The sequence below is a fragment of the Scyliorhinus canicula genome, chromosome 15 (assembly GCF_902713615.1).
Source record: "Scyliorhinus canicula chromosome 15, sScyCan1.1, whole genome shotgun sequence".
Classification (NCBI taxonomy): Eukaryota; Metazoa; Chordata; class Chondrichthyes; order Carcharhiniformes; family Scyliorhinidae; genus Scyliorhinus; species Scyliorhinus canicula.
Window position 1 is genome coordinate 31,949,873 of NC_052160.1, and position 144,179 is coordinate 32,094,051.

At 47.3% G+C, this 144,179-nt stretch overlaps 1 protein-coding gene across 1 annotated transcript; it reads right to left on the reverse strand.

Moving 5' to 3' along the window:
* Positions 1-1,138: 1,138 nt before the first annotated feature.
* Positions 1,139-93,361, reverse strand: arhgdig (Rho GDP dissociation inhibitor (GDI) gamma). Its single transcript, XM_038820559.1, has 6 exons — positions 92,891-93,361; positions 64,686-64,862; positions 41,358-41,441; positions 6,246-6,319; positions 4,689-4,752; positions 1,139-2,854 (listed from the first exon to the last, which is right to left on the reverse strand). Exons 1-6 carry the CDS (start codon positions 92,961-92,963, stop codon positions 2,655-2,657), a joined length of 672 nt encoding a protein of 223 aa, XP_038676487.1. The 5' UTR covers positions 92,964-93,361; the 3' UTR covers positions 1,139-2,654.
* Between the last annotated feature and the right edge of the window lie 50,818 nt (positions 93,362-144,179).

The window sequence follows — 144,179 nt, forward strand, 5'->3', positions numbered from 1 at the left end:
GGGCCTACAATTGTTCACAATTTACATAGATGATTTGGAGTTGGGGACCAAGTGCAATGTGTCCAAGTTTGCAGACGACACTAAGATGAGTGGTAAAGCAAAAAGTGCAGAGGATACCGGAAGTCTGCAGAGGGAATTGGATGGGCTAAGTGAATGGGCTAACGTCTGGCAGATGGAATACAATGTTGACAAATGTGAGGTTATCCATTTTGGTAGGAATAACAGCAAAAGGGATTATTATTTAAATGATAAAATATTGAAACATGCTGCTGTGCAGAGAGACCTTGGTGTGCTAGTGCATGAGTCACAAAAAGTTGGTTTGCAGATGCAACAGGTGATTGAGAAGGCAAATAGAATTTTGTCCTTCATTGCTAGAGGGATGGAGTTTAAGACTAGGGAGGTTATGCTGCAATTGTATAAGGTGTTAGTGAAGCCACACCTGGAGTATTGTGTTCAGTTTTGGTCTCCTTACCTGAGAAAGGACGTACAGGCACTGGAGGGTGTGCAGAGAAGATTCAATAGGTTAATCCCAGAGTTGAAGGGGTTGGATTACGAGGAGAGGTTGAGTAGACTGAGACTGTACTCATTGGAATTTAGAAGGATGAGGGGGGATCTTATAGAAACATATAAAATTATGAAGGGAATAGATAGGATAGATGCGGGCAGGTTGTTTCTACTGGCGGGTGAAAGCAGAACTAGGGGTCATAGCCTCAAAATAAGGGGAAGTAGATTTAGGACTGAGTTTAGGAGGAACGTCTTCACCCAAAGGGTTGTGAATCTATGGAATTCCTTGCCCAGTGAAGCAGTTGAGGCTCCTTCATTAAATGTTTTTATGATAGAGATAGATAGTATTTTGAAGAATAAAGGGATTAAGGATTATGGTGTTCGGGCCTGAAAGTGGAGCTGAGTCCACAAAAGATCAGCCATGATCTAGTTGAATGGGAGAGCAGGCTCGAGGGGCCAGATGGCCTACTCCTGCTCCTAGTTCTTATGTTATGTTCTTATGAGACAGGAACACCCTTTGCCAAGCTGGAACCTCATGAGGATTTCTTAAAAACGAGCTTTGGCCAGAGATTGTTTTTTTTTAAAACAGATGGCTTTTCATAGTTATCAAACAAAAAAAAGATCAGCTTTGGAGTTCTGTTCATGCCCAACCTTTATTTGAAGCATCATCCCGCTAGATACAGGTCACAGAAAAATAATAACCTCACAAGAAGACAGCATGTATGTAACTGAGTGAAACAGGTTTTGATAACACAATGAAACCTTGAACTGCAATTAGCAAGGGGCCTATACTTTTCAGGCCTGGACCTTATTACATTTTCAGATTCCTGCTAAAATGCCACAAACAGCTCTGAACTCAAAGAGGTCGACAGGAATGTGCATTTGTAAGAAACATACTTGATTCTCAGAGAGAGGGACACAATAGCGAAAGCTAGAAAGTGAATTGTATTCACTCCATCATGATTCACTCCTGTGCACTTTAACATACATTTTCATTTACTATTGAACATGCTGCCTTCACCACAATAATCACAAAAGAGCTATCTGAATGAATTAGGCTTTGTGGAAGGCAAAATGAAAGATAAAAAAAATCACAACAGTGCAATAACATTTCAGCTTGTATCTTAAGCAAAAATCATCGGAGTGAAACAGAGAAAAGTAAAGCATGTTTTGGTCATACAAATCACTAAAATTTCTAGATGCAAACAATGTCTGTCATTAGCAAATATTTCTGCATTCAGATCTACTGTTATTATGTGATAAAGTACAGTTTTAATATGAATACCTCAAAGAAAGAAAAGACAGAAAGAAGCATTTATATAGTGTCTTTCACAACCTCAGTGTGTCCCAAAGTGTTTACAGCCAATAAGTACTTTGGAAGTGTAACCACTGCAGTTAATGGTAAAAGTGTTAATTGTACACTTTCAAAGTGACTATTCATATTGATTATTTAACTTGTTCATGTTGCAAACTGTCCAGAAATTTGTTTCCGTCAGTTAATCTTTAAAATATTACTGACCTTTTATTTTTGGAACTACATTTCAGATGGCTTTTCACATGGAAGTAAGAATCGACCCATGGTAGCCAAAATAAGAGAATTCAGGGCAGTATGTACCTGCAGCTCTGATGAAGTATCACTTCTGATATGTTATGATGTCTTCCCTATTTTAGGTGCCAGTGAACTTGCTGCACACGTCCAGCTTGTCTTTTTTTATTTCTGGTTTACATCGGTTAACATTTTGTGAAGAAGCAGAATATATGATAGAACGTGTGACTGAATGCAAAGTATAGCAGCTTATCCAGTGTTCTAATTCACTTGTTTCCTATTCACATTTTGAATGCTATTACACAGTATATTTTTAACCGTTCAGAGAAATTTAATCTTTCAAAATATCCATGTTTACATGTAGCCATTTTTGAATAGTCAGTATTTTGATATAGATCTTCATATCACCCATAAATACATCAGAACACACCTAAAGCACTTGTACTAAAAACAACAGGCTTTGCAGACAAATAGTTACTTTTGCACAATTAATGATGTACACAATTAGGAACAGTAATTAAAAAGCCTTAAAGTAACTTTGGTACCAAAGGACAGTAATCCTTCTGACTAATGGTTTCTATCTTATTTTAAAGTGAGCCAGGTCCTAGTCCGTCCAATCTTTCTTTATATTGAGCTTCCACTCCCAGTGCAGGTGGTCACTCTTGTCGTCATCTGTGATATGGGACTTCATGGTGTACATGCCCCTCACCATCATTCCTTTGGGTGCTTCTTCAATTGGGCTTATAAACTCGTACTCATCTGCTCTAGGTCCATAGCTGCCAACCATATAGGTATCCTTACTCGCTGTTCAAAATAATGGAGAATATAATTAAGATTTAGAAAGAAGAATTTGCAATATTTCCAACCAATTTAAGTAACTCCTCAAGGCATCCACCATCAGAACATGCAACTTTTACTCTATGAACAAAAGCATTTCTGACAACGATAGTACAGGATAGGCATAACACGTTATCTGGCTGCCTTCAGGGATTCATTATGTTCAGTGAACATAATTTTCAGGTAACTTGATGTGAAATCATGCTTTCACTTCCCTTGTAAAAGCTAGATTTTAATATATGCAAATAAAATCACTGTACAGAAAAATTAGATTTATTTAACTCCAGTAGGGTTATTACCCGTGAAAAATAGCATCAGTAGTGCCAAGCAAAGCACTTGCCTTAGCATTAATCATTATTAGTAAAATAAGAGAATTACCCATTAGATATGGGAAATATCTATCCAGAGATCTTTCATGAAGGGACTTAAGTTTGTTAGGGGAGTATGTTGTGCTCACATCAATCCTTTTAAAGATGTGTTATTTGCTTCACGTAAGACAAAAATCAGGCAGCACTGTGCAATTACCCCCATCAAAAAATGTGATAAGACCAGCTCTTTAGCATTTCTGCTACTCGGGAAGAAATAAAGTACCACTGAACCAGCAGTGGCACAAACTATTATAGCTAGGGCACAAAGATAGGTCGGAAAGTGAGTTATCAAGAGGACATAATCGGCGGCACGGTGGCGCAGTGCTTAGCACTGCTGCCTATAGGGCTAAGGACCTGGGTTTGATCCCAGCCCCGGGTCACTGTCTGCGTGGAGTTTGCACATTCTCCCCATGACTACATGAGTTTGACGCCCACATCCCAAAGATCTGCAGGTTAGATGGATTGGCCACACTAAATTGCCCCTCAATTGGAAAAAGATAATTGGGTACTCTACAAAAAAAGTGAAGAGGACATAAGGAGGCTCCAAAAGATTATAGATAGGTTAACTGAGGGGGAAAAGATTTGGGCAATGGAGTATATGGGCATATGGGCAGAATTCTCCCCTCATGGGACAAAGTCCCCTGGAATGTGGGAAATTATGAAGCTGTCCACTTTGGCAGGACAAATAAAAATGGGCCGAATGGCCTCCTTCTGCACTGCAGGGGATCTATGGAAAAATGAAGCATATTATTTAAATGGTGAGAGTTTGCAGTGCTCTGGGATGCAGAGGGATCCAGATGTCCTAATGCATGAATTTCAAAATGTAGCTAATAAAATATTATTGTTTATTGCAAGGGGAACTGAATACAAGAGTAGGGAGGTTATGCTTCAGTTTTACAGAGCATTGGTGAGACCATATCTGGAGCACTTCTTACAGTACCCTGGTCTCCTTACCTAAGGAAAGATGTAAATGCATCAGAAGCAGTTCGGAGAAAGTCTACTGGTTTAATACCTAGAATGGGCAGGTTGTTTTTTGAGGAAAGGCAGAAGAGGCTAGGCTTGTATCCGCTGGAGTTTAGAAGCGTAAGAGGCAACGTGATTGAAACATATCAGATCCTGAAGGAATTTGACAGGGTGGACCCCATCTATCCTTTAGGGAAAGAAATCTGCTGTCTTTACACGGTCTGGCCTGCATGTGACCCCACAGCAATGTTGTTGACTCTTAAATGCCCTTTGAAATGCTAATTTGTAGCAAGCCACTGGGTTCAGGGGCAATTAGGGATAATTAGGCAAAAAATGTTGGGCCAGCCAGCATCCCTTGAATTAATTTTTAAAAACTGTCTCCTTACTTTAGAACAAAGATGAGTATGACTTTATGGGTTTTAGATGAACAATTTAGGATATTAAAATGCATACCATATCATGCAACTCACCCTGCAAACGGCCCTTGCATGTATAATGGACATACTTTAAGCCTGAAACAATTTCCCTGTTAACCTAAAAGAGAAATCAATAAGCTATTTGAATCTTAAGTTTCAGCATTATCAATGCATTAAAATGGATTACATTTTACTGCCATATCTTAACCTCATTAAACATATACAGTTACATTCATAATATGGCAGTGGCTCAATGCCAGCCCATCTCCCTTTCGGTTCTGAATAGATATGCAGCTCAGTGTACCTCTCGGACGCCATTCACATCCTATCTGGCTATCCTTATTCTCCAGCAAAAGATGGCAAGGCAATTATATTAGTAGACCAGGTTAGCCCAGCTTCTATCAAAAAAAGTTTACCATTAAAATGACATTTTGTTTGTTCTTTATATTTCTCACTAAACCGGTGGTAAACCATTTGACTCCCAGTTTGTCCAGGGTGATCTGACCGAAATCAGGAATGCACAGGATGACCGTAAGTTGGACACAAGTCTGTGCCACCCTCTCGGGTTGCTGCGAGCACGTAAATGTACACACAGAAGTGTTTGAAAAACTTTGTTATAAAATGTTTCAGTGTGCCAGAGTATGACCTCAAGCAAGGCATATGTGGGATTGTGGCCCAGGTCAAAGAGTGACTATCATAGCTCTAATGCAACTGAGCAAAATTTTTAAAATAAAAACACAACTTCTCAAAAAGAATCTAACAGTTTGTAATATAAATTATATGGACAAATTTGCATTAAAACAGCAAAGTGAAGTAGTGAAGGGAGAAAGGAGTGACTTCCAGGCATATGAGTTTGTTCAAATCAACAAATGCAAAAGTTAACTTCAATAGAGAGGTGATCCAACATTTTGCAGAATACTTGTAATGTCAAAAGAATGTTCTGATACAAAATATTACGGCTCCGAAGTAATGTCAAAATCATTTGTGTGAAATTAGTCTTTATAAACAGCACAAAAGAGGCCACAGTGAACCAGTTAAATGCTGTTGCCAAAAGCCATTCCCATTCATTTCGGTGGAATGATCAGAATGATCAGTAAACACCAAGCACAGGCAGCAGACAAATAGTTCAGCAGCAAGGGCAGCACGGTGGCGCAGTGGTTAGCATTGCTACCTCACAGCACCGAGGTCCCAGGTTCAATCCCGGCTCTGGGTCACTGTCCGTGTGGAGTTTGCACATTCTCCCCGTGTCTGCGAGGGTTTCACCCCCACAACCCAAAGATGTGCAGTGTAGGTGGATTGGGCACACTAAATTGCCCCCTAATTGGAAATAAATGAATTGGGTACTCTAAATTAAATATATATTTCAGCAGCAGATAACACAACTGAACGGGACAATAAAGTTCACACATAAAATAATGATTAAATACAGCAAGTATTAAAATGCTAGGAAGCAATGTCAAAACAGTAAAGAAACCAAGGTTCAAATGACCATTAGTCCTTTTAATCGTTATTCTATATGCAGATTAAGCCTAGCCATGAGAGCAAAGCATTGGATTCCTGTGAAACAGTTCAATCTAACAATGCACAGCATGGCAATAAAACATTTCTTACTTTAAAGTTAATTTTCAATCTGTATTCTACGCCTTCCTTCAGCACAAAGGTCTTCTTTAGAGCTACCAGATCACCTGGAAAACAAATAGTATTGCAGACCAATTTATACCTTATTGCTTATATTGGGAGATGAGAGTCACTATTAAACAAGACCACAACAAGTTACAAGAAGACTTTAATAAATATGCAAAATGGCAAATGAATTTCAGCACAAATAAGTGTGGGATATTGTATTTTGTTAAGAAAAGTAAGAAAGACTCTGACGAAGGGTCATCCAGACTTGAAACATTAGCTCTGTTCTCTCTCCACAGAAGCTGTCAGACCTGCTGAGATTTTCCAGCATTTTCTGCTTTTGTTTCAGATTCCAGCATCCGCAGTAATTTGCTTTTATGTTAAGGAAGTCTCTTATTAATTGCACAATACGAATCTAAAAGAGGTAAAGGTGCAAAGGAGAGTAAAAATGCACAAATTACTAAAAATAGTGACCCAGGTTAATAAAGCTGTGTGATGAGCCATCAATTGCACAAGAGACGAGTTGCTATACAAAAGTTAGGCTTTAATAAGCTAGAACTTAGCCCTGCGGTTGACTACAATAAAATGGACGACCGCCGGGTGTTCCGACTATTTATACCTCGGTATGGAGGCGTGGTTAACTCAGCCTCTCGACCAATCGGAGAGCCGTCACATGACTGGTCTCAACCAATCGGTCGAGAGACACATGACCGACCTGGGCCAATGGTAAGCCGGTGTTCTGCACCAGCGCAGGCGAGGGTGTTTCGCGAACCCGCAAAAGTAGCAGCGGGGCCCCGTGGACTTGTCGGGGCGTCCCGCGGCGCAGGCCTGAGGGAGGTCGGGAGCGGCGGATGGCGGTGGGGAAGCGTGCCAGGAGGCCCAGGATGGTGCCGCGCGGCTGGGGACATAGGCGCGAGCGTTTAGATCGACGACCTCCAGGGAGGTGGAGAGAGTCTGTGCCTCAGTTAAGCTGAGGTCGTCTTACTCCAGCATCCGCTGGTGGATAGCGGGGGACTGCATCCCAGCCACATAAGCATCTCTGATCAGCAGTTCCATGTGCTCCGTAGCTGAAACTGTGAGGCAGAAGCAGTTCCTCCACAGGATGGCGAGGATCTGGTAAAATTGGTCTAATAACTCACCGGGGAGCTGTTGTCTGGTGGCCAGCAGATGTCGGGCGAATACTCTGTTGACTGGTTTGAGGAATTGTCCATTCAGCTTTAGCATGGCGGCATCGTAATCTTCCTCTTCCTTGATTATCGCGTAGGCTGCTATACCCACGCTGGAGTGGAGGATGTGAAGCTTCTGTGCCATGGTAGAGGGACTGGTTGCAGACTCCAGGTATCCTTCGGGACATGCCAGTCAATGTTGAAAGAGTTCTGCAAAGTTCGGAGTTTGCGGGCTGATGCGGAGGCATTCGGGCTTGATCCAGAACTCCATCTTCAAAAATCTAGCTTATTAAATTGATGAGCCATCAATTGCACGAGAGATGAGTTGCTATACAAAAGTTAGGCTTTAATAAGCTAGAACTTAGCCCTGCGGTTGACTACAATAAAATGGACGACCGCCGGGCGTTCCGACTATTTATACCTCGGTATGGAGGCATGGTTAACTCAGCCTCTCGACCAATTGGAGAGCCGTCACATGACTGGTCTCAACCAATCGGTCGAGAGGCACATGACCGACCAGGGCCAATGGTAAGCCGGTGTTCTGCACCAATGGCAGACAGCTATGCAAATCATACCACCACACTGTGGAAAAAAAACAAATAACTGAGGGGCGGAATTCTCCGCAATGGCCAACACCGTCGTGAAACCCGGAGTGTTTCATGACGGCTTCTGAGGCCACTCCTCGCCCTCTATTCTCCCCCCCCCCCCCCCCGGGGGTAGGAGCGGCGTTTCGTGAAACTTGGCCGCCGCGCCAAGAATGACACGGCGGCAGCGCCAAAGTGACGTCAGCCGCGCATGCGCAGGTTGGCCGGTGCCAACCCACGCATGCGCAGTTGCCGTCTTCCCTTCCGCTGCCCCGCAAGACGTGGTGGCTTGATCTTGAGGGCGGCGGAGGGGAAAGAGTGCGTCTCTTGGAGACGCCGGCCCGACGATCGGTGGGCACCGATCGCGGGCCAGTCCCCTCCCGAGCACAGCCGTGGTGCTCGATCTCCTCTCCGCCCCCCACAGGCCCCAAACTCACCTTTTGCGCGATGTTCACGACGGCGGCGACCAGGTGTGGTTGCCGCCGGCGTGAACAGGTCGGGAACGGCAGGCTGCTCGGCGCCGGGAAAAACAGCGAGCATCGATTCTCCGAACGGGAGTGGGAGAATCGCGGGGGGTGCCAGAGCGGCCCTCCCACGATTCTCCCACCCGGCGTGGGGAACGGAGAATCGCACCCAAGATTTCTATCCAATGGGCTGGAAGAGAAAAATTATGCTAAATACCTCAGTTAGGCCACAGTTAGAGTACTGTGGGCAATACTTGCCACCATATTATAGAAAGGATAGAGAAGCACAGGAAAGGGGACAAGAAAGATTTACAAGAATGCTACCAGAAATGCAAAGTTAAACCTGTCAGGAAAGGATGAACAGGCCAAGTCTCTTCCCTCTTAAAAAGCCAAGTCTACCAGGTGACCTCATCGAGGTCTTTAAAATGATAAAAGATTTTGATCAAGTACCCTAAGAGAGCAGAATTTGGGTGGGTTGGGGGTGAGGGTCATGGGAAAAATGCAAGAAACTTGTAAAAGGAACTCAGCACACCTCAAACTCGAACTTTTGGTTTTAACGTTGGCGAGATGTGGAGTGGCCATCCAAACTGTTTGCTGGCAATGTGTCGGACATGTAAATATTATAATGAGGCTGCCTTAACAGTGATGCAACTTTCAATTACATGTAGTTGGGTTTCCTAAACCTCACAAAATTTAGCAGCGTAAACAAAGTGAGAAGGGCTGAATTCATGGCCTTCGTAGCATCCATTTTCCAAGAAATTATTTGCCACTGCATTTAAAAATGCAACGAATATTTCGTGCTTGCATCATTTTCACAATAGTACCAGAATAAAGATTTATTTGTGCTGTTTGAATATCCAAACAGATGAGCACTTAATTTCATCAACGCTGCCACACTGAAAAGCATACAGTAATCAAATGGAATTTGTCATTTGCAGAAAAGACCTACGTCGGCAGGAATATCATAGAACATAGAACATAGAACATAGAACGATACAGTGCAGTCCAGGCCCTTCGGCCCTCGATGTTGCACTGACATGGGAAGTCAAAAACTAAAGGCCATCTAACCTACACTATGCCATTATCATCCATATGCTTATCCACTAGACTTTTAGATGCCCTTAATGTTGGCGAGTTCACTACTGTTGCAGGTAGGGCATTCCACGGCCTCACCACTCTTTGCGTAAAAAACCTACCTCTGACCTCTGTCCTATATCTATTACCCCTCAATTTATGGCAATGTGCCCTCGTGCTAGCCACCTCCATCCGCGGGAGAAGGCTCTCACTGTCCACCCTATCTAACCCTCTGATCATTTTGTATGCCTCTATTAAGTCACCTCTTAACCTTCTTCTCTCTAACGAAAACAACCTCAAGTCCATCAGCCTCTCCTCATAAGATTTTCCCTCCATACCAGGCAACATCCTGGTAAATCTCCTCTGCACCCGTTCCAAAGCTTCCACGTCCTTCCTATAATGAGGCGACCAGAACTGTACGCAATACTCCAAATGCGGCCGTACCAGAGTTTTGTACAGCTGCAACATGACCTCATAGCTCCGGAACTCAATCCCTCTACCAATAAAGGCCAACACACCATAGGCCTTCTTCACAACCCTATCAACCTGGGTGGCAACTTTCAGGGATCTATGTACATGGACAACGAGATCCCTCTGCCCATCCACACTGCCAAGAATTTTACCATTAGCCAAATATTCCACATTCCTGTTATTCTTTCCAAAGTGAATCACCTCACACTTCTCAACATTAAACTCCATTTGCCACCTCTCAGCCCAGCTCTGCAGCTTATCTATGTCCCTCTGTAACCTGCAACATCCTTCCACACTGTCTACAACTCCACCAACTTTAGTGTCGTCTGCAAATTTACTCACCCAACCTTCTGTGCCCTCCTCCAGGTCATTTATAAAAATGACAAACAGCAACGGCCCCAGAACAGATCCTTGTGGTACGCCACTCGTAACTGAACTCCATTCTGAACATTTCCCATCAACCACCACCCTCTGTCTTCTTTCAACTAGCCAATTTCTGATCCACATCTCTAAATCACCCTCAATCCCCAGCCTCCGTATTTTCTGCAATAGCCGACCGTGGGGAACCTTATCAAACGCTTTACTGAAATCCATATACACCACATCAACTGCTCTACCCTCGTCTACCTGTTCAGTCACCTTCTCAAAGAACTCAATAAGGTTTGTGAGGCATGACCTACCCTTCACAAAACCATGCTGACTATCCCTAATCATATTATTCCTATCTAGATGATTATAAATCGTATCTCTTAGAATCCTCTCCAAGACTTTACCCACAACAGACGTGAGGCTCACCGGCCTATAGTTACCGGGGTTATCTCTACCCCCCTTCTTGAACAAAGGGACAACATTTGCTACTCTCCAGTCCTCTGGCACTATTCCTGTAGCCAATGATGACATAAAAATCAAAGCCAAAGGCTCAGCAATCTCTTCCCTGGCTTCCCAGAGAATCCTAGGATAAATCCCATCAGGCCCCGGGGACTTATCTATTTTCACCTTGTCCAGAATTGCCAACACTTCTTCCCTACGCACCTCAATGCCATCTATTCTAATAGCCTGGGTCTCAGCATTCTCCTCCACAACATTATCTTTTTCCTGAGTGAATACTGACGAAAAGTATTCATTTAGTATCTCGCTTATAAGACCATAAGACCATAAGACATAGGAGTGGAAGTAAGGCCATTCGGCCCATCGAGTCCACTCCGCCATTCAATCATGGCTGATGGGCATTTCAACTCCACCTCCCAGCATTCTCCCCATAGCCCTTAATTCCTCGCGACATCAAGAATTTATCTATCTCTGCCTTGAAGCCATTTAGCGTCCCGGCCTCCACTGCACTCTGCGGCAATGAATTCCACAGGCCCACCACTCTCTGGCTGAAGAAATGTCTCCGCATTTCTGTTTTGAATTTACCCCCTCTAATTCTAAGGCTGTGCCCACGGGTCCTCGACTCCTCGCCTAACGGAAACAGTTTCTTTGCGTCCATCCTTTCTAAGCCATGTATTATCTTGTAAGTTTCTATTAGATCTCCCCTTAACCTTCTGAACTCCAATGAATACAATCCCAGGAACGCCAGCCGTTCCTCATATGCTAGACCCGCCATTCCAGGGATCATCCGTGTGAATCTCCGCTGGACACGCTCCAGTGCCAGTATGTCCTTCCTGAGATGTGGGGCCCAAAACTGGACACAGTACTCCAAATGGGGCCTAACCAGAGCCTTATAAAGGCTCAGTAGCACATCGCTGCTTTTATATTCCAACCCTCTTGAGATAAATGACAACATAGCATTCGCTTTCTTAATCACGGATTCAACCTGCATGTTTACCTTTAGGGAATCCTCGACTAGCACTCCCAGATCCCTTTGTACTTTGGCATTATGAATTTTCTCACCGTTTAGAAAGTAGTCTATGCTTGGATTCTTTTTTCCAAAGTGCAAGACCTCACATTTTCTCACGTTGAAATGCATCAGCCATTTCCTGCACCACTCTCCCAAACTGTCTAGATCCTTCTGCAGCCTCCCCACTTCCTCAGCACTACCTGCCTGACCACCTAACTTCGTATCATCAGCAAACTTCGCTAGAATGCCCCCAGTCCCTTCATCCAGATCATTAATATATATGGTGAACAGCTGCGGCCCCAACACTGAACCCTGTGGGACACCGCTGGTCACCGGCTGCCATTCCGAAAAAGAACCTTTTATCCCAACTCTCTGCCTTCTGTCAGACAGCCAATCCTCAACCCATGCCAGTAGCTCACCTCGAACACCATGGGCCCTCACCTTACTCAGCAGCCTCCTGTGTGGCACCTTATCAAAGGCCTTTTGGAAATCCAGATAGACCACATCCACTGGGTTTCCCTGGTCTAACCTACTTGTCACCTCCTCAAAGAATTCTAACAGGTTCGTCAGGCACGACCTCCCCTTACTAAATCCATGTTGACTTGTTCTAATCCGACCCTGCTCTTCCAAGAAATTAGAAATCTCATCCTTAACGATCGATTCTAGAATTTTACCAACAACCGAGGTTAGGCTAATTGGCCTATAATTTTCCATCTTTTGTCTTGATCCTTTCTTGAACAAGGGGGTTACAACAGCGATCTTCCAATCGTCCGGGACTTTCCCTGACTCCAGTGATTTTTGAAAGATCTCAACCAACGCTTCCGCTATTTCTTCAGCCACCTCCCTCAGAACTCTAGGATGTAGCCCATCGGGGCCAGGAGATTTGTCAATTTTAAGACCTTTTAGCTTTTTTAGCACCATCTCTTTTGTAATGGCAACCATACTCAACTCAGCCCCCTGACCCTTTATAATTTTTGGGATATTACTAACGTCTTCCACTGTGAAGACAGACGCAAAGTACTTATTAAGTTCTCCAGCCATTTCCTCATCTCCCATCACTAGCCTTCCAGAATCAGTTTGAATTGGCCCAATGTCTACTTTGGCCTGACGTTTGTTTCTTATGTATTGAAAGAAACTTTTACTATCATTTCTTATATTACTGGCTAGCCTGCCTTCATATTTGATCCTCTCCTTCCTTATTTGTCTCTTTGTTAACCTCTGTTTGTTTTTGTAGCCTTCCCAATCTTCTGATTTCCCGGTGCTTTTGGCCACTTTATAGGATCTCTCTTTTTCTTTGATACATTTCCTGACCTCCTTTGTCAGCCATGGCTGTCTAATCCCTCCCTGGATAATCTTTCTTTTCTTGGGGATGAACCTCTGTACAGTGTCCTCAATTATGCATACAAACTCCTGCCATTTTTGCTCTACTGTCTTCCCTGCTAGGGTCTGCTTCCAGTTGATTTTCACCAGTTCCTCTCTCATGCCCTCGTAATTACCTTTATTTAACTGTAACACCATTACATCCGATTTTGCCTTCTCTCTTTCAAACTGCAGACTGAACTCAACCATATTATGATCGCTGCTTCCTAAGTGTTCCCTTACTTTAAGATCTTTAATAAAGTCTGGTTCATTACATAGCACTAGGTCCAGAATAGCCTGCTCCCTTGTGGGCTCCATGACAAGCTGTTCCAAAAAGCCATCTTGTAAGCATTCCATGAATTCCTTTTCTTTGGATCCACTGGCTACATTATTTACCCAATCCACCTGCATATTGAAGTCCCCCATGATCACTGTGACCTTGCCTTTCTGACATGCCTTTTCTATTTCCCGGTACATGTTGCGCCCCTGGTCCTGACCACTGTTAGGCGGTCTGTACATAACTCCCATTATGGTTTTTTTGCCTTTGTGGTTCCTCAATTCTACCCACACAGACTCCACATCATCCGACCCTATGTCGTTTAGTGCCATAGATTTAATTTTGTTCTTAACTAACAAGGCAACCCCACCCCCTCGGCCCACCTCCCTGTCTTTTCGATAGGTTGTATATCCTTGGATGTTTAACTGCCAGTCCTGAACCCCCTGCAGCCATGTCTCTGTGATGCCTACCACATCATAATCATTCACGATGATCTGTGCCATTAGTTCATCTACTTTGTTACAAATGCTACGAGCATTCAGGTAAAGTGCCTTAATGTTAACTTTCTTATCAGTACAGATATTGGAAGTCCTAAGATGTCCAAAGTTATCCTTCCTTTTTGTTGCATTCCTAGTCTGCCTCAAGCTTAAATCCACCTGCCTACATGTTATCCTCCTGCGTATCTTGCCATTTAACTCCCTGCTCCCTGTCGCTTTCACTTTCCCTTCCCCCCAACTCAGAAGTTTAAAGTCCTACTGACCACCCTATTTATCCTCTTCGCTAGAACACTGGTTCCAGATCGGTTCAGGTGGAGACCGTCCCAACGGTACAGATCCCCCCGGTTCCAAAACTGATGCCAATGTCCCATGAAGTGGAATCCCTCTTTCCCACACCAATCCCTTAGCCACGTGTTTACTTCCCTAATTTTCCTATCCCTATGCCATTATCTCCTCAGCCTCCACACACAACTTCCCACCACTGTCCTTGACTGGCCCTACTCTTACCCTAGTCATTCTTTTATTCCTGACATACCTATAGAAAGCTTTTCGGTTTTCCTTGATCCTACCTGCCAAAGACTTCTCATGTCCCCTCCTTGCTCGTCTTAGCTCTCTCTTTAGATCCTTCCTCGCTTCCCTGTAACTATCAAGCGCCCCAACTGAAACTTCACACCTCATCTTCACATAGGCCTCCTTTTTCCTCTTAACAAGAGATTCCACTTCTTTGGTAAACCACGGTTCCCTCGCTCTACCCTTTCCTCCCTGTCTGACTGGTACGTACTGATCAAGAACACGCAATAGCTGTTCCTTGAACAAGCTCCACATATCCAGTGTGCCCAACCCTTGCAGCCTACTTCTCCAACCTACACATCCTAAGTCATGTCTAATGGCATTATAATTGCCCTTCCCCCAGCTATAACTCTTGCCCTGCGGGGTATACTTATCCCTTTCCATCGCTAACGTAAAGGTCACCGAATTGTGGTCACTGTTTCCAAAGTGCTCACCTACCACCAGATCTAACAGCTGGCCTGGTTCATTACCCAAAACCAAATCCAATGTGGCCTCGCCTCTTGTTGGCCTGTCAACATATTGTGTCAGGAAACCCTCCTTCACACATTGTACAAAGAACGACCCATCTAATGTACTCGAACTATATCTTTTCCAGTCAATATTTGGAAAGTTAAAGTCTCCCATAACAACTACCCTGTTACTTTCGCTCTTTTCCAGAATCATCTTCGCCATCCTTTCCTCTACATCCCTAGAACTATTAGGTGGGCTATAGAAAACTCCCAACAGGGTGACCTCTCCTTTCCTGTTTCTAACCTCAGCCCATACTACCTCGGAAGAAGAGTCCCCATCTAGCATCCTTTCCGTCACCGTAATACTGTCCTTGACTAGCAGCGCCACACCTCCCCCTCTTTTGCCCCCTTCTCTGAGCTTACTAAAACACCTAAACCCCGGAACCTGCAACAACCATTCCTGTCCCTGCTCTATCCATGTCTCTGAAATGGCCACAACATCGAAGTCCCAGGTACCAACCCATGCTGCCAGTTCCCCTACCTTATTTCGTATACACTTGGCATTGAAGTAGACACACTTCAAACCACCTACCTGAACACTGGCACCCTCCTGCGAAGTCAAATCTGTGCTCCTGACCTCTATACCCCAAAACTACAATCCAGGTTCCCATGCCCCTGCTGAATTTGTTTAAACCCCCCCAAAGAGCACTAACAAATCTCCCCCCCAGGATATTGGTGCCCCTCAGGTTCAGATGTAGACCATCCTGTCTATAGAGGGAGCAGGACAGGGATGGAAGTTGAGCTCAGGGCTGCAAGTGTGGTCAGGCCTAGTTGCAGAGCATAGAAAAGCAGTATCTTTACAAGTGCCATTCTGTAAGTAAAAGCTAACAAAGTCATTTATTGTGGAGCACAATAAACCATCCTTCAACTGCTGAACGACTTCTAGCATTCATTTAAGAAACATAACATGGTACAGGAGTGGCTTCTTTGAACAGAAAGAACCAACGCAACCAGCAAAAGCAACAGGCCGGCCGCCCGACTGTGGAAGACTTGGCAGCCTCTCGACTCCAGACGACCTTCTGAAGCAATGGATCACATGCTACGTCCAGGGATGACTACAGGTAATTTAAATAGCAACTGGAAAATGTTTAAACAGCAGTTTCAGCTATACATGTCAGCTCTGGACTTAAATGCAGCCACCGATGACAGAAAAATTGGACTTTTACTCTCAATGGCAGGCCAGCAGGCGGTAGACATTTATAACTCTTTTACGTCTGCTGATACTGAAGAGAAAACTAAGTATCAAGTGATAGTAGCAAAATCTGATGACCACTGTAAATCACAATCCAATGAAATCATTGAAAGATTCAACCTGCGTAACAGATTCCAAAAAAACGGGGAGACTATCTCCCACTTTATAACAGATCTGCGCTTGCTAGCACAAGTTTGCAATTAAGTTGATTTAACAGACTCAATCATCAGAGATCAATTAATCTATGGTCTTGCCGACGGAAATCTAAAAGAATCACTAATGCTGCAAAATGACTCAACACTGAAAACCACCATAGATAATTGCTTACTACAGGAGCAGAAGAAGCAGCAGTTACTGGAGCTGTTTGACAAACAAAACTTGGAAAAAACTCATCACGAGGCAGATGTGAAAATGGTGACCTCTCCTCACAGGACCTCTCTTCTGGTCGCCGGCCCGTCTGCGCATGCGCGCCATCCCGAAAGACGCGGCCCCGGAAGTACACGGTACGCGCAAGCGCACTTCTCGCAATACCAGCCCCAGACTGAAAGTCACGCTGCGCATGCGCGAACGCAACATACGCATGATGTCATGACGTGTCATCACTGTGGCTCCGCCCATTTAAAAGGGCAAGTCCTGCACAAGGAAAAAGGTGCAGAAAATGCTCCAAAATGAACCATTTTGCCTCCCAATGTCAGTCCACAGCCAAATATTACTCCCCAATGCAAAGGCATGGAGACTTCAAAGTACGCACAGTTGATGTAATGGACACTCCGGCATCCGAAGAAAATTTCTCCGACCACGAAGAATTCCACTCCTGGGAGAACGCGTACGGCATTGGAATCATAAACGCCACAGCGGAACCACAGGAGCTGACAACAAAGCCTTGACACGTGCATGCCATTGACTCCACAAGCGAATGGAGTGCTACGGTGCAAGTCAATGACTTCCCCATCACGTTCAAGCTGGACACGGGAGCCTCCGCAAACTTGATGACGAGCAAAGATCTTGCATCCGTCCCAGGGACACACGAGATGTTACCTGCCGCATGCAAGTTAACTGATTACAACGGAAACCAGATCACCTCAAAGGGATCCTGCCACCTACAAGTTGCCAACAAGACAGTCACAACAGGACTACGATTTGAAATTGTAGATGACAAAAGATCCTCACTGCTAGGTGCTCAAGCCTGCAAGGATTTGCGGCTAATTCAAAGGATCTTCATGCACGCAGCTGACTCATCACGCATTGCCGATGACATAAAGCTGCTACTCAGCGAGTATCCCGACGTCTTCTCTGGCATGGGTACGCTACCCTACAAATACAAAATCCTGCTCAAAAAGGATGCCATACCGGTCGTTCATGCCCCACGGAGGGTGCCGGCTCCATTGCGGGACAGGCTAAAAGCTGAACTTCAACGTCTCCAATCTCAAGGCATTATCTCACGATTCACACAGCTAACTGACTGGGTCAGCTCGCTGGTGTGTGTTAAGAAGCCATCTGGTGAGCTCAGGATCTGTTTAGATCCCGAGGACTTGAACAAGAACATTTGCAGGGAACACTACCCTATCCCCAAGCGAGAGGAGATAACGAGCGAAATGGCACAAGCTCGCATATTTACCAAGCTTGATGCCTCACAGGGCTTCTGGCAAATGCAGCTCGATGAGTCCAGCCGCCTGCTGTGCACCTTTAACACGCCGTTTGGAAGGTACTGTTATAATCGGATGCCCTTCGGCATTATATCTGCATCCGAAATATTTCACAGAATAATGGAGCAGATGATAGAAGGCATTGAAGGCGTCCGTGTCTATGTGGATGACATCATAAATGGTCAACGACAGAGTAAGACCACATCGCGAGGGTGAAGCAAGTCTTCCAAAGGATCCACCACTTTGGACTGAAGCTCAACCGGGCCAAGTGCACCTTTATACGGTCCTCTCTGACCTTCCTGGGCGACACAATATCAGAGCACGGGGTGAAGCCGGATGCTGAGAAGATCGCCGCAATTCAGAGCATGCAGAGACCACAGGACAAGAAGGCGGTGCTAAGATTCCTGGGATTCATCAACTTCCTCGGCAAATTCATACCGAACCTAGCAGCACGGACGACGGCGTTGAGGAACGTGATAAGGAAGGACACGGAATTTGCCTGGACCCAACATCACCAAGATGAATGGGATGATCTGAGACACCAATTGATGGCAGCTCCAACACTCACATTTTTTGACCCGGCAAAACCTACAAAGATCTCCACCGACGCCAGTCATCATGGAATTGGTGCGGTGCTACTGCAACAGAATGACCAGTCGGACTGGGTCCCAGTGGCTTACACTTCACGAGCGATGACCGCCACAGAGTGCAGGTATGCACAGATAGAGAAGGAGTGCCTAGGGCTAATCACAGGCGTGACCAAATTCCACCACTATGTGTACGGTCTCCCCACGTTTCTCGTGGAAACTGATCATAGGCCGCTGGTAAACATCATCGACAAAGATCTAAATGATATGACACCGCGCCTACAACGCATGATGATGAAGTTGCGGAGGTGCGACTTCACGCTGGTCTACACCCCTGGCAAGGACCTTGTGATAGCTGACACATTATCACGAGCCATGGACGCTGACAACCCGACACTGGCTTCCATCAATATGTGGAAGCTCATGCACAGTGGTGCAAGGAGACACTCCCAGCAATGGACGAGAGGCTACAGCAAATTCGTCAGGCGACACAAGAGGACGCCACCCTCCTTCAAGTCATACACAACCTTCAGTATGGCTGGCCAAATGGGCGGTGCCCACAGTTGCAAAACGTCCAAACTGAACTGTCCATGGTGGATGGCATCAAACTGCGGAATGACAGAATCGTCATCCCACTGGCGCTCCGGGCGGACATGCTCCGCAGGATTCACGAGGGGAACCTTGGTGCCGAAAAGTGCAAAAGGAGAGCACGACAATCCGTTTACTGGCCAGGGATAAACGAGGACATAACGAACATGGTGCTCACCTGTGACACGTGTCAAAGACATCGACCGGCACAATACAAGGAGCCACTGCAGCAGCATGAGATGGCCACTTCACCGTGGGACAAAGTTGGCATTGACTTGTTCCACGTCATAGAACATAGAACATAGAACAGTACAGCACAGAACAGGCCCTTCGGCCCTCGATGTTGTGCCGAGCAATGATCACCCTACCAGGGTAGGGGCAGCAGGGTAGCATGGTGGTTAGCATAAATGCTTCACAGCTCCAGGGTCCCAGGTTCGCTTCCCGGCTGGGTCACTGTCTGTGTGGAGTCTGCACGTCCTCCCCCTGTGTGCGTGGGTTTCCTCCGGGTGCTCCGGTTTCCTCCCACAGTCCAAAGATGTGCGGGTTAGGTGGATTGGCCATGCTAAATTGCCCGTAGTGTCCTAATAAAAGTAAGGTTAAGGGGGAGGTTGTTGGGTTACGGGTATAGGGTGGATACGTGGGTTTGAGTAGGGTGATCATGGCTTGGCACAACATTGAGGGCCGAAGGGCCTGTTCTGTGCTGTACTGTTCTATGTTCTATGTACCCAAACCCACGTATCCACCCTATACCCGTAACCCAACCCCCCCCCCCTTAACCTTACTTTTAAGGACACTACGGGCAATTTAGCATGGCCAATCCACCTAACCCGCACATCTTTGGACTGTGGGAGGAAACCGGAGCACCCGGAGGAAACCCACGCACACACGGGGAGGACGTGCAGACTCCGCACAGACAGTGACCCAGCCGGGAACCGAACCTGGGACCCTGGAGCTGTGAAGCATTTATGCTAACCACCATGCTACCGTGCTGCCATGGGCTGCAACTATGTTCTGCTCATCGACTACTACTCCAACTGTCCGGAAGTACTGAAACTCCCGGCTCTCACAGCGGCATCAGTCATCAAGGCCTGCAAAGAAACCTTCTCCAGGCATGGCATCCCACGGACGGTCATGTCCGACAATGGTCCTTGCTTTGCCAGCTGGGAATGGATGGACTTCGCCAAGCACTACAACTTCAAGCATGTGACGTCGAGTCCACACTTTCCGCAATCAAATGGCAGGGTGGAGAAAGGTGTCCACATTATCAAACAACTGATCAGCAAGGCTGCGGACTCAAAATCCGACATACACTTGGCCATCTTGTCATACCGTTCGTCACCTTTGAGCTCTGGACTATCACCGGCTCAAATGCTCTTCAACAGAGATGTGCGGACAACATTACCGGCACTACAATTCACCAATCCCGATCACTCGCCTGTCCTGGATAAGATGCGTCACCAACGTCAGGTGCAAAAGCAGCACTATGACCAGCAGGTAAAAGTACTGCATCCGTTGGCAATCAACAATACGGTGAGGTTGCAACACCCAGCTGGGGGCTGGTCTAAAATGGCGACGGTTCTCCGCCAAATATCACCACGATCCTACGTTGTGCAGTCTGACGATGGAACACTGTTTCGATGAAATCGCCGAGACCTTCTAAAAGTTACACCTCATCGAGAGGTATTTCCAACACTAGATCTGCGGGACTGTGTCATGCAACATCCTGGAACTCCAGCAGCAGGTGTCCAAATGGATGCAAAAGACTCTGGATCTCCATGCCCACTCAGGAGGTCTACCCAGATCAGATGTGCACCAAACCGTCTGAACTTATGAACATGGACTGACAATATCATTGCTCTACCTTGTCTTTGTATATAAACCTAACTGTGTTTGAATTTGTGTTTAGTTACAGCTCTGCAACTAAAAAAAAGTGAAAAAGGGGGATATAGTGATCCTCGCCTGAGTGTGTACAGAAGGGGCTGATGGGAAATGGAAGTACCACCAGGGGGCAGCACAGGGACATATAAGAGTGACGCCGAAGGCCCGCCCTCACTCACTTTGGCTGGAGAGACAGGGGAGCAGGACAGGGACGGAAGTTGAGCTCAGGGCTGCAAGTGTGGTCAGGCCTAGTTGCAGAGCATAGAAAAGCAGTATCTTTACAAGTGCCATTCTGTACGTAAAAGCTAACAAAGTCATTTATTGTGGAGCACAATAAACCATCCTTCAACTGCTGAACGACTTCTAACATTCATTTAAGAAACATAACAAAAGCAATGTCCTATTTAAGAGGCAGTTCAAAGTTTAATCCATATTAGTGCAGAACATTTACCAATACTGACATAATATTCAATTACATTTTGACAAAAGCCCAAATAAAATCTGACAGCTTGATTTAGCTGAGCTCAATGGTTGAACGGGATAAATTTTGAAGCAGTTACATATTCAGTTAGTATAACAATAATAATTATATTGAATTGGTTAGGTTTGGGTGCAGGAAAACATGTTTTTTTTATTACTGACAATTGATTCTCTGAACTGCACAGTGGAAGCTTTTCATTTGCGCTGAGAGATTGAGTGCAGGTTTCTCCTTCGATAGCACCAACCTCATTTCAGATGATGACATACTTCCTAAAGTGATCACTAAAATGACAAAGTATGTACCAGGTCTGCTAAATGTTTAAATGGGAGGCACTGGGTGACCACAATGGATCACAGGTTCACTATTCCACCTCAGGGATCTGGATCTGAATGTATCTCAGTTAGCTGGTCCAGTGTGAGTAATCTTGCCCATTCATAATGCAATTTCATAATAAAGACAAACATCAGAAAAATGGACTGTGAAACTTTGTGCTGACTGGATAATCGTGACAGCTATTTCGCAATTCCTTAAACATGACAAATTGGAGTGTTTTGCTGGTATACCTTTTAAGAATAGAGATTTAGAGAGAACCAGCAGGACTCTATCCCGTGGGGAATTCACCCAATAATCGTTGGGAAGTGCTCAATCTGGAACCTGGAATACCCACTTGCCATAACTACACCTTTCAACGACAAAAGAACAAGCGCGCAATCCAGGAAATGCAACAGAAATGTCTTGTGTGTAAAGATAGACCTTGAGATGCAATTTCCCTTAGATTTTTAGAGTCTATTATTTGAGCCCCCTCCTGGGTCTCCAATCTGTTACAATCCATGTTTCTGGCTGGCTGTATGGAAAATAGGGGGCCTAGCAGCGTGCACATGTCGCAGCTATGAAGCTTCAGTTGTCCCTGACGGCCACGTGTGCACAAAGTGTGTCCAACTGCAGTTACTGGCTCACCGCATTTCGGAACTGAGGGTGGGTTCACTCTGAAGCATCCACGGTGCTGATCAAGCCGTAGACAGTACGTCCAGTGAAGTGGTCGTACTGCAGGTGAGGATTGAACAGACAGAAAGGGTATAGGTGACCACCAGGCAGAGTAGAGGAAGGGATGGGTAACCAGTGGCCATCCCCCTTTCTAACATATATACCTTTTTGGATACTGTTAAGACAGATGACTGCGTACAGGAAAGCAGCGGCAGCCAACTTCATGGCACCATGGGTGGGTCTGCTGCACAAGAGGGGAGGAGGAAAAACATCAGGGCTATCGTGGCAGGGGATTCAATTGTAAGGGGAATAGACAAGTGTTTCTGTTGCAACAAAAAAGACTCTCCAGGAGGGCATGTTACCTCGCTAGTGTCAGGGTCAGGTATGTCACTGAATGGCCGAAGGGAATTCTGAAGGGGAGGCAAACAGACAGATATCCTGGTACATATTGGCACCAATGATATAGGTAGAAAAAGGAATGAGGTCCTGCAAGCAGAATTTAGGGAGCGATTAAGCAGATTAAAAAACAGGACCTAGAAAGTAGTAATCTCTGCATTACATCCGGTGCCACTCGTCACTTTAGAAATAGGAAGTTAGTCCTGATTAATGTGTGGCCACAGAAATGTAACAGGAGGGGTAGCTTTATATTTCTGGGACATTGGGACTGTCTTTGGGGACGCTGGGACCTGTACACAGCGTTCGATTTGCACCTGAACCGAAATAGAACATAGAACAGTACAGCACAGAACAGGCCCTTCGGCCCTCGATGTTGTGCCGAGCAATGATCACCCTACTCAAACCCATGCATCCACCCTATACCCGTAACCCAACAACCCCCCCCTAACCTTACTTTTTATGACTCTACGGGCAAATTAGAATGGTCAATCCACCTAACCCACACATCTTTGGACTGTGGGAGGAAACCGGAGCACCCGGAGGAAACCCAGGCACACACGGGGAGGACGTGCAGACTCCGCACAGACAGTGACCCAGCCGGGAATCGAACCTGGGACCCTGGAGCTGTGAAGCATTTATGCTAACCACAATGCTACCGTGCTGCCACGGGACCAGTGTCCTTGCAGGGAGGTTTGCTAGTGCTGTTGGGGAGGGTTTAAACTAATTTAGCAGGGGGCCGGGATCCTGAGAGAAGGTTCAACAGGAATAGATACACATCCAAAATTAGAAGAGACATTAAGTGAGTCAGGAAGGCATATTATTTCTAGACCAGGGCTGGGATTCTTCCCTACCCGGCAGGGAGGGGGGTCCTGGTGTGATGGAGTGGCGTGAACCACTCCACGTCGAGCCGCCCCAAAGGTGCGGATGTCTCCGCACCTTTAGGGGCCAAGCCCTAACATTGAGGGGCTAGGCCCTCGCCGGAATGGTTGGCGCTCCGCCGGCTGGCGTGGAAGGCCTTTAGCGCCACGCCAGCCGGGGCCGAAGGGACTTCGCCGGCCGGCGGAAGTCCGTGCATGCGCCGGAGCATCAGCGGCTGCTGACGTCATCCCCGTGCATGTGCAAGGGAGTGGGTCACTTCCACCTCCGCCATGGTGAAGACTATGGCGAAGGTGGAAGGAAAAGAGTGCCCCCACGGCACAGGCCGGCCCGCCAGGCCACCGTGAGGGCATCCCCCGGGGCCAGATCTCCCCGTGGCCCCCCCCCCCCCCCCAGGACCCCGGAGCCCGCCCGCGCTGCCTGTTCCCGCCAGTAAGGTAGGTGGTTTGATCCACGCCAGCGGGAGAGGCATGACAGCGGCGGGACTTCGGCCCATCGCGAGCCGGAGAATCTCCGGGGGGGCACACCGACCGGTGCACAGTGATTCCTGCCCCCGCCGAATCTCCGGTGCCGGAGAATTCGGGACACGGCAGGGGTGGGATTGACGCTGGCCCCCGTCGATTCCCGGACCCGGTGGGGGGTCGGAGAATCCCGCCCCAGTTAAGTCACAAGGGAGTTTAGCAAGATTGGATGGTATTTATTTTAATTCAAGGAATCTGATGAACAAGGCAGATGAGTTGCGGGCACAAATTAAAATACAGGGGAATGATGCCATTGCTGTCACTTAGGCATGGTTGAGAGAGGGCAGGATTGGCAGCTCATACTTGCTGCGCCGTATGGGAGAATCATCGTTAGCGCCATTTCTTCCCGCGGCGCCGGTCCCACGCTGGCAGGTGATTCTCTGAGGAGCGGAGAATCGGCGCTACTTGCGCCGGCACGTTTGACGCGGTGCCAGTCGCGGGCTGCTGTCTGCGGCCAGGCCGCCATTTCTCCGGCCTTGATGGGCCAAGTGGCCGCGCGGAAACGGCAGAGCCCCACAGGATCCGTTCCCACCTGCTCGCAGCCGACGGGTCTCTGCACGTAGGGTCGGGGTGCGGCAGGGAAAACGCTCCTTCACCGGGGGGGGGGGGGGGGGGGGGGGGGGGGGCCTCCGATGGCATCCGGCCCGCGATCGGGGCCCACCGATCGGCAGGCCGGCCTCTCCAGCCCCGGCCCTATTTATTATGCGGCCGGCCCCTGAACCCCCACACCATGTTGCGTCAGTGCCGGCGCACTGAGGAAGTCCCCCGCGCATGCGCGGGTTGGCGTGGCGCCCATTTAGCACCGGGAAGGGAGGCTGGAGTGGCGTGGTCCCTGTGGGGGCCAGAATCGGTAGTGCCCGTGCCTGTTTCGCGTCGAGGATCTTCATACAAGATAGGAAACGAGGTAAAAGAGGAGAGGGTGTCGCAATTTTGCAGTAAGGAGGCATGACTTTTCAGAAGGCTTTTCAACTGAAGCCATACGGGGAAACGTAGAAAGAAAAAAGGAGCAATCACATTGCTGGGAATGTTCTACAGGCCCCCGAACAGTCCGAGAAGAGCAGATATGTCGGCAAATTTCAGAGCAGGGTACAGGTAATAGGATAGTGATAGTGGGGGATTTCAACTTCCCCAACATTAACTTGGGTAGCCACAGTGTAAAAGTTTAGAGGGAGACGAATTCTTAAAATGCATCCAGGAGAACATGTTAAGCCAGTACGTAAAAGGTCCTACAAGAGAGGAGGCAGTCCTGAACTTAATTTTAGGTAGCAAAGCCGAGCAAGTGGTTGAAGTATCAGGGGGTGAGGACTTTACAGACATTGTTCATCCTTAGATTCAAGATTGTTATGGAAAAGGACAAAAGTAGACCTGAGGTCAAAGCTCCAAAGGCTGACTTCAATTAGATCAGATATGATTTGGTCAGAGTGGGCTGGAAGCAGACATTTTTGGGTAAATCTGTGACAGAGCAGTGGGATGCAATCAAGGAGGAAATAGGGAGAGTACAGAGCCAACATGTTACAATCAAAAAAAAAAGGTGGGACAAACAAATCCAGTGAACCCTTGATATCGAGGGATACAGCAATGGATTAGGATTATAGCAGATATCGAGGGTTCAAAGCAACAGGAGCCCTAGAGGCGTATAGAATGTGTAAGTGGGAATTTAAAAAGGAAATTAGGAGAGCAAAAGTTGACATGAAAGGATACTGGCAGGTAAAATAAAGGAAAATCCTAAATTGTTTTACAAGTACATTAAGGGTAAAAGGATAACTAGGTAAAGAGTAGGGCCCATTAAGGACCACAATGGTAATTTGTGTGTGGAGCTAGAGATCATAGGTAGGGTTCTAAATAAATACTTTGTGTCGATGCTCATTCATGAGTGACTGTAGGTTGACGAACCATCAATTGAACGCGAGACGAGTTGCTGTACAAAAGTTAGGCTTTAATAAGCTAGATGTTAGCCCTGCAGTTGACTACAGTAAATGGACGACCGCCGGGCGTACTGGGTATTTATACCTCGCCCTGGAGGCGGGGTTAACTCAGCCTCTCAACCAATCGGGGAGCCGTCACATGACTGGTCTCAACCAATCGGTCGAGAGGCACATGACCGACCAGGGCCAATGTTAAGCCGGTGTTCTGCACCAATGGCAGGCAGCTATGTTAATCATACCACCACATTCACCCCTTGCGGAGAAAGAAGCCGGGGGGGGTATCAACGAGAGATGGGGGGGGAGGAGAACTGGTGGTATGAGTAGTAGCCAGAGAAGGGGAAAAAAAACCACTGGCCCAGACATTTAACAATAGTACATATTGTCCATACAATGTCCATGGTGTTGTTGAAAATTAAATAGACTCGATCAGCCTTTTCGTTGCCCATGACGTCCTGGCAGACCGCCGCAGTGGAGTTGGTGACGTTGGTTCAGCCGATGGTGGTGGTTCCGCTGATGTCCTGGAGTCCGGGAGCGATGGTCCTTGAACTGTCTCTGTCACCCGGGCTGGTGGTGGAGACGCCATGGATGGGGAAGGGGTTGCCTGGGTGGGGCGCTGGGGGAAAAAAAACATGGGGTGGGGTCTGTGGTGAAGGGGGGGAAGGCCGCACGCCGGCGGGTGCCAGGTCCCGGAGGGAGACCGTGTCCTGCCGACATTGACCTCCAAGTCACAGGGCATCGGCCCACTTAAGCACTCACTTCCACCCTATCCCCGTAACCCAATAACCCCTCCTAACCTTTTTTTTGGACACTAAGGGTAATTGAGCATGGACAATCCACCTAACCTGCACGTCTTTGGACTGTGGGAGGAAACCGGAGCACCCGGAGGAAACCCACGCAGACACGGGGAGAACGTGTAAACTCCGCACAGATAGTGACCCAGCGGGGAATCAAACGTGGGACTCTGGCGCTGTGACGCCACAGTGCTAACCACTGTGCTATCGTGCTGCCCAATGTAGTCGCACCCATGGTCGGACTGGCCACTCCCAATGGTGCATTAGGGCCACAGATGGCAAGTTTTGCTGTCTTTGGTACTGGTCACATTGTTTGACCAGATTATGTCAATATCTATCCCGGGCCACCACACAACTGCATGCATGCATTTTCACCTTTGTCTCTTGCAATAATAGCTGTCGAGTGGAAGTAGGAATGACCACCCTTGCTCTCATAATAATATGCCGTCTTCAAAACTTAACTTGGCTCATCTTACCTGAAAGGGTCTTAATTGCTCAGACCTATCATCATATGCCGGCCATCGAAGGCCATGTGTTTGACTCGAGATAATATAGGGCCTTTCGGGTCAAATCCTGACCTGTCACGCTGACACTGGTAAAGTATTGAGAATGTTAAAAGCAAGAACGATTTCCTGTTGTACTGGCGAGATGGTATTCTTTCGGGTAGGGGATGGTGGCTCAAATGTTTGATATGTATGTGCCTGGCCTATGTTGAGATGAATACTCATGAACTTCCAGCAATAGAGCCCAGAGTTGGACCCCAGCTGAAGCTGTAGGGAGAATAGCCTTATCCTCCCTTAATAAGCCCAACTGTGTTTGTAATTGGAATGCCTCCATAGACTCCAATCCCTCTTTTTTGATCTGCAAGTAAGCTTGTTCAGCATTGATCTGAGTCCTCAAGGCATAGGTGATAGGCCTTCCTGCACCATCTTCCATCTTGTGCACTAAAACTGCTCCGATTCCATAAGGAGGCATGCCACAGGTAAGAATTCTCTCTTTTGAAGAGATTGGATGACTACAAAGCTAGTTCAGCCTGTTCAAAGGCTTCTTTCTGATGCTCTCTCCAATACCACCACTGGTGCTTCTTGAACAGAAAGATTAGGAATAAATCTTCCATATTAATTCACCATTCTTAATAAGGATTTCAATTTGGATGTATTTTTGGGGCCGGAGCTTTCTTAATTGCTTTTTATCTTTTCCTTCCAAATGTGTAGTCCTTTGGTATCTACCTTTAATCACTTCATGAGCTTGGAACGTTCATTTTTCTCTTTTCAGCCTTCCTCTGGCCATCTTAAATCTTTCAAAAAATTCTTCGAGATTTGCCAGCCGTTCTTCTTCAGATGCCCTTGTTATCATCATAGAATTTACAGTGCAGAGACATCGTTGAGATAGACAGCCACCTTGGATAGGTCCTATTCTAAGCTTTCCATCGCATGCTGGACAATTGCACGTGCCGATGAGATTCTGAAGGGTAACCATATATCCTGGTCTCAGCCTTTGGTGGTATTTATAGTCACAAATTCTCTTGCCTTCTAATTGCTGGTGCCCATGGCTCATATCAAGTTTCGTGTAAATTAAACCTCCTGCTAATTTAGCGTACAAATCTTCAACTCTTGGTATTGGGCGTCAGTCCAATTTTGCCACCTGATTCACAGTTAGTTTGTAGTCACCGTATATTCTAATGGTTCCATCTGACTTAACCACTGGCACGATGGGAGCCGCCCACTCTGAAAATTGTACAGGCTTGATTATACCTAATATGTGTGGCCACTTGAGTTCAGACTTAACCTTCTCACGTAAGGCATAGGAAACAGGTCGAGTTCTGTAAAACTCGGGACATGGCCTCAGGATCCACATAAATATTTGCTTTCAGGCCCTGTAACTTGCCGAACCCGTCTTGGAAAACCTCCTGGTATTTTTTTTTAAGACATTGTGAAATCTCTTTTGTTAATTTTGAGGATTTCTAGCCAATTTCATCTAATTTCATGAAGCCAATATTGGTCAATCAGAAGAGGCCCTTGTCATCCCCCCACCCCACCCCTCCCCCCACCCCACTACTATTAGAGGCAGTTGAACTGACTGGTTCCAGTAGCCCTCGGGCATTGTGGTTATTCCCAAGTTCCTTAAAGCTTCCCCAGTATACATGGCTAGCCTGGCCGTCATGGTTCTTAATAATTAATATTAATAAATCCCTATTAAAGTGATCAATAAAGATTTATTACCTATGGAAAGTAACCAGTTTTTTGAAATCCTCATTGCTAGAAGTCATTGTGTCGATAAAGTTAAATTCCTCGCAACCAGATGACCTTTATATAATGATCTGTTTCAGCATTGCACTTGTTCTTGTCAGATACCAAACAAAAAAATAAGCAATTACTGGAAACCATCATTCACAGCAACATTGACTACCACCTCTCTTGACACAGAAATTCATTGTGCCTCTAAATTAATTTCATTGCCATTTAATCTGACATTTCTAGTTTCATGCACAGATGACATCACCTTTCCATCAATCTGTGGGTCCTAATTAATTATTCTGAAGTTCCAAGTTAGAGGTCGGGAAAAAGGACTTGTATTTATATGGAATCAAAAGAGAAAATGCTGGAAAATCTCAGCAGGTCTGACAGCATCTGTAAGGAGAGAAAAGAGCCAACGTTTCGCGTCCAGATGACCCTTGATCAAAGCTAAAAGGCAGAGAAAGTGGGAGATACTTACACTGTAGGGTAAGGGAGTGAAAGATGAGTCATAGCCACAGAAAGCAAGGGAAAAGAGTGCTGATGGCAGTTCCCAGAGAGAATAAAAGGTGTGAAAGGCCAAACAGCAGAGAATCTAAAATCAGATGGTAAGGTGTGTCAGATGTAGATTGGATTGGGGGGAGGAGGGGGGGTTGGTGGAAAAAAGGGGGAAGCAAAGGGGAGATAAGGTATGGTGTAGCCATGCAAAATGGCCACCTGCAAAGGACCATGGGAGTTGTGGTCAATTTGGGACACAGACAGGTACACAGCCTCTGTGTATTGTGCAAAGAAACCAGACTTGGCTGAAACTTGTATCTATTAAGAGTCGATCACCATTTCCCCCAGGACAATGGAGTTTGAATAAAGGAGTTACAACAGTAGCAAACGTGCCTACGTGCCTGGGACAATTATAGCTAGGACCTGCCCAGCTATCGAGGTATCCGCCCCCTAATTGGCTGACATCGATGAGGGTGATTGAAAAGCCCTATCGATCCATTGGACCCGGAGTAAGGACCACCCAAAAGGACACAAAAGAGACGAAGGACAAAAAGCCCTGCGCACTAGAGATCGATCTCTTTTGGGACCAGCCTGTGCGCGACCAACTGCAGCAGAACAACCAAGTTCAAGGACCTGCGACCATTCCTGAAGGACGAGCCTAGTTGAGATTAACCCAACAACTTCCAAACCGACCACGTGGACCCGGATAAAGGCCTTATCTCACACTGTGCCGGTCACTCGAAGTTAAATGAAGGTCATCTTAGTCGTTAGGTGTAGTTTCGTATGGAGCCACGTGTGTTATTGCATAGAGATACAAGTCTTGTGTTATTAATAAACTGTGTTTTTGAATAACATATTGGTTGTGTGGTCATTTGGTCAATATAAGAAACAGCTTGTGGTTCACCCCAAAGTAAAGTAGGCAACATTTATTGGCGACTCTGACGGGACCTCAATTACAAGTGACTTTGTTACTCCGAGGGATCCCACAACTTTGAATTAAATTGTGGAAAGAGAACGAACCACAAGAGTAAGTTTATATCGTCCAAATAACCGATTTTTGGAAGTGTGCACTAACCGCAGGATAGGGAAGGGTAGGATAGGGTAGGGTAAGGGTAGGGTAGGGTAAACCCATCAGACTTGCATGCAGATCTAGAGGGATCGTGAACCGGAATATAGCCGTAAGCTGTACCCGTTGTTCAATCGACTCCTTATTCCGCCCATTCCAAATTTTAAGTAGAGAAGAGATAGCAGCGCAGATGATAGAGAAGTTGATGAACCTAGCAATCCAAGGTTACAGTAGTTGATAAATCAGAGCAGTGCCCCATATGGGAGGATGCGTCGAGAAAGTATTGTGCAAACACCGAGACAGGTCCAGGAAAAATAGGACAGACTTGGTGGGACACTCTTTGTGAGATATATAAGAAAAACGCAGCAAAGCTTAGAAAGCCAATGGCAATGGTGTGCTGCTTGGCACAGTTGCGAGGTGCCGAGGAGGGAGTCGAGACGCTCTGCAGACAGTTAGCGGAGAAGGAAGAAGAGAATGAAGGAAACAGTAAAGAAAGTGAGGACATTATTAAGGAACTCTGGGAGAAGTTAGCCGCTAAAGACAGGGAAATCGCCGATGTTAAACGCGCCCACCAGTCTTGCATAGTACACCTTAGCAGCTTTCAGACCCAGTACGACAGGCCTATCAAGATACACAGCGCGCAGTCTTAATAAGAGAGGAGACTGAACACCAGGTCACCCAAATAATAAAGAAATGCACCGATTTACAGGCAGCTTTAAGAGCGCTCCACCAGTCTACTAAAGAACAAAGGCAGAGCACCGTTGACCACGTTAAATGCCAGAGGAAGATAGATAAGCTCCAGTCATTACTTTCAGTTCAGAATGGTTTTATGTCTGCCTTCGGGACAGACGAGACAGAAAAGGAAGAGATGGCAAACTGGGAAGAGTTAACGGAAAGCGCGCAAATGTACGTTAAAGGAATGGAAAGTCAAAAGCAGCCGCCACGCATCCCAAAGAGAAAGGCACCGGCTGCACAGGTCACATCAACCCCCACAGCTGCCCCGACACCCATGAATCCGGTCACCACGGAAAGAAGGATAAGGGATCAGGCAGGCGCAGATATCACCTACACCACCACACTTTCGGTAACTCAGTTGAGGGGTGCTTGCAGTAAAATTGTTCCGTTCCAGTCCACCCCAGACCGGTATAGCTTCTTTGAGGAGGTGCACCAACAAAAGGGCATGTACAGATTAGATGGGAGGGAAGAAGTTACATTGATAGTAATGGGCCTCAGCCAGTCGGTAAGGTCAGCTTTGCCAGACGCCCAAAACGTAGGAGGAGGAACCCTAGAGGAAATGAAGGCCGCAATATTTGATGCTATTGGATTCAACAAAGGGGATCCGGTAGAGGGTCTGAACAAATGTAGGCAAAAGAGAGGGGAACATCCTACCACCTTTGCCAGTTGCCTCTGGATGCATTTCAAGGCAGTATATGGAAACTTACACTGCGCTCACCTTGATGAGGAAGATACCACTAAATGGTCCCATACATTAGTTTCACATGCCACTGAAGCAGATAAAAGGGCTTTTGCGAATTATGACCCGGCAGATACCACACATAATGATACTTGGGTACTTAGATGCCTGTCCAGGGCATGGGAACAGTCACTTCAGGATCAGATAGACCAGAGCGCAGTAGAAGCCACAATGTACCCAGTCAGAACTAGCCAGGAACCCGCATGGATAAATGAGGGCAGAAAAGAAGAACATTTCCCCCGAGAACAGTACCCCAGAGCACAAGCCCCCGCCCACACACCACGAGGTCCATGTTGCACTTGTGGACAAGTAGTACATTTTGCCCGCAATTGCAGACAAAACCCCCCACACCACCAACAACTCCAACAGCCCAACCCCTCACCCAGAAAAAATAGGCCAGACCACGATCACAGCCGTGACAGCTAGAAGGCAATGCTCGCCCCATGCATAATGTAAATGCCCATTCAGACAACCTTGCTTATAACTCTTCAGATTGACGGTGTCCAGAGTCTCCAACAGGGATCTGTGACACGTGCTGGGACAACGTCGGAAGACTGGTAGTCACAGGCACAGTCCGGGGACAAGCAGTTGATTTTCTTTGGGACACAGGAGGATCCCGAACCACACTAAACTCCGCAAACCTATTCCAAAACACAGCCTGGCCCACCATAGATACCATCACACTCAGTGGATTCACAGGCCACAAGCAAGAGGAATACATCACAGCCCCTATATCTGTCCAAATAGGAAACATAACCACTACCCACCCCATTGTTCTAGTCGACCTACCACCGACTGCGGAACACATCCTAGGCATAGACATTATGAACTCACATAACCTCTCCTTCAACACCATAAACAAGTGTGTCTGGCAAATGTCCAAGACAGCTAGAGCCCCCACCATAATCTCAGTAGGAGATTACGAAAACAGGATTTGCTCAGTAGGGGACTATTGGTTTAACCCTTTGGCAATTAGCACAGACGACACCATTAGGCGGGTATTGGCCACACACAAAGGTGCATTTGCCCAACAGAAGCACGACTGTGGGCACATTCAAGGTATGATTATGATCTCAGGTCCCAACCCCAAACCACAGAAACAGTATGGATTTCCGCAGCAGGCTGGGGGAGAAATCTTAAAGGTAACTAACAGTCTGTTAAAACAAGGAGTGATTTGACCCGTAGCTTCCACTAATTATATCCCGATTTGGCCCTTAAATAAACCAGATGGTTCATGGCGACTCACCATTGACTACCGCAAACTAAACAAAGTTACCCCTTTAACAACACCCACCGTTGCCACGGGTCCTGTGACCATGCTTAAGCAGGGAGTGCAAGCAAAGTATTTCACCGTGCTGGATATCAGCAATGGTTTTTGGTCCATTCCCTTAGGTCGGGCGTGCTAGTATAAATTCGCATTCACTTTTCAAGGACAACAGTACATGTGGACGTGTCTCCCCCAAGGCTTCCACAATTCCCCCTCCATTTTCCACAGACAACTAGCTGCTGGTCTTTCCAAATTCTCCCGCCCCGAATGCCTAATTCAGTATGTAGATGACCTGCTCCTGCAAACCGACACCAGGGAAGAGCACGTTGCTCTATTGGCCGAATGTTGAACCCTGCTCCAGTCCATCGGATGTAAGGTAAACCCCAAAAAGACACAGATATTGAGGGAAAATGTACTTTATTTAGACACCACTATTACACACGGCAAACGTGAAATTGAACAAAAACAAATTGACTCCATTGTGAACTTGTCCCTGCCCCGTAATGTATGTGCACTCCGCTCATGTTTAGGTTTAGTGGGATACTGCAGAAATTATACAGACGGTTTTGCCAAAAGGCCGCCCCGCTCTCAGAGCTTCTGAAAAAGAACACCCATGGAATTGGCTTCCCCAGCGCACAGATGCCATAGACAATTTAAAACTCGCCCTCGGTACAGCTCCCACTTTACAAGCTCCCGGCCCCGCCTTGCCCTATGCCATAGAAGTAGCAACCACCGACCGAACCCTCTCAGCAGTGCTCCTACAGGAACACCACGACTGATTAGGCCCGGTAGCCTATACCTCTAGAGTTTTAGACCCCATAGAACAAGGATTTTCTGCCAGTGAACAACACTTGTTTGCAGTCTTCTGGGCAGTTCAATACTTTGCCTACATTATAGGCCTCAACCCAGTCACGATATTAACCGAGCACAACCCTAACTGTTGTTAGACGGCAAACTGAAGGATGGTTCAGTTAGCCAGATCAGAGCAGCTCGCTGGACACTCTTATTACAAGGCAGGGATATTTCTGTGAAACGCACCAAGACCCCACGTTCTTAGCAGACAATTTGCAGGGTCCCCACACGAATGCCAGATAATTGCAGCGACACACCCCACAGGACCCTTTGTTCCTAAATCGTTACAACCACGTGTAAACGGTGAGACACAAAGTTCCCAAGACACAGGGGACACAGTAAAGATCTATGTAGATGGCTCCTCCACTGTTGAGGATGGAGTAAGAATCACAGAAAGCCTCAACCTCCTTGGTTGCTAGTAAAGATGGAGAATGGGTGAAGAAAACATCCGCCCACTCCTCGCATCGACCACACAAGCTGTGAGGCATTTGAATACTTGAATTGAGACCTTGATTATTGATTATTGAGAATTGATTAGTACCTCTCCAACATTTATTTTTAAAACAAAATTGGGGAGTCACACAATCATAAAAGGAAATTGGAACTAAGAGAGAGAGACACAGATATTAACCAACGATACTGACATGATACTGTGCTTGATTCCGTAGGATTGCAAGGAACCCAGACACCGCAGGGTGAACCCAGCCCCCATGATCGCCGTCTGGATAGTTGCCGCACTTACCGGACTCCGAGCACAAGATACCCAAGACTTTCCACAGCCCGGCAGTCTGTGGTACCATCCCCCAGATGCAGGGGAATGTGAGATTGGCACCCTATGGGTGCGTAAGAACAGAAGCATCATATTTGGGTGCAATGACAAATGGACAATTTACAGAAAGCCCAATGGGTCCACATCAGAATGTTACATTAGCATAACCGGAACAGAAGATTGGTGGAAACTTACTAATGAAGGGTGCCCCGAAATTGGATGTTTAAATAAAATTGCAGGGAACACAATAAGGATCGGACAAAATTGCCCCGGGACACCCACTAAAGGTAATTTGGCAATACACATAATTAGAGTAGGACCTAAGCCAGCCTCGAGCGGCACCATCCCACAGACCACCTCCAGTCAGGATACCACACAACAACTGTTAGAGATAGAGACTGAAACCCCCACCTGGTGGGAAGGCATTGCAATACGGAACCCACTCTCAGACATAACAGAGACCCTCCTCCTGATTACAGTAATCTATAGTGTAGTCCTCACATTCAAACTCTGTAAATGGAAGGAAAAAGCCTCCCGGCCTCCTATATACACAGTTTGAGCCCCCCTCTTTGGAATCCAATAGAACTCTATTAAGAATGTACAACTTACAAATCTGTGATAACAGCTGCTAAATAGACCCTTTATACCTCTGTACCGATGAAATGTGAGAAGCCGCAGCAAGGGCAGCACGGTAGCATGGTGGTTAGCATAAATGCTTCACAGCTCCAGGGTCCCAGGTTCAGTTCCCGGCTGGGTCACTGTCTGTGCGGAGTCTGCATGTCCTCCCCGTGTGTGCGTGGGTTTCCTCCGGGTGCTCCGGTTTCCTCCCACAGTCCAAAGATGTGCAGGGTAGGTGGATTGGCCATGCTAAACTGCCCTTAGTGTCCTAAAAAATAAGGTTAATGGGGTGGGGCTACTGGTATAGGGTGGATACGTTGGTTTGAGTAGGGTGATCATTGCTCGGCACAACACCGAGGGCCGAAGGGCCTGTTCTGTGCTGTACTGTTCTATGTTCTATGTTCTAATGTGGTGCTGCTGTTTACGTTTTGTAGATTTTGTGTTATAGATAAGTTCTTTAGATAAAACCAGCAGCATGAGTACAGTTAAGAAAGTTTAGTTAGAAACCAACTGTTTTATATGTTAATTTAAGTTAAAATATTTTATATGGATCCAATTTTAGGAATGAAATAGCTATTAGTAGTGAATTGTTTTAATGAAATTATGTAATATTAATGAAAATTAGGTAAAATTGTACAATACATTTAGGACAGAGTAGAGTAGGACCTGAACTGACTGACCCGTGCTGGCTTGATAAGGTAGACTACGGGATCAAGACTGTGATCCACCATGCTTCGCGTTCAGGATCAAGAGGAAGGAATGTAGCCATGTAAAATGGCCACCTACAAAGGACCATAGGAATTGTGGTCAATTTGGGACACAGACAGGTACACAGTCTCTGTGTGTTGTGCAAAGAAAACAGACTTGGTTGAAACTTGTATCCATTAAAAGTCGATCACCATTTCCCCCAGGACAATAGAGTTTGAATCAAGGAGTTACAACAGTAGCAGACTAACCAGCGCCACCCCACATTATTTAGAAAGGCCTACGTGCCTGGGACAACGATAGCCAGGACCTGCCCAGCTATCGAGGTATCCGCCCCCTAATTGGCTGTGATCGATGAGGGTGATCGAAAAGCTCTATCAATCCATTGGACCCGGAGTAAGGACCACCCAAAAGGGCACAAAAGAGACGAAGGATAAAAAGCCCTGCGCACTAGAGATCGATCTCTTTTGGGACCGGCGCGACCAACTGCAGCAGAACAACCAAGTTCAAGGACCTGCGACCATTCCTGAAGGACGAGCCCAGCTGAGACGAACCCAACAACTTCCAACCGACCATGTGGACCCGAATAAGGGCCTTATCTCGCACTGTGCCGGTCACTCGAAGTTAAGTAAAGGTCACCTTAGTCGTTAAGTGTAGTTTAGTACGGAACCGCTTGTATTATTGCATAGAGATACAAGTCTTGTGTTATTAATAAACTGTGTTTTTGAATAAAATATTGGTTGTGTGGTCATTTGGTCGATATAAGAAACAGCTTGTGGTTCACCTCAAAGTAAAGAAGGCAACAAAGGTAAGGGGGTATAAGATAAGGGGAAAGAGTGGGGGTAAAATATATAAAGAAAGACAAGAAAGAAATAAAAGATAAAAGACAGTTAAAATGAAATGGAATGAAAACAAAGGGCTGGAGTGGGGTAGAGCTAATTATATTTATAAGGCATCATTCACAGCCCTCAGGATAATCCAAAGTGTATCAAAGTCAGTCCATTACTTTTGAATGAATTGAACAATCTCTGCATTGTTACCTGAGCCTTGCTCCACCTGGCATATGGTCAAGCAGATTAGGGGCGGGCTTTTCTGGCCTCTTGCGGTGTGTTTCTCGGCAGCAGGGGGCAACCCATCTTTGGCTGGAGGCGGGATCTTTTAGTCCCACCGCTGTCAATGGGATTTCCCATTGAATCCTCCCCGTGCCGCCAGGAAACCTGGGGCAGGGGTCTGCGGGCCGGCAGATCCCGCCGACATGAACAGCGGGAAGATCTTGCCCATGGTTCAAAGAGTGGTGTAGGAGGGAGGAGGTTTAGATGTATGGTGATCTCGTTAAGACAAGCATGATTCTCAAGGAGCTTGACAGGGTAGACACTGAGAAGCTGTTGTCCCTGGAAGGGGAATCTACAACGCAGGGGGAGTGGGTGGGGGTGGTCAGAATGCTATCCTATTCTGGATAAGGATCAAGAGCCAATCATTTAAAACTGAGTGAAGAGAAATTTCGTCACTTCAATATTGCGATCATGGCTGATACCCACCCCTACTTTTCCACCTATTCCCCATATACCTCGATTACCTAAATGAAAAAATATCTGTCTACCTCAGCCTTAAATGCATTCAAAACTGGAGCAACCGCATTCTCCTTGAGTAAATAATTCCAAAGATTTACAACCCTTTGAGTGAAATTTCAATTCTGTAGGCAAACATATTCATCTGTCGACATAAACTTTCTGCTGATCATCCAACCAGGTCATCCAGAGTTGAAATTGGGGCTTTCCTAAGCTACAAATCTCAAAAGTGTATTACCCAATGCATTTGTTCATTGGGGAACTCAAGAGTGTCATTTTTAATATGCAATAAATAATCATAATTTCAATGGCTCATAAGTGTGAACATCAGGGTCTGAATAGGGAGGACAGCTCGCCCCCCCCCCCCCTCAACCCGGGACTCACCCCCTCCTAAGCACTGCTCTCCTCTTCGCTCCCCCGCCCTTGACCCTTGTCCCCCTCCACTGGAGCAAAGTCAGAGTGGAGCCGACGCACTCCCTCTGGGGAAGAGGACCTACCAATGTGAGCTTTCAGACAACCCAATTGGCCAGCAGCTCTCTCAGCCCTGGCTGGGCCAAGAGTGCATTAGTGGGCACTGTCGGGACTGTAATGAGGAAGCAGAAGAAGATCCAATCGATCCCTCGCTTCAGTTAAGTCCATTGACTTGAGCAAGGTGGGTTTGGCCAGGTTAGAGAGTGGTTAGTTTAAGCCACCAGGTGGGTAGGAAGAAAGTGGGAGGTTCTATCTTAGGGGGCCTGCCCCCTGATCTACAAAGGACAGCCGCCGAAGATTGTATCCCTTTCCTTCCCACCCTCTGAAATAAAAAAAGATCAGGCTACTCACTTCCACCAGACTGCCAACGTCAGCCATTTTATGGTGTGCCCAGCATTTTGTTGGGGTTAATTAGCCTAGTAATAAGTCTAATTAACCCTTGATTATCTATTTAATTATGGTGAATTCAGCAGCCCATCCAACCTGCATATTTTGGGGGTGAGTGGGAACATGGTGGGGGTCACACACCCTATTTTATTGTGCCTTTCCCCTCCCATGTCGAAAACACACCAGGCGGGAACAAGTAAAATTCAGCTCCTGGATAAATCTTCAATTATAGCTATGTCTCACATTCAGACTATACAATGGCTAATGGAAATTGTTACAATGGTGCATTCCAGCCCCATATTGATCTTTTTAAAGGAGACATTTGTTTATAAAAGAAATACAAGCAAAGACACTGAGCAAAAGATATCTGATGCCCCTCCCCACTAGAGTGATGGTGAAATGTTAATGTAAAGTGACCACTTTCTGGGAAATTGCTGACTTGTCCTGAGAGAATATGGAATGCTGCTCCTGAAAGCTGTCAGAGCCTTCTGAAAAAGGAGGGGTTTGAAAGCGAGATAGGAAAGGTTCAAAAGACTGAACTTTAATCTCCTGTAGTTGTGGTGCCAAAAGGCTGATTGCACGTCGCAGGAGACAACCAAGGCCATCTCCTGTCAATTCCCATACCGGCCTCCCCGAACAGGCGCCAGAATGTGGCGACTAGGGGCTTTTCACAGTAACTTCATTGAAGCCTACTTGTGACAATAAGCGATTACAATTACTTATCTCTCAGAATGTGGAAGTGATCGGTGAAAGAAAGGACCTAGACTTTATGCGGAAGACTTCCCTTTCAGGAATAGAGAGGGAAATGGGTTAAAAAGTGAGTTGCAGACTGATCTGAGGGTATTCATGTGCTGGTGTATCAGCGTGTGAGTGTGTGACACAGAAACAAGAAGACAGAGGAGTCAGTCACCCTTGCGGGTGACAGACAAGAATCTCTCCCACTCTCGCTGGAGGAAAGCTCAGCAGAAGCCACCCTGCAGAACACAATGTCTCCAAACTATCTGCTAAACTTCCAAAGTCAACTCTACCGGTGGCTGAAACATACCACCATCTACGCTCACAGGTAAGCCAAAGACTGATTTGTATATTTGTATATTTTTTATTGACTCAAGGAAGCCTAGTTAAATTGGCTCCTTCCAAAAATCAAATACATTTGGACTGGGAAAAGGTATCCATGGGGTGTGGAGATCCCTTTTAAATTAACCTTGTTGTGATCAGCCAAGGTGGGGTGAATAAAGAAGGGGAGTCAGCCCATTCCTCCTCATCTGGGATCATAACCAAATTCAGGTCCCGTTCAGGAGTTCAACAAATTAGGGAACCTCATCTAGGGACTGGTTATAACAAAATACAGCAAAGGGACATGCGTAACATGTTGCTTCCTTATGGATTTATGGGCTGTTCCACACCAGAATTTGGTAAAGTGTCAGGCTCAGACAGAAAACTGGTGTGAAACTCTCCATTTGACAGACCTGTTTTCTCGTTAAATCTTGAGCCTCTTAGACAAAAAAAAAGAGTGGCTGTGGTTTTCACCATCACTCTAGTGGGGCGAGGCATCAGAGGGCCAGCAATCGGCTCCAAAGTGATCAGAGCGTCATCTTTAAAGGGCCTTCAATAAGCAATGCTGCTGAACAGCTCCCACCCCTCCTCCCCCACCCCCGGCAATCCTCTCTGGCAATTGGTCCCCCCCCCCACATTCACGAGCAGCATTGTACCACCCTCCCCCCCCCCAGCATTGTAACATCCAACCCCCTGCGCCACCACCACCACGAACACCAGGAAGGACAGCTGGTACTACCAGCATTCCCCACCAGAGCCTGCCCTTCGCACAGGTTAGCACTGTGCCAAGCTGGAAATGCCAACCTGGCAGTGCCAACCTATGCCAGGGCACTGCCCGGGAATGTCCCTCTACTTCCTGGGGGCTATAATTACCTCTGTGCCACCGGAAGGATCCCCTCGATGACCTCACTTCTGGCCACACCTGCTGTAAACGTCGCCGACATGACGTCATGGCAGCGACATATGAATATTTAGTCAGAGGGGTTGAAATAGCAGGAGGCCGCTAACAATATTTAATTTGATGCACAACTATCAAAATGAGGTTCACGCCCTTTGTGGGTTTGAGTCCCGTGACAATGCTGGCGAGGCGGGGGTGGCACAAAATCGAGAAGTGTGATCACACCGACGAGAAGCATGGGGTGCAATTCTCCCCTACCCGGCGGGGCGGGGGGTCCTGGCGTAGAGTAGTGGCGCCAACCGCTCCGGCATCGGGCCTCCCCAAAGCCGCACCTTTAGGAGCTAGGCCTGCGCCGGAGTGGCTCCCGCTCCGCCGCGGCCTTTGGCACTACGCCGCCCGGTGTCGGGGCTGGCCGAAAGGTCTTTGCCGGTCCGCGCATGCACCAGTGCGTCAGCGGCCGCTGACGTCACCACCGGCGCATGCATGGTGGAGGGGGTCTCTCCATCATGTCACATATCACACTTCATGGATTACAAAGACCATTGTTCAAGTAAAAATTCTTACCTATCAGATCCATGGAAATGGGCTCAGGTGCAGCAGCACAGACCAAGGTCAATCTTGTTACTTGAACGTTAGGTATACTGGAATCTGCAAAAGATAAAATATTCACCAGAAAACTTTAAGTCAGTGGCCTTTATGTACAACAGAAAAGGCATTGTGCAATATTTTCAGTTTGTTGCATTTTTCAGTGTGTAACAGTTTGGCAACAGCATCGTAACATCAACATATTTATTGCACTTTTGACTAAGCAGTTTGTATGGACATAAAATTATGGGGGAACTTGTTTTCGATAAAAGTGCAAAACGGGCAAGAGCAAATCAGCAGCCCATCTTAAAGTGTGTTTGGAGAAAAAAATTGGCTGTAGTGGAATTCAATCTTCCATTCCACTGCAATGTTTCACATTTTCACCTGTCCAATTACTCCCCAGATATAACTACAGCTCAGATGAAACATCTTTACTCATACTGTTTTAGTTTTCATCCTAAAGGTAATATCGAGAGTTCATTCTATTTTCCCACGTTTCTCCTACTTTCCCAACTATTAGCCTTAGAGGTACAAACATGCATTATTGTGCATTCTCCCCAATCAGCAAGAACTGAAGTTGTAAAGCTTAAGAATGGTCTGTGCCATGATTTCTTCATGGGTTTTCGTAAAACTGCAGGAAATTGATTTATACACCTATCCTGATTTTCTGCGGACTGTCCGGCAAAGAACAGGCGGTTAATTGGAAGATTCCACAAGGAAATTCCCAACCCATCCAAGTAAATCATCTATAACTATAGGAGTTAGAGTGTGTAATATCCCAACGGGACCTATGGGGTGGGAATGATTATCTTTCCCGTGGTCCTCGCACAGTTGTAAATAAATCTATTTATTTACTTTACTGATGTGGACTTCCTGTGTCCTTATTAAACTGGCGACGAGGAGTAAACTGCTGTCGATGTTGCAACATCGGCTGAGCCACCTCACCAATTTTCCAGACCCAGGTTGGAACAAATTATCATGCCTCTCTTTGGGCTGTTAAGATGCATCTGACGCCAGTGTTGGAGCCTGGAACTAATACACAGAAAGAATGCATCACTTCATCTGGACCAACAGCATCACGGAGAACAAGCGCCAGACGTTCATACGGTTGATGGCCTGCGGAGTGCACACATTTGGCGTGATCCAGAGTCTCACATACCCGGCAGCACTGAATACGCATTCATTCGACCAACTCATGGCACTTGTGGTGCAACACTTTAACCCGACCCCATCAGTGATCATTCAAAGGTATCATTGTAATACAGTAGAGATGTCCCTTGATGAGTCTGTCATCGAGTTCATATCACTGGCTATGGAGAATAGTCAGGTTTTGTGAATATGTCACTGCTTTATCGGATATGCTCCCGTACCAGCCTCCCCGAACAGGCGCCGGAATGTGGCGACTAGGGGATTTTCACAGTAACTTCATTGAAGCCTACTCGTGACAATAAGCGATTTTCATTTTTCATTTTCATATGCTCCATGGAAGCATAAAAAACACTTTTCGGTGAAACCTACCTGACTTTTCAACAGGCGCTACAGATCTCTTTGTCCAGAGAAAGCCTTGAACGTGACGTCCAAGAGACACCAGGAATGGAGGTAAACATTTTGGGGCGTTGCCCCTCATGTGGTATCGCCACAGCCTGGACATTGTGTCGTGAAGACTCTGGCCTCTGGGTGAAGATCTGGCCGTTGAGGCATCTAATGTCCTCGGACTCAGCTGAAGGCAATTCTGGCCCATGTGCCTCGTGCGGACACCAGTCTAGGTGTAACTGCAGGCAACAGGATGACTAGGGCTCCAGCCGCTCCGGTTGAGGTAGCTGTCAACTCCAGGGCCAGGCCTTGCATCTGGATGACCCAGAAGAGGCTGAGGATGAGGCAAAGATACAGCTGAACTGTTTGGCAGCGCCCTGTGTGGCCCCTTTTCATGTACCAATACAGATAAATGGCCATCTGCTTCAAATGGAGTTGGATAAGGGACCTGCTGATTTTGTGGTGGTGCAGAACACCTGTGAACTTATTAAATGGGGTGTTCATAATTTGACTTTGGCTGACACAGCGGCTCATTTGGCCACTTATACAAGGGAACAACTGTATATTGTGCGGTCCACCCTTACTCCAGTAGTTTATAAGGGTCAATCTGTTCGCCTTTCCCTCATTGTCATGCAAGGAAGCAGCCTTAACCTGATCGTGATTGGCTGCACCCACTACAGTTGGATTGGCAGCATATCTTCCAAGTGGGATCTAACTGTCTGTGAGCGGTACTGAGCAAGTTCCCCGATGTTTTCCAGACTGGCTTGGGTACTATCAAAGGGGCCGTGGCCAAGATCCAGTTGGAGCCAGAGGCCTAGCCTGCTGTTTTCATGCTAAGGGGTGGGAATGCTTATTGTGGTCCTCGCAGAGCACTTGCTACCCCACTAGGGGGCGGGAGAACCCTAATTAACCAGCATATTAAAGGTCGGCCAGCTCGGTGGAACTGTATATACTACATTGTAAATAAATCTAGTGTTTTACTTCACACGGTGTGGACTCCCCATTTCCTTATTAAAGAGTGGAAAAGAGCGGCTTATAAACCAGACAGCCTGCTCCAGCCATTTTGATGTGAGTGTTCAAGACAGGATTCATTCCCAGTATGTCCGCATCAAATTCGAAAGCTACCTCTAATGAGGCCCCTCTTTATTCTATTCAAGAACACGACAAGCATGACTTCAGGTACGGTAAGCAAGTTGATACTGCTGAAATGTTTAGACTTATTCTCGTCTTCCATTGTGTAAAAGGAAATTATTATTATTTAGATGTAATGACGATTAATGAACCCAAATTAGTCAACAATCCGACAGTAAAGGAGCATTCTGCAAATAACGAGCACACCATGACTGAACTGCTTTTGGATTTGGTGGGGAGAAGGAATAGTCACCTGGCAATATCTGAAGTATAGGCAAAGCAAACCACAAAGTGATGAGAAATAAATGGACCACAGTAAACTGGGCTGAATTGTTAATGAGTAAACCTGAAGAGAAACAATGCAAAGTACTCAATTAGGTGTTTGAATGTGATACAAAACTGTACAACTAAAACACTAAAGCTCCACCTGTGTAGGTAAATCAATAAAGGAGGCAGCAGATAACTTCATGGGGAAAGAACTGGGTTATTTTGAGGAAAGGATGAAAACAGAGCTAAGTGGGTGACATGCAAATGAGACCTGCATGCTTGAAAGCATGTCTCTTTCCCGCAATTCTGGGGCTAATTAATGATTGCCGTGCCTGGATGCACTAAACCAGGCACCTGCAGCTTTAGCACTGATTAGAAGCAATTTTATAGAATCATAGAATTCCTACAGTGCAGAAGGAGGCCATTCAGCCCATTGAGTCTGCACTGACCCTCTGAAAGTTATCCTATCTAGGCCAACTCCACTGCTCTATCCCCGTAACCCCACCTAACTTATAACTTTTTGGATACGAAGGGAAAATTTAGCATGGCCAATCCACTTAACCTGCACATCTTTGGACTGTGGGAGAAAACCGGAGCACCCAGAGGTAATGCACGTAGACACGAGGAGAACAGACACACTCCATTCAGGCAGTCACCCAAGGCTAGAATTGAACCCGGGTCCCTGGCGCTATGAGGCAGCAGTGCTACCCACTGTGTCACTATGCTGCCAAGTAAACAGTGAAAGCTGAGAATGGCTTTAAGTAACACAAGGACTCCTCAGAAAGCCTATTTACTACCATTCAGCTAGTCGGTGTTAGGAAAGGTCATTAATTGAAGCTCTTGCTCACATAACAGTGCACGGCATTTTTAATGAATGCTAAACAGGTAATTTAATTGTCAATCGAAGCTTTGACCCTTAGGACAGCCATTTTTAGAACACACTTTACCAAAGAGACATCTTGTGCTAAAGGCAGGCTAAACCTGAATTACAGCTCGGAACCCCATCTGGGGCAGCTTGGAGGCTCTTTAGGGTTAAGAGTATCCAGGTAAATTGTCCCCAAGGTTTGCACAAAGCTAGGGAAAGTACAAATTCAGGAGATTGGTACAGCTATGTGAAAAAAAAGATACAACGACAATAATGGGAGGTGCACGAAGAAATACAAAAAAAATAAAAATACTATCAAATAGTGCAAGTATATTGAGAGGGAAGGAATAGTTAAGCAGAATGTCGGCCTCTTTCAAAGATGGATGTAGGTGAGACTATAATATGGAAGATTTGTTACAAATGTACTTTGTGTCAGTTTTCACAGTGGAGAAAGTGGACAAAATAATAGGCAGGTATGGAACTTAAAATAAGTCAAGGGGAAGAAGCTAGTGGAATTAAAAAAGGTAAATAATGCTAATGGGGAAAATAATGGAACTTAAGACAGATAAACCTCCAGCACTTAATCCAGATGTCACTTTAGATATACTCTCCACCTCTGCGTCTAGTCATAGGGAGTAAAGAATGTGTGGTGCAAAATTGTTTATAACCATCAATGACCAGATCTAGTTCAAACACAACAATCATTACCGTGCTTTGCTTTTCTGTGTCAAAAACACCATTATTGTAGAATCATCATGTGGGGCAAAAGCATCTCAATGCTCTTTGATCGATTCCCAACGGCACCCAAAAACCACATCCTTTGCCTCCACTGCTTTCACCTTTATGCAGCCCTTGCCACTGCTTCCTCACCAGCAACAAGCCACCCTCCCCAGCCATCATCCTGCCCTCTACCTGCTTTAACCTGGCACCTGTAGTCTCCCCTACTCCCCAGCTCCAACCTCACTAGGGTACCAGTAACATTTGGATTTTGGTGATTGACTTCCCTCTTAACAAGTGTAGCCTTTCCCGGCATTGAATACGTTCCAACAATAAACTAAAACACCAAACTTCCCATTGGCTCCAAGATGGCATTTCAAACAGAATCCAGCAAGACAATTTCAGCAGGTTCTTAGTGTTATTAAATACCAAATATTATATTATGCTGATTGCTATGTTTGCTAAAACAATGAACCCTGCAGCAATTCAGCCACCGCAATCTCTCAGGAAGCAAATATTCTCAAAGTAGAAATGCTGGTGAGTTTTACCATTCAGATTACTATCAGCAGTCCACTTCAAACATAAAGTCGGTCTACTTTCCCCTTTAAAATATCTTTAACAAAAATGTTCAATACATTGGACAGGATTCAAGTATAAACTGAAACAAGGAATAAATAACAGGGTTGAAAGCGTTACAAGTGCTATTATGTTTTGTACCAATTTATTTTGAAAAAGGACCAGGGCGAAAACCCGTCATTTGATGCCTTCCCTAAGTTGTCACAGAAAAGTGCAGGAGATTGACAATTTGACTCAGTTCCAATTCAAGTGTCCAAAATTTGCATCCTTGAGCTGGAATTTTAAACCCTTATAGAACATTACTGCTCTTACACATGTTGCATAGCATATGGAGGTTGCCAGCGTCATTTTCCAGATGCTTTTACTGGTGTTATGAAGCAGGCATGAACACTGCTACATTTTGATTCTGTGATTCCTTTCAATCCATGTGCAATCAATTCTCAGTTCCCAATTGGGCAATCTGGAGTAGACATGTAGAACATTTCATTAGAAGTTGTAACCACTGTGTTCACTCTCCTCCATGCATCCTCCATCCTCCACCCGCATGCAAATTAGAGAACCAGCAGCTATGGAACAGATTTATTATCACCACTTTCCTCTGGGGCCATCCTGACTCTCTGCCATAATCTCAGCAGAAGAATAGTGGAGATCCCATTTGTGTGTCTGTCCAGTTTCTACCAATCTTCTGTTGAAGCTACAGCTGCTGTTTAGAAGATGCAAGAGTATTCACCAGACTGTCAAAGGCATCTTCCTCTTCATACTATCCCTCCAAACGGCTAGATACACAGAGGCAGCAGGCATGAGTGAAATCGCACTTTGCGTCTGATAAAGTAGGAGAAACCCTTAACTCTTATTTAAAGCATTGATGTTTGTAATTGTGCGATCGTTTAATTTGAATTTTAATGACTTGACACTCCCAGCAAGAGGCACTGAAAACAGGAGGGAAAAGGCTGAGGAGAGGAAAATTATAGGGAAAATATCAACATAGCTGTGCATAAATTGGCTGCCATGTTCCCTGGATGATGACAGTGACTACACTTTAAAAGCACTTCATTGGAGTGATCGTGATAAGCAAATATTTCCTCTGCAGAAAACTGGATGGGAAAGAGGGGATCCATTTCCTGGGACACTGACACCAGGTCTGCAAAATAAATTATCTGTGTCGCTAACGACAGGCTCCATCTGAAGTGAAATGGGATAAGGTCCAAGTGGAATAAATAAACAGGGCTGTTGGTCAGACTTTAACCTTACAATACTAGGTGAAGGTACTTGGAGAAACAACAATAGCCTAAAAATAAAAGATATGAGATGAGAAGGAGTAGGGGTAAAATAAGTGACCATATAAAGTTATAGAACATAATTATAAAACAAATGATAAAAATGACATGAGAGGAATGATTCATAAAAACAAATTAAATTCATCTGTATAGCATCCAAAACAAAATGGGAAAGCTGGAAGCAATAATTCCAAGCGAGGCCAAGGATCGTAACAAGTGGCAGCTATTGTTTCTTCATTAGTTGCTTTGAGAGTCAACCTGAACAAAGACTGTCACAGGGCTTCCAAGATTTAACTGGATCGAATTGGGACATAACACACTCTAGTGGCACATTCTGCTGCCTGACTTTAATGTGACAAGGTTACCCAGGGCTGTCTGCACGTGGCCTAAAAATCTCAAGGCAGAGGTTTCTTTCATTGTTGCAGATTGTATTCTTAATTAAAGTGGGCTGTAAATGATTGGCCAGCACTTGTCAGAGCCACACAATAACCTTTGGGAGAAGTACGGCCCTCTGAGGCACTGACAGGCGTAGTGTTATGACCAGAACCAGGTGAGGTACCCCAAAAGTTGTTGATCTGAGTGAGACCCCTCAATTGGTCACCGTCCGGCTGGGACGGTCACCCCACACACCCGGGTGAGGAGGGGTGACTGGCTCCGTGTCTTTATTCAACCCATCCACCCGTCTGCTGGTTGCAGCAAAGGGTTATTCCAAAAAAGGTTCCCTTTCCCTTGGATGACTTTTCCAGACCCAATAGTTATGTTTAAAAAAAGGAGCCAATTTAACCAGGCTTTCTTGGGTTAAGTCAGAGTAAGTTTATTAACCACGAAAAAGGTATGGTAAAACACATGCATCTACATTAATATAGATTAGAAATAATAATGGAGTCCAATAGTAAGTAAATATAAAGGAAAAGTTATCGGGAACAGTCCCTGAATGGAGCATTGTGACCGTTATGGAATGATTCCAGTATAGCTGACTGCTGCAAGCAAGTAGCTGATTTCTTGTGTCAGGTTTTCTGTGGTTTGGTGGAGATATTCCAGTTATTTTCTTCAGCTGTGATCCTTTATTGCTGGCTGGTTGACTTCCACAGTCAGAGAAAGAGTGTTTTTAAATAAAGGTGGCTATTTCCTTTTCATAGGGCACTGCTTTTGCTAATGTGTCATACACCTTAAGTGTGGAAAACCTCCAGCCGTTTTTACTCACAGCACACACACACATACACTCAAGAGATTGGCAGGGAAGACACAGGCAGGCAGCAGGCAGCAGGAAAGTCTTTTAACCCCCCCCTTTGCAATTTCCAATAGGACATTGGAATACACTAGTCAGTTGAGGGCAATTACACCCAGGATCTTTTAGATGGGATGATAATCAGGCTTTAGATTCTTTTCGAAGTACTTTGGGCGGGATTGTCCGACCCTCCTGCCGGGTCGACGGGTCCCCCCACACCGGTCGGCGGGCCCCCCGCGGCAATTCTCCGCCCCGCGATGGGCCGAAGTCCCGCCACTGACACGGTGAGTGGCCTGGCCCACGATCGCGGCCCACCGATTGGTGGGCGGGCCTGTGCCGTGGGGCACTCTTTTTATTCCGCCTTCACCATGGTCTTCACCATGGCGGAGGCGGAAGAGACCCCCTCCCCTGCGCATGCGCTGGTATGACGTCAGCAGCCGCTGACGCTCCAGCGCATGCGCGGACTTACGCCGGCCTGCGAAGTCCCTCCGGCCCCGGCTGGCGTGGCGCCAAAGGCCATTCACGCCAGCCGGCGGAGTGGGAACCGCACCGGCGGGGGCCTAGCCCCTCAATGTGAGGGCTTGGCCCCTAAAGGTGCTGAGACTTACGCACCTTTGGGGCGGCCCGACGCCGGAGTAGGTCACGCCACTGCAACACGCCGGGACCCCCCGCCCCGCCGGGTAGGGGAGAATCTCGGCCTTTGTCTAGAAACACAGAAAGAGTTGCCTTAGAGAAACACCCTACAGCTATTCCTGTCAGTGGGTAACTGTACATTCTCAACCATCTTTGAGGATTGTCTCTATTGTAAATTATACAGCTCAGACCTTTTTAAAGTCCCTTGTTTCTGTGTATAATTCCATGTTTTTGTTCCTCCATCATCATGACAATAGAAATGCTCATAATATCTCTCAACCTGTAAATCCTGTGTTTGACATGTTGTGAAGGTATTCAAATAGTTCTGCTCTTTTTGACACCTTATCCCATGCCTCCAAGTTACACTCTTCCAAATGCTCTTCAGAGCACAGGAATAGAAAGGATTCTCATTGGAAATTCGATTTCTTCAATCCAGAAATATATTCTGCAAGTCACAAAACCTGTTCGGAGAAGTCTGCAGGAACTGAACAAATGGAAGAACCAGCCAGCCAGCTAAGATCGACATGAATGCAAAGGTTTTGGGTGCTTAAGTCAGGAAACATAAATGGTCTCCACTATTGCTGTCTCCATTGCAGTAATACTACTGTGGTGAATGTAACATGGTAATTCACACTGTATCTTTGTAAGCGCAGTAGCGTTACCCGGACACTAGGGGGAGTAGCTCTGGGAATGCTCAGGAGCTTGTACAGGGCTCCACCCTTGGCTCCGCCCATGACTCCTCCCCCTTGTGCTGCTGTATAAATACCCTTGTCCAGAGTCAGCCTGCAGTTCACTGAGAGTTCATCAACGGGTAACAGGCTGGCTCTGTAGTAAGTAGATTAAAGCCTATATTCATATCGGAAACATGTGTCTGGTGAATTGATGGCTCCATCAACTACTGTAAACCTTATCTTAAGAACATAAGAACATAAGAACATAAGAACTAGGAGCAGGAGTAGGCCATCTGGCCCCTCGAGCCTGCTCCGCCATTCAATTAGATCATGGCTGATCTTTTGTGGACTCAGCTCCACTTTCCGGCCCGAACACCATAACCCTTAATCCCTTTATTCTTCAAAAAACTATCTATCTTTACCTTAAAAACATGTAATGAAGGAGCCTCAACTGCTTCACTGGGCAAGGAATTCCATAGATTCACAACCCTTTGGGTGAAGAAGTTCCTCCTAAACTCAGTTCTAAATCTACTTCCCCTTATTTTGAGGCTATGCCCCCTAGTTCTGCTGTCACCCGCCAGTGGAAACAACCTGCCCGCATCTATCCTATCTATTCCCTTCATAATTTTAAATGTTTCTATAAGATCCCCCCTCATCCTTCTAAATTCCAACGAGTACAGTCCCAGTCTACTCAACCTCTCCTCATAATCCAACCCCTTCAGATCTGGGATTAACCTAGTGAATCTCCTCTGCACACCCTCCAGTGCCAGTACGTCCTTTCTCAAGTAAGGAGACCAAAACTGAACACAATACTCCAGGTGTGGCCGCACTAACACCTTATACAATTGCAACATAACCTCCCTAGTCTTAAACTCCATCCCTCTAGCAATGAAGGACAAAATTCCATTTGCCTTCTTAATCACCTGTTGCACTTGTAAACCAACCTTCTGTGACTCATGCACTAGCACACCCAAGTCTCTCTGAACAGCGGCATGCTTTAATATTTTATCGTTTAAATAATAATCCCGTTTGCTGTTATTCCTACCAAAATGGATAACCTCACATTTGTCAACATTGTATTCCATCTGCCAGACCTGAGCCCATTCACTTAACCTATCCAAATCCCTCTGCAGAATTCCAGTATCCTCTGCACTTTTCGCTTTACCACTCATCTTAGTGTCATCTGCAAACTTGGACACATTGCCCTTGGTCCCCAACTCCAAATCATCAATGTAAATTGTGAACAATTGTGGGCCCAACACGGATCCCTGAGGGACACCACTAGCTACTGAGTAGTTACTTAAGTAGTAATGGTTGTCTGGGAGGTTGGGCTGGGTAAGTAACAGAGGAATATTTGGCATATCCACATTTCCACGTAGTGTGACAGACAGCACTGGTGATCTTACTGAGAAGTTACACACACATTCTCGGGCAGACTTCCAAAACATCAAAAGAAACAACAATAAATTGCATGATAATTGGACAATGGAACTTAACTTATGAGTTAATTTTAACAAACTCTGTTTGTTAAAAGAGCCAAAAAGACAATATATGTAACATTCAACCGTGTTGACAATGGGTCTAATTAAATCTTAACATCGATGTTTTCAAAGGATCCTTAAAGGAGAAATCAGTGTCAGATCATTTAATCTCAAATTACATTTTCATATCCTGACACTCTATAGCACTAATGTTCTAAATAGGAATGAATGAGTCACTAAATTCGGCACAGTGACTGGGGATTCCACAACGTTCACAGCAAGTTTACAAAATTATTTTTCAAGATCCATGTGCCCCCAGCAAACTGCATAGTCATTCTTTCATTCTTCATAAGAGATGTCAGAATAACCTTCTTTAATTATTATTAGATATTTCTCAATGGCGTCCCTCGTATACAGGCCCCCAAACAGTTAAAGAATCAGACTTCAGCTTCCGTCACTGGGAACTGTTCTATCTGGAATGTTTTTGACAAACAACCATGACAAATATCATGGAGGCCTCAAATTACTGCACTAGTGACAAGCGACACTTGATCATTGGGTAGAATTTAACTGCCCTCTGGATGTGATTTTGGAGAATGGGGGGGTGGTGGGTGATGAGACCATCAATTCACGCGACACGTGGTTAAAAGCGAACAGTGGTTTTAATCGTCTTACAACAGAGCCTGCCTGTGACAAGATGAACTCTTGATGAACTGGCAGGCAGGCTCACAACAGCAACCTTTATACTTCTGGTTGGGGGAGGTGCCATGGGCGGAGCCATGGGCGGAGCCAAGGGTGGAGCCCAGTACGAGTTCCTCATCTCCCCCTATGGGTAGAGCCGCGCAACTACACATGATCTGATACAAGGTACAGGCTCAGCACATGTTGTACAATACAGTGTGGATTATTTGTGTTTATAATTCACCACATTCACCCCCTGTGAAAAAATCAAGTCTGGCGGGGGTGATGGCTTACAAATTGAGTCTGTCTCCGTACCCGTCTGGTTCGACTGGGGGCCCTGGAAGCTTGTGGGCACTGGTGCGCGGACCATGTGTAGCGACCCGGTAGGTGCGGGGGCGTGGGGCGCGGCGAGTTGTGTGGGGTGTAGTGTGAGGGGTACCTCGGCGGTGGTAGTGGTGGGGTGTGATCCTGCCGGGGCTAGGTCCCGGAGCGATACAGTGTCCTGACGGCCGTCAGGGTACTCTATGAAGGCGTATTGGGGGTTTGAGTGGAGTAGGAGCACTCTTTCTATGAGTGGGTCAGTTTTGTGTGCCCTGATGTGCTTCCGGAGGAGTACCGGGCCCGGTGTCTTCAACCATACTGGGAGCGAGGCCCCCGTGGTAGTGCCCCTGGAAAAGCAAAGATCTGCTCGTGAGGGGTCTGGTTGGTGGCGATACATAAGAGGGACCTAATAGCGTGGAGCGAGTCAGAGAGGACTTCCTGCCAATGGGAAACCGGGAGATTCCTGGACCGGAGGGTCAGTAGGACGGTCTTCCAGACCGTCGCATTCTCCCTCTCCACCTGCCCGTTCCCCCTTGGATTATAGCTGGCAGTCCCGCTCGAGGCGATGCCCTTGTCGAGCAGGTACTGACGCAGCTCATCGCTCATGAAGGACGAACCCCGGTCGCTGTGTACGTAGCTGGGGAAGCCGAACAAGGTGAAGATACTATGCAGGGCCCTAATGACTGCGTGGGAGGTCATATCGGGGTACGGAATAGCAAAAGGGAAGCGGGAGAATTCGTCGATGACATTCAGGAAGTACACATTCCGATTAGTCGATTACCGATTAATTGATAGCGAGGCGCTCAAAGGGCCGAGAAGTCTTAACCAGGTGGGCCCTGTCTGGTCTATAGAAGTGCGGTTTGCACTCCGCACAGATCAGGCAATCCCTGGTGATGGCTTTTACCTCCACAGTGGAGAAAGGTAGATTTCGGGCTTTGATGTAGTGGGCGAGCCGGGTGACCCCCGGGTGGCAGAGGTCATTGTGGATGGCTTTCAAGCGGTCGCTCTGCGTGCTGCCAGACAGGGCATCTGGTGGCTCGTTGAGCTTCCCCGGTCAATACATAGAACATAGAACATAGAACATAGAACAGTACAGCACAGAACAGGCCCTTCGGCCCTCGATGGTGTGCCGAGCAATGATCACCCTACTCAAACCCACGTATCCACCCTATACCCGTAACCCAACAAACCCCCCCCCGCCCCTTAACCTTACCTTTTAGGACACTACGGGCAATTTAGCATGGCCAATCCACCTAACCCGCACATCTTTGGACTGTGGGAGGAAACCGGAGCACCCGGAGGAAACCCACGCACACACGGGGAGGACGTGCAGACTCCGCACAGACAGTGACCCAGCCGGGAACCGAACCTGGGACCCTGGAGCTGTGAAGCATTTATGCTAACCACCATGCTACCGTGCTGCCCATGGTGATGATATCGTATTTGTAGGTAGAGAGTTCGATCCTCCACCTCAGGATTTTATCATTGTTAATTTTGCCCCTTTGCGAGTTGTCAAACATGAAGGCAACCGATCTTTGGTTGGTGATGAAGGTGAATCTTCTACCTGCGAGGTAGTGCCTCCAGTGACGTACAGCCTCCACAATGGCTTGTGCTTCCTTTTCGACTGAGGAGTGTCGAAGTTCCGAAACGGAGAGGGTTTGTGAGAAAAATGCGACTGGTCTCCCTGCCTGATTCAATGTGGCTGCAAGAGCGACCTCTGAGGCGTCGCTCTCAACCTGAAAAGGGACGGATTCATCCACCGCCCGCATGGCCACCTTGGCAATGTCCTCCTTGATGCAGTTGAAGGCCTGGCAAGCCTCAGCCGACAGGGGGAAAATTGTGGCCTTAAATAGTGGGCGGGCTTTGTCTGCATATTGAGGGACCCACTGGGCATAGTATAAAAAGAATCCCAGGCACCGTTTGAGGGCCCTGGGACAATGAGGGAGAGGGAGTTGTAAGAGGGGGCGCATACGGTCCGGGTCGGGGTCCAGGACTCCGTTTTCCACGACATGGCCGAGGATGGCTAGCCTGATCGTGCGGAAAACGCATTTCTCCATGTTGTAAGGGAGGTTGAGATTCTGGGCCGTCTGGAGAAATCGATGGAGGTTGGCATCGTGGTCCTGCTGGTCATAGCCGCAGATGGTGACGTTATCCAAGTACGGAAATGAGGCCCGCAGCCCGTACTTGTCCACCATTCGGTCCATTGCTCGTTGGAACACCGAGACCCCGTTCGTGACGCCAAAGGGAACCCGGAGGAAATGGAAGATGCGGCCATCGGCCTCGAACGCCGTGTAGTGGCGGTCCTCCGGGCGGATCGGGAGCTGGTGGTATGCAGACTTCAGATCCACTGTGGAGAAAATACGATACTGGGCGATCTGATTCACCATGTCTGCAATCCTGGGGAGGGGGTACGCATTGAGGAACGTAAACCGATTAATGGACTGACTATAGTCCACGACCATGCAGAATTTTTCCCCGGTCTTGACGACCCCCATCTGAGCTCTCCAGGGGCTGTTACTGGCCTCTATGATCCTCTCACTAGGAGCCTCCGGACCTCGGTTCGGATAAACACCCTGTCCTGTAGGCTGTACCGCCTGCTGCGAGTGGCTACGGGTTTACAGTCCAAAGTGAGATTGGCAAAGAGAGGAGGGGGGGAGATTCGCAGCGTGGCTAGGCTGCAGATGGTGAGTGGGGGTAGGGGTCCGCCGAAGCTGAGGGTGAGACTTTTGAGGTTACACTGGAAGTCGAGTCCCAGTAAGAGTGGGGCGCAGAGTTTGGGCAGGACGTAGAGTTGAAAATTAGAGTAGCTAGTGCCTTGGATCGTTAGGGTCGCGTCGGTGCGCCCTTGGAGGTGAACAGAGTGGGAGCCCGAAGTGAGGGAGATAGTTTGCCGTGCAGGAAAAACAGGGAGCGAACAGCGTCTGACCAGATCTGGGTGTACGAAGCTCTCGGTGCTCCCGGAGTCAAAGAGGCACGGTGTCCTGTACCCGTTGATTTCCAACGGTCATCATGGAGTTGCGGAGGTGCTTCAGACGCGACTGGTCCAACATGACCGCGCTGAGTTGTGGGTAGACGGTGGCTCGATCAGCTGTGCTGGAGTGGCCCCGTGATGATTGCCCACTGAGGTCGCAGTCTCCGATCTGAGTTGCAGAGTTTGGAGAGGATGGAGCCCAAGATGGCCGCCCCCATGAGTCGCACGTGGCCGGCTGCGTGGTGGGGGTTTGCCAAGATGGCGGCCCCCATGAGTCGCACGTGGCCGGCTGCGTGGTGGGGGTTTGCCAAGATGGCGGTCCCCATGAGTCGCACGTGGCCGGCTGCGTGGTGGGGGTTTGCCAAGATGGCGGCCCCCATGGATCGCACGTGGTGGGTGGGGGCGGAGTCGGAGTACAGGCCGCGGCGTTACGGGGCCTGCGGTCCTGCGAATTCAGGGAGTGAGTACTCTGGGCTGCAGCTGCTGTAGGTCATGTTGTGGGCCGAGCAGTGCTGCCGCGGGTGCTGGGGCTGGCCACAAAAGTGGCAGGCTGGAGTAGCATAGTGATTGGGTGGCCGCGCAGCACAGGCCTGGGTAGTCGCTGGTCGGGGGCCCATGACAGGGTCACGGAGTCTGCGGGGAACGAGGTGAGGCTGCGGAACGAGACCTCCATAGTAGTGGCGAGTCTACAGTGCTTCTAAGTTTTGGGCCCCCTTCTCAAGCAACTGCTGGCGCATGTAATTGGATCTGAGGCCTGCAACAAAAACATCGCGGACAACGAGTTCCCTATGTTCTGCAGCATTTACTGCCTGGTAATTATAGTCCCGGGATAAGGCTTTTAAGTCTCTTAGGAATTCTTCTAGCAATTCCGTGGGCGCTGGCGGCGAGTAGTAAAAACGTGGCGCGCGTAGACCTCATTGACGTGCCTCACGTACATTCTGTCGAGCAGGGCCAGGGCCTCTGTATATGAGCCGGTACAATTAAGCTGAGTAGATATACGATGGCTCACCGTTGCGTGCAGTAGACTGAGTTTCTGCTCCTCCGTAGTTTCTGTAGTGCTTGCTTCAGCCAGGTAGGCCTTAAAACATCGGAGCCAGTGTGAAAAGATTTCTTCTGCCTCTGCATCCTGTGGGTCGAGTTCCAGTCAATTAGGTTTGAGGGCTGATTCCATGGTCATTCCTTACTGTTTCTTAAAACGATTAAATTGATGAGACCATCAATTCACCCGACACGTGGTTAAAAGCGAACAGTGGTTTTAATCGTCTTACAACAGAGCCTGCCTGTGACAAGATGAACTCTTGATGAACTGGCAGGCAGGCTCACAACAGCAACCTTTATACTTCTGGTTAGGGGGAGGAGCCATGGGCGGAGCCATGGGCAGAGCCAAGGGTGGAGCCCAGTACAAGCTCCTCATCCCCCCCTATGGGTAGAGCCGTGCAACTACACATGACCTGATACAAGGTACAGGCTCAACACATGTTGTACAACACAGTGTGGATTATTAGTGTTGATAATTCACCACAGTGGGTATATTTGATTGCATGGGGCCAGGACCCCACCACCTTCCTGACACTCTCTGCCTTCCACCCCCCCCCCCCCCCCCCCCCCCCCCCCCCCCCAACCCCACCCGCCATTGGAAAGCTGCCTTCCAATCCAGGAACCAACTCAAGCCCTCAAGTAACCATAAGGGCCTCATCACGCTGCCACTGGTATCCATCCAAGGAGGTCACCCAGCAAGCCCTATTGGGTTTGCCAGCAGCCTACCTGGGCGGAGGGGGGGGCTCTCATTCAGAGGTACTCTGTACCTGATAGAGCAACGCTGGGATTGGGGTGAAGGAAGGTACCCTCCTGCCTTTGCTTTTGATCTTGTTCCCTGGCCCATCACCAACAACCCCCTCCCTGCAACCCACATCCCCGCCTCCCCTCCCTCAATCTAGGATCCATGGCTAATCCCCCCCTCCTTGTTTGAATGTAATACAGGACACTGCTCTCAGTGGAGGCAGTACAGGAGAGCTGCCATTCTCTGATTGCCTCGCAGTTCAGGAGGGGCAGGATATCCATCTGCTCAGGGTTTAATTAAGTGGGTGGCCCAACACTATCCAGGTAAGTGGTAACTGGCTGATTCCGTGTTTGCGAGAGTTTCGCCTCCACTACCCAAAGATGTGCATGATAGGTGGATTGGCCACACTAAATTGCCCCTTAATTGGAAACAAAATAGTTGGGTACTCTAAATTTTTAGGAAAAAAAAGATAAGTGGCTGATTAACTGGTATTTGTATTGGGTCTCCCTGAGAGAAATTACTCCAGCCTCTTGTTCTAAACTCCCGTCACCCACATTAAATTTGATCCATTAAAACTAATAGTCGCCACACATATCCAGGTGGTGAGTGGGATTAATATTATGACTGGTATTGTTGGACTCCACTCCTAATTGCATGGAATCACTGATCCAATTCTCCCAACCCTTTATCCTTGGGTTTGCATGAACTACTTATCAATAACTTGCAAATAGACATGCAAAGGAAAACCACAGTTTTCAATTTGATATTGATTCACACCGTAAATAGCTCAGTCTAAATAAGCAGAAAACAAACGAGTCAGAGCAAGGTATCAGGACAAGCAGACAGTCACAATTGTGCTTGGTTTTATACATCATGTCACTTGCAGTGAGATTCAATCAGACATTGCAGAATAATTTAACATACCATGCAAAGGCTGTGTTCACATTGTTTGGGGCTACCTTTCTCTGCTGACGATTAATTTACCGCAAAGAAGTCGACGAACAGTTGCCACCTCCGGGTGAACCCTAACAGTGACTCTCTCAAGGCGAACTTGATTTTCTCCAAACTGAGAAAGCTAGCCATGTCCGATAGCCATGTCTCCAACTTTGGGGGCTTTGAGTCCCTCCATGCTAATAGTATCTGTCTCCGGGCTACCAAGGCTACCAGGAACTCAAAGGCCAGAACGTCTGCCTCTTTCTCCTCCTGGATTCCCGGGTCTTCTGACACCCCAAAAATCGCAACCTCTGGACTCAGCACCACCCTTGTTTTTAACACCGTGGACATGACGTCCGCAAACCCCTACCAAAATCCCCTAAGCTTCGGACATGTCCAGAACATGTGGACATGGTTCGCTGGTCCTCCCGCACACTTTGCACACCTGTCTTCCACCCCAAAGAACTTGCTCATCTGGGCCACTGTCATGTGAGCCCGGTGAACAACCTTGAATTGTATCAGGCTGAGCCTGGCACATGTTGCGGACGTGGTGACTCTACTCAATGCGTCTGCCCATAGACCATCCTGTATCTCACCTCCCAGCTCCTCCTCCCACTTGCACTTCAGCTCCTCTGTCTGCATCTCCTCTGACCCCATAAGCTCCTTACAAATGTCCGAGACTCTCCCTTTGGCTACCCACCCTCTGGAAACTACCCTGTCTTGAATTCCCCTTAGCATTAGGAGCGGGAAGGTTGACACCTGTTTACGAAGGAAGTCCCGCACCTGCAGATACCTGAATTTGTTTCCCCTCGCCAACCCAAACATTTCCTCCAACGCCCTCATACTCGGAAAGCTCCCCTCTATGAACATATCCCCCATCCTCTCAATCCCAGCTCTCCGCCATAACCGGAACCCCCCATCCATACTCCCCGGGGCAAACCGGTGATTATCACAGATTGGCGCCCAGACCGATGCTCCTACTGCTCCCACATGCCGTCTCCACTGACCCCAAACTCTCAGGGCCGTTACCACCACTGGACTGGTGGACTACCATGCTGGCGGGAACAGCAGAGGCCCAGTTACCAACTATCTTTCCTTAGATAATGGGACCAAAACTGTTCACTTTATTCCTGGGATGGTCTAACTAATGCCTTGTATGGTTTTAGCAAGACTTCCCTATTTTCATATTCCATTCCCTTTGAAATAACGGCCAACATTCCATTTGCCATCCCAATTACCTGCTGAACTTGCATGCTAGCTTTATGTGATTTATGCACGAGAACCCCCAAATCCCTCTGTGCTGTGATTCTCTGCAGTCTTTCACCAATTAAATAATATTCAGTGCCTTTATTCTTCCTCCCAAAGTGCATGGCCGGAATTCTCCGACACCCCGCCGGGTCGGAGAATCCCCGAGGGGGAGGCATGAATCAAGCCCCGCCACCCCGATGCCGGCTGCCCTATACTCCAGCACCGTTTTTTGGAGGCTGGCAGGATTCCCGCCACACCGGTCAGGTGCCGTTGACAGCGTCCCCTCCAGCGATTCTCCGGGCCCCAATGGCCCGAGTGGCCGTCCAGTTTTGGCCTGTCCCACTGGCGTGAATTACTCACCTCCCGTTCCTGGGAGGGGGGGGGTGGGGGGGCTGGAGCAGCAGCAATCACTTTGGCATCAAACTAGCCCCCCGAAAAATTGGAGAATTCCTCGCTTTCGGGGGCTGTTGACACCGGAGTGGTTGGCGCTGGTTTTCCCGCCGGTGTGGGGACATAGCCCCATTTGTGCAGAATCCTGCCCATCATATCTTCACATTTTCCATCTGCCACATTTTGCCCACTCAAGCAGGTCTTATTAACACAGCACCCATTTAGTGCCTATTAGTGCATTTTATGGTTCCCAAAATATAAATTGCCGAAATTCTTTGACAATAATTTATAATTCTATTGGTATGTCACATTTTGGGTACAACTTTGTTGGAGACGCACTCACTCTCTGAAGAAATTAGATCTATTACATGCTGGCCTTTAAATGTATAGTCTCTTCAAAGAATCCAGAAAGCCATAAAATTCATGAAATAGAAATTTCAAATGTATTTTATAATAAAACTGTGCCATAATTTCTGAGAAGTAAATAGATACATGGAGATTTGACAGGACTGCTACAATTTACGCTGGAGATCCAGTCCCAGGTGTTTATGAACATCGTCAGTCTCACTCTAAGCAGCTGAAACTTTGGTTAACTTGTTCACAAACTCGCCATTTCCACAGAAAAAAGGAAAGTGAAGCTAGAGTGTTTTTAGATTGGTTGCTATTAGAGAATTTGAAATATGAGTTAGTTCCCTTTATTTTCTGTGCTTATGGGCCATTCCAGACCCTACAGGCTGAATTATTTGGCATATGAAACACATGCCTTCATATCAAATATCCACTATAATTTCACGTTTCAACCTAAAAGCTCTGGAGGAGCTCGACGGTACTGTGAAAGAAATTAGCAACAACAACTTGTATTTATATAGCGCCTTGAATGTAGTTAAACACAGCCCAGTCCATCACACGAACCTGCCTCCCATCCATTGACTCCATCTACACCTCCCGCTGCCTGGAGAAAGCGGGCAGTATAATCAAAGACCCTTCCCACCCGGCTTACTCACTCTTCCAACTTCTTCCATCGGGCAGGAGATACAAAAGTCTGAGAATACACACGAACAGACTCAAGAACAGCTTCTTCCCCGCTGTTATCAGACTCCTAAATGGCCCTCTTATGGATTTACCTCATTAACACTACACCCCTGTAGGCTTCACCCAATGCCGGTGCTTATGTAGTTACATTGTATACCTTGTGTTGTCCTATTATGCATTTTCTTTTATTTCCTTTTCTTTTCATGTACTTAATGATCTGCTGAGCTGCTCACAGAAAAGTACTTTTCACTGTACCTCGGTACACATGACAATAAACAAAATCCAAATCCAAACCATCACTATGCACTGCACAGGAGCATTATCAAACACAATTTCAACACTGAGTCAGAAAAGAAGATTTTGGACAGGTGACCAGAAAATTGGTAAAGGAAATTGATTTTATGGAGCATTTTAAAGACCGAGGGATGTAGAGAGGTAAAGGGTGGGATTCTACTGAATGCCGTGGAGGAGAGGTGGGTCACCCTGTCTCCACGGTGGGAAGGAGGCTGCCACTCATCACTGTACACCAGGCCTGGGCGCAGGTGGTAGAGGCCATGAGTGCCATGGGCCCACCACCAGGACCGGCCAGCAGTGCAGGAAGAAGCTGCACAACTTCCTCGGGGCGGCCAGGGAGATTAGGCAGCACTGTACCCTGGCACCAACCTCTGTCCCACACACCCGTAACCCACCCCAACCCGGAGGGAGACTGAACTGCACCCAATGACGCACTCCGCACCCTGCATCATATGCCAGCACCCATACCTCCCCGCCATGGCTGAGCGCCCTGTTCACAAAGGCCATCAGCTGCCTACCCCCTGTGCTGCATGCATCTGACTGCCTAACACTGTGCACTTTCTGTTCCTTGTCACACCCCACCCCACCGCCCCTCCGCCCCCTCCACTACCACCCATGGAGAAGGTGGCACATAACCACAAAGAGACAGAGAGAAGACCGGAGGGGGACCGTCAGACCTGCAGCACCTCAACGTCACGGCCCTGGTCGGTGGGCCCGGAGAGACGGCAGTCGCCGAGGCAGGGGTCGACATTGGGCAATCAAGTGAGCCCCCGCTGAGTTGAGATGTCCCTATGGCACACATGACACAACCCCACATCACCCCTGTAATATATGTATACATGTGGATAACTAAAGGGTTCATTATAACATCTAGCTGTAACACTACTCAATTATAATTAATCATTACTTAATAAATTAGTTTGCTTTAAGTTGAAGACTCGTGGTTTCTTCAGGATCACACCAACAGGCCTTCTGGATATACAGCAACTAGTAATGAAACATATTACTGAATGCTCCCCCAAGCCACCCACCACCCCAACCCGCGATCCAATCATGCATCATGTCGTGTGTCTTGCAGGATCACCTGGCGATGAGGCGAGTGAATAAATGAAGGTGTACTACACAACTTCTGAAAGGTTTCCGACCTCTGCTCTAGACTGTTGAAGACATGGCCGCCAATAGTGGAATGCTGAAGACCTCAGATATAAAAGGCACCAGAATTGGAGGAAGAGATTTCAGATGATCATGGGGCTGGAGAAAGTTACAAGAGAGGGAGGGGTGAGGCCTGAATTATATCAAAGCCATTTTTAAAAAAAGTAAAAGGAAAACTTTAAGATAAACTCAGGGTTCTTGATAAGTAGTGATCTCAGGAATCTTAATTTGGAATTCCAATTCCCTTCCCACACCTAGCGATATACTGAGGCAGACTTTTACCTGTTTCCATAGCCAGTAATTCCCAGAACGGGTCACTAGTCTGTCACCAGGGCCATATATCTTGAGGAGCGCCACTCCACATCAAGCGTGGCTGGCCAGGAATCTCTCCAGCTCTTACCCTCAGCCATTGACTTGCAGGTTGATGCATTCAACCTGTTTGGCCACATTATGAATGCACCTTCTTTAGCCTGGGGTGGGACTCTTAGCCAGAGCTTCTGGCTCAGAAGCAGGGACACTACCCATTGTGCCACAAGGCCTCCAAAGGGTTTAGTATTCGCCATCATATCTTCATGGGGTGAATTTTTGCAGCTGTTCCCCTGATTGCCGACGAAAGCTATGGGGAAAATGTAGATTTTCCATGAGCCTTCCACCAAAGTTACGGAAGCTGATCAGGAAAATCAATAGAAATTCTCCCCCATACTGCTCCAGCACAACCACTGTTAATGTGGGAGAGGTAAGATGAAAGGCTGCATTTTTCTACCACCTTTTCTTTCTTAAAATGACCACCTAATCTCTTCTCCCTATCCTTGACACTGAAAACCTTAAACTGGTCTTGTTGACCCTCCCCGACCCTCAGTCCCATCCCCACAGTTTATTCAACATGGAGTCATCTTCTGCTCAATGAAGAAAAGTTGTAAAACCAACAGACTTTCAACTGAAGTGAAAAACATAAGCTGTAACGCCCAAGCTCGCCAGTGTCAGATTTGGGGGGTATCCCAAATTGCACTGGGGAATGTTTCTCCCAATTGCCCAAAAACGCAAATTCCTCTGGGCAATTACCCTGTGCTGGGAATCACCCATGAATACAATTTAAATGGCAAACGTCCGATGGTTCTGGCTGTGTTACACAAATAGTTACCCAGAAAAGGTAAACAGAATTAAAACCTCTTCTAACTTCTGGGTAACTAAGTAAAGACCCAGAGGCCAATCAGTCCCACCAAACCACAACACCCCAGGCAACACCTCACCCCTCCACTACCCAGCCCATGAGATTCCCTCCAACCTCCCAATTACTGCCCCCCTCCATGGGACTCACCCCAACACCGCCCCCCCCCAACTAATCCCCCACTGTATTCCCCACCTCCGTCCAACTCCCCATGGGATTCCCTCTGACACGACCCAAACACTCCACACCGCTTGCAGACCCGATTCCCCCATAGGCCCATCTGACCCACCCCCTTACAGGCCCTGCCCGCCCACTTCCCCCCCCCATGCTTGGCTGTGTCACTGGACCTTAAGGACTGCTGTGGTGCATAGATCTTGCCCGACCTGAGGTTGATGGTCAGGCAAGACAGGCACGGAAGAAGTTTCACGTAGGTAATTAGCCACTGAGTGGGAATCCAACACTACTTGTTATTCGAGCAGAGGCCCCATAGTTTTCGGAGTGCTGGAAATGGAGGAGGAGTCGGTGGTGTGGTAGGGAGGATTCCTGGTATCCAAATGCTTCTGGTAATTGCTCGTGAAATGTATCCACCTGGAAACATGTGGAGCTCCCTTCTCTCTTTTCAGATCCTGTACATATATTTCCAACAAATTTTCAAGTTCATGATTCCATTTATTCTATTTGACTGAGGATAATTATTGAGTTGACTCCACGGTTCAGCAATACAATGTGCCCTTTTCACCTCTGCTACATCGTCTCAGGCTCGCATCAGTTCCGCAAATGCATGGGAGAAAGCTTACAATTCTGTTTGCATAATAGTACATTTAGTATTTTTTTAATTACTTAAAGATTCAACAAGAATTTAAATCATTACTTCAAGGCTGTTTACAGACAGAAAATAAGACTACCATCTTTTTAACTATCACATAATCCAGTACATAAATAGCTACCAAATACTAACCTACGTCCAGAGACCTAGAGCCGAGAAGAGCTTGTTTGTATTTATTCAAACTCTCATCATCATTGTCCATCTGCTGAATTTCTTTAAGTGTCTTCTGTGCTGGTGCTTTGTAGTTTGTGTCAACTAAGGCATCCTCTTCTACTGGATATAGCTCTGGGTCCTTGTCTGTCATAATATCTGAGAAAAAAAGAATGAGTACACAGGTTGTGTCATTTAGTTCCAACAGATGGTTTTCAATATAAAAATTGATGAATAGAATAGCAAATTCCAATTACATATAGTGAGAATATCAATAACCATATTACTATGTGTGATATTCATCTTTAATTTCACTGGCGGCTCAAATATATATTGAACTGCTTTAAAAGGACTTTTAAAAAGAAAGCAAAGACACTGAATTAAGATGGCTTGCACAGGTCACCTGACATATCTGATCACAAGTTGGTCAGTTTCTGGAAGTTTTCAACGTGGCACACAATTAAGACATGCCACGCCAAACCGCCTATGGAATTTCACACCTGCAAATGTCAGAAATTGCTTTAGAGACAAACCAAAACTGTAATTGGATTTTACTATTTGCAATACTCTGCAGCTATTTTCCAGGAAGAGACGAAAGGTCCACCAGGACAACAACTATACAAAGGGTATTCTTCCTAGCTCATCACAGGGAAGAACGGACCATTTAGAAGTGATGGCAAGGGCACGAAAGAAACTAATCACTTTGGTCAAAATACAATAACCAAGGTTTGTCCAGACACGAGCTAATCAATCACCAACTCACAATGGGGGAGAGGTCATGTAACCAGTATAACCATTTTGAAATGTATTCTATTACAACACCCAAGCTGCTAAAATCAGTCTAGAAAAAAGGCTACCAGTGGAGTACCCATACCACCTCTTCCCCCGTTTTCAAGTTCAACATCCTATTTCGGATACATTTTGGAAGCCACCATAGAGATAGAGGGCGGGATTTTATGGCTGTTCATGCTGGTGCACCTCCACCGCGGGTTTCCCGGTGGTGAGAGGTGCGCTCAATGGGGAATCCCGTTGACAACGTCAGGACCAGAAGATTCCAACGAGCTGTCCTCGGCTGCAGCAGAACGTGCCACGGAGGGGGCAGGAAATCCTGCCCGGAGAATTTCAATCAAAAGAAAGCTCAGGTAGAATTGCACCGAATCTTGGAGAGGATAGATTATTTTCAAAGAGACTGGGTGGGATTCTTCGACCCATGTGGGGGTCAGAGAATCGCCGGGGGGCGGGGGGGCGCGAATCACACAACGCCGCTCTGACGCCAGTTCGCCGATTCTCCGGTGACCAGAGAATCGGCGCAGTCGACGAAGCGCCGGTTGGGGGTGCACAACGCTGCCTCCCCGCCGATTCTCCCCGTGCGATGGGCCAAGTGCCAGCCGAGTTCCGCCGGCGTCGTTCTCATGTGGTCCTACTCGACAGGACCTCGGCGTTCATGCTGCGGGGGGCGGCCTGGTGAGGGCAAGGGGGGATTCGACCCGGGGGTGGCCTCCACGGTGGCCTGGCCCGCGATCGAGGCATGTGTATTGCGAAGGTTGGGACATGGGTTTACCTTTTAAAATATTTTTATAGCCTTATCTGGCTTGGTTTTCTAAGCACAATAAGGACTGACCTCTTTGTATTTAAACTCAAGAAAGCCTGCTGCACTGACTTCTCTGCAAACAGCATGTAAATGGTTAAGTACAGACACCTCCATCCTTATATTTTACAACAGAAACCCTGCTATAATTAATCAATGAATGGGAAAGAAAGGCCAAGCCCTGACAGAGTGCCCTCATTTGTTGTAACAACTTTTAAACTATGTGCAAAGAGTTGAGAGTAGTTTAATCCCTTCAGGCATTTGAGTTCATGATAATTCAAGAATTTGCCTAGTTCTAGGTTCAAAATACACACCATTGTTGAACAGTGATGATATCCTAATTAAAGGGATTAAAGAGTGAAGTCTGGTGAACTAATCCTATTTAAACTCTGCAAAATTGCAAAACAGGTCTATCACAGAAAATTTCAATACCTCAAATGATCAGAAGATTATTTCAAACTCCCCCATCTGATGAGAATAGGGGTTATAGAGGTTTAAAATAGTGTTAAATGAAATACAGTCCCAATCATTGTCCCATCCCTGCCTGCTGCTGTTTTATAATTGGGTTTTAGGAAGCATTGGTAGTCTATCAAGCAGGGATTATCTTCATTAATATGTAAATATCAGGGTTTTATTATGTATTTACCACCTTGACGTGATGGTTAATTTAACAAATATTTTTATGGATGTGGGTGTCGCTGGCAAGGTCTGCAGTTGTCCATTCCTAATTTCCCTTGAACTGAGTGGCTTGCTAGGCCATAGGGTGGTACATTGGTTAGCACTACTACCTCACAGCACTGGAGACCCGGGTTCGGTTCCTGCCTTCCTGCCGTGACTGCGTGAGTTTCGTCCAGATGTTCTGGTTTCCTCCCACAGTCCAAAGATCTGCAGGTTGGGTGGATTGGCCATGCTAAAATTGCCCCTTAGTGTCCAGGGATGTGAAGGTTAGAAGGCAGAGTCAGCCGAAATGGGGTGCTATTTCAGCGGGTCAGTGCAGACTAAATGGGCTGAATGGCCTCTTTCTGCACTGTAGGGTTTCTATTATTCTATGATTCTATTCTGTGCTTTCAGAGGGCTGTCGAGAATCACATTACTGTGGGTCTGGGATTGGGGTCACATGTAGGCCAGACCAGGTAAGCATGGACATTAATGACCAGATGGGATTTTTACAATAATCAATCATCACTGAGACTAGTTGTCATGTTGGGATTTGAACACATGTCCACAGATTATTGGCCTGGGTCTCTATGTTACCAGTGCAGTGACATTGCCGCCACATCAGCATCTCTCCATAATGGTTGCACCAGCCATGCTGAGTGCCAGAGTAATTGGCAGAAAACCACAGTGAGCATGTGAAGACTATGTGTAAGACTGCAATATTTTCTGCTTGTGAATGAATATATTAACATTTTATGGGAACAAGCAGCAAAAGGCTTTAGCCCTGGGTGGCAACCTGTACCTACCAAAAAACAGAGACTCAGGGGCTCCCATCTCCAGCATCAACAACACATCCTTGACATCATATGGAAAGATAATGAAACAGACCTTTCGAGGGCAAATATGCCAGGCATGTGAGTCAAGCAAAGAAGGCTTTGATAGCTTGGACATGTGTACAAGGTGGAAAATGGCCGCATCTCTAAGGATACTCCATACAAGGAGGTAGCCTGTGCAAAGACATCAGCATGGAGTCTCGAGCTCTGATTTAGGGATGCTTTTAAAAGAGACCTGAAAGCCCTTAACAGCAGTCATGGCAAGTTGGAAACTGGCTGACAACCGAGACAAATGGCAACACCAGCTGTTGGCAGGAATTCACCACTACGTTGACATGCAGTTTCAGAAGGTCCAAAGGCAGAAGCAGAGACCATCCCGCACCACCAGCAAGGAAGATCTTCATGTGTGGCACTTGTGGAAGACTTTGACTTTCCAGAATTAACTTGTTCATCCAGCAAAGGAAGTTCAGCAGGCAATCTCATTTGACGTCACCAAGTTCTGAGGCTACATTTCCATCTTCTCTCACAGATGGAAGAATGTGAACCAAATGGGAACTGTCATGTGAGTGTCCCTTTTAGAAAGGTTTTTGTCTTATCACATGGCTTCAGTTATGTCATTTTATGGGTGGAGCTGGGTGTGGCTGTGAGGTGAGAGGGGGTTTCAGTTTCAGTTTGAATACTGTGGACTACAGAAAGAGAAAATAAGTATTTTCCCTGTCTTTGTCTGATTTAATTTTAAAAGGCTGTTCCAGTAGATGCACATAGACTGTGGCTGACTGCCTCGTTAACTTTAAAGACATAGTTGCTTTCCGGAAGGAGTGTGAATCTGCTGTTTGGAACTGTATCAGAATTTGAGGAAAAGGACCTGTCTCATTCAACTGAGAATATAATGTGCTGGGCCACGCCTTTGAAAAGGGGTTTGAGTTATTGGATTTTGTTATTGAATTGGAACAGTTAAGGAGGAATTCATTAAGTGTTAAACACATAGATTACTAGAACTGTGCAATGTCTTTATGTTTGTAATAGATAATTCTTGCTGTGGTTATAGATACATATATGTTCAGGGAGGCAAGCGGGTGTTGGAGATCAAGGAGAAATGGGAAGCGGAGTTGGGAGAGGAAATCAATTGGGGGGTATGGAGTGAGGCACCTCGTACGGCAAACGGGACCGTCTCTTGTGCAAGGATGAGCCTGATACAGTTTAAGGTTGTGCACAGGGTGCATATGACTCGGGCGAGAATGAGTGGGTTCTTTCAGGGGGTAGCAGATGAGTGTGAGAGGTGTGGGCGTGGGCCAGCGAATCACGCACACATGTTTTGAGGTTGTGAAAAATTGGGAAGATTCTGGGCTGGAGGGTTCGCGGTCTTAGCCAGGGGAGTGGAGGAGAAGGTGGACCCGGACCCTTTGGTGGCGATATTTGGGGTTTCAGAGAAGCCGGTGTTCATGGAGAGGAGTAAGGCTGATGTTGTGGTCTTCGCCTCTCTGATAGCACAGTGGCAAATTTTGCTGGAGTGGCGGTCGGCATCGCCACCGGGGGTAGTACCATGGTTGGGTGACCTGTACGACTTCTGTGATTAGAGAAGATAAAGTATGAGTTAAGGGGCTCTTCAGGGGGGGGTTTGAGGAAAGGTGGGGAATGTTTGTGACTGTGTTTGAGGGGCTGTTCGTCGTGGGGTGGGGCGGAGGGCGAAAAAGAGGACAAATCTGTACAGACTGTATAGATGATTGTCGGGAAGCATGTTTCCCGGGGTGTTTATACTATGTAACCTGTTTTGATACATGTTTGTAACAAACTACATTAAAAAAAGATATATATGTGTTAACTACAGTCTTAGGATAAACCTTGTTTTGGTTAAAGTGTCTCGGAGTCTGATGAATCACACCTGCAGCGAAGACTCTTGTGCTCATCCTAGCCAAATTCAACATAAAAGTTAGAGGCCAGGTGAACTTCATAATACTACTTTGGAATTTCTAAGTCCTAGCCCATAACAGAACAAAGAATTCAGCAACATTAACTACTAATAATGTTTTTGAAGCCAGGGAGCTTAAAATCTGTCAAATAGTGGCATGCTTACTGACTGGAAAAAATGTTACATGTTGGGTGGGTTTTGTGGTCACCAATGAAGAAATGGCACTCGCCACTCACCTCAAAGAATGTCTGTGAATGGATTTCCCCATTCCTGGTGGGAATTTAAATCTGGAACAAAGTAAAAGCGGTGTCCAGACTTCTAGAGGCAGGGGTGTCTACAAGTATGGTAAGCAGCATATCACATTTAAGTATTCTCCCAGACAGCAAACCAGGGGGAGGATTCTCCGCGAACCGGCGGGGCGGGCAACTCCAGCGCAAAGGAATAGCGTGAACCACTCCGGCGTTGGGCCGCCCCAAAGGCGCGGAATCCTCTGCACCTTCACGGGCTAGGCTGGCATCAGAGTGGTTTGCACCGCGAGGGGCTTGGCATCACGCTAACCGGTGCCGAAGGGCCTCTGCCGGCCGGTGCGAGTTGGCGCATGCGCGGGAGTGCCCGCGTGTGCTGCCGTCAATCCAGTGCATGCGCAGGGGGATTTATCTCTGCGTCGTCCATCGCGGACTGTTACAGCGGCCGATGCGGAGGAATAGAATGCCCCCACGGCACAGGCCTGCCCGCGGATCGGTGGGCCCCGATCGCGGGCCAAGCCAACGTGGGGGTACTTCCCAGGGCCAGATCCCTCCACTCCCCTCCCCCTCCCTCCCGGTGGGACCGGCCTAAAATGGGCGGCCACTCGGCCCATCGCGGGCCGGAGAAACGCCGGTGGGGGGCACTGCCAATGGCCCCGACCTTTGCGGTGCGATTCCCGCCCCCGCCAAATCCCCGGCGTAGAGAATTCGGCAGCCGGCGGGGGCTGGATTCACGCTGTCCCCCGGTGATTCCCCGACCTGGGGGGGGGGGGGGGGGGGGGGGGGGTCAGAGAATCCCACCCCAGGAAGCTAAAAATATTTAATATCCTTCACTTTTCACTTACGTTTTCAGAAAGCAAAATAAATGCTTACGATTGGGTTAAGATAGAAGTTAAAATATTGTAAAGCTGTGTTTTTTTAATTGTGAATTTGTTTTATAATAGAGAAATGTGAAATTCCACAAATATAAAATTAGCTTGTCTGGGCCAATGAAGATATTTAGCAGCAGCAATTAATTTGGTTCACTATTAAAAACCTCATTCAATAAGGTGTAACTTTTTCAAGGGTTTTGACAGCGAGACTGGCAACATGACTTCAGTCTGAGGTCCCCCAGCAGTATAGCTAATAGAGGGCGGATAGTAAGCTTCGGTGGAGTAATGGCGGCGAATGCTGACAGTTTTTCCTTCATAAACATCACAAAATATGAACATTGCATTCAAGTTGTTGGAGGGCATTTATCCATTCTTAGAATAATAGAATCCCTACAGTGCAGAAGGAGGCCAATCGGCCTATCGTGTTTGCGCTGACCCTCTGAAAGAGCGCCCTACCTATGCCCACTACCACCCCCCCCATCCCCATAACCCCATCTAAACTGCACACCTTTGGACACTAAGTGTCAATTAAGCATTGCCAGTTCACCTAACATGCACATCTTTCGACTGTGGGAGAAAACCGGAGCACCCAGAGGAACCCCACTCAAATATGGGGAGAGCATGCAAACTCCACACAGACAGTCACTCAAGTTTGGAATTAAACCCAGATGCCTGGCACTGTGAGGCAGTAGTGCTAGCCACTGTGACACCGTGCCACCCTCCCAATATTCTTCCCAATATTGCAGAGTCTCAGGAATGTGGGAGGACATCAACGAAGGGAAATGTGAATCTCTATAAATGTGCCCCGTGGCATCCCTTGACAATGCCACAATACCTGAATATTGCCATTAATATCAAAGTCAGGCAACACCAAGAAGATTGTTAATTTTGCCACAGGGAAGCTGAAGCAAAGATTTAGATATCTGGACAAGTATGGAGTTACCTTACAATATGGCCCATGATTGGTTGGTGTGGTGGAGTGAGATCAGAGGTTGAAGCCAAGACTGAAGGGCCTCCCCTCTCAAGCAATCCAACCTGCCTGCCCATTTTACAAGTCCCCTTTAGATGACCACCCTGGCTCAATGCAGCATTATTGCCGCTGATTCAAAATATATTTGTGTCCCAGCTCCACATCAGAGATATGAGCACAGTTCAGGCTGGGAGAGTAGGCCAGGGGGTGGGGGTAGAGGGGAAGATGTTTTTTGTGTCTGGAAATTTGGTCGACTGTATTCGCTATTTCTAATGTGATCTTCTTTACATTGGAGGGACTAAACGCAGACTGGGTGATTGCTTTGTGAAACACCTTCACTCAGTCTGCAAGCATGACCCCCAACCTCCTGTTGTTTGCCATTTTAACCCACCATCTTGCTCTCATTCCCACAAGACCATCCTTGGCCTGCTGCAATTTTCCAGTGAAGCTCAACACAATCTGGAGGAACAGCACCTTCATCTTCCTATTCGGCACTTTACAGCCTTCTGGGCTTAACAACTTCTGAGTTCAACAACTTCAAACTATGAACTCTGTCTTCCATCTTGACCCCTTTTTTAATCCAATTTTTTTCACTAACCTTCCCCCCACCCTCTCCCACCCTTCGAAGGTCACCTGTCACGAGATAAGTTTTGCTTTAACTGAGCACTGACTCCTGTTCTGCTAATAACAATTCTACTACCTTACCTTTATACCACTATCAGCACCTTCTTTAGTCTTGATAACTACTGCTAAAACTCATTTTGTCTTGTGTTCCAGTATATCTTTGTCAAATTCCTCCCAAGTAGCCCTGACCTTCTATTTTACTTCACCTACTTCACCCCCTCTTAAGCAGTATGAAATCCATCACATTTCTCTCTCTGTTTAACTCTGAAGAGTCGTATTGACACAAATGGATAACTCTCTTTCTTTCTACATACACACACACACGGTGCCAGATCTGCTGGGTTTCCCCAGCATTTTCTAATTTTATTTCAGATTCCCAGCATCCGCAGTGTTTTACTTTTATATTGAAAAGTTTAATGTGCTTTCTCAGGTGTACAGGAGCTATCCCATGATGCTAATGGAAGGAGAGGGGTGGAGGGGGGAGTTCTCAGGCATCCTGGCTATCACTTACCCACAACCAATGTCAAAAGCAGTGATATGGACATTTATTCATAGCTGTTTGTGGGACCACACTGTTACAAATTGGCTCCCACATTTCCGACATTACAACACTTCAAAACTGCTTAATTGGTGGCAAAGTGCTACTGAAAATCCGGAGGTCACGAAAGACATTATATAACCTCATGTCCTACTTTTTATTCATTTCTTAAATCACATTTTCTCCAAATAAAAGTCTGCATTTTACAATTGGCTAGTTGCTCACTCAACATCGCGCTTACTTACCATTCTCAAGTGTAACAACCAGTAATAATGCACTGCACCACTGCAAGTTTTGTTGATTCATTAGGTCAGATGCCGGGCACAGATTATGCTAATAGGGTTTTGATTTATGAATAAAGGTCCTACAATTGATCATATGAACAGCATCTTACCATATTCTTTCAAAGTGTCAGGCTCAGACTGAAAACTGGCAAAACAATGAGTGGCCATGGTTTATGCCATCACTCTGTTAGGGCGGGGCCTGATAGAGCTGACATCCAGCTCCACAGAGATCGTGGGGGGCCATCTGTAAATGGCACCTCGATCGGCACTGAGGCTTAACTGGCCCTCCTCACCCTACCATGGAGATATTAGCGCCCCCCCCCCCCCCCCCCCCCCCCCCCACCCCACCCCTCCAGCAATCATCGGTGCCTTCCCACCTCAGCCCCCTTGCCGGACAATCGTCAGGGACTCCTGTCCCCCACCACCACTGGGGAAGTATCCCTGGCTTTCCCCCCCCCCCCCCCCCCCCCACTCAGTGGCCTCCCCAGACCTTCAGGTTTCCCCTCAGTACCCACTCTCCCCCAGCACACATTATTGGAAACCCCCCCCCCCCCGCCCTCTCATAGGGCTCCAGCAAGAGCCCGCCCCTGGCATTTACCCCTGGCACTACCCCTGGCATAGGTTGGCACTGCCAAATGACACTGTGCCAAACTGGCAGTGCCAACCTTTGCCAGGGGGTTGTGCCAGGGGGCTGTCTCTCTCCCCCTGGGTCTATACTTACCTTTGCGTACCCAGGTGGATCCTCTTGACTGAATCCCATTTTTATAAAGGAGGGGTAAACCTCACCGACAAATATAAATATTCAGTGAGTGGCTATATGGTGGCGGGGGTACTTGGCTAATCATATTTAAATTAACTAACATCCAGCACACCCTCTGTTGGTGTGAACTTTGTGATGTCACCGTCGAGCAGCGAGTAAAATCGGTAAACACGATTTCTCTGGAGAGAATTCCGATTCTGTCCGGATTTTCCATTCTTATCACCGTTCTCTCTGATGGCAAGAAAGGGCTGAAAATCGCCCCCTATGTTTCACATCAGCACAAATGTCCCGTGGCTCAATTAGTCTTTCAAAGCATGAAATAAAAGTAGTTGGCCAAGCACTGTAATCGGTTACAGGAAGAATCAGGCATGAGTGGTTTTATTCACCTTTCTGGGGATATCCGACAAATTGTTTTGTTTGCAAATACAACCTAGTGACAAATTACAGAGAAGTACATGGGGCAGGAATTCTCCGACCATTCGCTGGCGATGGGAGTCTCTGGGACCGCCAGCAGTGCCCATGGGTTTCCCGACGGCATGGGGTTGCTTCAATGGGAATTCCGGTGGAAAAAGAGAATTCTGCCGCCAGCGAAAGGCGCGCTGCTTCCCGCTGCCGGGAAACACGTGGCTGGGAGGCAGGGGAATCCTGCCCGTGCGCTGAATCTTCCGTTCTGCAGATTAAGTGTTCCCGCCAGCGGAGAATCACAACTGGACTCTACTGGCACTCGGTGCAGCATCGGTGCAAGAGATTCCCTCTCGGTTTCCATGCTAATTTATGCATGGAGGAGAGCTCGCTGGATTTCATCGGAATCCCGCTATTGGCCCACCAATTTGAGCAGGCGGACCAATACAGACGTCCATTAGGCGGTCCCCCCTCCACCGCCACACACAAATCCTACACCCCCCCCCCCTTCACTGACAAGTAGGGACATCCTCTCCGATACCACAGGAATAATGGGTCACCCTCCCCCCACAGCACACACGCATGAGGGTGTCCCGACCACAGCCCTGACTGACCCCCCAGCCCCCTCATCAGACCCCACTAGCACCCCCATCAGATTCACCCCTTCAGAGACCCCCTGAGAGACCTCCTAACAAAGATCCGCATCAGAGACCCACCATCAGAGATCCTCTTCAGAATCCCCATCAGCGACCCCCAATACAGGTCCCCTTCAGTCACCCCTGCTGAAAGCTGAAGAGCGGTCCAGGCAGTAGAGTGAAAAATCACTGCATTTTCACTTACGTTTCCCTAATAGCTACTACCTCAAAGCCAATTACACTTCAAAGGGCCTCAAATCCTTCGACAGCATTTGAAATGCAAATCTTCCATTCAATTTTACACAATACATTGCATTAACCAGTAATTGACAATGTTATGACTCCAGAGATAGATGGTTGGTGGATTGTTGATCAATCTTTCCCTTCAGGCTTGAATGCATCTCAAGAAGCCTGCTCTATTGCTAGCCACAATGTTTATGAACACTCTTGCTTTGAGTGACATCTCCTCACCACACAAAAGCAGTTAAGTGCTTTCTGCTAAGGAAACGAGGAAGTGAAAGCACTTAGATTGCATGGGGGTCTCTGATGGGGGTCTCTGATGGTATGTCTGATGGAGGTATCTGATGGGGGTTTCTGATGGGGAGTCTGATGGGGGTCTTTGTCAGGGGTCACTAATGTGGATCTCTGATGGGTCTCTGATGAGTCTCCGATGGGGATCTCTGTTGTGAGTCTCTGTTGCAGGTCTCTGATGTGGGTCTCTGATGGGGGTCTGATGGTGTCTCTGATGGGGATCTCTGTTGTGGGAATCTGTTTCGGATCTCTGATGTGGGTCTGTGATGGGGTCTTCGATGGGGGTCTGATGGTGCCTCTGATGGGGGTCTCTGTTGAGGGTCTCTGTTGAGGGGATCTGATGAGGATTTGATGGGCGTGGCTCTGATGGGGAGGCTGGGAGGGTCGGTAAGGGGGATTGGGTGGGAGGGCAGGATTTATGTTGTGCCAGAGGGGGACCTTCCGATGGAATTTAGGGGGGGAACCTCAGTTATGTCCTGACCCCTTGACCCACCATAGGATCCACCGCATCAGTGCCACGCTTGGGAAAACGTGCACCAAATCCCAGCAGGAGGATTTTCCTCTGTGGGGGTCAGTGCATAATGGGGAGGAGGCTGGTGGTGACTCGGGCCTCCTGCAGTTAATTGGATACAAATGTGTGCAAATTACTGATCTGCATCCTCCCACAGATATGGGGCATGTCGCTCTCTGCTGCCGCTGGTGGGAGACCAGAATATCAGAATGGGCACCGATCTCAGTTTTCGGCCGTTACTCCATTCTCCGCCAGTTCGGGAAACCTGTTACCAGCATGACCATGGAGGATCCACCCCCCTTACATTTGGGTGCAATCAGAATGGCACAAAGGACTGGACTTTCCTCTGTTACTAGACCCGCATGTTAAACCACAAAATGTCTTGCTCAGTTTGCTGATGTGAGGTTACACACAAGTATCCTCCCAACCCTCTTAAAATATACCTAAATTTAAACTTGGTGTCAATGTGCATAAATTAACACAGTAATCAGGGGGCGACATGAGGGCGCAGTGGTTAGCACTGCTGCCTATGGTGCTGAGGACGCAGGTTCGATCCCGGCTCTGGGTCACTCTCTGTGTGGAGTTTGCACATTCTCCCCGTGTCTGCGTGAGTCTCACCCCCACAACCCAAAGATGTGCAGGGTGGATTGGCCACGCTAAATTTCCCCTTAATTGGAAAAAACAATTTGGTACTCTAAATTTATTTAAAGAAAACTCAGCTATCAGGCCCAGCAAAGCACCAATTCCAAACCTTTGCTCAGTATGTATGTCAGACTAAACATACATAGGGCCTGGCCATTGGGGAACCTTTTTAATTTTTAATATGAATCATATTTAGGTCACAATATGCATTAAGGAAACCGAGCACATGTGCAAACTCAGTGAGCATGAAGGAAATAAAGGAGTTGCTGTAAAACACCAGAAAATAGCTTTCGTTCCTGCTGTGCCTGGAATTTTGGTCACAGTGTGAAGAGACTTCAGGATAAGTCTAATTTGAGGATACTTGCCTATGCGTGTTGAGGTGCGGCTGGTCATGTGGCCATAAATTCATTCAATGCGAGTGCTGGATGGATGCTGGGCATATTTTGTAAATTCAATGGTGCAAAGTCCTTGAGCGATACACTGATAGATGGAATTAAATGCAAGCTACTGTGTGTAAAATTTGTCTTGGGCAGGGCACAAAATGAGAAATACTGCTTTGTGAGCCTGATTTACAGAGCACAGAATGGGCTGCTGCGGTATTAATGCCTATTTAGTGCTGCACCCCATTGAGTCATCTGACGTTCTCACACATTTGACATTATTAATGTGGGCACAATAGAATCAAAAGTACTACTAAAGATTTTGGAAGAAATTTATGTTAATCAATACTATGAAAGTTATATTTCTTTTAAATGAGCAGAAATGAAAAGAGCAATTTAAATAAAACACTGTTTTTATGTATTTATATTTCCCCCTACATTAGGCAGATACTTTAGGTTTTTAAGTGATGCTTTCAGCTTTACATCATTAACAACTTAACATTTCTGTAACACCATTAAAGCTGTTGCAAGCTCTCAGTGATGCGCAGTAATGCAATGGCATTGTTGCTAATGGTCTGTTAGATTTGGAAAATACTATTTTCTAGCTCAATAAATTTTATATATACATCTAATATCGGTAAGCCTAGCTTCAGAAAACAAGAACACATTTATTCAACATCAACCGATGAGCTCATTTTAAATTAGTGACGCCCTGTCAGGAAAATAATAGATTGCCGAATGCTGTGTTTGTTTCTTGCAATATTCTGTGCAATGGATTATCAAGTACTTTTATTTTTTTTAATAAGCTGTCACTTGCAGGCTCTGTTAACAAGCAATCTTGTCCAACACTGGCATTTCTACCACTGACAATGGAAAAAGCCCAGGCACTCGATTGTTAATTTATAATGTATCTGTTTTAAACAATAGACTAAACCAGATGTGTTTCCGTTCCCTTGGCAGGCCTGACACTTGGAACTGCACCCATGGGATATCAGAATTAACTATTACATCATGTTAGAAACTTAGGTTAAATTGTGCAGCACTCCCTCCACCACCCACCCCACTACCCGCCCCTCTACCAGGCATGCTTTTGTCAGAGAGGTGGGGGATGGGGTCATGGGCAGGGGGCAAGTAAAATATGACAAAAGAAAGTGGTTAAGTTTTGAAATGCACTGCCTGATGGGAGTGATGGATACAGATTCAACAACAACCTTCAAAACGAAAATGGATAGATACTTAGAGCCAAATAGTCAGGAGGCCAGGTTATTGCTACTGAGGTGCGTAGAATGAGTTGGGAAATTTTCTGACGCAGGAGACCTATCTTAGTTTAAAGTTCCCGGTCACACGTACTATTTGCTCTGGGCTGCTGGGTAAACTCAGGCCCGAAAAGCAGGTCCTAGCTGGTCATGAGAGGTGGGCATATGCCAAGGCTGACTGGTTAGAAAGGGGCCAGTTTAGCTCAGTTGGCTACACAGCTGGTTTGTGATGCAGAGCGAGGCCAGTAGCGCGTGTTCAATTCCCGTATGGCTGATGTCATACATGAATTCCCGCGTTCTCAATCTTGCCCCTCACTAGATGCACCACCAGTCAGGTCTCCCCTTCAAAGGGGAAAGCAGCCTGTGGGACTATGGCAACTTTACTTTTACCTAGAAGGTTCTCAAGACTTTACCCCCGATGTAGTAAACACAGTTTGGCCCTCTTGCTCTCACCCCTCACATCTCCTCAGCCACTGCCCCCACCCACTCCCCAAAGGCTCCTCATATTCCCCATGACCATTGCCAACTCATCTAGTACCACCACGGGCAGACCTCAGGAGCTGTTTGGAGATTAAAATAAATAAACATCTAACAATCTAGTCACTTGGTCGCTAAGAATTTGCGAACACTGGAATCAGAAATATGCTATTGAAACCTTTCAAATTTCAACACATACTGCACAAACAGATGCTACACCAGATGCCCTGTCAATCAAAGCAATCCAGCTGGGTTTTTTTAAACAATTGGTGTTTTTCTACAGTATAAAGAGGAGATTTTTTGCAATTTCAGATAAATTCAGTATAAATTCAGATATATTCAATTAAAAATACCTTATTCACCCTACAAGAGTGTTTACATTTACTCCATGAATTCATGGGTATTACACTTCAGGTTAAAGCCCAAACAACAGCCATGAATGAAGTCTGTTTTAACTCAGCACTGAGTTCAATAGGCCCTGTTGAGTTTGGGTTCCTCATATGTTTGAATTAAGCTCCTTTCCCTGACTGACAAAAATGCGATCTGTTGGAAATGGGGGCAGGCCTTCCACATTGCGAATCCACCCGTCATTGTCTTCTCAACTCCACAAAAAAAACCATAGAGTCATTTATGGCTTGGAAGGAGGCCATTCAGCTCTTTGAGTCAAAGCCCCATTCTATTCCATATCACTGCAAATTTATTTCCTTCATGCGAACATCAAATTTGTCTTTGAAATTGTTGTTTGTCACTGTTGCCAACACACCAACAGGCAGCAGGTTTATGGTTTTTATTACTCACTTTGTGAAATCATTCTTCCTCACATACTGCCTGTATCTCTTATCCAAATACTCATATCTGTGTTGCCTAGTCATTATACTATCAGGAAATGTGAACAATATTTCCTTTGTTACCTTTTTTAAACCTGTCATAATCCTATAGATTTATATCAAATCTCTCTTTAATCTGCTTTGTTCCAAGAATAGCCTCAACTTCTCCAACCTAAATGTAATTAAAATAGTGCATTCCCTGGAATCATTCTGGTAAATCTCCACCTCACCTTATTAAGGACCCTCACATTCTCCCTCAAGTCCAGAACTCAGTACTCTAGTTGTGTCCTGACGGGATCTTTATTTTTTTCAAATTTTTCCAATTAAAGGGCAATTTAGCGTGGCCAATCCACCTACCCTGCACATCTTTGACCCATGTCGACACGGGGGGGAATATGCAAACTCCACACGGACAGTGACCCGGGATCGAACCCGGCTCCTCGGTGCAGTGAGGCAGTAGTGCTAACCACCTAACTAGAGCTTTATGAAGGTTCAGTATAACTTCCCTGCTTTTGCACTCAGTGCCCCTATTTATGAAACCATATGATCTGTTTTTCAAAGTATTTTTATTCCAAATTCTCAACATTTTACATTTTACAAAAAAAACCCCACCCAACATATAACCCCCCCCCCACCCAATAAGAACCCCCTACTACCCCCTCTCCCACCTTAATAGTCGACGGTAACCAACTCTCCAAAATGCAAAATGAGCAAACCCGAACTCTTGTGGAATCCATCACTTGACCCCCGCTTCAGGCAAATTTCACCTTCTCCAGTGCTAAGAACTCTAAAAGGCACCCTGCCACGCCAAGGCACAGGCTGGAACATCTGACCTCAACCCTAACAGGACCCGCCCGCGAACAATCAGTGAGTCGAAGGCTAAAACATCCGTCCACGCACACATCTACAACTCTGGCCTGTCCGACAACCCAAAAATGGCCTCCAGGGGCCCGGGCTAAAGAGTCACCGGACTCGAAAGGTTAGCTCTTTTCTCTCCCTTCACATGCTGCCAGACCTGCTGAGATTTTCCAACATTTTCTCTTTTGTTTCAGATTCCAGCATCCGCAGTAATTTGCTTTTATCCGTGGGCTCCACATCTACATGGCTGTGGAGGCCAAAACACTGAGTGTCTTTAAAACAGAGATAGATAGGTTCTTAATTAATAAAGGGATCAGGAGTCATGGGGAGAAGGCAGGAGAATGGGGGTGAGAAAAATACCAGCCATGATTGAATGGCAGAGCAGATTTGATGGGCCGAGTGGCCCAATTCTGCTCCTATGTCTTATGGTCTTATGTCCTTACATGCAAAGCCCCCAAAATGCTGCTGAGAACTGACCTCCAAAACCTTTACAACTTTGGGCAGGACCACAACACATGCACATGATTAGCAGGGTCCCTCCCACACCGCTCACAAACATCTTCTACCCCCTCAAATAGCCGGCTGATCCTTGATTTCATCAGGTGCGCCCTGTACACGACCTTCAGTTGTATCAGCCGCTGCTTCATACATGAGGTCAAGGCATTCGCCCTCCGCAGCACCTCAAACCACAATCCCTCCTCCAATGCAGCCCCCAATTCCTCTTCCCACTTAGCCTTAATCTCCTCGATGGACACCTGGTCCTCCTTCATAATTCTCCCAAAAAAGCACCAAAATGACCCCTCCTCTCCAACCCTCATCGCCAACCCTGCCGCTGATAGCACCTCCTCCAGCAAAGAAGGCACTATCAGGAAGGTCCCACACCTGCAGGAGCCATATGATATATGTTTTTCTAAGCATTGACTCAGTTTGTTATGCCACCTTCAAAGATGTACGCACTCGGCCCTGCACACTCTTCAGCCCTATCAAGTCTTATTGCCTTTCCCTATCCTGCCTGACAAGTTACATCACCTCACACTTCTCTGTATTGAACTGCATCTGCCACTTCTCTGCCATCCTATCTATGTTCTGTTGCAGTTAATTGGTATCATCCTCACTAATTGCTGCTCCTCCAAGTGAGCAGCAGCCCTCACATTGGGGAACGCCATTGTCTGACAAACTGCAGTCTGAAAACTAGTCATTTACCACAATTTGTTGCTTTCTGAAAGAGAACAAATTGCAGGGCTATGAGGAAAGAGCTGGAGAGTGTTTCTAACACGATCACCGTTTGAAAGGTCTGGTGCAGACACAATGCACTAAATGGCCTCTTTCTGTGTTGTATGATTCGATGATTGTATAATCTGCGTGTGAGAAGTCCAGAGGATGTCCTTGTGGGCAACACCTGCCACAACTGCTCCTTTCAAACAACCTCCCCAAAAAATCTGCCAACAACAGACTCATAGAACTAGGTTAGAATTTTCCCGCAGTGCTCATCATAGTGCTCATGGGAGAATGTTATCCTGCACGGGTGCGGCACTGGAGGTCTTGGCGGAGAAGGTGGAAAAGATGAGAGGTGTCTTATTCCAGAGAAGGCCTTCCAGAGCCATAACAAATAGGCAGTGGTAGCAGAAAGTAATGGAGGTCAATGTCAGGATCAAGTCCTGAGCTCCTGGATGTATTGCTGCAAGACGTTTAGTGACTTCACACCAGTGATCAAGGGTGGTGAATGCATTTGAATAATAATAATCTTTATTATTGTCACAAGTAGGCTTACATTAACATTGCAATGAAGTTACTGTGAAAGTCCCTTAGTCGCCACATTCTGGCGCCTGTTCGGGTACATGGAGGGAGAATTCAGACTGTCCAATTCACCTAACAGCACATCTTTCAAGACTTGTGCGATGAAACCGGAGCACCCGGAGGAAACCCACGCAGACACGGGGAGAACGTACAGACTCCGCACTGACAGTGATCCAAGCAGGAATCGAACTTGGGACCCTGGTGCTGTGAAGCAACAGTGCTAACCACTGTGCTGATGTGCCGCCCCATTTTGAAATGCATTATCTTATCAATTGGACCAGTAGCTTCAATGATTGCTCAAATCACCACACTCCCATCATTCACCTACCAATAACCTTTATCAACTGGAACTCATGATGAACATTCATATTTTACGCCTCCCCCTCAAACATTTAGCACTGTGACAGGCTTCAGGCCCACATCTCAAAGCTGGTGCACATTTCCAGCTATTCAGACATGACAATCATAACATTGCACCACACTATCGGTGCACAACCAGAAACAACAAACTTCATACCTAATCCTCCTTCTCACAGCCTCATTGGACAATCTGTCTGATTTACAGGCTGCAGGTGGTGTAAGCATTCATTACCACCGCAACATCCACCCCCCCCCCCCCCCCCCCCCCCCACCCCTAGAATTAATACAACAATACCTTTTTTGCTTTCATACGCCCTTGAGGAGCAACCTGGCTGGACATTGAAGGATCACAAGGTGATGATGAAAACAGCCACTTGATCTCACACTCATAACTGGCAGCTCAATACTGACTGTACATATTTTAGAGAGGACATTTTAGTGACACTAGTCCTGCAACTAGTGCAGGGGATAAGTATCATGATTAAGACCGTGCCATAAGACCGTAGACCGCAGGACATCGGAGAAGAAATAGGCCATTGGGCCCAGCGAGTCTGCTCTGCCATTCAATGAGATTGTGACTGAATAGATGTGAGTATAGAACATAGAACATAGAACAGTACAGCACAGAACAGGCCCTTCGGCCCTCGATGTTGTGCCGAGCAATGATCACCCTACTCAAACCCATGTATCCACCCTATACCCATAACCCAACAACCCCCCCCCCCCCCCTTAACCTTACTTTTTAGGACACTACGGGCAATTTAGCATGGTCAATCCACCTAACCCGCACATCTTTGGACCGTGGGAGGAAACCGGACCTCAACTTCACTTTCTCATCCTATCCACATAACCCTTGATTCCCTTACTGATTAAAAATCTATCTGTCTCAGCCCTTGAATATACTCAACAACTCAGCCTCTACAGCTCTCTGAGGTAAAGAAATCCACAGATTCACTACCCTCAGAGAAGGGTAGTGGGTGACTCCTTACTCTGAGATTATGCCCTATGGTCCTAGACACCTCCCACAAGAGGAAACATCCTCTCAGCATCGAACCAGTCAAGCTCCCTCAGAATCCTATCTGTATCAATAAAGTCATCTCTCATTCTTTTAAATTCCAATGAGTACAGAACTAAGTTACTCAACCTCTCATGCACAAATCCCTCCATACCAGGGATGAACTGTGTTAACCTTCCCTGGACTGCTTTCAATGCCAGTATATCCTTCCTTAGATAAGGGGAACAAGTATTCCAGTGCTGTCTAACTAGTGCCTTGTATAGTTTTAGCAATTCTTCCCTATTTTTAGACTCCATTCCCTTTGAAATAATGGCCAACGTTCCATTTGCCTTCCAGTTACCTGCTAAACTTGCATGCTAGCTTTTTGTGATTATTGTACAAGGGCCACCTAATCCCTCTGTCTTGCAGCTTTCTGCAGTCTTTCTTCTTTTAGGTAACATTCAGTTCCTTAATTCTTCCTACCAAAGCTTCACGTTTTCTTACATTATACTCCAACTGCCAAGTTTTTATCTATATCCCTCTGAGGACGTTTTGTGTCATCGCACCACTTACCACATTTTTGTGTCATCCGCGAACTTGGCAATAGTGCATTCAAATCCCATGTCCAAGTCATTAATATGTATTGTAAATCACTATGGCCACAGTGTCCCTGTGCACTTCACTAGTTACAGGCTGCCCCTCGTATCCCAACTCTGTAAGCACGATTTTGCACATCTGTTAGCTGCAGGCGCAAATCCTGTCATAGCCGCAAAATCCCACGAGAGGCCAAAAGCAGGATTTATGCCAGCAAGATTTCTGACCAGGATCTTCCTGGGCCTTCCGAGGGGATGTGCTCTGGTTCATGCCCAGGAAGGGTGACAACCTGATTTGAATGTATTTTAATCTAATTAGCGAGTTTAAAGTCGAATCTTCAGACCCACCAGCATGATATCATGGGGGCACACATTACTACTGTTATTCAAAAATGGGAACCAGGCACCATGAGAGGGAGGGTTGGGAGTGAGAGGGCAGCAGCTTGGGTGTGGGGGTCAGTGGCCTCTTCCAGGATGGGGTCACGGCTGGTGTGCGTTGTCCTCCAGCCAGAAAGCTGTGTATTTTTAAAAGCTTCCAGTGTGCTGTGACAGTCTGCAGGCTGTGTTTCAGGAAATGATAATGAATGCTAAGTTACTCAGCTGTTCGTGGAATTGGAGGAGAGGCGCCTGTGGGTACAGGGCTCATAAGGTAGGGAAGGGCGTAATGAGTCTAAGGGGTTTGTTGGATGAGAGCCTGAAAGAGAAGGCCGGAGGGTGACCAGTATGGGGTGAGGTTTGAGTGTGTGTGTGTGTGTGTGTGCGTGGGGGGGGGGGGGGGGGGGGGGGGGGGGGTGCAAGCTTTTAAAATTCATGATGTGGCTATCCAGGAGTCTTAAGTGTAAAGGCTCGACAGTTATGAGATCTTGGGATGATGCAACCTGAGTAAAAAAGGTGCCTATCCCTGATTCGGAAAATGATTGTGCCCTCTAACTTTCCTGGGACTCATGCTCGTCAAACTAATTGGCCATCATGACTTAACCCTTAACAATGTCAGCTGCCCACATTGTAAAATTCAAGGATATGGGTGAAACCATGTTTTAAGGTTGAATGCAGGGAATCGAGAGGGGATATATAAGCAACATTTTTGGACCTAGTGCCTACCATAGAGGATCCACTAGCTCTCAAGGTATACATAAGCATCCAGTTGACCCTGCCCATCAGGGATGCACGACCATTGAAACAGCCTGTCACAACCAGGTGGGAGGCCACAGGCGACTCTGAAGGGACGAGGGTATTGTTCGGGGCCAGTCAAGCGATGAAGTTGGATGGGAACCACACATGTGAGGGAGCGATAGCCACTGAGTAAGGTGAAGGAATGGCTGCTTCCAAGATCGGGAGGACAAAGGGTGAGGAGAGGATCTGAACGTATCCGACTGGGATACCAATCTCTCCAAGAAACCTCAGTATGGAGTGAATAGAACTGGCAATACTGCTTATAACAGAGCTGGAGGAACACAGACTCCAGCAGCAATGAACGGCCGCATCAAGGAGGCCGGGGACCTCCGGACAGGCTCAAGGGCCAGGCGCAGATCAAGCAGACCAGGGGGCTCAGAAGTGGAGAAGGAGACTGAGGTTTTACAGGATTCGGTTGTCCTTCATGCAGTTATCAAACAACATGTGCAGTTGGAGACTCCGCTTCAACAGGAAGACAGGATGGCACCTGTACGGCATTGTTGCCAACTTGGCACCATGTGAAGGAGAGCACCCATTCCCTGTGGCCATGAAGGTGATGGCAGCCCTTACCTTCGGATGCATTGCACCTTAGGCACGACATTTTTCACGTCGGGAATAACAGTTTTTTAAACGCCTAAAGATTGCGATAAAGGGCCGACGGGAATCACAATGATTTTTGCGCCGAAAAAGACACTTTGCCATTTTTTTGGAACATTCCACCCTCTATCTTCTATCAGTTAGCCAATCCTCTATCCATGTTAATATACTACCCACAGCACCATGGGCTCTTAGCTTATTATGTAACCTTTTGTGCAGTACCTTATTGAATGTTTTTAGCCAGCTCAACAGGAGGCAAGGGCAAACATGGATTCTGCTGTCGAGGATTTTGATGGGCAATTCGATGGAGAGGCCTTCAGAAAAACCCTGATGGGTATCCAAAACAAAATGCTTGGTGCATTGGGGAGGTTGTCAGAAAGCCTCCTGTTAATGCTTCGGAGCAGTTCAACTCAAACTTAGCGCAGAGCTTGGCACCCATCCTCTCCAGCATTGGCATGGTGGCTAACTCTATTCGCATACTTGATGACCCAACCATGTTGCAGTGTCTGCCGGCTGATGTTACAACTTCTCAACATCCATGGACTGCAGTGGAAATTTATAATAATAATAATCTTTTATTTTCACAAGTATGAAGTTAATGTGAAAAGTCCCTAGTCGCCACATTCCGGCGCCTGTTTGGGGAGGCCGGTACAGGAATTGAACCCGCGCTGCTGGCCTTGTTCTGCATTACAAACCAGCTGTCTAGCCCACTGAGCTAACATAGAAACAAGGAGCAGGAGTAGGCCATTCAGCCCTTCGAGCCAGCTCCACTATTCAATATGATCATGCTGATCCTTGATCTCAATGCCATATTCCCGCTTTCTCCCCATACCCCTTGATGCCATCAAAATATGAAAAATTATCTATCTCTTTATGGAATACATTCAGTGACTTGGCCTCCACAGCATCTGTAATGGGGAATTCCACAGGTTCACTACCCTTTGAGTAAAGAAATGTTCCCTCATCTCAGTAATAAATGGTCTATCCCATACCCTGAGATTGTGTCCCTTGGTTCTAGATGCCTAAACCAGGGAAAACATCCTCCCTGCCTCTAGTCTGTCCAACCCTCTTGGAATTTTATATGTTTCAATCAGATCTCCTCTTATCCTTCTAAACTCTAGTGAATACAGACCCAGTCGAACCAATCTCTCCTCATGATTGAAGTCCTGCAAGGTTAGATTGCAGCCGTCATGGCTGTGGACAAGTCCCACAATCTTGATCCTGCAACTGATTACTCGGATTTCTGAGGTGCCGCCTTGTGGGAGTGGTAATGACTCCGTGGACTGTGAAGCTGCTGTCCTTTCTCAGAAAGGCAGCATTTTCTATCCCATCCCTGACACTCTGTCAATGTGGCACCCAGGCAGGCCAGACTATGCCGCCTGTCCATACTGAGGTATGGTTCAAAGCCGGGTCTTATAGGCTGACAGCTGCTTGAGGTCATCCTCTAAGACCAGCTGCAGTCCTGCCGTTGGAAGTAATAGTCTTTCACCAGCCATGATGCATCCATTGGGTTTGCACTGAAGAGGGGAACGTGGACAGGCTGCAAGACAGGCAGTAAAGGGACGCACTGGACAGGTTAGTTGAATTTTCCATGTACTGTAACATGGTTTCATTCGTACATTTGGTTCATGTTTATTTTGTGGTGCACCTATTCTTGGATTGTAACCAAATGGACACTACGATGCTCAGTGACAACGGGGAAATAAGGTAAGGGACTATTGGTGAATGGGAAATTGGGGTTGTGGATGAGTTCTTCATTGGCCATTCAGGTAGAGAGGGCCATTAAGCATGCCTCCTCCTTTCCTCATCCTCTTATTCCTTCTCCTCCTCAGCTACTCTGCAGAGCTGGGCTGAGAGGTGGCAAATGGAGTTTAATGTGGAGAAGTGTGAGGTGATTCACTTTGGAAAGAATAACAGGAATGCGGAATATTTGGCTAATGGTAAAATTCTTGGTAGTGTGGATGAGCAGAGGGATCTCGGTGTCCATGTACATAGATCCCTGAAAGTTGCCACCCAGGTTGATAGGGTTGTGAAGAAGGCTTATGGTGTGTTGGTCTTTATTGGTAGAGGGACTGAGTTCCGGAGCCATGAGTTCATGTTGCAGTTGTACAAAACTCTAGTACGGCCGCATTTGGAGTATTGCGTACAGTTCTGGTCGCCTCATTATAGGAAGGACGTGGAAGCCTTGGAACGGGTGCAGAGGAGATTTACCAGGATGTTGCCTGGTATGGAGGGAAAATCTTATGAGGAAAGGCTGATGGACTTGAGGTTGTTTTCGTTAGAGAGAAGAAGGTTAAGAGGTGACTTAATAGAGGCATACAAAATGATCAGAGGGTTAGATAGGGTGGACAGCGAGAGCCTTCTCCCGCGGATGGAGGTGGCTAGCACGAGGGGACATAGCCTTAAATTGAGGGGTAATAGATATAGGACAGAGGTCAGAGGTGGGTTTTTTACGCAAAGAGTGGTGAGGCCGTGGAATGCCCTACCTGCAACAGTAGTGAACTCGCCAACATTGAGGGCATTTAAAAATTTATTGGATAAGCATATGGATGATAAGGGCATAGTGTAGGTTAGATGGCCTTTAGTTTTTTTCCATGTCGGTGCAACATCGAGGGCCGAAGGGCCTGTACTGCGCTGTATCGTTCTACTCTCTGTATAGCTGGTGGCTTTCATTTCCTGAGTGTTGCATATGTGTGGCATCCGTTGCACATGGAAATGATCAGGCATGTTGTCAGCGGTAGCCCTTGCTGGCCAGTAACCCCCTTTGGTTTACTGCGGTGGGTCAAATGGAGCTGGCACAGCACTCTGCCACAAAATGAAGGCAACGTGCCTGCTCCCCGGCTGCCAAGCATCGAGCCGCATGATTTGCTAACTGGATGGTGAAGGATCAAAGCTCCTATTGGTCCCGGTATAGGACAGAGTTGACATGTTACATGTGTAGCCAATGGCACACTGCACTCTGGGGAAAGCCTCTAATTCGAGTGAAACTGGAAGTTCTCTTTGCCTGCTAGTCTTTGGCAACAGAAAATGAAATGTAATTAGCTGTCTTTGAACAGAGAGCCGAAGTGACCTTCTTTATGCAAATGTGGTCAGTAAATTGCAAGATGTTGCAAATACTTCCAGCTTCAGCCTGGAAGGACTCCGATGCATAAAACTCCAACACAGTCCCCTTCACAGCCACTGGCAATACCATTCTTGCCCTATTCTCAGGTTGCAGCTATGGCTGCACCAGGCAGCAGATTTCAGTGAGGAGAGCATTACTGAAGCAACAGCTCTCGTACATTTTTTCCATTACTACGGTTATGACAGGAGAAGTGATCCCTGCGAACCTGGGTGGATATGACCCCATCCCCAGTACAGCTCTTCCCTGCCATTTGTTTTGGTAAATGGGAGAGTGGAGACTGCCCTGCAGAGTCAGGATCCTGTAAATATTGATATGTCATTTGGGCTTTGACTGAATTTCAACTCTGAGATATTCGAAGTGTGGATTGTCTTCAAGCCACCAGTAAATGCCAGTTAGCGAGCAGCATCGGACCAGAAGACAACCAGGTAAGTTTCCATGTTTTAAATTTTCGAATGGTCGGAAATTCTCTGCCTGGCCCTGCATGGAAAACCTTCAAAGATGTGCAAACTGGTAAAGCTGTAAACACGCCTGTAGAATCTAAACTCAGCACCCAAAAGCAATAGGAAGCTGTAGAAACCATTCTACACCGTGTGAGTTGTTCAGCTTTGGCCCCCTGCTTTAGGAAGAATATGAGGATCATGGAAAGAGTGCAGATGAGATTCAGTGACATGATCCCATGGATCTGAAGCATTCGTTATGAGAAGAAGTTAAAGAGGCCGCAGCCCTTTTCATCAGAACACAGGAGGTCATAGCTGGAGATCTAACTGAGGAGCTCAAAATTAAAAGATATTTTATCGTGTTAAATTTGGATGAACTATTTCTAGTTGTGGGTGAATTGGCAACCGGAGGGTCTAAATTTAAAATCAGCACCAAGCTTCAGTAATGCTCTCTTCACTGAAATCTGCTGCCTGGGGCAGCCATAGCTGCAACCTGAGAATAGGGCAAGAATGGTATTGCCAGTGGCTGTGAAGGTGACTGCGGTGGAGTTTTATGCATCTGATTGGCTGGAGCTGGAATGAGGAGGTTAGGTGATTTTAGAAAACAGATGATGTTGAGAAATGGAACAGTCGTGTAAGTAGAATTCATAATAACCTTTCCACCTGAGAGGTTTAAACGATTTGAAAAGGGTATTTTTTTAAGGGTTTGAGGAAAGAATTGGGTAGAAGGGTCTTTTTTGAACCAGTCAAGGTGAAATGGTAGCTCAGATATTCTTGCATCTGAACCAGAAGGTTGGAGATTGAAAAATAGAAGGCGACACTCCAGTGTAATACTGAGGGAGTGAGTGCTGCACTGTCAGAGGTGTTGAGTGGAATTTTCCACTCCCAACTCAAGGCATTTATTGCAGCGGCAGCCCGTCTTTGGGATCTTCCAGTCTCGTTGTTTCCCGTTGTTCGCACCCACCGCTGCCGGACAACCGGGATTCCCGAGGTGTGGGGGGAGGGGACTCGACGGCAGGATCGGAAGATCCCGCCAGCAGTGGGAATATCCAGAAAATTTCAGCCCTTATTTTTTTAAAGTAGATGTTAAACCAAGGCTCTGCTTGTCCTCTTACGTGGATGTATAAGATCTCATAGCGTTAATTTGAAGAAGTGTAGGCAAGTTATCTCTGATGACCTGGTCAATATTTGTCACACAATTAAAATCACAAAAGCAGATTGTTTGACCCTTATTGCATTGCTGCTTGTGAAGCTTGCTGGGTGCAAATTGATTGCTGCATTTCCTACTTTACAACATTGGCTACCACTTCAAAACAAAGTACTTCACTGTTAAGTCTCTTGGGACATCTGGTGATCATGAAAAGTGCTACATAAATGTAAGCATTTTCTTTTCCATGGAGTGAATTTATACCAACCACTTCATAATTCTGAGATTCTAAGAGTTGTAAATAGGGCCACTAAAACTGTAATCCGGTATTCACTTTCTCCCTGTATCTCGATGGGAGATAGCTCCAGAGAGGCCATTTCCAGACATCTATGTATACAAGCACCTTGTATCCCAGGGCAGAGGTTTTGGCTGTCAAAACACTGGGATGTTACAGACACAGAGAAATAGAATGTTCCCTCAGAGTTTCAAGCAGATTTCATCTCGAATTTCATTTTAGCAACAAAGTAAAGCAGTTAAAACAAAGACCTGAGTCCAACGTAAAACAAAGTGAGCGGGGCCTACCTCAGATACCACATGGAGCGTACGTCCAGCACAATCACACTGGATGCAAGTAGCTGTGGCCCTCTGATTAACATTTTAAATCTATCCGTAATTAACTTAAATGTAAGATAATGCAAATACTACTGTGGGAGGAGCTAAATGCACAAATGTAAGCATATATCAGCAGAGATCTCTCCTCTAGGGAACAGAACTGAGGTTCCGGCTAGGTACAGCACGGAGGGTGTTGCTGTTCCCTTGCTGAAATCCTAACTGCAGCTTCCAATTTGCAACAATCCAAGTGACTGAACCTTCAGACTCCATGTTAGAAAATGTGGTTTCCCTTTTGGGACCACTGCAATTTTGTCACTGGATGGTTGATAAAGGAAAATGGTGCAGGATTCACACCCCAGGAATAATAATTTTAGTGAGTTAACTTGCACATTGATTTTTCTGGCAGGAAAGAACATCCTCTACCAGTTTTAACTCAATCCTCAATGCTCTAAGCCATGTTACTGGAGAAATAAGCATTGTCATGCACTGAAAGCTCGTAGCTACGTATGAGATGGCCCTGCCTTAAACTGCACCATATGTTAATAAGAGTAGACACTTTTTTGGAGGAGAGTGCAGTCGGAATGTAGTTGTGCCTGGAAGGTCTGGCTGCAATATTTCCTTTGGTAGCTGACAACAAATGCCAAGACCTTTCTAAAATCAAAAACTTACTTTACTAATGAAAAAAAAACTAACATCATTTTCGCTTCACATTTTCAGTTCAAGGAATACTTCTCATTGTTACACTACTTCAACACAACTGCATGATGGTGGGATTATATGTTTTAGGGACTTCACAAACCCCAGGTAATGAGAGTGTAATCAAAAGACAGTTTGGCTCAGTTGGAGGAAACCTTGACATCTGAATTTTCAGTATTACAAAACCATCGTTACATTTTTTTTTAAATGGCTCTTTGTATTAAGGGAACTCTGATGGCCTGAATGGTTCTGGGCAGATCAGAGTTCAAACTGCTTAGAAAAAAAAGAGCACAAACAGAAATAAAATTCAATTAGATTTTTCTCCCCCTCAGATACACAGAGTTGGGAATGGAATAATTTGAATCAACCTTTAGCAAATATAAACAAAATTGGGATTAGGCATAATTCTTGGGCTGCCATGATAGTAGCTCATCACACCGCTGACGGTGGTCATTTTTGATGAGCCTTTCTTAGTATTCAATACAATAACAAATCTTACTTCAAATGCTGCGCATATTGCTGTGAGAAGGAAAAGTTATTTCTCATCTGCAAGATGCATATGGGTGTGGCTTGCTAATGTTAATTTACACTTACGTACATAGCACATTACATCACAAAGTAACACTGATATAAAACATCTCTACGGCAGGAACTAATTTCATGAGCCATCGGAACCGAAATGTTAAAACAATTTGAATATTTTAGCACAGATACGAAAGGGAACCTGCTCAGTCAGCAGTGAAGAGTGCAGGCTTAGTCTTACAGGAAATACACGGTATAGACCTTCAAACAAAGGATGGGCTTTTGGCTTTGAATTTCTAAAAGCACAGAGCAGTAATTTAAAAACTCTCGTCTCACCTTTGTAGCATACTGTCAACCACATAAGTTCCAGGAGCTGACTGCCAAACTCACACACATCCAAGCCCAGCATGGTAATCTGTCTCCAAACAGTGTGGATGCTGTCTCACTCAAAAACGAGCACAATAAAACCCTCCACAACCAGAACAAAATATCCTTTACACTGCACCCATAAAGTATATAAAAGAGAAAAATATCCCCCTCCCCAAAAAAAAGTAATCCTGGACAACAGAATTTCACATACTACACGCTGACTGCAATGGAACTGTAATGTAAAAATCCTATTCGTCTGCAGACGCTATTGATTTGCTCGCTGCCCTAATGCTATGCTGCTCTCAATTCCCATCAGTCATTATCTCGCAGATGTCTATGATCTCATCTCCCTCCCACCACATGCAGCACACACTTGAATACAAACACAATGCTTTCCCATGTAGCGAGAATATGTAATACTCCCAATTCACTGACTGGTATTTGTAATCCTGAGGTTTGTGTATCACCGCTATGCTACCTGGGAGAATGCAATAATACATCCTTACTAACGCAGACAAGCACTACTCACCAGCAGTATTCTTGTATTTAAACCATGCTCCTCCACTGACTATAGGAACAATTGCATCACAATTTAATCTTTCACATAAAAAATATATTTCAAATTGCGGTTCAACTAATTTAGTGCAACTGTGGATAACTTGCTCTTGTTTATACCGAGGTGTGCTTACCTCACATTTTCTTATGAATATATTGGGACCATTGTTTTCATTTGTTTCACTTCCTCCCCTCCCCCATCACAATACATCACCTAGCACAAGATTAAAAATAGTAACACATACACTTTTTAAACCACATTAAATTTTCACACAGCAAGATACCATTGCAAACATTTTACTGCCTGACATATTTAAGCCCCCCCTCTAAATATGACAGATCTGCTATAAGTGAAAAAAGAATATTCTGCATTATTTATGAGACCAACCATAAACAAGGATGCAGAAGATTTTAAATTAGCTTTTTTGAGCCAGAGGACATTGCATTATGGGCACGTCAATGATGATTTGTTTACATTACAATTACAGTACCAGCAGATTTCTTTTGTAGTGCTTCAACGACAAGACTTACACAGTTACACACCAGGCTGGGCTCAATAAGGTTGAAAATTGCATGATTACGTCTATCAATCATTCAAGCTCACTTGCTTCAGTTTTGTTTCTAATCAGAGCTCTTTGAACCATTAGGTGGAGTAGGATATGTGAAGACTGGGATTTCCATCTCCCAGGAGGGAAAAAGTGACATCATGCTGCTTCAGATGCACTTCTTCTTGCTAATCAGAGGGAAACTGCTGTGATTTTTTTGGAGAAGTTTGCACGCAATTGGTCCTCCCAACTGTGCCGATTCTGTGAAAGCTGAAGAATTTGCACATGCGATATGTAGGACACAACTGAACAGACTCATAAATGTCCCCTTTTGTCTAACTGTGCAACAGGCTCCTCAGGCATTGATGTTACCCTCCCCCAGTACCCCCCCACTACCCCCCCTGCCCCCCCCCCCCCCCCATCCATCCCATCCTTCCCCTCCCTCCAATAATGGGCGGCGAGCAAGAATAAAGATTTCAATACTGGAAACACATCCCTACCTCATTGCGCACATGCCCACTTATGTTTTTATATCGGCAGGTTTCTTCATTTAAGATATTTAAACTGGCCTCCCATAGTGCAATCGGGATCCCCATTTGAAATCCACTTTTTCGTGCGGGTCAGGATTCCTGGTAGTGAAAGGGAGGCAACAGCTGTCAGCTCAAAAGGGTAGGCTTGATATTGAAAGAATTTCACTGTGAAGCTCTTGTGATTTTTTCAGCACTCCTTGTGGGTCAAGAGGAGAAAGAATGTTCTCCCTGGCCATTCGGAGAAGTCTTCAGCCTCCCTACTTCCAATTACAAACCTCTCATCTTCCCCTCTACATCACAACCCCCTCCCCCGAGCCCCATTGTCTAACCACTCCCCAAAACACCAGGGACCATTCTCATGTCTCCCCGACTGTGACCTCCTGCCATTGGTCTTCCCTCTTTTATCTGCCAAACTGCCAATTTGGCTGCCTGCTCATTAGAGAAACGGAACAAAAAAATAAATGATAATGAGGTCCTATTATTAAGTTTGGCAGGACATTCGTGTCCCCTGTCTTATCAGGTTCTTCATGATTTCCAGCCTTGCTTGCACCTTCCCTGCCTCCCAGAAATACCAGAGCCCATACACAGCTCCCTCCCTTTCCTCTCGCCTCCAAACTCCATCCCCCTCTTTCCCACCCTGTGTCTCATGACAATTTAAGCATAGACCCCTCTCTTTCTGAAATTTCTCAGTTATATTCCCCTCCCTGCCCTTTTCAAGCGCATCTCATCAACGAGACCTGCAGCTGCTCCCTTTTTAGATTTTTTTCCCCATTCAATTCTGATTGCTCAAATTCCCTTCAACAACCATGTTAGTTGCTATCAATGGCTCCCTTTCCTCATACATTACCGCTCTGCCATCCAAAACTGTGATCATTGCTCCTTCCTCAAAAATGATCCGACACGCATCCATCCTTTCCAACTGCCATCCACCTCCATCTTCACTTTCTTGTCCAAGGTCACCATCTCTCAGCTTCTTGTACATCACTAAATTCCTGATCAAAACCTTACAACTTTGTTTCTGCCTTTCTCACAACACTGAAACAACCTTAGTTCAAATCATGAGCAACAATCTCTGTGACAGTAACCGTGGCGCTACCCTTCCTTGCCTTCATCTTTCCTGCAGCATTCAATCTAATTGATCTTGCCATCCTCCATCAATCCCTCTTCCTTTGTTGCCTGTTTGTGTGTTGTAATATTCTGTGAACACATAGTATTTTCAACAAAAACAGAAAATACTGGAAAAACTCAGCAAGCCTGGAAGCATCTGTGGAGATTGAAACAGAATTCATGTATCGAGACAAGATGATTTCTTCAGAGTGAAAGAGAGGGATAAATGTGTTGAATTTTATGTTGTTTAAGAGGAAGTGAAGCAGTTGGAGCAGAGTAGAAGGTCATTGGTGGGAGTTAGGAGTGATGGCAACAAAGATGTGTAGATTGTGAAGCAGAGGGTGTGTTAATGGTAGGAGAATTTGCTAGAACATTGCATAAATGTGTGTCAATAGGAGAATAAAGGTCAGAGTTCAGTAAAAGAAAAACTAAAGAACAAGTGGCAGATGGCCCTGTGGGGGGGGGGGGGGGGGGGGGGGGGGGGTGTTTTTACTTTGGATTGAGACAAAACATAACTGGTGTAATTCTCCCAAAAGATTTCTCCATGTGGTGTCCAGCAAGGTGCGATTTCTACCATGAGGATCATTGCAACTCACTCAACGTTTTGTAGCAGGGGTTGATTCTTGCCATGGGGCCTGAAGAAACCAGCAAGGCCAAATCCTTTTTCAAAGGACACCCCAATCTCAGGATAACATTGTAGCACCGTCCCCCCCCCCCCCCCCCCCCCCCCCCCATAACTAGCAAGATTCCCCCAATCACCGACAAGGCCCCACGCAATTACTGTCAACACCCCACACAATCGGTAGCAAGACCTCACCTAATCGCCGGCAGGTTCCACCCACAAATCACTGGCACGACCCCACCCAATCACTGGCGCGACCCCACCCAATCACTGGTAAGGCCCCACCCAATCACTAGCAAGACCCCACTGATCTCAGATAAGGCCCTTCCCCATTGTTGGCAAGGCCCCTCCATTCACTGGAAAGGCCTGCCCAATTACTGGAAAGGCCACCTAGTCACTCACTAGACCCTCCCCCCATTTCTGGCAAGACCCTGCAATCATTGGCAAGGCCCCTCCAAATTGCTGGCAAGGCACACCTCTCCCATTGCTGGCACGACCCCCCAATCACTCGCAAGACCCTCCCCCCATTGCTGGCAAGACCCCCGCAATGGCTGGCAAGGCACCCCCCCATTGCTGGTACAACACCCCACATTGCTGGCAAGGGACCCTCCCATTGCTGGCAAGGCAGCCCCCATTGCTGGCAAGGCAGCCCCCATTGCTGGCAAGGCACCCCCCATTGCTGGCAAGGGACCCTCCCATTGCTGGCAAGGCAGGCCCCATTGCTGGCAAGGCAGCCCCCATTGCTGGCAAGGCACCCCCCATTGCTGGCAAGGGACCCCCCCATTGCTGGCAAGGTGCCCCAATTGCTGGCATGGTGTCACAATGGTTAGCACTGCTGCCTCACGCACCCAAGACCCGGGTTCAATCCCCGCCACGGGTCACTGTCCATGTGGAGTTTGCACATTCTCCCCATGTCTGCTTGGGTCTCACCCCCACAACACAAAGATGTGAAGCATAGATGGAATGGCCATGTTAAATTGCTCCTTAATTGAAAAAAAAACAATAATTGGGTACTTTAAATTTGTTTTTTAAAAATCAAGAGGCTTGTAAAAGGTAATGGGCCATAAAGAGCTAGAAAACAAACAAAACAACCCTCCTTTGAAATAGCCTGAATCTCTCAATCAAGAGGCGTGTAAAAGGTCATGGACCATGAAGCAATAAATACAAAGAAAGTTTACCATCCTTTGAAATAGCCTGTACCTGTCAATCAAGAGGCATGTAAAGATAATGGACCATGAAAGTGAACGTAAGCAATGCGTTCAATGCAATTCATAGCTTTTAGGCTTCTCAAGAAGACCAGATGCTTAAAAATGTCAAAGGGGATTGAAATTAAATATGGAAAAAGAACTTCAAAGGTTTCCAACACATCAAAGGGAATACCTCTGCCTTCATCCGACAGTTAATTGATATTGGCATGCTCAGAGAAACATCAAAGGGTTTTTAGACTACAGAGGGAAGACTTTTACCTTCATCTGACAGATCATTGAAATTGACATGCTGGGAGAGAGTTTAATGGTTTTCAAGGCCACTGTGAAAGATTTGCCACATGACCCTAAGCTGGAAAAGCCCCCCAACCTGTGCCCCTCCAGCGTATCTCAAGCCCCTGAACCCCACCTCTCCGATAAACCCTGAAGGTAAGTGTGGAGAAGGTACTCACCCTCTTGCTACCCCTTGGTGTCCCTGGCACCTGGTCCCCACTTTTAGAGACCAGTAGTGATTCGTGCCCGTGTGACTTTCTGCAGGGAGGACCAGGAGGCCGCAGCATTCTAGTTCAATCTCATTAATGAGTTCAATTAAGTAATTTTGGGGCGATTCACCAGAGCCGTTAGCCTTCGCCGAGAAATCTCGGCAAAGGCTAACGGCTCTGGTGAATCGCCCCAAAATTACTTAATTGAATTCATGCCATGTTATCGAAGTAATATGACAGGACATGATCAGTGGTCAGCCTTCGATCACTGGAAGCACTCACAGTTAGAACATAGAACATAGAACAGTACAGCACAGAACAGGCCCTTCGGCCCTCGATGTTGTGCCGAGCAATTATCACCCTACTCAAGTCAATGTATCCACCCTATACCAGTAACCCAACAACCCCAACCCCATTAACCTTATATTTTTTAGGACACTAAGGGCAATTTAGCATAGCCAATCCACCTAACCCGCACATCTTTGGACTGAGTTGGAAGATCATTGATTCAATCTCCACCCCAGTGACCTGACCATTTAATCTAGGCCGACACTCCAGTGCAGTTTTGAGAGAGCTTCCTGCCTCCAATTAGGTGAGCTGGCAAGTAATTGGGGCAGCACATCTGGTTTAACCAAAGGATGTCACAGCATAAAAATCACTTGTACTTCTTACCCACGAGATCAGGGGTGTAGAGCAACCAATCAAAAATGGCCCAAATTAATTTCACCTCCCTGTGTTCCTCCAATCACTGCACAGTGTCACGGAGATCAATCTTTCTCCTTGTAACTTAGAGCAGCCTGCCCTTAACCATTTGTAATAAATTATTCATTCTAATCCCACTTGGTACAGTTTATTTCCGCACTATTTTGTTCCACTCCACACAGAGCACATCAGACAGTCATCTCCTAATATGAAAGTAGAAATTTCTTCATGACTGACCAGAGTACAATTGATCTTTGCAGCAAAATACACAGCAGTTTCTCCTATTCTCCTATCTGGGACTAGGTCCCATGGCGGGGATTTGACCTTGGAGGCCAGCGGGACGCCGCGCCATATCCTTCGGCCCCCACCTCATTAATTATTCAACCGGGTGTTTTGCACCGTACTCCGTGATGGGGTAGGTCTGATGACACGTAGTCCGCCATCCTATCCTGGTGCCATATAGTCCAAAGATGTGCAGGTTGGGTGGATTGGCCATGAAAAATTGCCCTTAGTGTCCAAAATTCTATGATTAACCTAGGACAAAGGTTCAGCACAACATCGTGGGCCGAAGGGCCTGTTCTGTGCTGTATTTCTCTATCTCTATCATATTGAAAAGGTGTCCTTCATCACCGACCCATTATTGCAAAAAGATGGATCTCCAGGAACATTCTGAGGCTGGAAGATGGACCTCCTTGATGACACTGAATCTTGAAGATCATCTGTTGCTCCCCCCACCCACTGTTATGGTTTTCTGGGGTTACTGGCAACCTCCAACTCTGGAGACAGCTCCAGGCATTGTTCGGGCGAGTCCTGACTTCTGGACACCATGTGCTGGATTCTCCATCAGCGGGATCCTCCGTTTTGCCGGCAACGCACTCACACCCACAAATTTCCCAAAGTGTTGAGGGTGCCCACAATGGGAAACCCCATTGGCCGGCTGCCGGGACGGAGAATCCCGCTGACAACGGGGGCGTGGCCGCACCAGAAAACGGGTGGAGGGTGACGGAGGATCCTGGCCCATGTTGTTGCAGGTATGTTTTGCACCAGCGTGTTTTCCCACCTACGCTGCAGAGAATGAGGCGAGGGTAGAAATTTCTGGTCGAGCCTTCATCTGCTTCACATCAGCGGGATGAAAATCAGTTTCACATGGCCTCCAGCAGGTTTTTCGATCAGCCAAGGTGGGCATCTTGGAAGACACCGCAGGAAATTCATGCCGTCATGAAACAGGTTTTTGCACTGCCTCCAAGTTCACCCTCACCCCCACCTCCCATTTAATGCGCCGGTGGGGCTATGGGAGAATTCCGCCCTTTGCATTGTTATTGGTTTTTTGGAAACAGTCAATATTCTGAGGCGGAACAAATTTTCCAAAATTAAGATGTCTTCAGGCCAAAGCTATCAATATCAGCTGTCTCTGGTCGCATTGGGTTACTGTGTCAGTGCACTTCACGGCAAAGTAGCCCTTCGTCCAAATGCCAAATTGTTGATCCCTCATGCCATCAAGAGTAGAGCAGAGCAAAACCTTCCCACATGAGAGTGGAAAGAATGGCAAGTCAATTCACACCTTCCCCAAACCTGTTCTACATTGGAACTGGCAGATTGGTAGGAGGTAGTCATCTGCATAATACAAAGGAACAGGGGCGGCACGGTGGCACAGTGGTTAGCACTGCTGCCTCACAGCACTGAGGACTCGGGTTTGATCCCAGCCCCGGGTCACTGTCTGTGTGGAGTTTGCACATTCTCCCCGTGTCTGCGTGGGTCTCACCCCCACAACCCGAAGATGTGCAGGGTAGGTGGATTGGGCATGCTAAATTCCCCTTTAATTGGAAACATTAAAAAAAAAGCAAAGGAACCTGAAAAGAAAGGTGTTTAAAAATAAATGAAATAAATAATTCAGCAATGTGCCACTAAAGCTGTATTTATACAACATTTTTTTGTGTCAGTGCAAGATGGTTTTGGACACGGGGAGAAATGTAAAATGACAGTCAAACTCACAAGACAGAGCAACATAGGAACAGGAGTAGGCTATTCCGCCCCTCGAACCTCTCATGGCTGATCTGTGGCCTAACTCCCTATATCTGCCTTGGGCTCAAATCCCTTAATATTTTTGCTTAACAAAAATCTATCTGTCTTAGATTTAAAATTAACAACTGTTCTAGCTTCAACTCTTATTTGTGGGAGAGAGGTCCAAACCTCTATCTCCCTTTGACTGAAGAAGTTCTTCCCAACATTTTGCCTGAACGGTTTAGCCCTAATTTTTAGACTATGCCCCCTAGTTTTAGAATCTCCAACCAGTGGAAATAATTTATCTTTATCCACCTCGTCTTTCCCTTTAATATCTTAAATATTTCAATCTGATCACCTCTTAACCTTCTAAATTCTGGCGAAAACAGATCTAATTTGTTGTAATCTCTCCTCGTACCTTAACCCCTCTGTAATCCAGGTATCATTTTAGTAAACCTATGTTACACTCCCCCCCCCCAGGCCAAAATATCCTTCCTAAGCTGTGGTGCCCAGATCTGCTCTCAGTACTCCAAAGGAGGTCAAACCACGATTTAGTATAGCTGCAGCTTTACTTCTGGGTCTTTATATTCCAATCCTTCAGATATAAAGGTGAACATTCCATTAGCCTTTTTGATTATTTGCACTTGCTCCAGGCATTTTCAGGATCTATGCACCTGAACCAACAAGTTTCTTTGGACATCCACTGTACCTAACCTTTCCATTTAGAAAGTACTCCACTCTAACCTCTTTGGTCCAAAATAGACAACCTCACACTTGCTTACATTGAATTCCATCTGCTACAATTTTGCAAATTCACCTAGTCTGTCAATACCTCCTTGTAATTTTATGTTATCACCTAGGCTATCTACAATGCCATCTAGCTTTGTATCATCAGGAAATTTGGGCATATGACTTTCTATGCCATCATCCAAGTCTTGAATGAATAATATGAATAATTGAGGCCCCAATACAATCCACGAGGTACACCACTAGTAACCTCCTGTCAGTTAGAGTAATTGCCTATTATCCCCACTCTCTGTCACCTGCCATTCGACCAATGTCCTAACCATTTGCCCTCAACTGCATGGACGTCCACCATAGTTAACAATCTCCAACGTGGGACTTTATCAATGCCTGCCAGAAGTCAAAGTAAATGACATCCAGAGACATTCACTTGTCCACTACCTTAGTCACTGTCTGTGCAGAGTCTGCACGTTCTCCCTGTGTCTGCATGGGTTTCCTCCAGGTTCTCCGGTTTCGTCCAACAAGTCCCGAAAGATGTCCTGTTAGGTAATTTGGACATTCAGAATTCTCCGTCTGTCTACCCGAACAGGCGCCGGAATTTGGCGACTAGGGGCATTTCACAGGAAGTTCATTGAGTGTTGATGTAAGCCTACTTGTAACAATAAAGATTATTATTATTACCTCTTCAAAAAATTCAATAAGATGAGTCAGGCGTTACCTTCCCTTCACAAATCCATACTGGCTCTCCCTGACCGACCAAATGTTTTCGAGGCATTCAGTTACCCGTCCCTGAATATAGACTCCAGTAATTTCCCCACCACAGATGTTAGGCTAACCAGTCTGTAATTTACTGGTTTGCCCTTTTCACCCTTCTTAAAATGTGGAGTGACGTGCAATTTTCCAATCCCGAGGGACCAAATCTGAATCTAGGGAACTCTGAAAGATTATAGTTAGGACATCTACAATGTGCTCCTTTAACACCCTAGAATGGAAACCTGGGGATTTTTCACTCTTTCGTTCTTCCATTAATTACCTAGTCAGTGATGCTGTACTTAGGTTAATTGTATTAAGTCCCTGTATTCTACTGACTGTTAATTTTTTCAGGACGTCCGGCGAGTTATCCTTCTTTTCATAAATTCATAAGTTGATAAGATATAGGAGCAGAATTAGGTCATTTGGCCCATCGAGTGTGCTGCACCATTTGATCATGGCTGATCTCATCCTGGCCTTAACTTCACGTTCTGACCGTTCTCAATTCTCAATTAAAAATCTCCTTAAATTTACTCACTGTCCCAGCATTCACTGCACTCTGAGGTAGCAAATTCAATAGATTCACAATCCTTTGGGAGAAAGTTTTTCCTCAATTCTGTTTTAAATTTGACACTTCTTATCCTAAGACTATGACCTCTAGTTCTAGAATGCCCCACAAGAGGAAGCATCCACTCCACGTCTATTTTATCCATACCTTTCATCATCTTGTATACCTCAATTTGATCTTCCCTGATTCTTCTAAATTCTAGAGATTATAGGCCTAAACTGTTCAATCTCTCTTCATACGACAGACCCCTCATCTCTGGAATCAACCGAGTGAACCTCCTCTGAACTGCCTCCAATGCCACTATGTCTTTCCTCAAATAAGGGAACCAAAACTGTGCACAATACTCCAGGTGTGGTCTCACCAATGCCTTGTATAGTTGCAACAACTGTAAATACTGAGGCAAAATAATTGTTCAACATGTCTGCCATTTCCCCATTATCACTGCCAACATCTCTGTTTTCAGTTTTTAGTGGGTCTACATTGCTTTTGACCACCTGTTTTCGCTTTATACAACTATAAAATGTCTTCTTATTGATTTGAATGCCCCTTGCAAGTTTCCTTTCATAATCCCTTTTAGTAGCTCTTATCAGCTGCTTCATGACCCTTTGCTGGTCTTTGTATCTGATGCACGATCAATTATACAAAGACTAAGGTTGGATACAACTGTGGCTTTATTGCAGTAAGATGTGTGGCCTCCCACAGCAGCTGGCGAAATGGCTGCTGAATAGAGGACACGCTCCTCCTACTGGGCGGAGCCAGCCGGCAGGGGCTACCGGCGAACCTGTAGTCCAGGTCCTACCTTACATCACCTAATACAGGTGTAACAGTGGTTTACCACAGTATCTATCCCATTCGTCCAGATCTGTTCTATGATTTGCATATTTGTGAGCCCTTTCTTTTAGTTTCATGCTGTTCCTAACCTCTTTCATTATCTATGCCTATTTTTTTTGTGAAGGGAAGCCTTTTCCCCTCAGGAGTATATGCTCGCTCTGTATCCCATTAAATGTTTCTTTAAATATTCTCCACTGATCTTCTGTCATTTGACCCATTAACAGATCTTTCCAGTTTGCCGTGAACGGTTTCTGTCTCATCCCGTTAAAGTCAGCCTTACCCAACTCTAAAATTCTAGTATCTGAATCGTGCTTTTCACTTTCAAACGCTACATTGAATTAAACCACTGTTGTGATCACTATTTGATAAATGTTTGTGCGCAGTTAAGCTACAAATTAAATTTGGCTCATTACTCACAACTAAATCTAATATTGCATGTCCACTTGTTATCTAGAGCATATTGCTGCAGGAAACTATCCCGGGCACATTTGTTGACTATTATGCACACTAAAGACCTGAGGTCTGAGACCTCCTCCAGGAAATGACCTCACATCAGTTTGACAGACTAAAGAATGTAAATCCAGACCAAAACACATCAACAAAAAGATCTGTAGTAACAATAATAAATGAACACGGTGCACTCCTCTGGGGTTCCTTGATTGAATATCAGAAACTCTAAACCATTCTGGGGTGTAAATCTCACCCATGTATTTTGCCTGCAAAATTGAGCATTGAGAATATTTTGCTATGAAAGAGAAAATATGCTTTCACTCGAGCTCATTTTATTATATATTTATTATATCTAAGCACCGAGCTGCCCAAACAGGAGCCTGTTATTATTAAGATGTAATGCGATAAATATTGCAACATGGCTGTATTATATATTTGAGTTCAGTACCATTTTTACATAATCATTTTGTACAATGTCTGGCCTGGGCAGTCTGTAATACAGATTTGGACCAGCACGAGAGCTTTGAAATACACTACACCCACAGATCAGAGGAACGTTTGCTGTGGTCTGTTATTACATAAATCTATACAAAGATCTTTAATAAGATAAGCATAACTCAATGGCTTTGTACCATCTAATTTCACTTCTAAAATTAAAACAGGATGAAATAAAATTGCGCTGGGCACCCAATGAAAAGAAAAATAGATGGGTGGCCAAGCATCTATTGTCAATTTGGAACCCCTATCACAGATGAATTTAATCCAAATAGATTGTTTAATTATAGAAACCTTTCAGCCCATCAAGTGTGTAGTTGGTGTTTATACAGAGATTTTTGTTGCTCAGGGCAAAATACTTCTCAGCCAGTAAAATACTTCCGAAGTATAATCACTGCTGTGATACAGGCAGCCAATGTGAGCAAAAGTAAAAAAGTAAGATCCCGCAGACAGCAATACTATGAATATCAGTTTTAGTGATGTTGGTTGAGGAATAAATGGTGGTCAGGATATCCGGAAAGCTTCCCTGTTTTCCCACACTTAACACAGAGAGGGTTGGTTTCTCCGGTCCCCCAGCCGCATGTTTCCCAGAGGCGCACCGTTTGCTGGTGGCGGGATTCTCCAACCCTGCCGCTTGTCAATGGGATTTCCCATTGGAGTCACCCCACACTGCCAGGAAACCCACGGGCGGCGGTGCGCCGTCGGCAGGAACAGAGAATCCCAATGGCGGAATATTTTACACCAATTTGAAAGGGTAGCCAATAGATACATAGATACAAAGAAGAGAGGAGCAGGAGGAGGCCTTTTGGCCCTTCAAGCCTGCTGATCATCCAACTCAATAGCCTAATCCTGCTTTCTCCACATAGCAGCACCCGTTCAGTGCTGCACTGAAGAGTCAGCCTCAATGATGTTCTCAATCTCATGATCTGGTTCAGAGGTGAGATCATTGCCACTGAGCCAAACGCTGGAGTTGAAATTCAAGCTCAGCTGCTCATTATAACATCTTTTTCTGTTATCAGAGGCAAGGAATGCTTATTACTCTGATGCCAGGATATCCACAGAACACCTGCCTGAGATAGGAAGATCCTGGCATTTCCAGGTTCGGCTATTGTCATTCCCCTTCCACTTTCCAATCAATCTTTTTGGCAAAAGCATTGGGCACAATTTAATGTGCAAAAAAACAAGAGTCCAATTGTGGGTTTTTATATTTGATCTGATATTTGATTTGATTTATTACCACATGCACCAAAGTACAGTGAAAAGTATTTGTCTGCGGCCGAGGGAACGTACACAGTACGTACATAGTAGACAAAAAGAATAATCAACAGAGTACATTGACAAATGGTACATCGACAAACAGTGATTGGTTACAGTGCAGAACAAGGGGCCAAACAAAGATAATACATGAGCAAGAGCAGCATAGGGCGTCGTGAATAGTGTTCTTACAGGGAACAGTCCGAGGGAGAATCGTTGAAGAGTCTTGGGCTGTGGGGAAGAAGCTGTTCCTATGTCTGGGTCTTCAAACTTCTGTACCTTCTGCCTGATGGAAGGATCTGGAAGAAGGCAATGCCTGGGTGGGAGGGGTCTCTGATCATGCTGTCTGCCTTCCTGAGGCAGCGGGAGGTGTATACAGAATCAATGGAAGGATGGCAAGCTTGTGTGATGCGTTGGGCTGAGTTCACCACACTCTGCAGTTTCTTGCGATCTTGGGCCGAGCTGCACGGAGAACGACCCTGCTTTTCAATGGGGCTCTGTGGTTTTTTTCTTACCTCGGTCAGAAGCGCCCGACCGAGGCTGCACTTACCTCACTCCCTACACAGATGAACTCAGCCTCCGGAACCCTCTCCATTGTCAAAACTCACCTTTTATGGGGTCCTCCAACTCTCCCTCCACCCCCACCTCTTAACGGCATCCCCGGTCCTGATCCCTGGCATGGGCAACCTGGCACCCGGGCACCTTGGTCCTGGCACGGGCGACCTGGCACCCAGGCACCAGGGTGCCTGAGTGGCTGTGCCAAGATGCCAGGATGTTAGTGCCAGGGTGCCAGCAGGAGTGCCAGGGTACCACCTGCCCAGTGCCCAACTATCCGGCGGCTTCCAATGGTCTGTGAGATCTCCCCAGATGCCATTTGTATGGAGCAGTGCTAAATGACGGCATGGAGAGGTCTCCCATTCATGGGTGTTAGTTCCCAGGCCTCAGGAGAATCAGGCTCTGATATATTTAAATTAACCTAATGGTTCACTTAAATATGTTAATTTGGATCTTGCCCTCTCTGGTCAAGAACCATATCGCGACATGTTGCAAGATCTCATTAGATCTCGTGAGGCATTCTGAGCGTTGCAAATCTTGCGAGAGGCCTTTCGTGATATTTAACAGCCTAGTTGCATCAACGAGTTGGGTGCCATGAGGCGGTTCAATCGCACCCATTGTCTGTTACTTATGACAGAAAGAATTTGGGAAATCAATACCATACTGCACAGGAATAGCACAGATTTGTAACTACATCCTCTCAATCTTCAGCACTTCTATCAAATCACTTCATAAACAGAATAAATCCCCATATATCTGAACACTCATCATAGCTTCATTCCCTTAGTTCTGGAATTAATCTACAGGCTCTCCTTCCGTCAAAATCTGTTTTTAGAGAGATCAAAGCTGCACACCATGCAGTTTTAATCTACACTTCAATCCTAAAAAAACAAGAAATATAGAAATACAGTAAATTCTCCATGAGTCAAATCCCAGGGGTGCAGCCTTCAAATTCAGGTTGAGCAGAATTTTGATAACTGAGGAGGCCCAATTTTCCATATGAATATGTCTCCATGTAACCCGATAATGCCGACTAACACATTTTACTGACCTCACGTTTCTACAGCGGGATTTAAACATCAGTGAAAATAGAATTTTGGACATTGCCAGAGCAATGGGTTTAAAGATTGCAAAGAAAAAGGTGGATATGTCAGGCGGTACTGCACAAAACCATAAAAGACCGACATTATCACTACCATTGGCTGTGCGTAGGAAACCTCAAGGTCGCAAAAGAAATAAAATGTAAAACATTGTATGATCCTGATTCAGTAGTGAATAAAAACTATGGAACCTCTTTGGCGTCAGGCTATGTAACTGTTCTCATCCTCTTCCTTGCTGGAGAGAGTGTTTGTTGAACTGTTTGAAGATGTGTTCATTGGCTGTCCCCAGAACGGTGGGCACACTTGATGGCAGAAACTCCCACTCTTTAACAATGCCCACTTTCTCTTTCACGCCATAGTTTTCCACTTGCCTGGTCAACTTCACCTTCTCTCTGATCGACAACACTTTTAACCTTCTCACAGGTTCCGCCATACTCGTACGCTTTGCAAGTGACTTCATGGAGAAATTTGAGCACGCTTAGGTCAAACCACTCATCTTCGATTGGTTGGTGCACTCACATGACCCCTGATTTCGGCATTATGGCCAAAGCATATGAGCTGGAAATCAACAGGGTCTCAAACATATTTTTGATGATCTCGTTCAGGAGATGAAGGGATAGAAGGACATCCTGCTCCTGTCCAATGGAAAAAAGCTGCTTTAAAGTTCGACACGGTGGCATAGGGGTTAGCACTGCTGCCTGACGGCGCCAGGGACCCGGTTTCCATTCCGACCTCGGGTGACTGTCTGTGGAGTTTGTACATTTTCCCCGTGTCTGCTTGGGTTTCCTCCGGGTGCTCTGGTTTCCTCCCACAGCCCAAAGATGTGCAGGTTAGGTGGTTTGGCCTTGATAAATTGCCCCTTAGTGTCCAACGGTTAGGTGGTGTTAAGGGGATAGGGCAGGGGATTGAGCCTAGGTGGGGCGCTCATTCAGAGGGTCGATGCAGACTCGATGGGCCAAATGGCTTCCTTCTGCACTGTCGTGATTCTATGATTCTATGATATTTGCTGCAGGCCATGGTCAGAGGTCAGGAAACCCGGGAGCATCACCAACAGAACCTGGATTCAATGCGGGAAACTCTTCACAGACCCGACCAGTCCAACAAAACTAAGTGTAGGTCTTCATATTCCCATTTATCTGTATTGCGTCTGACAAAGGCACTGCTTTCCTCTTACTGCATTCTACAATTTCCACCTTTGCATCATCCTTCTCTCCTAATCATGTGGGCACTGTGCCACTTGTCTTCATTCCAGTCACACACTTAGTCTTGTTTGCTGCCTTCACAACAATCTCTAACAGCATTCTGCCCTCACCCAGCTGGTAAATGACAAACAATTTTATCACTGATCATTGCTTCCTCCGTTCTTATTCCACCCACTTTCTTTTCATTGAAAAGCTCTGCATTCTGCTTAGAACTTGATTCTGCGCCCACACAGGATACACATGAAACCCTGCACATACACACTCGTCTTTTTAACAACCATCACTATCTCATTGCTTCTCTTTCTGCAGGACAAAATCGAACAAAACTGCTGCCTATCAGACACTGGGGACGCAATCAAATGGAAAGCTGGGTTTTACTGGCAGTTCCCACCGCTATCTAACCACAGTCACCTTTTTGGGCCCTGGGCGCGATTTCACCAAAAAGTCTCGAAATGTGATAGTGAGTGGAAATTGCTGCAAACATCCCGATGCTTGGACCGGTGAGGCCGTCACCACGATAAAACATTAATTGGCCCACTTAACGATGCCCCAAGGGGCTGAACGCCGCAAATGATGGTCCCTTGGCTGATTCACTGGGACCGTGCTTGCCAGTCCCCTGCTAACAAGGAAGAGCAGCACTTAACCCAATCCTACACAGCCAACCCCACTCTGCTCACAGCCATGCCTCCGAGAAAACCAGCCCCATGATTCGAGGATGCCGACCTTGGGCAGATCATTGGATACGGTCAAGGCCTGACACGAACACTGTTTCCCCGAGGGTCTCAGAGGGTCAGCCACAGGGCAGCCAGTGCTGCATGGGAAGAAGTGGCAGTGCTCGTCAGCTCGGAGAGAGTGGGCAGCAAGGTGGTGCAGTGGTCAGCACTGCTGCTTCATGGCGCCAAGGACCCTGGTTCGATCCTGGCCCCGCGTCACTGACCATGTGGAGTTTGCACATTCTTCCTGTGTCTGCGTGGGTCTCACCCTCACAACCCAAAAAGATGCATAGGATAGGTGGATTAGCCATGCTAAATTGCCCCTGAATTGGATAAAAAGAATTAGGTGTTCTAAATTTATTTTTTTAAAAGATCGGGGACGTGACCAGAAGGACCAGCACCCAGTACCGTAAAATGGTCAACGGCCTCAAGTGGGCCACACGGGTGGTTTGGAACTGCATCCCCGAACCGCCCCCCCCATCGCCCCATCGCCCCATGAAAATGCTCCTGCCACCACCCCGCCAGCACCATTCCGTGCCCCAGCCCACCCATGTCCAGCAGTGCCATCCACAACCATTGTACCCTCTTCCCCCATTACTCTCACCCCCCCATAGTCCCCATTCCCCCTTTCCCCCCTTCTCCCATCCCCACATCCCCTGACACACCCTACCATGTACCCCCAGCCGCAACATGGGCCCCTGCCGACCGGACCCCAAACCCCGTATCCCAGACACCTGCACATGACGTTACCTGGACTGGGCACTGCTCCCCTCCCCTCCCCGGCGCACATGCCTACCTTCTGGTTGCTGACATGTCCTCAGGGTATTGGTCCGGCCCCTGGGTACTCAGATGTTGGCTGCTGTGTCCGTGATGCTGCCTCCCACAGGGTTCAGAGATAGTGTCCAGACATCACGGTTGGAATAGGATGCTAGGCAATAACTCCTCCATGCTAAATGACCCTCATATCCATGGGTTCCACTTGTGAGGTGCAAAGTGCTCACTTAACTATGGTTCCCAATTAGCAATAGCCATCAGCCGCATGGTCAGAGGCCTCCGTGGTCAATGGGAGTTATGGGTGGTCGGTGGGGCTGGCGGGCTGCAGTTGTCCCAGGAACGGGAACACACGATCCAGGGGGTGGCATGGCAGACCCGCAGGCACTGCGGCACCCATTTCCACATGCCCTGCCCCTCTCAGCCGAGGCCATGGGCAGCCACCCCCCCTGCTCTGCAACCACGCACCCCCCTCCCCCCAAGGCCCATCCCAACCGAGGCTGGTCCCCCCCCTCTGAGCACCGGGACAGCTATCCCAGTGCTCCCGTGCTCATTGCCTGGGAGCAACGATGGCTACTCACCTCCTTGGGTCCCCGCAGCAGCTCTTCTGCCAGCTTCATGTTTTTAAAAAGTGTACTAATTGGTGGTCGCGTGACCACTTGCTGGGGAGGCCGTTAGATCAAGGGAGGCCGTTGGATAGGGGGTCACTCATGTTGATTGTATGGAAATCGATTTTAAGTGGTGATTATTAGTTTCTCTCCATGCTGGGCAGGATCCAGATTCTGCCAATGGGGGCGGGTCAGTTAGATTGTAAACAGATCAGCCCCCGGAGCGGTTCTCGATTTTGGCCTCTCCCGCGATTTAACGGCCTTCTCGCTCTCTCATTTAACCTCCACCCATCAGCAATGTTAGTCACCCCCCTCCCCCAAGTGATGAAACCCTGTTATGGGGTCACGAGGGACCCCCCTTTTCAAGCCTTCGCATGCCTCCTTTCATACCACCCTTCCAGGACCCCTACCCTTCATCCCCCCAATGTTCCAGAGGCCCCTTGATACCTGCCCTGCACCCGCAACCCTCATACTCCCTGTCCACCTTCCTTTCATGGACATGGCCCCCTCAGGCCCTGACCCTTGTCAGTGCCACGCTGGCACACTGGAGGTGCTCCTGCCAGCTTTGCAGTGCCACCTTGGCCCATTGGCAGTGGTAGGGTGACAGTGCCAAGGTGCCAGCCTAGCAGTTCCAAGGTCCCCATGTTCCAGGGGGAGGGCCAAGGGGCCACTTGCATTCTCCCTGACCACCCAAGGGCTTCTGGTGGTATTCGACCCTCACGGAATGCCATTCTGCCTGGTCCACCTTTGTGTGGATCAGTACGGAACGGTGCCCAGCTAGGGACACCCCAGGGAGGCCGTAGGGACTGGTTTAGCACACTGGGCTAAATCGTTGGCTTTTAAAGCAGACCTAGGGAGGCCAGCAGCACGGTTCAATTCCCGTACCAGCCTCCCCGAACAGGCGCCGGAATGTGGCGACTAGGGGCTTTTCACAGTAACTTCATTGAAGCCTACTCGTGACAATAAGCGATTTTCATTTTCATTTCAGGATGCTAGGAAGCTGGTAGATCCTGGGTGAGTATGCCTAAGTAGGTTTAAACCTATGTAGATGCATGCAGCTTGGCCATGTCCATTGTGGATGTGGTCCTGTTCTCGTTGCCTCGTGAGGTTTGGGTAGATTTTGCAAGGCATACTGCCCGGCATGAAGCCTGCGGGAGGCTTCTCCCGGCATCTACCGGCCATGTGCTCCCGGTACGGTGCAGCGCGGCTGGTAGATCGCACCCTGGATTCCAGTTTGGGCACCACCATAGATAAGCCAGTGCACCACAGGAGTATGGTGTTTGAAGGTGCCACTGAGATCCTCACAGAATTGTTGCAGTGAAGAAAGAGGCCATTTGGCCCATCGTGTTTGCACCAGCTCTCCAAACGAGCACCATGACTTAGTGCCATTCCCCTGCCTTTTCTCCATAGCCCTGCACATTGTTTCTATTCACGTATGTTACTTTTCCATTCTCTTGTAGGTCAGCCGAATGAACCAACTCAATGGCCCGCCAGCTCCTGTTGCTCGTTCTGGGTGAGTGTGCTTAACACTCAATTTGGCTCTGTTTCGTTACTTAGCTCTGGAGTCGCCAGGTATCGTTAAGATACCACCACAAGTTTCAAGGTGAAGTTCAAAGCAATAAAACCATACACCAATTAGTAAGTTCAAACAACTGAGTTTATTGTAATATAATTATAAAACTACCCATGCACACGCTAAGAAGATTAAACTATTCCTACCGCTAAATAAACAAATACTTATCTCGAAGGAACTGCCGGATCAGGGGGCAAGGCCGCTTGCTCTGCTCTGGTCTGCAAACTTCAGGTTGGTATAGGTTAAAAAGGGGTCAGGAGTGTCTATCTCTGGTAGTGATCGTTGTGAGACACTTACTTGCTGGCGGCTGCTGTCCCAAACCTCTCCTCTCTCTCGTTCAAGGTCTTCTTGGCAAAAGCTGGTCAAGGTGCTGGTCCACAGAGGAGGGCTGGTCAAGGAGAGAGGAGGGCTGGACAAGAAGAACAAATTATGTGTGGGACCTGTCTTTTATAGGTCCCAGGGATCCGCGCCCTTTTGGGTGGACCCTTTTACCTGCTCAGAATCGATTAGGTCTCTTCCCAATCGATATGTTTGAATCCCCCCCCATACTGAGGCTGTTCCTTGGCTACTGGGCGGGCTTTCAGGTTCTTTGTTTTCGAACCCCGCTGGTGTTGGGGTGTCTGGTGTCCTATACAATATTGCAGTTACTTCCCCATTTGTGTCCATTGTCTCTAGGATCGTTCCATTAACATGCAAACTATCCCGGTGATTGCCTCATTAGTTTGCGGAATGTTCGTTTCGGTGCTGTCTACTCTCTTAGCAGACAGAATCCACCCCTGCTTGGTGCAGCCTCCAGGTGCTGCAAACATTGTCCATTTTATCCTGTATGCTTTGTGTTCCTCCATTTTGTATTTAGGGAATGGTCAACTCCGGTGGCTACACTCCCCCCACCCAACCCCACCTGGCCTAGGAAAAGCTAAAATTGATATGAGATGTTAGACACACGGCTGAAATATGATGTTCAGGTTATCACTACTTTAGCCGTTAAATATTTCACTTTTTCAATGTAACCACTTTTTTATCTTTTAGCTGTGATGTGTCTGGCAGTGTGGCCCCTTTAAGGGGGCGGGACTTGCAGTCCACGTGACTGGCTCGGGACCGATCACATGGGAGCACAAGATTCACGACCAATAGAGAAAAAGCTCGGGGCCCAGGGTGTAGGAGCCCGGGCAGTGTGGACCCCGGAGCTGGAGAGTCAAGACCTCACCATCATTGCTTTGTACCTGTATATAGTCGCCTTTGCCGACTGTTAATAAGCCCCGTGCTGTTACTGAATCCCTTATGTTGTTACTGGAAGTCTCCAGTGCAATGTCTCCAGTTACCACATTGGCGACGAGGTAAACGGTTTGGTCATTAGACTTCAACAGTTCAGGAGTTGAGGGGGGGGGGGGGGGGGAGGAAGAGAGCGAGATTGGATAGTTCAGGCAGCTAAAGAAGAATATTTCTAGATTTAAAGGTTATAACTAGAGAATAAAATTGCTGACCTGGAAAGACTGATGGCTATACAGTACATAATAGACATATTTGAAAAAAGAGCACACGGAAGAGAAACCTCAAACTGCATTGTTAACAGAGGCAGCAGCCAAAGAATGAGAACCTGAACCTCGGGTCAAAACTTCAACAGTTCATGCTTCCAAATAGAAAAGAATGTGTTACCATTGTGAGATTTTATAAGGTGGTTATTTCTTAAAATGGGGTAATGGAGAGTGACTTGTGATCCCCTATTAGTTCTGCCTAATGGTAATTCTGTGTGGCCTGGTTGCCAAAGGGACATCAAGTCCTGTTGAAACTTAAATGCCTTTTTTAATACCTTCATAATTAAGGTATAGCAATTGGCAGAATTATAGTCTCTTGGACTTACTAACTCAGAGACCCTGGATACAGATCGAGAGAGAGAGAGGGAGAAGTACCGGAGAAAGAGAGTGAAACAGCAGCTGGTGTGAACGGCATGGAAAAAAGACTGATCTCTGTGAGCCATCAAGCAGGATTCTGCTGGGAACTCACCCTTTGGATGAAGAGACTAGGAACTAGAAATTTAAGGATTCTGGAAGATTCTCCCTGACAATGCCAGGAGAAGGAATCACCGGAGTGGGCCTAGCTACTGGAAGCTGGTTTGGAGATTCTCAGAAGGCTGAGGGTAATAATGTTCAATGGACACAGAACCAACTCAGTGAACAAGATGAAGGGAGCCCATTAGAGGCTGGGGGTAGTTAAAACTGGTTCCTATAAAGACTACAGTTGTTCAGAGAGTGCGGTGTAATATATAAACAGTGTGGTTTTATCGGTCAACCTAGGAAATTGAAGGGGCATATCTTTTTTTGTATTTAGGGTATTAGTTGCCTCCTAAGTAATGTTTAGTTGTTGTTGATTTTTGCTTGTTTGATACAGTAAAAGTCATAAAATGTGAAATCCTGTGATCCTAGAGTTGGTCACTGGGAATCTGTTTTTAAAAGTTATCAGTCTCTACAGGAGTGATAAGAAATGACATTGCTGAGTTCAGGCAGTAAATTAGTGAACTGCTGATGAAGCTTAACACTACATCACAGTCAGAGAATGATATACTGGAAGAGCAATAACAAACTGTAGGAAGTTCTGGAGCATTTAAAGGAGAAATTACAAAATACAAAAAAGCCAAGCAGATCGAGCACAGCAAGAAGATACACCACTGGTGGAAGACAGGCACATTAAATGGCTTTTAAAAAGAAACACAAGTTGCAGGATTGTAAAGCAGAGCTTGGGAAGTACTGCCAGGCCAAAGACCAACTTCATCACACTGCTTTAGATCAGAAAAAGAGGAACAACAATTTATCAGCCAAGCCAAACCATGAATAAGAGAAAAGAAAACGAGCTTTAAAAGACTGTTATAAAAGTTAATTGTTAATCTTTCCTAGTTTAGACATAACATGAAAAAATTAACGATTGGAACAATCAAAAAGGCATTTTTTTTTAAAGAAAGATGGATGTTATATTGCAATGTTATTGATAAAGAGTAAGGAACTATATTGATATGGGCATGAATACCTAAGATTTCAGGATGCCACATCAGTCACAACTGCACTACGGTTAATATGCCAAACAGAAAGATACATAGAACATAGAACATACAGCACGGTAGCACAAGTGGAAAGCACTGTGGCTTTATAGCGCAAGGGTCCCAGGTTCGATTCCCCGCTGGGTCACTGTCTGTGCGGAGTCTGCACATCCTCCCCGTGTCTGCGTGGGTTTCCTCCGGGTGCTCCGGTTTCCTCCCACAATCCAAAGATGTGCAGGTTAGGTGGATTGGCCATGATAAGTTGCCCTTAGTCACCAAAAAGGTTAGGAGGGGTTATTGGGTTATGGGGTTAGAGTGGAAGTGGGTTGGTGCAGACTCGATGGGCCAAATGGCCTCCTTCTGAACTGTATGTTCTATATTAATTCACAGCTCAGCGTGACCTGAGAAATATGCTTCAGTATTTGAATCAATAGTATGATTATTTTAAATTTCTGAGAACCACAAGCCAACACAGTAAGTACCCTTATTTTTGTTAACCATGTGCAGCATTAGTTGAGGAGAAAAACATCAGGCCCAGGTCTATGCTGACAAAACTCAGCTGTATATTTCCATCCTCTGACTTGAACACTCCACTACCTCTGTATTGTCAACTTGCTGGTCAGATATTTAAGCCTTGATAAACTAACAATTCCCTTCAGTTAAACTTTGAGGTGGCAAAAGACATTTAGCACACCCTCAATAACGTTTTATAAATTGGTAAAAAATCTTAGTCAAGGTATTTTGGTTTCCCCTTCTGAAATCTAATATTACCGATTATGCGTCCATAGGCAATAAAAATAGCGTCTTCACAATGGACAGAACACATCTCTGCACTTCAGCACAAAGGAAAATTCTGCAGATGCTGGAAATTGGAAATAGAAACAGAAAATGCTGGAAATACTCAGCAAGCCTGGCAACATCTGAGGTGAGGGAAACAGAGTCAACAGTATGGGTGCGATTCAGTGGACTTGATTTAAAGTTCGCTTAATGGCACGATTAGCGGGTGTTACTTGGCAGCTGCCGAAGCTCGGCAGCGGGAAAGGCTCCTCGCAGATCGGGGCGGCATTTTGATCGGCTGTCCCAATCTCCCCCCCCCTCCCTTTTTTCAGGCCTCCACCACCCTCCCTCATTCCCCTAACCTTCTGGAGGCCCCCAGGAATCCTCCTTCACCCCACATACCTGGTAAGCCTTCCCCCAGGTCTGAGCCCTGGCAGTGCCAACCTGGCACCCTACCAAAGCCAGCCTGGCAGTGCCAAGGTACCTGGATGCCAAAGAAACAGCCAGGGTACCATCCTGCTCTATCCCAGAACACCCAAGGGTCGCCAATGGCCTGGGAGAATGTTCTATAATAGTGTAGGTCAGATAGGCTTCAGATGGTTTCACAAGTCGGCGCAACATCAAGGGCCGAAGGGCCCGTACTGCGCTGTAATGTTCTATGTTCTATGTTCTAGTACCCCTCCCCCAACCAGGTGCCTTTATGACTGGTCCACGTTTGTGTGGACCAGCACTAAACGGCACTCAGGCGAGGAGCCCCAGCTGCGGCCGTTGAACCCGAGGCGCGGGGTGAGTCCGACGAATGTGTATTTAAAGATGCTGATCTGGATACCTTTGCATTTTGTGAGATGTTTTGGGCTTGACGAGGCCACTGAATCGCACCCAATGTTTCAGGTCATGAGTTTTCATCAGAACTGTTGAAAGTGATGAGCTGATTAACGTGATGAAACTTTGTTCTCATTCACTTCTCTCCCTGCTGCTTGCGAGGATTTTGCCAGTTGATCTTTCTGCAGTGATGTCTGTGGTGGGTTCGCTAATTAGAAGCCAACATCAGGAATTGGACTGCTAATTAGACAATTCAGTTTACATTTCCTGGCAAATTTATTGCAGTCATCAGAAGAACATCTTTCCAATGACTGTCTCCGTGCTGTGTGGATTCAGGAAGTCAGTAAACAGTTTTAATATAAATGAGCATTTCATTAAAATCAACCAAACTGCTGTAATGTGTATCAAGCTATGTCAATTTGACTATATTATAGCTAATTTCTGCTGTCATATCATCAGTTACAGATTTAATATTGAAATGTTAATTTTAAAAGCTCAATTTACTCCCCTAATCAACATGGAGCCAATCAGTACGGCAAAAATATTTTTAAAAAGAGGGTAAAACGTTTACAGTCGAGGAAGGGGGAAAAAAAGGGAGGAACAGTGAAAACTGCAGAACTGAGGGCCAAAGTTCATCCAGTCAATTTCACCACTAAATATTTAAGTTATTTTTTTGTGGTGACAAATGGAATATCCTGAACTTTGCAACATCCCAGATACATTTATGTGAATGGAGAAACTTAGTAGGCACTCTGAGGGGTGTGCTGCTGCACACTTTTTCTGTGACTGTTTGTCCGTCTTGAAGACAGTGACAATTATCTTAAAACTCCAGGGAAGTTACTCCCATTTCCCAGGTCAGAAATCAACTGATGCACCACTTCCCTGATTGACAGCCAAGGATGCAACTGGAAGTAGATGATGACATGCAGGGGTTGGTTTTAATTTGCAATGGTAATCGGCTGTAAATTGTGCTTGGCACTGTCCACAACTTTAGTCTGTCTTTTTCCAGGTCATTGATTTGATCAAGTGCCAGGCTGGCTCCATCTGAACACTGAGCCAGAAATTGTGGGTTCAGTTCCCACTCTAGAAATTAGACTCTACAATGCTGAGGGGGTGCTGCACTGTTTTTCGGATAAGAGATGAAACCAGGGCCTTCTTTGCCATCTCAGGTGTTGATTTTAAAAGAACCCATGGCATCATTTTGAAAAAGACCAGGGGAGTATTCCCTCCTGACCTGGCAATATTGAGACCTCGCCCAATATCACCAAAACAAGCTGAATTTTCATCCCCCAGAGGAAAGTGGCAAGGGGCGGGTCCCACGACATCACCAGCAACTTAGTTTATTGAAGGCCAGGGCACTACTTTTAAAGGCTACCGCAGTGCACACAGGCTAACCAGGAACTCCCCCTCCCTCCCCCACACTACCCCTGGAGAGGCCTCATAATGAGATGTTAATGTATGGAAATGATATTCTCAACGTTGAACGTTGGAATTCTGTGATGTCACTGGCTGAGTGCGATCTGGACGACACCTTCCGCTCCGATTGCCAGACCCAAATGGAAAAATGGGAATAGAAAATCCCGGCCTTAATTTCTTCAAAATAACCTTTCTGGAACTGAAAATGCGCTTTTTGATTAAAATGAGTCTCATTTCTTCAGATTTAAAATTTTGGAGTTTTACCGAAAACAAAAAATTAAAATACCTTTTTTTTACATTTTCCTGCTGTCTCTTTTATCTCTCTTTCTTAATCTCATCTTTCTCCCCCTCCTTATTTTGCTTTCTGTCTAAATGTATATTGACAGGCACAGGCTGGGATTTTCTGCTCCCATTTTCGTCGGGCGGGTCGACCACAGGAGCTGAAAATCTCGCTAGATGTTCAAACCGCGTTTCCCGCCAACCTAAAATTCTGACGTCCCCAACGCCCGCCAGTGACTAACAGGATTGCCAAAGTCCGACGTCAGGAGCATCATTTCCATATATTGCCAACTCATTATCAGGCCTCTATGCCTAAATCATTCCAGCTCTCCCCCCCCCCCCCGCCATAAGAAAATCCATTCACATTGGCATGAGGGCGGACCAGCATGAATCACGACCGGTGCTCCAAGGAGTGAACCTGGCGAGCAGACCTTCCAGAAGAGCTCGGTTGGGTGCATCGCTCATGGTGGGAGGGGGGGGGGTGGAATCATACCTAGACACTGCTCCTGGCACTGCCCAGGCACTTCCCCCTGGAACCACCCAGGCACTGTCCCCTGACACCGCCACTTTTCCAGCCCGCTGGCGGTCTTATTAAAAAGATTTCCCTAATTAAGGGGCAATTTTAGTGTGGCCATTCCACCAATCCAGCCCATCTTTGGGTTGTGGGGGTGAGACCAACGCAGACACAGGGGGAATGTACAAACTCCACATGGACAGTGACCCGGCTGGGAATGAACCCGGGTCCTCATTGATGTACCATCAATTGGACACGAGACACGATGAAGGTCCAAACTTAGGCTTTAATCAGCTAGTTGTTAGCCCGGTGGTCGACTACAGAGAAAGGCCGACCGCCGGGAACTCTGGGTACTTATACCCCGCCTCCGAGGCGGGGTCAACTTGCCTCTCGACCAATTGATGAACAGTCACATGACTAGTCCCAGCCAATCAGACGAGAGGCACATGACCAGCCAGAGCCAATGGGAAACCAATGCTCTGCACCAATGGCAGTGCTCCCATTCATACCACCACACTCATCACCATCATGCCAATCCCACTATCGGTCTTTGCTGATATTTGGGAAAATATCGCAATTGTCCGCCATTTAAGCTCTGCAAGCCTCAGTAAGGATTCCTCTATCTGATTGACTGAAGAGATGCATTGTTGTTTGCCATATTCAAAGTGGTCCCAGGTCCCAACTCACACTAACATTGAGACTTTAGTGAATGTTGCAGAGGTTTCCTTGTTGCATGCATTTTCACTTAAACATAACTTTTTGTTTAGAAATTGGAAGGACTTGCAAGCAGATTTAATGCAACTGTCCCCCTTAAAGGCCAATTAGGTGAATGCCATATTTAACTTAATAAGGAACAGGGAGCAGGGTTTTCCAGCCCTTCCCGCCGGGATCCCCCCCCCCCCCCCCACCCACGCGGGTTTCCTGGTGGCGGGGTGTGCTCGCCACGCAAAACGGCATAGACATTGGTGGGACAGGGAAATCTGTCCGGTGGCCAATGGCGAGCTGCCTCCACTGCTGGAAAACACACCACGGGTGGGTCGGGACAGAAGTTTAATTTTCTAAGAAATTGGGAACATGCATCCACATTATCACTCATGCTGATTAAAGCTGCTGTTAAAATTCAGAATCCCTTCCATCTCTTTCGTATTTATATTCACAGCAAAAAAGCAATTTCCACAGGCAAACCTGCAGCTCCAATAATCTGAAATTTATAACCTTCTGTGTGTTGTGATCAGCAAAACATTTGACAAGATTAGTGCGGCTTTATTGGAACATTTTCCAATCCCGATTGCCCACTATCACAGGCAGAAAAAAGAACTTTCGATTGTTCAACAGAAACAACAGTGACTTACATCTATAGCGAAGCCTAAAGCAGGCACGACAGGCATCCATCACCTCAAGGAGTCTCAATGGGCGGTCCCGGCGATGGGGTTGAGGGGGGGGTACCGGGGTTTGTGTTTCAGAAACTGGGAGCAGGATGAAGGTTAAAGGGATGGGAATGATTCTGATGGTCCCATGGGAAAGGACGGCTCCCCCATCCACCCTTACTGCCCAACACCTGCCCACACAGCTAAAGCTGCTGGGCCTCCGGACTTGCGTGGGCCTCCCCTCTGCCCTGGATATAATACCTGTGGTGATGGGGTGAGATCCTCAAGCCATTAATTGGCCACTTCAGGGCCTCAGTAGGCCCAAGGGCAGGCAGGCCACCTGACAGCTCTGCCACCCCCCTCAATAATTTTAGTGGGGCAGGGACAGGTGGGTAGGTGGTTGGATGTTATGTCAACCCCTTCAGCCTCAAACCCTGCTGATGGTGGAGTATATAATCCAGCCCACGGAAACAAGTAGTTAAGTATATGAATGAAGAAAAGGGGGAAACCAACAATTTATTCAAGCAGAAAATGGACAGCCCAGATTAAAGTGGTGCTATTACTGCTGCTGACAATGCTATTACTAAGGTGAGCAGGACTAGAAATAAACTTGAAACACATTTGACCCACAACCACTCTGAGTGGGTGCAGCTTCCTGATGACTGAGGTCCAGACAAATTGAAATTTGATTTCCATGTCTGCACACATATAAGATTAGAGGGTAGTTAGTGACACAGTTAATGTTCGGCACAGTGGCCTGATGAGATTGCCCCCGTTGTACACGGCATTCATTTCCAACAGTTCTGCACTATCTTCTCCCGCTGTGGCAGAAAGTAGAAGTTCACATTGTTGGGAAGAGATTTTAAGTCAGGGTTATTGCGCAGGGAATAGTGATTACAAGGAGGATTACATCATGCACAAAATCAGGAAAGAAGGAGCGCACTACAGTTTTAATTAAAGCTGGGCCTAAAAGGCATCTGTATCTGCAGCACTCATAATCATGGGGTGAAGACATTGAAGACAACTGTCTATTTCTTTGATAAGTTGTACTTCCTCAAAGCATTCCAGTGCCCCCCCCCCCCCCAATGATTGACATATCTCCTCACTAGCCTCCAGAGGGTTTGGCCTTCTGAGGCAATGATGCGTTGAGAAACCTAATTAAGACCTTCTTACCTTCAGGAAAAGCCTGCTGAATGTATGTGTTTTCAGGGAAAAGATGATGCCTCATTCTAAGGACTTCCATGTGCTCCTTCTCTTTCTCTTACAGGCCTTGTATCATTGAAAAATCCATGTTCCCAGTGCGCTCCACATAGTTGACTAAATAGGGCAGCAGAACTCTTGACAAAACTTCCAAAATATCAACTAAAAGCTGAATGCAGGAAAAGTAAAACGAATCTTCAGCTCCAGCAAACGAAAGGCCTCCTCGAAGTTGGATTCACCTTGAGCTCCGCTGCTCATCACTGGCAGTGATAATTAGGATCGGATTTGGGGAAGTTGAGCAAAATGCCACAGGATGTTTACGCCCCATTCAAATGAACTAGAATGGGTTCCTTGAAGACGCTCAAGGGGAATGGCGCTATTTCTGCAGGAAATTCTGGTGTTTTTTTTAAACCAGCTGAGTTAAAATGGAAACCATTACCGTCACAATGTACTGAGTTACCTTGGTTTTTATACTATGAGCTTCCAAAAATATTATTGTCAACGTTTTAACTTTGAAGTTGAGTCAAATTAAAAATGGCATTTTGAACTTTCTTTTCAGCTCCAATATGAACTTCTCTATTTAGTACAAATAGTCGACAACTATTTGTCTTGATCTTTCATTGGATCAAACATACCACTACAGAGAAACTTTTAGGATGGAGGCGCAGATGATTTGTTTCCACTTAAGATGTCTTGCAAACTCAGTGAGGCAGGGGTTGCGCAATCTGAAGCACTGAAAAGGAACCATCATACTGTGCAGGTGAACTGGATGAGAAATTGCTGAAAAAGTGGATCCGTGCAATCTTTTATTGTCAATTTTCTTCTCGTTTCACTTGATTGCTCTGCCAAATGCATTGACTCCTGCCGGGCAGAATTCCACAGAGGTTAGACATTTTCTGGTACCTCACCACAGCACTCATCTTTGAGTGTGCAAACCCAGAGATTGGACACCATTTTGGTGCGAAATGCTGTGGTTCCAGAATAGGCCTGCAATTTGAGGCCTAAATCAGGAACACGAGTGACACTCTGTGAAATACTGGGGGGTAATTGGGTACTGGCAATGATTGTGCACACTGCAAATTGTTGAATGTATGGAAATAATGGAATATCTTAGCAAAACCTGCTAATGCAGAAATTTTGCCATTTATGCCAGAATTGCACTTAAGATTGCAAGAAAATGGATCAGTAATGTGGAGCATCTGTGTCCGAGTACATCTGATATCCTGCAAGACCCATGAGGAGCTGCACGAGGGAGAAGTGAAGCCAATAGTTGATTAATTTCTCTATTTGGGTTCCAGAAGCCTGCAATTGATTAAGTAAATGCTTCTATGTTGAAGGCACTCAGGGTGCAACGTTAATCCGGCTTACGTTTTGACTATGGAGACCATCTGTGTCCTTTCAGATCAATATGGGCGAGGCAAAAATTCATCTACCCACTTCATCTGAATTGATGTGCCTCCAGCACTGTCCTCTCCTTGATGCTGCCAGTGAACTCTGAACAAAGCAGGAGACCCCAACACCGTTGTTGCAGACCACATGGTGCAGTAAACCAGGCAGGCTACTTCTTAAAGGGAAGCTGGAGAAAATGATAGCGGCAGTGGAAATGTTTGCAAACTGAACACCAGGGCAGATGGGGGAGTTCATAGTGAAGGATGAGGCACTGGAGGCCAGGGCCGGCTCAAGGTACCGGCAACTCGGGCAGTCGCCCGGGGCGCCATGTGCTAGGGGGCGCCATCAACGAGTGCGTGACCGGCGTCAGAGACCTGCCGACAGAGAGACCGGCCCGCTGATCGGTGAGTCCCGATCATACACCAGGTCACTCCGCCCCCCCCCCGACCCGACCCACCCCCCCCTGCCCCCGACCCCCCCCCGACCCCGACCCCCCCGACCCCGACCCTCCCCCGACCCGACCCCGATCCCCCCCGACCCGACCCCCCGACCCCCCCCCGACCCGACCCCCCTGACCCGACCCCCCCTGACCCGACCCCGACCCCCCGACCCCACCCCCGACCCGACCCCCCCGACCCGACCCCGATCCCCCCCCGACCCCGACCCCCCCGACCCGATCCCCCCCGACCCCGACCCCCCCAACCCGACCCCCCCGACCCGACCCCCCCCCCCCGACCCGACCCCCCCAACCCGACCCCTCCCCCGACTCTCCCCCAACCCCCCCCCGACCCCCCCGACCCGACCCCGATCCCCCCCGACCCGACCCCCCCGACCCCCCCCGACCCGACCCCCCCCGAACCGACCCCGACCCCCCCGACCCCCCCCGGACCCCACCCCGACCCGACCCCCCCCGACCCAACCCCGATCCCCCCCCGACCCCGACCCCCCCCGACCCGATCCCCCCCCCGACCCAACCCCCCCGACCCGACCCGCCCCCCCCCCCCGACCCGACCCGCCCCCGACCCGACCCGACCCCCCCCGAAGGGCGCCGAAGTTCAGCTTGCCCGGGGCGCCAGCAACCCTAGGGCCGGCGCTGCTGGAGGCATTAGTGATGCAGAAAGGGAGGCTCCATGGTCCTGTGAGTGGTGGTGGCTTGATGTGGGTGGGGGCACTGGCCAGAGAGGTCACCTCTCAGAGTTCAGATATGGGGTCTTGTGTGTGCTACAAGAGTCAAATGATGCCAATGCATCTTCACATTCAAAACCACCACACCATCAATATCTTATGCTGCCCAATGTCTTCACACCTCCATCATTCATCCAGCAGCACTCCCTGCCACTCAGCACTCATGCTAATATCCATATAGTTCAGCTCAACCTCGCATACCGACCAATGTTGTCAGTCTCACAGGCAGCTCTTATAGCATCCACATTACTTCCATCTATTCAGCCATGGCAGGTACATGACTCAATGTAGAGCTGCATAAAAACTGTCTCTCTCTCTCTTGTAGGTCAACGTGACACATAATATAAGGAAGCATAGCAGAGCTGACAGGCGACTTAATGCCTGCATCTCTTCAACCCGACAGAGGGGATAATTCTCTGCATTATCGTCCAGTTGTGAGAGGGCTGACAGCATCCATTTTTCCTCAGAAAGTGATTCTGATGCCATCTTCCTTCCTTATGCCCCGTCTCAACTTCCAACACACCCTCATCCTGTTACCTGACATGCTGAGCAAGCTTCAGATTGTGTGACCATACATGGACCTCAAACATCCCAACCCAACTCCTCTTGCCTCACAATAACCTTCCCCGGCAAAGTTTCTGCTTTCAGATACCCAAGACTTGCTGCCTTTCCAGCCACAGAAATCCCAGGAGAGAGCAGCAACACAGCACTGAGGAAGATACCCTGTTCCTTGATCTGACACTGGCAGCCTCTAGGTCAGACACTTGCAGTGCACTCGCCCTGGAGGCTAACTTGCAATCAGCACATGGTGGGCCTTAAGGCAAGACTGGCTGCAGTCAGGCCAGGGGGGAAAGGGTGGCTCGTTTGCCAGCCCTCCAGAGGGTGAGATGTCAGACAAGTAAGACTGCAGAGGAGCCAGGTGAGGACTGTGATGGAGTGGCGTACACAAGAACACTGAATAAGCATGTGCACTGAGCTGCTGGGTGCACTGTTCGGCCTGTCATACAGCCTCCTGCCACTGTTAATGAGGAGGAGACTTGGCAGAAGGCATGGCGCAGAGCATGCCCTCTCCACAGCTTCTGTTCCATATTCCTGCTGTGCTGCAGTACAGAGGTACAGGTCCATACTTGTTGCAGCCTTTGAGTGGACAGTCACCTCCCCACATATGCCATTCCTGTGAGCCTTCCAACAACAATCTCAGGCAAATTCAGAAACTCACCAACCCCCCCCCCCCCCCCCCCCCCCAAAACACTCCAGATTCCTTTCAAACACTTTCCAATAGAATAAATTCAGAAAATGTTACTTAGCAGCAATCAGGATGCTTGTCGTTGAAAACGCTATCCCAGAGTCCATCGTGCTTCTTCACACTTCTATCTCCAAATGTGAATAAGACAGACATTGATAGCACATGTGATGCCCAAATTCTTCACCATAGCTATCTGCCAGTCTTCTGGCACCACAAAAGCTTGTACCAAATTATTGAATATGTGTAACAATGTTTCTGATATACCTTTTATAGATTAATTAAAATTCATTGGTGCTATCTGGCTGGACAAATGGTTTTATCAGCTTTGAATTTGATTTGGGTTTTTTAATATTTGTCCTTTTCTGAAATATTTTAAATGCTGGTAGGTCATTTGATAATAATAGCTTATTGTCACAAGTAGGCTTCAATGAAGTTACTGTGAAAAGCCCCTAGTTGTCATATTCGAGCACCTGTTCAGCAAGGCTGGAATGGGAATTGAACATGCACTGCTGGTCTTGTTCTGCATTGCAAGCCAGCTGTCTTAGCCCACTGTGCTAAACCAGCCCCTATTTGCAATCATGTCTTTTTACACCATGCCCACCTGATCAGTCTCCCCGGTAAATAGTGAAGCCAATATTGCCATTTTGCTCTCACTGCCTGTGACCTTATACTATCCTCCCCCTGGTGACCCTATTCCCAATCCAAAATTCATTTTTGGCATTATTGTGACTGCAGAATATTTTATTGTTTTGTTTCATTTTCCCTTGATAATTAATTGGAATTCCTCCATGTATTTCCAGCTGATTTTTTGACTTTTGCCTAATCACCTCACCTTCGCCCTTGTCTTTCTCTGCTGTACTTTGTCTCTTTCTGTCCTTCAATTATTCCCTTGTGTTTTTGTTAATCTCATTTTTCTCATCAGTGTTTATATTCTTGTTATTTTTGGCACGATATTTTTTCCTGGATCTTGTTGAATATTGTTTTAAATGTTTCCCGTGTGTGTCCTGCATGTTTGCCGTTATTATTTTCCATTTTAGTTTCCCAAGTCCTATTTCAACCCGTTAAAATTAGCTTTTCTACAAGCTATTACCCTGGTCTTTGGTCTCATTGCCCTTTCAATTATTACTTTAAACTGTATTACATTATAGCCACTGTTGCCTAGGGGATGGTGGTGGTGCAGTAGTAATGTCACTGTACTGATGTCAGAGGCCCAGGCTAACGGTCAGGGGCACAGGTTCAAAGTTCACCCCAACAGCTGGTGGAATTTAAATTCAATTAATAAAATCAGGAATATTCAGTTAGTCGCAGTGATGGTGACCATGAAACGGCCATTGATTGTTTTAAAGACCCATCTGGTTCACTAATAGCCTTTCTGCCATCCTTACCTGGTCCGGCCTACGTTCCACAGCTATCTGATTGGCTCTTAACTGCCCTCTAAACTGTTCAGGCAATTAGGGATGAGCAACTAAATACCAGGGATGCCCACACCGCATGAAAGGACCAAAAAAAAGATCTTCCCAGATTCAGTCCCCAACATCCAATAGTGAATCCTCCCATGTTGTTGTTCTTACATATTGAATTAGGAAGTATCTCTGTACACATTGTGGAAACTACATTCCCTTATTCCTTTTACCTCTATCATCTGACTGATTGATTTCTGGGTTGTTAAAATCCGGCGTTCTATGCTTATTTCTCATTTCCCTTCTTTTTGCATATTTCTTATTGGCACTGCATTGCGCCCCTTGTCTGACACGCATTAGATCTGGGTGTGCGCAGCAGCGCAGTGGTGCAGTGGGTTAGCCCTGCAGCCTCACGGTGCCGGGGTCCCAGGTTCGATCCCGGCTCTGGGTCACTGTCTGTGTGGAGTTTGCACATTCTTCCTGGGTTTCACCCCCACAACCCAAAGATGTGTAGGCTACGTGGATTGGCCATGCTAAAATTGTCCCTTAATTGGAAAAAAATGAATTGGGTACTCTAAATTTATATTAAAAAAAAATATCTGTGTGTTCACAACATTTTACCTCAGTTGTTATTTTAATTACAGATACTGGGTGCAATTTAATGGGCGTGTTACGTTTAAGTGAGAGCAGGACGAGGTCGTTAAATCGCGGGAGTAGCCAAAAACGAGAACCACTCCGGGCACCGACCGGATTGCGATCTAACCAGCCCGTTCCCATTGGCGAAATCAGGATTCCGCTGTAACCTGGCAATAATCACCACTTAAGCCCAATCTCCATACAATTAGTGGGAACGACCTCCTATCTAATGGCCTCCTGTGATCTAATGGCTTCCCCAGCAAGTGGTCACACGGGTGCCAATTAGTACTTATTTTAAAAACGTGAAGCTGGTAGTTGGGCTGCCATGGCGACCCAAGGAGGGGAGTAGTCATCTTTGCTCACAGGCAAAGAGCCCGTGGGCACTGGAGTTGCTGCCTCGGTGCTTGGAGGGGGGTGAGGGAGGTACCGGGGGCCCAGCCTTGGTTGGGATGGGCTGCCATCAGGGGAGGGGGGATTGTGGAGCAGGGGGTGTGGGCGGCTGTGGCCTGGGCTAGGCTTGGGGAGGGGGACAGGGAGATTTGTGTCTCAGTGCCCGCCATCTCCCTGACCGTGAGGTCCGGTTCCGGGGGCAACCCCAGCCCCTGCCCGCCTGCCCCACCGACCACCCATAACTCCTACTGACCGCGGAGGCTCTGGCCATGCGGCTGAAGGCTATAGCTAAGTAGGATTGGCAATTGTAGTTAAGTGAGTATTTCACACATCCCAAGTGGATCCCCGAGGGTAGGCGGACTATGTAGCATGTGAGCGTTATTCCCTAGCATCCCAGTCAGACTTTGATGTCTGGACAATGTACCTGAATGCTGCGGGAGGCAATGGCCAACATCCGAACACTCAGGGGCTGAGCTCCGGCACTGGGGACATCTCCGCGACTAGAGGGTGATCGTGTGCACCGGGAAGGGAACAGCGTCCCGTCCAAGTGCGGGTGTCTGGGGTACAGGGTCTGGGGTCCGGTAATCTGGGCCCCCACTGTGGTTGGTGTGCGTAGGCAGGATGTGCCGGATGGGTGGGGGAGGAGCGATCGGGGACATGGAGGGTGCCTGGGTGGAAAACACCACTGGTTGTCATTCTCACACCCACACCAATCACTTACAGATATTGCAAAATATCTTGGACGATATGGTACAGTATGGAGGGCATTAGCTATGAAGAGGGGTTGGATAAACTCGGTTTGTTCTTACTGGAATGATGGAGGTTGAGGGACGACCTGATAGAGGTCTACAAAATTATGAGGGGCATAGTCAGAAGCTTTTTCCCAAGGTGGAAGAGTCAATTATGATCTTTATTATTGTCACAAGTAGGCTTACATTAAAACTGCAATGGAATTACTGTGAAAATCCCCCAGTCGCCACACTCCGGCGTCTGTTCGGGTACACTGAGGGAGGTTTCAGAATGTCCAATTCACCTAACAGCATGTCTTTCGAGACTTGTGGGAGGAAACTGGAGCGCCTGGAGGAAACCTACCCAGCCACGGGAAGAACATGCAAACTCCGCACAGACAGTGACCCAAGCCGGGAATCGTACCTGGGTCCTGGCGCTGTGAAGCAACAGTGCTAACCACTAATTACGAGGGGATAGAGGTTTAAGGTGTGAGGGGAAAAGTATAGAGGAGTTGTGCAAAGGAAGTTTTTTTACACAGAGGGTAGTGGGTGCCTGGAATTTGCTGATGGAGGAGGTGGTGGAAGCAGGGACGATAGTGACTTTAAGGGGCTTCTTGACAAATACATGAATAGGGTGAGAATAGAGGGAAACCGATCCTGGAGTTGCAGAAGGTTTTAGGTTAGACTGACAGTATGATGGCGCAGGCTTGGAGGGCCAAAGAGCCTGTTTCTGTGCTGCACTTTTCTTTGTTCTTTGTTATTCTGGACTCGCTCTAGTGGTGCTGCTGGCAAGCTAGGTAGCCAGATGCCGGAGAAGGCAGCGGCAGCAGCGTTCACACAGACTCGAGCCCAGGTGCGGGGCCCCACCCCACACTCTGAGGACTCCGCCGCCTATCAGGCCAGTGAGGGACCTAGAGGGGGAGGTCAGAGATGGCCCAAGATGTGCAGGCATTGCTCGTCTTTCGAGCAGATGATGAATGGCGTATGCTGCAGGAGGCTCTGCCGCAACAAGGGGACGGTGTGACACCTGTGCCATATCCTCACGGGCTTGGCTGCGCATGGAGGAGGAGGATTCCCGCTCCTGCTGGCTGTCAATGTCACTGCAGCCCAGGATCATTGAAGGGCTTGAGCGGGGGCTAGTGTGGAATCTCACAAGCTACAGCCCACAAGTCATGGATGTCCTGTTTCCCCGGACAAAAAATGATACCAACTTTGACGTGGACCTGGCCTAACAAGATGCCCGGATAGCAGGATTCTCCGCCATCGCCTGGTTGTCCCCGGTCCAGGCGGTAATAGATGGGACGCATATCACCTTGCAGGCACCGGGCCATCTGTGAGTGCCCTCCATCAGCAGGAAGGGGTTCCACTCACTGAACATCTCATGTGCAACCACCACATGAAGATTATGCATGTGTGTACACACTTCCCAGCTACACCCTGGGGCAGTCAGACATCCCAGTCCTCTTCAAGGATCACTGCAGATGGCCAGTTGGCTCTTGGGGATAAGGGATACCCACTGAGGACCTGGATAATGACTTCAGTATGGAGGCAGTGACCCAATACAACAAGGCCCATGCTGCCACCCGCTCTGTCATTGAGCGGTGCATTGAACTCCTTGAAATGTGGTCCGATGCTCCGACTGCTCTGGTAGTGCACTGCAGTACACCCCCCAGAAAGGTGCCCACTTTGTAGTGGTCTGCGGTGACCACCTGGCACAACAGCGAGGCGATGTCTAGGGCTGGTTTAGCACACTGGGCTAAATAGCTGGCTTTTAAAGCAGACCAAAGCTGGCCAGCAGCACTGCTGTTCAATTCCCCTACCAGCCTCCCCAAACAGGCGCAGGAATGTGGCCACTGGGGGCTTTTCACAGTAACTTCATTTGAAGCCTATTTGTGACAATAAGCGATTTTCATTTTCATTTTCATTTCACGTGCTGGAGGTAGACGGGGAGGAATATGTAGCCACGTTTTGAGGACGAGGAGTATCGAACCAGGAGGAGATGGACAAAGGGCCCGGGGAGGACCCGCAGGACCAGCCAGAGGATGGAGGATAGGTGGCAGCGACGAGGGTCGAGCAAGACCAGAGGGCCAGTGAGGCCCTCATTCTCACCCACTTAGGACATGGCCTGGTCCATCATTCTACCCCTTACCAGCCCCCCTCCGGCCTGCCCATCCCTCTGCCTTCCACTTACACGCCCCCCCCCCCCCACTTCACCACCCTCTCCCCAAATCCCCACCCTCTCAGGGTCTGTGTAATATCACTCCAGAATAATGGGACTGTGTCCGCATGTCAGCGGGTCACGTTTGAGGGCAGGGGGTGATGATAACCCACAAAGAACTGAGCGTTGGTGCTCTGTTGGAACCAACAATTCTACGGACACGTGCTTGTAGGATTAGAATAGCTGTTTTAATATACTCACAACAGAGCCAGCCTATTAGCCATTGAACTTTCGGTGAACTGGCCGGCTGACCATGTGGCACTGATCTTTTATACAGCAGCTTCAAGGGGAAGAGTCCTGGGCAGAGCCAAGGGAGAAGCCCCGTACAACTCGAGCATTCCCAGAGCTACTCCCCCTGGAGGACAGGTAGTGCAACTGCACTTACAATACAGACACATGTATATACAGATTATAATCCGGTGTGAATCACATTCACCACATGCTCCTCATTCAATGCCATAGTCTGACCCCTGCTCACTCACACCCATCATCTGCACGCAGTGTGCTGGAGGGGGAGCGTGGAGCCCAGGACCTCCATGATCAGGGAAATGGGGCATGGGATTGGTGCTCAACCCACATTGCCGAAGAAGTGCAGAGGTGTCCTATTGATCAAGGTCACAGATTTGAATGATGTGCATAAGTGTCCCCACCATTTCCTTGCAGCCCCTATCTCCAACCCCCCCCCCCCTTATCCCCTACACCTCCCACACCCCCAATGCCCTCTCAGTTATCCTTGACATGTGTAGCCTTCTGCGCTGTACCGCTGCGTCTCGGCGTGTCCCCAGGTTGCACATCAGAAATGGAGGCAGCATGCTGCTTACCGTGTCCCGTGGCTTTCAATGCCCCTGACAGGCGTCCTCTGGAGATTCTGGTGCCAGAGGGCCCTTGCGCACTTGCCAGTGGCACATGCCCTACCGTGCCACACTGTACCGGGTACTGACTGTGAGACACGTCGTTGTCAGGGGGTTGGAACTCAGGGGAGCTGGTGTCCGCAGTCGCCACTCCGTAGGATGGCTCTGAGTAACACCCAGCACCCCCTCCTCCCAGCCAGTGCCCATAGGGCCCTGGGGTTCACCTCGGGATGGAGGGCAGCTGGATTGAGCCCCAGGCTCTGCCAGCCCTGGTGGCTCCCCAATGTCTGCAGCATTGTATCAACGCCCTTGGCGATGCCTCTCAGTGACTGAGACATGCTCTGGAGCACCTCAGCAATACCCACTGCAACTGGGCACATCCCGCAGCGACTGGGATAAGCTCAGCAGCACCTCAGCTATGCCTATCTGAAACTGGGACATGCTTCTTAGAGGCTCATCAAGGCCCACCTGGTACTAGGTGACGTCCCCCAGCGACTGGGCCATGCTGTTGAGGCACTCAGCCATGGCCGTCAGCAATTGAGCCACGCCTTGGACACCTGCACTCATGCTGCCAATGTCGTGCAGCAGGCTCCCCACTGCGTTCGCCAGCCTAGCAGTATTGGCCTTGGTGCCATTCATTGTCGGTGCCATCTCCTGCGCCCGTTGCTTCTGAGACTCCTCTAAATGGCGATGGACCTGCTGGAGTGATGCAGACGTGCCCCTCTGACTCTCACGTCCACACCCTGTCGTCTGCATCAGCTCCAGGTCAACCTGTTCCAGAGGCTCAGCATCTGACTGCGACCCAGCTGGCTGTCTCGCCTGGGCATTCCGAGGTATTCCCTTGGGAGGAGGAGGCCACCCCGTATGGGCCGACGCTGTCGGCTGCAGATCCTGTGGGATGGGTCAATCTGAATGACATTAACAACTCACATTTGACAGGTCATCAGGGAGGGGGCGGGTGGATTCTCACCTCTGCGCCTTGTGCCGACCTCTACCATGGTCACTGCTTGGTCCTCGGCACCCCTACGACCTCCAGGGCCCTTCCTCATAGCGGGTGAGGACTCTGATGTCTGGCACCCCACCGTCCATCTGGGCCCTCTCCTGTTGATTGAGGGCCAACTTCTCCTGCGGAGCACACAGGGGGGGATCGTTAGCTGCACATATGGTTACTCGCGCGGCTGGGAGGGGGAGCTTGGGGGGTTGGGGGAGGGGGCTTGGGGAGCTGGTATGGGGGGATGGGGAATATGGGGGGTGGGGAGTATGGGGGGTGGGGAGTATGAGGGTGGAGAGTATGGGTGGGGATTGGGAGTACGGGTGCGGATGAGGGGTATGGGCGGAAATGGGGATGGTGGGAGAGTGTGAGTGGGGGCGGGGGGGGGTGTTGTGGGTCCAGTGCAAACTCATCTGAGTGGCCCAGTGGAGGTAATTGACCTCCTTGCGGCACTAGCTGCTTCCAATTCCACCCTGGCAGCACTGGCTGCCCTGTGCTGACCCTCCGTGACCCGAGGGAAACAGGGCATCCCATCTGGCCTCTACCTCTTCCAGTAGTCTTCCCAGCTTGGCATCACTGAATCTTGGGGCTGGTTATCTCGGCGGCATAGCTGCCAGCTGAGTGGGGTTGGCTGTGCAGGATTGGTTTAAGTGCTGTTTTTCCTTGTTAGCAGGGGGCTAGTGAATCATCCAGCGGGACCATGATTTGTGGTGGATGCCCGTGAGGCCTCTTTAAGTAGACCAGTTAATGTTTTATAGCGGTGATGGCGTCACCAGGCCAAGTGTCAATACCCTCCATTAACCTTTTTTTCGACACTAAGGGCAATTTAGCATGGCCAATCCACCTAACCTGCACATCTTTCGACTGTGGGAGGAAACTGGAGCACCCAGAGGAAACCCACGCAGACACGGGGAGGATGTGCAGAATCCACACAGACAGTGACCCAAGCCGGGAATCGAACCTGGGACACTGGAGCTGTGAAGCAACTGTGCTAACCACTATGATATGGGCCTATACAACCCACAGTCCACCGGGTCCTTCCCCTTTTCCGGGATTAGTGTGATTACTGCTTGCGTCATCGTCTCCGGCAACTCCCCCTTTTCCAGTGCTTCATTAAATGCCCTTAAAAACTTAAAGACCTTTCCGTTAAACCATGCCCACTATGTGCATTGCTGTACAATTATTCGTATTACACATTTTTAATAGCAGTTTATTTCACTTTATAACTAATTATCTTTTTACACTGCTGTGGTATTATCATAACTATCAGCATTGCAAGGATTAATGTAGTGTCGAGAGTGGCCACTAGAGGGAGCTACAGTTACAACTATATAAGAATAATCTTTATTATTGTCACAAGTAGGCTTACATGAACACTGCAATGAAGTTACTGTGAAAAGTCCAGGCAGTGATGCTAGGCCTTAGGGGAGAAGTGTATGCAGGAGACAGCTAGTGAAGGTCAAAAGAACATATAGTGTGAATAAGGTTAGATTATAGTTTATCCCAGTCATGAGATTAACAGTACATGAGTGTAGTTAGATGTTATTGATCAATTATGTATTCTTAAGGACTATGTGTCGAATCCCAATTTAGTAGTATAAATAAAATCATTTTTGTTTAAGTTAAAGCTATTTTGTGGTTTTTGTGAACACTACGGCAACCATCCTGAAATAAGCGATACAAAGAACGCCACAACTGCTGCTCCATAACTCTATTTATTCCCTGACCATGTCTGTCCTCCCTTGGATAATCTGTCCGATGTTCCCATTTCCTGTTCTGTTTATATTTAGTCCTGTTTAATTTTTTTGTAGGTACCTCCTCACCATTTTACTAGTCTACGCCTTTAGCTCTATCCTCGGTTACCTTCTCTACCAGGACACAGAGTATCCAGTACAAGTGGAGCCCATTCCCATCAAAACAGCTTGACTATCCCTATACGGGTGCCAGTGACCCATGCAGAGGAATGTCTCTTTTCCACACACAGTCTACTGGTCTCAATGTCGATTTGCATGCGGTTAGGGGCTTTTCACAGTAACTTCATTGAAGCCTACTTGTGACAATAAATGATGATGATTATTATTATTATAATCCAGAGATTATTACCGTCAAGGTCCTGCTTTTGAATTCAACTGCTAACGACTGATGTTTCCTCAACAAGGGGAATTTCCTCCTCCCTGTTCATGTGATGATCCTCTTAGAGGCTGATAACTTTTAAAACGATATTTGAATTCCCACTCGAAGGATCACAACACAATTTAATTTTTTTTTAAAATGTTTTATTCTCCTCCTTTTTCACATTTTCTCCCGAATTTACACCCACCAACAATAAACAACAACCAGCAACAGATATTTCAATCCCCATAACAATAACAATGATCCCATCCCCCCACCAACCCCCAAACATCAGCCCGGATGTTTACACAAATAAATGACCAAAAATAATCAGGGGATTCCACACAGTCATCCTTAATATACACAGCCCCCCTCCCCCCACCCCCCCCAACTAATGTTCAATGTTATCCAGTTCTTGAAAGTGCATAATAAATAATGCCCATAACTTGTAGACATCGGTAGACATTGAAAAATAAACAGAAATCGCAGCAAGACATTCATTTTAACCGCCTGTACCTGACCCGTCAGTGACAGAGGGAGACCATCCCACCATACCAGATCGGCTTTCACTCTCCCCACCAAACTAGTGATGTTGTACCTGCGAAGCCTCCCCCACTCCCGGGCAACCTGCACCCCCAGATACCTAAAGTGAGTCCCTGGCCTACGGAATGGCAGCCCCCCCAACCCCCAGCCGAGACACCACAAAATACTCACTCTTGTCCAGGTTCAGCTTGTACCCCGGGAAAGACCCAAATACTCGCAGTAGCTCCAATATTCCTCCTATCAACGCACTCGGTTCCGACACATACAGCAGCAAGTCATCGGCATATAAGGACACCCTATGCTCTATCCCCCCCCCCCCCCCCCCCCCCCGCACTATTCCTTTCCAAGCTCCCAAACTTCTTAATGCGATGGTCTACAGCTCAATCGCAAGTGCAAACAGCAGGGGGGGGGGGGGGGGGGGGGGGCATAGGACATCCCTGCCTAGTCCCACGGTGGAGAGAAAGGTATCTCAAACTGATATTGTTTGTGCGGACACTCGCCTTCTGCTCCTTATATAATAGCTTTACCCAGTTCACAAATCTTGGCCCAATCCTAAACCACTCCAGAACTGCCATCAGGTACCTCCATTCTACCCGGTCAAATGCCTTCTCGGCGTCCAATTCCACAACCACCTCTGTTTCCTTCCCTTCCACCGGTGCCATAACAACTTTCAAAACCCTCCTAATGTTCGAACACAGCTGCCTCCCTTTCACGAACCCTGTCTGATCCTCACCTATCACCTTCGGGAGGCACTCCTCCAGCCTACCCGCCAGTACCTTCGCCAATACTTTTCCGTCCACATTCAGAAGTGAAATGGGCCTATACGACCCACACTCCGTCGGATCCTTATCCTTTTTTAGCAACAGTGAAATCAATGCCTGCCCCAAGGTTTGTGGCAGCACCCCCTTCCCTATCGCCTCTTCAAACATCCCCACCATCAGGGGTGCCAACTTATCCTTGAATGTTTTATAATATTCCACCGGAAACCCATCCGGCCCTGCCACCTTCCCCGACTGCATCCTCCCAATCGCATCTTTTATCTCCTGCTCCACTATTGCCCCTTCTAATGTAGCCCTGTCCCCCACCCCTAGCCTCGGGTACTCCAACCCATCTAGAAATTCCTGCATCTCACTGTCTCCCCCGTGGGGTGGCTCTGACCTGTACAACCTCTCATAAAACTCCTCAAAAACCTTGTTGATCAGCTCCGGAGTCACCCCCAACATCCCCGCCCTATCCCTCACCTGAAGAAGTTCCCTTGCCGCTGCCTCCCGCCGGAGCTGACCTGCCTTATCTCCATGTTAATAAACTGCACCCCTTGTTCGTCTCAGTTGACGCACCGCCTTCCTGGTAGACAGTCGGTCGAAGCTCGCCTGTAGTTCCTTCCTCTTCACCAACTTCGCTGGGTCCCCATCTTCTGCATAACTCCTATCTATCTCTAACATCTCATCTATTACCCTCTGCTGCTCCAACCTCTCCTCTTTGTCCACCCTGGCCTTAAACAAATTTACCTCACCACTCACCACCGCCTTTCGAGCCTCCCAGATAACTGCCTTCGACACCTCACCCACAAAGTTGAAACCTACATATTCCTTAATTCCTTTTCAATTTTCTCACAGAACACTTGGTTCCCCAAAAGCCCCACATCCAGTTTCCACCCCAGCCTCTGCGCTACCCCCTTCTCCAGTACCATATCCACCCAATGCGGAGCGTGATCTGACACAGCAATTTCTGAGTATTCCGACCACTTGACCCCAGCCAGCAAAGCCTTTCCCACCATAAAAAAGTCGATCCGCGAGTATACCTTATGGGCTGCTGAGAAAAACGATTACTCCCGTTCCCCTGGGTGCAGGAACCTCCAAGGGTCCACCCCTCCCATTCCACCATTAGCCCAGCTAGCACCTTCGCCCCCCCTGATGGGCCAGCAAGTGCAGCCATGATCTGTCCAACCTTGGCTCCTGCACCAAGTTCCAGTCCCCCCCCCACAATCAGCTCATGTGTGCCCAAGTCGGGAATGGCCCCAAACAGTAACACCTTCTTCGCGAATCCCACATTGTCCCAATTGGGACCGTATACACTTAACAGCGCCACTAATCTCCCCTCCAGCGACCCTGTCACAATCACATATATACCCCCCTGATCTGCCACTACCTTCTCCATCTGGAGGCGTACCCTTTTGCTGACCAACACCGCTACCCGTCGAGCCCTTCCATCAAATCCAGAGTGAAGCACTTGGCTAACCCAGCCCTTTTAAGTCTCACCTAGTCCTTCGCCCTCAAGTGAGTCTCCTGCAGCATTGCCACATCGGCTTTCAAACTTTTAAATGCACAAGCACCCTTGACCTCTTGACTGGACCTCCTAGCCCTCTCACGTTCCACGTGACTATCCTTACTGGAGGTCTTTCACCCACCCCCCCCCCCCCCCCCCCCACTTTTCTTATCCACCATTATCATACCACCGGGCCCTGCCCCATAAGCCTGACCTGCCCCAGTCCATTGTTAACATCGAACCCCTTCCCCCCCTCGCAAGAAACCTCCCTACCTTTCCCCCTGAAACAACATCTCCCAGCATCCATCCCATCCCCCCCCCCCCCCTCTCGCTCGCCTCGTTGGCCCATTGAAGCCTGCTATCCAGGTTCCAACGTCCGCAGTCCTCCTCTCACCTCACCTCCGTTCACTAGCTGACTTTAGTTAGCTGGCGCGGGTGGCTCCCGCTGCCAAGATATATCGTCGCCTTCCACCCATTCCCAGAGAAAGAGAAAACAAAAAAAAAACAATCAAACCCATACAATTCACTAACATAACATTTAACTGTCGCAACACAAAACGCCAATCAACCCACCATTAACTTGAACTCTGTAACAATGCAAAGAGAAGTAAATTACAATACAAATCCGTAAAAAGAAAGTTATAGCATTTATACATTTTCCAGCTGCTCAAACACAGTCCACGGTCTCTGTTCCAGTTCCGCTCTTCACGTCTGTCCCAAGCCTTCTGCCCTCACGAGCGCCTCAGCTGACTCCGCTGTCTCAAAATAAAAGTCTTCGGCGAATATACGTTACCCTCAACTTCGCCGGGTACATCAGTCCAATTCGCACCCCCTTCTTGTACAATGCCGCCTTCACTCGCCCAAACACCACTCGTCTTTTTGCCAACTCCACCGTCAAGTCCAGGTAGATCCTCACCGCAGTACCATCCCATAGCACCTCCCGCTTCTGCTTCGCCCAGCTTAATACCTTCATGCAGAACTTATGGAAGCAGATAATTACTGCTCTTGGCGGCTTGTTCACTTTGGGCTTTGGCCTTAATGACCGATGAACTCGGTCTAGTCCGTACCGGGAGGGGTTCTCACCCTCCCCCATCAGCTCCGCCAACTTCTTAGTGAAGTATTGTGTTGGTCTTGGGGCCTCTGTCCCTTCGGGCAAGCCCACAATTCTCAAATTGTGCCGCCTTGAGCGGTTCTCCAAATCTTCGAGCTTTGCTCGGAGTCCTCTGTTAGCCTCCACCACCCTCCGCAGCTCATCTCCCATCGAGGTGACCTGGTCGCTGTGTCGTGACATGGTCTCCTCCACTTCCTTCATCTTCTCGCCCTGCTCTCTGACCTCGGCCAATGCCTTTGCCACAGCCACCCTTAACCAGGGCGATTGCCTCCTCCACCAATGTCTTCAATGTGACCACCGTCTCCTTCCTCAAGGCCTCCATGTGCCTCGCGAACTGCTTTTCAAGCTCTACCGCCATCACCTCAGTCATTTTCTCCACTGTAAGTAGTGCAGCCCCGCCTTGCGGTTCGGCTTCCGCCATCTTGTCAGTACTTTTGCTCGCCCTCTCATTCAGCGGCGAACCCGCGTGTCCTCCTTTCTTCGACACTGCTCTTCGCATCCTTTAGCGGCTTATTGTTTTTTCTTTCTTTTCTCTTCTCTCCCCTTCCACCTTCCTGTCCTTCATCAATCTGAATTATTCTTTTTTTTGAAAAAAAAAACAATTTTTCTTCCTTCACACACAAAAAAAAGGAAAAAGTGGAAAACAGAAAATTTCACCAAACTTCTTCAAACCTTCTTTCTTTCTCCTCTGCATTCCCCCAGTGCTCCACTGTGACCGGACTTCAGCCTTCTTTCTTCATCCTAGGTGGGAGCCATCCGATGTAGGACACCCCACCTACATCGTGCCCTGGCCTCGGGCCTGCCGCCTCGGCCTCCTTGTAGCTCCGCCCCAGCTGCTCTGACCTCCACGCCACGCTGGGCCTAGCGCCTCAGCTCCCGCCGCCCGACACCCGCACGGGATTCTTCTCTGGTTTTTAAACCGGCCCCGCTAGCTGCCCGTGACGGCCCCAAAGGCCGACAATAGTCGGGGGGGTGAGTGATGACTCGGGGAAATCCCCGAAACCGCTGCAAATCGTGGCCACCAGCGGGAGCTCCTCTTACTGCGGCCGCCCTGCTCGCCCACGCCACTGGAAGTTCCACAGTTTCATGTTTTAATGCTTTTATTGTAAAAAACAAAATAAAATCAACATCAACTAAACATTTATTAGTAGGCAACTAATGCAATAAACTACAGAAAAGATAACCCCCCCCCCCCTGAGCTTCTTAACAAACTCAAAAACCTAATGCTGCATTTATACATTATACCATTCTTCACTTAGTTTATCAACAGGCAGAACGACTAGGCGGTCACATGCTACATTTTACCTTGAATTTAAAGAGGCAGTTTAAAGCATAACCACCTTATAATGTCTGACATTCATCTCAATCATTTGTTCTGACTTGGATCACCATAACAACATTTTCTCTGTACTTTTCCAAGTTCCTCTCTAGCCCCTTCAAGAAATCCTTTAGTCTGACAATACATCCTTCAGGAGTGCGCTGTCCAAACCTGGTCGCAGCCGGTGGGAACTCTGCGCGCAGGGTCGGGGAGCAGCCTGTGGGGGGGGGGGCTCTTCTGACCCTGGGGAGGACCACCGATGGGGCCTGGCCCGCGATCGGGGCTCACCGATCGGCGGGCCGGCCTCTCGCTTCCTGGGCCTATTTCCTTACGCGCCGCCCCCTGAACTCCCGCGCCATGTTGCTTTGGGGCCGGCACATTGAGGGAGGCCACCGTGCATGCGCCACTGCGCATGTCCTCGTTGATGCTGGCTCCACTGCACATGCGCGATTTGGCGCAGTGCACAGTTCGCGCCGGGATGGGAGGATGAAGCGGCGTGAACCGCTCCAGCGCCGTGCTGGCCCTTTGTAGGGGTCAGAATCGGTACTCCCAATGGCCTGTAATCCCGCCCCAAATCTTTCCAAATAGTTCAAGCAGGTTTTTTGCTCTCACTCCAGAAATGCTCCTGTGGCTTGTCTGAGGTCGGTAATTTTCCAACTCACTCTCCCGAAACTGACTGCTCATCTTTCACTCCCGCCTGCTAATGCCGTTTCTTGGTTGCTAACAGTTACCTTGATTCTACCTTGAAGGGTCTGTCTTTAAACAACAGCACACTCCACCTTCCTCCTATGTTTCTGTGGTATTATCATAACTATCAGCATTACAAGGGTTAATGTAGTATCCTCAATAGCCACAGGAGGGAGCTGCAGATATTACGATATAAAGCAGTGATGCTAGACCTTAGAGGAGTTGTGTAAGCAGGAGACAGCTAGTGAAGGTTATCAGAGCAGTTAGTGTGAGAAGGTTAGATTATACTTATACCAGTGAGTGAGATTAGCAGTGATTAGCAGTCGAAACCCAGTTTAGTAGTGTAAATAAAATCATAGCTTTGTTTCAGTAAAAACTATTCTGTAGTCTTTGTTTCAGTAAAAGCTATTCTGTAGTCTTTGGGGAACACCAAGCCAACCATCCGAAATAAACAATACAAAGAACGCCACAGTTCACAGTGGATTTTCCAGTTCTTGCAAGACATTTCATGGTCAATCTTGCCAAGACTCAGGACAGCATTTGTGTTCAGCATTAGTACAGGCAGTCACTAAAAGCTGAGTCCAGGATATCTAATGGAATGAACGCATGTGCACAAGTTTCCGCACCACAACATATCCTGCAGCAATACGGTAGGGCAGCACGGTAGCATTGTGGATAGCATAATTGCTTCATAGCTCCAGGGTCCCAGGTTCGATTCCGCCTTGGGTCACTGTCTGTGCGGAGTCTGCACATCCTCCCCGTGTGTGTGTGGGTTTCCTCCGGGTGCTCCGGTTTCCTGCTACAGTCCAAAGATGTGCAGGTTAGGTGGATTGGCCATGATAAATTGCCCTTAGTGTCCAAAATTGCCGTCAGTGTTGGGTGGGGTTACTGGGTTGTGGGGATAGGGTGGAGGTGTTGACCTCGGATAGGGTGCTCTTTCCAAGAGCCGGTGCAGACTCGATGGGCCGAGTGGCCTCCTTCTGCACTGTAAATTCTATGAATACCAAACAGCAAAGATTCAGGGGATCAGCGATCAAGCTCTCAAATCAAGAATGTTATACTTCTCATGTGAATCTGCCCTGTGACATTAGCAATAAGATGTTCACGAGGAATAATGTTTTCCATCATGCCTGTATTTTGTTTTTCACTATAACTGTTAGAAATGCCACTTGTACTTTACCTTCTTATTGATTAATTGTAGACACATTATTATTGTTTACTATGAAATGAAATATGTCATCCACTTAGAATACAATGAACAGCCACTTCAAAACCATCTTGAAAATTTTTATCAGAAAATTGAATGTGCTAACCTGATGTAAGGTTGTGAATACATCTACATAAATATGCAGCATTTTAATTGGTAAACTCAAAAGATCAATGAAGAATCCAGTGAGTGCCTGTACTGCTTATTTCTAACTTCTCCCCATTTGAAACTGCATCCAGCTCAAGACATCCCTGTTATCCCTGGACATTCAATTTGTCAGGTAACATTGTCTGCTGTTGTTGGACTGCCCTAAGACCTAGATAGATTAGTTGTGCTGTAAATATTAAAAGAAATATTATTTTTTTTAATAAATTTAGAATGCCCAATTCATTTTTTCTAAGTAAGGGGCAATTTACCGTGGCCAATCCACCTACCCTGCACATCTTTGGGTTGTGGGGGCGAAACCCACGCAAACACGGGGTGAATGTGCAAACTCCACACGGACGGTGACCCAGAGCCGGGATGGAACCTGGGACCTGGGCGGCGTGAGGCAGCAGTGCTAACCACCGTGCCACCATGCTGCTCTGAAAGAAATATTCTGAGCAAGTTTCAACAATCATGGTTTCCTAAGGTGGTTGTGCTAAAGGCTGAAATGAAGAGCAGGAGGGGAATTTTATAGAACCCACAATGTAGTGGCTTAAATAGACGGATGTAAAATCTCAACTTGCTCATGGCAAGCTGTAGAGATCCAGTCAGTGGTATGTTTGCAGCAAGTGAAGCCTCACACCAGCCTGAGGCGGAATCCAACTTGTAATATATTTGCCAGCCATGAATACTAATTAGCATAAAACCTTTTTAAATACGCCATAACTTCAAGACAAAGTCAACAGCGCGTGAGGAGCTTGTGACACCCGGTTCACATTTGTTTAATGTTGGTGTGCATCAGTTAGCTTTGTGTAAGGTCAGCGATTTTCCTTGTTTAAATCTATGGCACAACGGCAGGGTGCAGGAGAATGGCAGCTAGCACAAAGGCTTGGCACCAGCGAGGGTAGGTCAGAGGTGAGACAGTGGGAGAAGTGTAGAATGGAGTCAGGGCACGGAGGCGTGAATTGGGGAGGGCCCGGAATCCTTGGTGTGGTGGAGAATGAATGGTGGGGAAGTCAATCAAGGTAAGTAATTGAGGAGCCTGAAGGTTGGTGTCAGTACTATCCATTTGTAGATCCACCTCAGGATCTTGGCTGGCAGAGTCCTTACGGAGTCTTGAGTTCACCAAGAACATTCCCATTATCCCTACTGGGAGTGATCTTGGACAATGTCCTTTCCAATGAATAGAAGGGAGGGCCAGCTGATTCCCGCACATTCAGCCATGTCCCACAGAGTGGCGAGTACAACATTGGACACCAACATGAATATTCAATAAACCCACAATGGCCGGGATTCTCCATTTGTGAGACTATGGTCTGGATTCTTCCGCCCGCCGCATGAACTCCACGGGTGAGAGGTAGGCCAATGGAGAACTCCATTGATCTTGGACGGGATTCTCCGGTCGCAGGGCAGATGCAGTCGGAGATTCCCGCCCTATGTTCTCCCAGCGGGAGCACAAATCAAGAAGCAATTCACTAACCCTCACCCCGTAGATTTATGCATGGCGAGCATTATAAGGGATTCCCGAGGGAAACCAGTTATCGGGCCGCTGTTCTGAGCCAGCAGCCTGATAGCAAAGGCCCGCATCTGGCCAAAGCCCCCCCCCCCCCCCCACCTCCGCATCACAAAGCATTGCAAGTATGTGACAATTAACACCCATAAGGGTATATCCGAATATACATGCCTGCCCTTCGGAGTCTTGACAGCACGTGTAATTTTTCAATGCACGATGGAGAACATTCTCCAGGGGCTACTAAGGTGGCAGTATACTTAGACAATATACTAATCACAGAAGCCTTCTGCATTGTAGGAATTCTCTGATCCTATGAAGTGGTTGTGGCAGGTGCCACAGGATGAAGCCTTCGCGAAGGTGAAGCAGCAGTTACAATCATCAAACATCTTAGCTCCAAGAGAGAACTGGTATTAACATGTGATGCCTCTCCATATGGAGTTGGAGCAGTGCTTTCCCGTCAATGGGACGATGGCATAGAAACCTATAGCATATGCATCCAGAACTTTGACGAATAGGCAAAGACCTTACTTTCAGATCAAATGGGAAGAATTCG

Coding starts and splice junctions, on each gene's coding strand:
- arhgdig (XM_038820559.1), bottom strand. CDS start 92,963: ATGCTGGGCTTGGATGTGTGTGAGTTTGGCAGTCAGCTCCTGGAACTT. Junction 6,320..41,357: donor CATTTCCATGGATCTGATAG/GTAAGAATTTTT, acceptor TTTGTTTTCCAG/GTGATCTGGTAGCTCTAAAG. Junction 4,753..6,245: donor GATTGAAAATTAACTTTAAA/GTAAGAAATGTT, acceptor TTTCTCTTTTAG/GTTAACAGGGAAATTGTTTC.